This window comes from Gasterosteus aculeatus, chromosome 9, assembly GCF_964276395.1.
Source record: "Gasterosteus aculeatus chromosome 9, fGasAcu3.hap1.1, whole genome shotgun sequence".
Lineage (NCBI taxonomy): Eukaryota > Metazoa > Chordata > Actinopteri > Perciformes > Gasterosteidae > Gasterosteus > Gasterosteus aculeatus.
This window is the reverse complement of record NC_135696.1, coordinates 7,386,378-7,509,259: the sequence shown is the minus strand read 5'-3', so window position 1 is coordinate 7,509,259 and position 122,882 is coordinate 7,386,378. Positions and strand designations below refer to the sequence as shown.

At 45.5% G+C, this 122,882-nt stretch overlaps 5 protein-coding genes across 17 annotated transcripts in view; 1 reads left to right on the top strand and 4 right to left on the bottom strand.

The window, feature by feature from the left end:
- LOC144383300 (uncharacterized) overlaps positions 1 to 29,217 on the bottom strand; it is a 37,637-nt gene extending 8,420 nt beyond the window's left edge. Inside the window, exons 1-23 of one of the 11 annotated variants that reach the window (XM_078080357.1) lie at positions 29,088 to 29,217; positions 28,661 to 28,750; positions 28,492 to 28,586; positions 27,008 to 27,107; positions 25,608 to 25,692; positions 25,085 to 25,143; positions 24,914 to 24,997; positions 24,509 to 24,649; positions 24,134 to 24,309; positions 22,808 to 22,862; positions 21,915 to 22,070; positions 21,642 to 21,788; positions 21,386 to 21,530; positions 20,518 to 21,093; positions 20,170 to 20,435; positions 19,885 to 20,004; positions 19,460 to 19,737; positions 19,230 to 19,373; positions 18,927 to 19,136; positions 17,951 to 18,043; positions 17,402 to 17,600; positions 15,880 to 15,945; positions 13,989 to 15,661 (exon numbers count right to left, since the gene is read on the bottom strand). In XM_078080357.1, coding sequence (XP_077936483.1) covers positions 15,656 to 15,661; positions 15,880 to 15,945; positions 17,402 to 17,600; positions 17,951 to 18,043; positions 18,927 to 19,136; positions 19,230 to 19,373; positions 19,460 to 19,737; positions 19,885 to 20,004; positions 20,170 to 20,435; positions 20,518 to 21,093; positions 21,386 to 21,530; positions 21,642 to 21,788; positions 21,915 to 22,070; positions 22,808 to 22,862; positions 24,134 to 24,309; positions 24,509 to 24,649; positions 24,914 to 24,997; positions 25,085 to 25,143; positions 25,608 to 25,692; positions 27,008 to 27,107; positions 28,492 to 28,586; positions 28,661 to 28,723 — 3,264 coding nt within the window. In that variant the 5' untranslated portion in view covers positions 28,724 to 28,750; positions 29,088 to 29,217 and the 3' untranslated portion in view covers positions 13,989 to 15,655. The other 10 variants (XR_013450655.1, XM_078080358.1, XM_078080354.1 and 7 more) reach the window with 10 other exon arrangements.
- On the bottom strand, positions 5,724 to 14,913 carry LOC144383145 (centrosomal protein of 170 kDa-like). Its single transcript, XM_078079990.1, is given in 15 exon segments — positions 5,724 to 6,695; positions 6,840 to 6,891; positions 7,759 to 7,852; positions 8,215 to 8,303; positions 8,556 to 8,711; positions 8,798 to 8,906; positions 9,119 to 9,362; positions 9,828 to 11,120; positions 11,123 to 11,296; positions 11,408 to 11,540; positions 11,620 to 11,748; positions 11,877 to 12,241; positions 12,366 to 12,824; positions 12,960 to 13,097; positions 14,574 to 14,913. Coding segments are annotated over 15 exon segments (4,029 nt in total). The 3' UTR covers positions 5,724 to 6,441.
- A 1,654-nt stretch (positions 29,218 to 30,871) lies between the features above and the next one.
- Positions 30,872 to 32,352, bottom strand: LOC144383305 (inactive phospholipase D5-like). The gene is made up of 3 exons (XM_078080366.1): positions 32,137 to 32,352; positions 31,882 to 31,972; positions 30,872 to 31,710 (listed from the first exon to the last, which is right to left on the bottom strand). Exons 1-3 carry the CDS (start codon positions 32,278 to 32,280, stop codon positions 31,535 to 31,537), a joined length of 411 nt encoding a protein of 136 aa, XP_077936492.1. The 5' UTR covers positions 32,281 to 32,352; the 3' UTR covers positions 30,872 to 31,534.
- A 9,313-nt stretch (positions 32,353 to 41,665) lies between these two features.
- cep170ab (centrosomal protein 170Ab) lies at positions 41,666 to 53,472 on the bottom strand. 3 transcript variants are annotated; one of them, XM_040186691.2, is made up of 19 exons: positions 53,338 to 53,472; positions 51,820 to 51,965; positions 51,603 to 51,692; positions 50,897 to 50,975; positions 50,642 to 50,700; positions 50,139 to 50,295; positions 49,628 to 49,765; positions 49,034 to 49,492; positions 48,545 to 48,909; positions 48,288 to 48,416; positions 48,076 to 48,208; positions 46,486 to 47,964; positions 45,777 to 46,020; positions 45,456 to 45,564; positions 45,214 to 45,369; positions 44,873 to 44,961; positions 44,417 to 44,510; positions 43,491 to 43,542; positions 41,666 to 43,346 (listed from the first exon to the last, which is right to left on the bottom strand). In XM_040186691.2, the coding sequence occupies exons 2-19, from the start codon at positions 51,922 to 51,924 to the stop codon at positions 43,093 to 43,095; spliced, it is 4,191 nt and encodes a 1,396-aa protein (XP_040042625.2). In that variant the 5' UTR covers positions 51,925 to 51,965; positions 53,338 to 53,472; the 3' UTR covers positions 41,666 to 43,092. The 3 variants fall into 3 exon arrangements, with proteins under 3 accessions (XP_040042625.2, XP_040042627.2, XP_040042626.2); XM_040186693.2 differs by having other exon boundaries at positions 49,628 to 49,762; XM_040186692.2 differs by lacking the exon at positions 53,338 to 53,472 and adding an exon at positions 53,174 to 53,301.
- A 1,719-nt stretch (positions 53,473 to 55,191) lies between these two features.
- LOC120825197 (BCL11 transcription factor A) lies at positions 55,192 to 89,502 on the top strand. The gene is made up of 3 exons (XM_040186673.2): positions 55,192 to 55,867; positions 58,532 to 58,924; positions 84,114 to 89,502. Exons 1-3 carry the CDS (start codon positions 55,813 to 55,815, stop codon positions 86,081 to 86,083), a joined length of 2,418 nt encoding a protein of 805 aa, XP_040042607.2. The 5' UTR covers positions 55,192 to 55,812; the 3' UTR covers positions 86,084 to 89,502.
- Positions 89,503 to 122,882: the final 33,380 nt, after the last annotated feature.

Genomic DNA, 122,882 nt, shown 5'->3' with positions numbered 1-122,882 from the left:
TAATGATCACCGTTCATCACACTTCATCATAAGATCTAAAACAGTTCATGTGGTTCAATTCTCAAGACATTTGCCTCAGTCGGCTGCCTCGCAATAAGTTGTTCATTTATTACCTGACAGGAGAAAAAACTCCCAAAAAACCCTTTTTGGGGATAAAATTGGGAGAAATCCATAAAGAACGGCAATCGGCATCCGTCCCCAGGTTTTAACATCACATTGTGACAGAATGTTAATGTGTACAGTGTTTATATGATTTAAATGACTATGAATTGTGTTTGATTAAATCCCTAACAATTCCCGAGCACATGGTTCACTTTCACTGTATTATATAACATGAAATCTAAAGCTTTGTCCTTATCTATTGCACAAAAGTACATTATAGGGCCTTGGTTGGCGAGACGGAATCTGAACCACTTTCTTCCTCCAGTATATTCCGACAGAGGATTACAGCATTGCCTAAAAACAGAAAGCACCATATGCTGCTGACTCAAGCAGCATGCGGCTGTTGTCTTTATGAGTCCCGTACTGTCTGGGGAGTAAAGGAAGGACATCACGGGGGAAAGGAGAGCAATGAGGGAATGATGGAGTGTGCTTTTGGAAAATGTTCTAATCAGACTACCGGATGGATTGATACGAGATGTCAGTGTTTCTCCCTACCATTATAACAGGGGGGGGCGACCCGATACCACAACGGAAAGGTGGCGTTAACCTCCTGTAAGTTGACTCAGCACAAACACTTTCACCGTTTCATAATGAGTTACCAATGTCTCAAAGCAACTTGAATTGATAGCTCAGCAAAAGGTCAAATAGGCCGTCAACATCCCGACTCCAAAGAACTGTTTGTATGTGGAAGACACATTTTGAATGTCAAAATGTCGCCAAGACCATCGTGTCCCGTATTTAATTCGTCACTGCTGGAAAGTTCCATGTCAGTGCAGCGGTGGTCTCGTTATGCCGACTACGTTCCAATCGCAGAGTAATTGTACAGCTTGAAACAAGCTTGATTCATCTTCATTGGCATAGTGATGATTTGTCAGTGTCAATTTTTGTCCAAAAGAAAAGCACAGTGTCTCTGACTTTTAATTAAGAGGACTTGTGAAGCACTGTGTGGGATTCCAGAGAGATATCGGCGGCAACAAGGAACAAAGTAATTGCAGCAGAACCTGCTGTGTTTTTCTGGGCCAGGTGCCCTCTGCACGTCACCCTGCCTGTGAGTCAAAAAGAGAGAGCGAGAGAAAGAGACAGACTTTCCCGAGAGAGACGAATGCTCCCAAACCTGCAGATATGGGGTCGAACCAACATTTAAACAGGAAGAGATTTCACCGTTTCCCCGACCATCAGCTGAGACGGAACCACGGGGCAATTTATAGCTGAGCAACTTTATGGGCCGAGAAACCGTTAAGATGAACATTGAATACTAACGTGTGAAATAATGCCTACCAGCACAGTTTTCTTTTCCGTTTTGTTGTACAGCTTTTGGAGTTCTTATTAAATCTGGACGCTTTTCAAGCTGCGCTCCTTGCAGGAGAGTCCCTCTAGACTGATGATGTACAGAACAGTTCTCCCTCACGAGAGACCAATTTAAAATAGACTTTGTCTTTAACAAACACAATGCGAGGAACATTCGGATTAGGAAATTGGACCGAAGGTAAATCCTGTCCGGTGGTGAGAGGACATGGTTTGACGTCTAAGGTTTGATGACCTTGTTTCAACCTATTTTTAAACGCAGCCCCGGTGAGCCAATGAAGGATGCCTCAACGTAGGTGTTTCACCTTCACACCGAGCAGCTCGGCAGCAGGTTTCAGGGGGTGTGGTGTTTTTTAGGTACAAGTCGGGGTGATCTGTGCTGAGGGAAGGCTGACTTGGCGCAATGCAACGATAGACTTCTGGGACTAATGCCAAAGGGCGTGTGGACGGGGTGCAAACATGGATCCAGTAGTGAGAAATAGCCCCAATGGGTTGTGCAGTACAGAAAGCCACAGCAGTCAAAAGGCAGCATGACAAATGACTCAAGCAACATCAGTAAGGGTTAAGAATTCCACCAGAGATGACGACAAGAATAAAACATAAAATACATTTCTCTACAGACACTTGATGATTAAAAAAACTGTAAAACTCTAGAATAGGCTTTATGGAAATACAACTGGGTTGCCGCGACATTTTAAAATACTTTCCTAATGAATCAAAGTAACTTTTTCCATGCTCGATTATCAATGAATAATTACAGCATAAATTCAAAATTGACCTACAACATTAATTGAGTATATTATCTGAGGAAATTTCTTTATGACAACATGGTGCAAACTGTCTTCACCAAAAACTAATCGTTTAGATAGTTAAGACCTTTTCAAAAGGCCTAACTTTCCGACTTACTAACTAGATAACTAACATACTAACACACTATTACTGGACAGGAACCATAACTTCCATGGTTGAGATAATAGTGAAAGTGAGGAAATATACTTGAAAAGAAAACTATTCATGTTAACTGCCAAATCAATAAAAATGCATAAAAGCTTTAGGCAATTTTAGTCAGACGACCGTTTTGGTTCCCCTCAAAAAGTGATTCATCTTTGTTTTATACATTTATGATGGAACTTGTTTGCATTATTTGGCTAATCCCTCTCTTGCACCTTCTCCTCCATCGCACACAGACACACACTTTTACTGTGTCATTTTACTCAGAATTCAACCCTCAAGTGTCATTCGTGTGCACATAGTGTGCAGTTGTGCAAATCAGACAACTCTATCACAGACCACGGAGCAGCGGTAAATACTGCATATAAATCTCTGCTCTGAGGCTGTCACGTAAAATGCTTGTCACAATTTCCAAAAGCCCTGGGTGATATATTCATAGTGTGTATTCTGCCTGATTGTCCAAAACCCAACGGCCTCAACTTCAGTCTCTGTTAACAGAAATGTATCAATTTATTTTCTATATTGTCATTTAAATCGCTTATGATTGAGATTACTACATTACTGAGATAGTACGGTCGTGGTTGTGCGTCTCTTTGTGTAGGTGTGTACTGGGTGTGGGGCAGCAGTGGTAATCAATTGTCGTTGGAGGCATCAGAGCTCAATTGTACACTTCACCAGCACCAATTCTCCAGAGCTGCGGCTGTTGCACCTCAGGCCAACTATAATGAATGGCTTTCCAGGTAACTAATACCTGCAGGGATCACAAAATACCATTTCGCATGTTGGACAATTCGGTGTGAATAAATTCCTTGGAATACATTACGCACTTGAGATACCTCCAAAGAATAATTGTACCATGGTCCTCTTAATTTTTCTTTATATTTACATACACCTCACCCTTAAAAGGCGGTTTCACAGGTGAACAATTCATGGTAAGATGCTCGAGAGGTACGTGACAGACATCTCAACTGTTTGTCTTTGCGATGGGAAAAGACGAAGGCGTCGCAGGCCTGCTGGTTGGACGCCACTGTGCTGCTCTTCATTTGGGACACACAGGACGGGAGCCTTTGGGGAGCGTCCTCTTGCCCCCTCGACCTTGGATCATCTGACAGTTCCATTGATGACCTGCGTGCTGCTGTCTGCTGTGGTCCAGACAGTCTGATGCACAAACACACACACACACACACAAACACGCACAGAAAGGCTGTCACTCCCGTCTTTTTGCATTCCTTTGCTGAATCAGCCACTATTGGTTCTCCGCGTCGTCTGAAACAAAGTTGTTAGGGAGGGTGTGCGTGTGTCGGTCTGTGTGTGTGTGTGTGTGTGTGTGTGTGTGTGTGTGTGTGTGTGTGTGTGTGTGTGTATGCAGTTGTGCTTATAGATGCAGCCGAGGTGCAACAGGAGTCGTTGCACTGGACAACACAGGAAGAAAGCAGACAGGGAAGGAGAGCAATCGAATTGAGAAAAGTGTGAGGATGGTATTGGATTCACACACATACACACACACACACATGCACACACATGCACATAACTGTATGAAATCTAATCTCTTCCATTTGCACCTCACATACAGACTACTGATACTGGCAGAGACAGTATGCAGAAGCACTGTGGACTCACCTTAAGAAACCTTTACAAAGCTCAGGTCTCGAGACGCCGTCTCCTCTCTACAAAAGTGGCGCGCGCACACTGAAAAACACGCACAAACAAGGTGACCGAAGACCTTACAGAAAAGCACAATCTACCTAACGGGTACAAAAAGGTGCTTCCGCAAGAAAGATTAACTCGGCACGGATCTAATTCAGAACACAACTCCTCATGTGGCCACTGTATCAGGACATAAAGAGCTACATGTGTTTAAATGAATTATTCAGTCCTTATGCAGCATTTCAGAAAGTCACAACACTCAATGTTTTTTCAAGGAATAGTTACAGTACTTCTTTGCTTTTACCATGGAGAGTTAGATTAGCTGATTATCATGTTTACTTCATATCTGTCTGTACGAGTGTTTAACCAGCCAAATAATCATTTCAATTTATGAGCTGCTTTGTCTCCATTGGTACCAACCTCATTTATCAAAATGTTGAACTATACCTATCGTAGCTTTTCAAAAGTGAAGGTCAAATGGAAACTACTTAATTGTGGTTTTAATGTGCTGAAAACTGTTTTTTTCTTCATCCTGTTGTTCTCCTCCCCAATGCACACAGGTCACAAAGGTGCATCAATGAGGGGGTGCAGAATATGTAAATACCTCCAGTATCCTGCATGCACAAAGCACAGCACCATACATTTGATCCACACTGAGGCCGCATAGGTGGTAAATCATTGATGACAGTTCAAATTACATTGAAGAGTAAGTAGGGCACATGCTGTGCATCACCTTGCAAACGTTCATGCTCGTTTTACTTTTAAATTTCCCTCAATGAGCAAATAAACACAGAGCAGTCATTTCAAAGGGGTTAAGACCGACAGCTCAGGACCAAAAACGCTGCAGTAATGTGAATATTGTATTCATGTGCAATAAATGAAAGCAGTGTAGGTGCAGCAGTGTGATCTACAGGGAACCTGCTAAGTGGGAACAATTCAGCCAAACTGCTCCCTACGAGGAAGAACACCCCAAGAACACACTGATGTACACTAGCATTGCTATTCGCAAGGGAGAAAAAGCGTGACACAGCTTTAAGGATTAAGGAAGTAGAGCAGAAATCTGGAGACATACAATTAGTAGTGCAGTGGTTCGGGCAGCAGGGCCAATAAAGACTTAATTTGTTGTACGTACAGCACCTCTGCGAAGAGTGAGGAAGAGACGAAAGAGGGGAGTTGTCTTGTGGATGAAGGCTGTGGGAGGTTGTAGCCGTATGTAATCACGGCCACGAGGAGATTCTGGGGTGATGAAGATGAATAGAAACTTAAATGAAGCAATCACCTCATCGAGACAAATCAAGTTTGACCTCGTTTCAGAGAACATATCCTCTTACTTCATTTCAAACTTTTTTGTCTCCAATGTTAAATCAAAAATCATGGGTGGAGGAAGGGGTGCAACTTGTTTAGTGTGTTTACACCACAATGCCAGTTGCCCAAAGTTATCTTTGTCAATTTGGAGGCATTGACAAGCTGTAAATGCTAGAGTTTAGTTGTGTGTTGCACACCCGGCAGACAGCGAGCACCGTAAAGCTTTCAGCTTGTTGGAATAGCGGAAAGTGGAAAACAATGAAAATACTTAAGTACCTTAAAGCTAAGCTCACAACTTGAATGTCCTTGGTTACTTAGTTATAATGTGAATATAAAACAAAAAAGAAAATAGATCATGATTATCATGCATTTTATTGGAAATGAGACAAACAATACACAGGTATTGCAAGATCAACACATCATTACAAAGAAAACCCAAAACTTCATAGAAAACATCCAAACAAAAATGCTCCAAATGCTCAAACAGAATTGAAGACAAAGTACAGTAGTTGCTGAGCACAAAATGCAATTGTCTATCTGTATTCAAGTCATTTGGGCTAAAAGTTTTGATCAGGTTACATTCATATGTAAACATTGGTATGAGGCAAGACACCGGAACACCTACAGTCATTACACCATCCGTCCGCTCGTTGTATCCTTAACTGGACCATGTAGCTGCGGGACCGGGAGGTGAGATCCCGTCTATGCTGGTTCACACGCAACGTTTTCTTTGTGATCAGAAAGTAATTTGACAAACTGTCTACAGGCATCTGTCCTTCGCCTGCTCTGCTTCTAGTATATTATGACACCGCTTCTTCTTAGTGCTGCAGTGTTTTCATTTGTATATCTGACAAGAGCTGCTATTTGGTAACGTTGGACAATGTTTAACAAAGTCCTATCAAGAGACAATTTGAAGGACAGTCAGGCAGTCAGGCTCTTCCACCGAATAGGCATCATACTCCTTCCTCTCTCCTTCGTAGTCCAAAACTTAATACTTCAAAATTGTCTCACCTTGCATCTTGGGATACAATCAACAGAAAGGATGCCACTTGAACCACATCATTAAGAGTATCAGTTGTAGGATTTAGGGCTCTGTTGGGGGCCGGGGCCTCGCTCTGCCACCTCTGATTGGTCCAAAGGTCGGGAGAATTCGGCGGCCCGTCCTTCAAGCCTGGAGGCTGTGCTGGACGCTCCAGCTCCAGGGAGCAGCAGCGACGCCCCCTGCTGGTTCCCGGGGCCGATCTTCTGCTCGGTCAGCGGGCTGGTCAGGCCCAGATTGGACAGGGCGTCCAGGTTGCCATCAGGGTCCACCATCATATCAATTACTGTCAGATCAGTGCAGAACAAACATTTGAAATGAGTACTATTGGATTTAACAGAGCTGCGAACCGTTCAGAATACAAACATTGATGTATAATTGGATTTCTAATAGTATTCTAAAAAACTAAAGAAAAGCATCACGCTCATACCGAGCAGCTGTCTCTCCACTCTCCTCAGGTCCTGAAGAATGGTTGAAATCTCCTGTAACATAAATTAAACATTTAGATTGGTTAATGTGATTAAGTAAGGGAGTGTTCAGACACCAACTAAATCAACTCCCTTCATATATTCGTTGCAGGAATAAGTCAGGAGTGATGCCACGTGAGCTCAGTAATGCTTTATGAGCCCTGCAAGTTTTGTTCATGTTTTTTTGTCCACCAAAACAAAAATATTTGATTTTGCTCTCCGAAAAGTGAATAACAAGGTAGATGGTATGTGCTCGACTGAAGTGTCTTTGATTAACATCCGTCTGTGGGATAAAATCAAAGTGTCAGCACTCACTACGATTGCTCCTGTAAGTAATGGTTTTCGAACTGTGTGACATTAAACGCATTACTGATCCAAAAATCATTTGTAGGCAAAATAAGTCATCACTGTAGCTATATAAAAGTGCCTTTTTTAGTTTGGCAAAGTAGTTTTGCCAAACTAATGCCAAAAAGGACAGTATGCTGATTAGACTTTCCTGGCTTATTTTGTTTGAAAGTTAACAGTCAATATTATGTACCATCGTTGATCTTGTTTTATTACCAGCCATATACCACATGATCACTGAATCTGCACGTAAGAGAAGCCTTGTGTTTTTATTTGTTATTATTATTATAACATTATCACCATAGTGCTAACATTAGCCAATTGGTTAAGAAACTCAAAGTTCCTAAATATTAGTGACATTTTGACTTTACGGCCGTTCAGGAAAGGTCTAACAATCACTGCAGTTATATATAAATAAATGTCTGACTTAAATGTGATGTCCATCCATCTGTCAGCCTTGACGAAAGCGGGATGCTGCAAGCACGGCTAACAGATATTATTGTGTAGTCTTTTTTTGTTTGTTTGTGTGGTCAGCACCTTGTTGGAGCTCCTGAGGAGTAAGGAGTCACGCTCAGCCTGTAGTTTGTTCTCAATCTCTTCCCATTTTCGTTCTTTATCCTTGAAGAGGATCCTGGAGGCAAGCCAGTACGAAAATAGTTAAAAGTAAAAAAAAAACCCGACATGCATGATATTAATACTTTTTGATACAAGCATTTGGCTGTTGGAGCGATCATATTCTATATATTGAATGAAAAAATAGCCTTTTTGCCGTCTGCAATAATTAGTAGAGCATGAAGCCGGTTGTTTGTGTAAACCTTTGTGATGTGCCACTCAAATTGTGTTGCTTGCCCTATTTCCCACATCAAACACATCTTAACAACAGCAACTCTTTTCTGCATCATTCCACGAATCCAATTAACGTGCATTTCATTCTCACCATGGCGGCACATTCCTGTTGAGTAACGTAATCATCAGATGTAACATGACACTCACCTGATTTTGCAAGTTGTTTTGTCGACAGACTGACGTATCCTCGTTGAGAGCTGAGTAACAGATGCTAGAAGTAAACTGTCCAACACCGCCTGATTTAAACAAACACATCTTTAGCACAATTACGAATATAAATAGTGCATTTACAATCATATTCCGTCTCATCTATGATTATAAATGCCGTTTATCATTTTTAGGGGGTGCTCCAACTGTAAACTGCTCTGGAGGTGGGAAACACAGTTTGTGCTTCTGCTCTCTCATACTTATCAAATACAAGAGTGGAATATAGCATAGTGAGCGCCTGTATGGTTTGAGTATTGCTGGATATTGAAACATGGACTTACATCATCTCTGTTCCATGTCTGCCGGCGGATGGAGCGGGAGCCGGAGCCTCGGGGGGGGCGGAGCTCCACAGAACGCCCGTTGGTTCCCACAATGCCGCTGGGCTCTGCAGGCGGACCACTTGGGTCCAAGCTGTCCTCAAAGACATGCTCCTCATTCTGAGTAGAAGAAAATAAATGAAAATCTTGAAATCAGTTGTCTAATCGATCGGATGGAAGTATTCATCTAGTCGGGGGTTGACTACCGGAGCTCCAGGGTCAGTGGCTGCAGGGCTGACTGAGTCGATGTCTCCGGCCACATCGTGGATTTCTCTGGCAAGCATGGCCAGGTCTTTGGCGAGGTCTTGGCTAATCCTGATGTAGCAAAACAAAAGTATGAAATCACTATCTAATATATGATAAACAAAACTTTTCAACCCATCAAAAACACGGAACCACCACCGAAAACCACAGCAAAGAAGTGGAAAACAATAACAGCTATATATCTCCATGTAGGAGAAGGGTGTTTGAACGCTGTATTCATGACTCATCGGTGTTCTCAAACTGAGTAACTTTCACCCACGTACCTGGCTATTTCCTCGCTGTGTGCTGTCCAGTCTCTCATATACTCGTCTTGTTCCTTGGAGTTCTGCCTCAGGGCGGTCAGGCCTGTAGGATTAGGACTTGCTGGGGCCGAACCTCCTAGCTGGGCTACCCGGGTGGAGGGGAACGGACGTGCGTGGCTCTGCTTGGACATGTGACGGTTTGAGCCGTACTCATCCTCCGAGGTGGAGGCATACTCTATGGGTACGCGGCGCCACCGAGTGCCAGCTAAAGATGTTAGATAGTTGAAGTTATGGTTAGACGATGCTTTGAATGTGACGCAAGCACAACATCCAAGTTGACCCGGCAAAAGGGATAGAAATCAGTTGCCATTTTACTAACATTTACTGGCAGACCCAGGGCAAATATTATCACTCATTTGGAGCCATCTTTCTGGCAGTCCAATATCCACGTTCCTTCTGCTCTGGTCTGGTTCCACTAAGTCCTGAGGTAAACGTCTAGCTCTGTAACTTCTAACACCTGGTCACTACCTTTGTCTGTTGGCTGTTTAGATCTGTGCAAAAGCCCAAACCAAAACAAAAAGCTAAAAGACGCTTAAAACTGAGGGTGATCATTTCCTATAGATCTGTCACTGCAACCGAATCCTTTCAGAAAAGAAATAACAGAAATGCATGAAAGAAAATACTATTTCTATTTCCAGGACCTGAAAGGAAATGGTGTGTCACTACTTACACGCAGGAGGGACATGTCCGTAGGAGGAGGGCCCTTTATTCTTGTCGGGCAGCTTGGAGACGCTGTTAGCCCTCGCTCTAGGTCCAGACCCTGAGGTCACAATGGATCCCCTCAGTCCTTGTCGGATGGCATAATCACCTGCAACACTCCGGGACCCTAGACCCCTACTCCTCGTCACAGTGGCCTCTGAGTCACTCTGGGCTGACGGGGAGCCCACCCTCGGCCTCCTCGGCTGCGCCAGAGCCTCTATCCTGGCCATCCCCCTTCTCGCCATGCCTGTCCTGGATGTGGAGCTAGCGGTGGAGGCCTCCGAGGCTACCGACATCCGGTCAAGCTCAGCCGGTTCAGTGTCTGAGGGGTCCCCCAGCCGGGCTCGTCTCAGCAGGGACGCCCTGGTAGGCCTGGGCTTGGGAGCATTAGCGGTTGTACTGGCTGCAGTAGAGGTTTGGGCCTGAGCGATTTTGGCCCGACTAGACTTGGTGCTGGCCCCGATTGTCGTGCTCCCAGTCTGGGCTCTAACGTTTGCGCTTCTGGACTCCTGCGTGGAGGTGTGCTGGGAGTCGGACAGGAGGGAGTTGGAGTTGACGTCATCGTCGGTGAGGTCCAGGGAAGTCCAGGGGCGAGTGGGCTGCGCAGGACCAGATGCTCTGTTCTTGACCCTCCTGTCGTGGGTGTCTCTGTTCCAGGCGGGGCTTTTCCCCGACGAACACACTATCGTTCTCTCCTTCTGCGGCCCTGCAAGAGTCCGACGTTTCTGGATGACTTTTCTCGCTCCGTCGGCCTGACTTACTGTGCTGGTTGTGTCCACGTCGGACTCTGGTGACATGGAGCCTTCGATGGACTGACTTGGTGGATCACCTTGGTCTGACACCGTCGTCTCTAAAAAGGCGGCCACAGCTTCAGAGTCTTTCTGCAGTGTGGAACAGTCATGGCCGGTCTCCCTACTCGGACCTACTCTGCAGCCCGCGAGTCCATCGATATGAGGTCGAAGCTCAATGGGCACGTTTGAGCTCGGTTTGTCAACAGTGAAACTCTCTTGCCTGAACAATGGTTTCCCACTGCATTCCCTGGCCTTCTCCTCTTCCTTTTTCCTCCTTTGCACCTCCTCCATCCGTTTCTCCCCGCTGGTCAGTGGACGAGGGGGGAGCTTGGCCAACGCACCTGACTGCGCCGACCGCCCGCCGATGCTGTCCTGCGACTTGGCGGGTGAGGAGCGACTGGGGCTTCCGCCGTGACTGCCCACCCCTCCACTGCCGTGACTGCGGCGAGTCTTTCCCCTGGCCATCTTCTCTCCTTCTCTTGTAGCTCTGTGTCCTGTTTCTCCCCCATTGCTGTAAGGAGGCCCGCGCCCGGGGTCCTCCTTCCCAGGCCGAGCTCCTCACCAGGGAGCTGGGGCAGGGTTCTCCTCTTACGCTCGGTGTATCCAGATGAGGCAAAGGAGGCTGAGTGGCTTGACTCACTTATTTCAGCTGAAGGCAGAGAAAAAGTGGAGGCTTGAAAAATGTGTACAAGCCACAATATGTAAGCATCATATGAGCTGACCGATCTACATGTTTGCGTCTTCAAAGTTCTGATTTTACCTCTGTCTTCTGTGACCATGATGTGACTGTCCCCTCCTGATCCCTCGGGGTCTGTCCGAATGTGACTTGCTGCCAGAGTGGCCCACTGCGAGACCCAGCGAGGACCACCCACCATCAGCTGCTCAGATAGCACCTGCACAAAGAGAAGATATGTGTTGGTAAATAATAGTCTTTAGACACCTGTCAAGCTTAAATGCTTTCGGGTCTTGCACCTCTGTCTCCATGCGTGCAGGCTTTCCTCTGCCTCCCATCCCAGACTTCTGGGATGGGAGGCTCTCTCTTTGTTCAGCAACCGCCAACCGGGACGCGCACACAGTCTCCTGCTCATTCACGCCAAACACCTGCAACGTACACACATGCGGAGGTGAACAAGCATGTGGATGTGGATGAAAATGATCACTTTACGATATAATTAGAGGACAACTTGCAATAGAAAAATTGACTCTGTGCTGCATTTTTTCTTTCCCACCTTGTCAATCATTTTCCTTGCCTCTTTCTCCTCCTGATCTCCATTCTCCACCTCAATGGTGTAGGTCCCCCTGTCGCTATAATCATCCCCGTGGTGATAGCACTCATCCCGGCCACTCGGTTGGTGCTCTCCACGTCGCCTCTCCGCGAAGCCACTCGCCCCGTTGGGAGTCGATGTTTTGCGACGACGGGCGGGACTGTCCTCCTCCGCGAAGAGCCCCTCTGGCACGTTGGCGCGACCCTCTCTGAACTTCATCCCCGCACCGCCCCACAGACCCCAGGAGCGCTGCTCCATCGCCGCAGCCCTGCGCTGCTCTCCGAGCGCGTTCTCCGAGTCACTCTGAGTACCGTCCTCGTGCTTACTGCCTGGCATCGGAGAGGAGGAGCAAAGAGGGTTAAAGAGAAGCTTTGGCTGATAATTAAAGAGATATAAACGAGCAGGAAACACAAACATGACTTGTGTTAAATGCCGACGGCTGCACATACACACCTTTAAGACTCTTCAGTTGCACAGGCACATCGCTCTTCACACTCTCCCCGTCATCCTCCGCCACCGCGTCTTTCAGAGCCAATGGCAGCTCGTTCTGGGCCAGCCAGTCGGCCACTTTAACCTCGGCAGCCACCATGGCCGTCTGAAGTGGACTCAGCTCCTCCCCGACAGCCCTTTTAGCACGAGGCTTGGTCTCCGGTCCCACCTTTGCCACTCGATCTTTGACGGTCACTCTACCTGATGCGCCGGGGTCAAACTCAATGGTGTAGGAGGCGTGGCCTTGGATGGGCTCCGCAGCAGCAGCAGAGGCGGAACCGGCCTCCGGTTCTCGTGACGGGGATGCTCCGCTATCTTTGGCGGCTGAGAGGGCGTAATTGGTCGGGATCTCAAAGTAGCTGGGCTCCTGATTGGAGGCCGCTTGGGGGGCAGACTTTGGGACCGCTGCACCTTTCTTGATATCTACCGGAATTAAAGCAAACATGTACCAAGTCTAGAGGAAGTAGCAATATAATCATCAGGACTGAACATATTTTAAGTTGTGTAAAATGGGAGATAATTCACAATCCCAATTGTTTTTTGCCGCATTTCTAATACCTGCTTCAGCTTTCTCTCTCTTTCGATCTGAGCTTTTCTCCTCCGGCCCCCCCGGTGGCTGGTTGTGAGGGTCTCCATCTCCCCACCAGGCAGGCTGACCATAGAGGGGCGTGATTCTGTGCAACACTGCTACGTCTCCTGGCAAAAAACACCCCGTCCCTTAGTCTTACATTGTGATGGCACGGCTGCATTTACCACAGCTAAAACCGTTCTAGCATTTATAAGGTAGAAAGGAAAACAATTACTTATGGTTTAGAAACACACATTTTAGTGATTATTGATATTTCAAAAGCCTTTAGGATCACAAGTTTTCCTGAAGACCAGAAGACCTCAATATTTTGTCCACAGGCAGAAAGCTTGCCAGAGTTCTTTTAAAACCCCTTTGTCAGCCATGACTCCATCTTCAGGCAATAGAAGCTGTGTAGGACTTGATCTTCGGGTTATCTCTCTTTCAATGAAGCGTGAATATTAATCTAATTGCCTGACAAGGAGCAATGCCAATTATACCTTAGAATGTGTCGTGGGGGTCTACTTGGTGGAAAATGGTCTCAGAACTGGAAGGTGAGACAAAATGATTCTGCTTGATTCAAGGACAGGGCACGTAAACTATAACATGAACAAACCTCGATGGAACAGCGCCCTTATAAAGACAGCTTAGACCTTTTGTGATTGAATTGGTGTCTTGATTTTTAAAAAGGAAACTGCTGACATAGATCCTCCACCCACAAAGGCAAGACGGAAAGTTGTGGAAGCTTAAGATTGGTTTGTTGTTGGAACAATGCGGAACTTTGCGGTGGTATAGTGTAGCTTAATATCTCAATGGAATAAATGGCTGTCCCAGAAATAAGTGTTTCTCGGGCAGGAAAAGGACCTGAAGTGCAATGTTGAAAACGTTTACAAAACAATATCATCATGCTGTGGATATTCGGATAGTTCAGTAATAGTTTATGATTTAATTTTGCAGCCACGTGGTACTGTTCATAAACTTCTACTAATATTTTTTAGACATTGGTAATTTTCAGAAGTACATATTATGCATAGAGGGTTTCTTTATTTAAGGTAAAATAGCATTCAGGTACACATCCTAATTTACAAGATTTACAGTTTCACAGATATGAATGTCACATTTACTCAATGCTCACATTTAAATCTTACAGACACAGAAATCAACACGTAATAACTTAGAAAAATCAGACATAACAGATAAATATAAAAAGCAGAAATTAGTCAAATTTTGGCAAACACAAATGTTACATCACATGATTTTCATTGTGGTAAAGTAAACAGGTTCATGTCCTAACAATTTAATTTAAAATGGGCAAAAGAAGGGCATTGATCCATACTTTATTAAGTTGTATGAAACCGAATTGTCCAAATGGAAAGATAATACTGTGAACTATTACTCAGGTATACAACGAATGATACAACATCTGTGTGGGAAAGAATATCCTAAAAATACCCTTTAGGCATATGTTGTGCTCAGGCATTCATACATACTACATTACAGCGACTCTTAATTGTGTGCTTCTGTTGACGTGATGAAAAGTGGCCTTGCAGATACCACATGTATTCAACTACACAATATTCAATTGTGTGACGGCTGCTTTCATGCACTCGTGAGGGGCTTGTCATGCTCCTCCTGCGCAGGTGCGTGTTCTGCATTTTGACTCTGCTCATCAACCACGCCGAGCAACGTTTGTGGTTCGTTAGGAGACGACTCCTGGCTCTCCAGGGGACCATTTTGGACCAGAGATGGATTCGGACAGGGAGATATCTGGTTGTTTTCAAGGGTCTCCAAACCGGTCATGGTCGTGACCACAGATTCACTGAAAATGGTGTTGGAGAAGACCGATTGGAAAGTGAAAGAAGAGCCAAGAAGGGACTCCTTCCCGGGAGATTTGGGGTTGTCTGTGGGAACAACTGTTGGGTCTCTGGGAGGTTTGACAGGAGGCATTGGTCAGGCTCACTGTTATTCGCCTCAGGTTCAGGTTGACTCGGGGCTTCCACCCGTTTACTGCCGTTATCTGACACCTGAATGGAGAGCGGGTCAGTCTTGACGGTCACCCTGCAGTCACTATTTACACTGCAGCGTCGGGACGATCCTTCCGCGGTGGAAATGACACCGCTGGCTCGGGGGAGACTTTTCGGCAACCTTGACCCCTTCCCTCGCCACTCTTTCCCGAGAGGGGTGGAGAAGCAGTTGAGGCAGCCAGACATTGAGGAAGATTTGCCCTGAACATACAGCACTGTGATAGGTGAACAAGCTAAGGCCCGGGTTGTTTCAGCTTTGTTAGAGGACGATTTTGAATTCATCCCATTGAGCCCTGGGTTTGTTTTGACGGCGCCAGCTGAATCTGAGGACCGACGTGTCACTTTCCCTCTTGACCCCCTTCGGATGCTCTTTGTACCCTTTGTGAGCCAGAAGTCCTCAGAAATCACAGGATTTTTCTGTTTTGGTAAGGACTGGATAACTGAACGTGGGCTGTTGGTGAAGGGCATGGTAGCAGTTTCCTCTTCCTTGTGCTGCTTCCGTGTGTGTTGGGGGGTGGAGGTGTCGCTGGGGGACTGGAAGGAGGAGGAGGAGCAACGTGACGGGGGCTGCTGGACAGGGCTGCTGCCATTCGACCACGGCTCATTCTCCAGGCTCACGTTGAACTCACCACTGCTCTCGCTCTGGGCTCGACTCTCCACGCCATTCATCCCTGGAAAATGAAAATGTGTCAGTAGTCTGAACATATTCGTAATGACCAACAGGGGGCAGCAGAGGAAAGTCTTTCTAAAACAGTTGTTGGCCTCTGTCCGGAGATTAATATGAAAACAAGGTCATGATTGCAATTTGATGGATTTCCTCTAATTCCCGAGCTGGTAATACATCTGTATGCTTGATGAATCCTCTCAACGTGTATCCACGGGGCTTTACCGTGATTTTGCAGCTCGCCGTTGTCCTCAGATCCAGATGGCACAGCGCCATCATTTGCATCCTTGTCTGTGGGGCATTAAATGAGAAATCAGTGAATGTTAATAAGCAAATGACACTTTTTCACCACTTTATTTTCATGTTGGAAAACGAAAAAGCCCAAAAGAGCGCTATCTTTTCTATCATCTAAATAATGACGATGACATCATCATAACGGTGGCCTCTACCTGTCACCCAAAGGTCAGAAACATCTGGAACCCTGTCGGTGGTGTCAGTGGAAGTGATGGTGATGTGGCCGGATGGTAGAGTGGTAGGAACATTAAGGTGGAGGATGGATAAGATGGATGTGGTAAGAGATGAGGACAATGCGTTCTTCCTGTCCTCCTCAACAGCCCCTGACCCTTCCAACCGCGCTGGGCCGTCTGCCCAACGCTCCTCCTTGAACACGGCCGAAGGGTACGCCAGGCTGCTCAGGGCTGCGTTGTTGTACCAAGGAGTGGAAGAAGTGGGTGACGGAGGGAGAGGGATGGACAGGTGAACTGGTCAGGGAGGTAGGGGTGTGTTGCTTGAAGCGTGGTGTTGTACTGTTAGTGAAGCTAGGTCATGGTAGGACAGAGCTCATGCAACACCAGCGTCCTCCTGCAATGCACCATTTCTTTGACTTCTGATAAATGACCTTAGATTATCTTCAAATATCAACAAATGAGGATGAAATGAATGGACATATTGCTCCATATGACAGCAGATGTTACACCTGTTAGGATGGATAATTACTGACAATGATGAATCCTACTCACTCCAAGGTTACTTTGGTGTTATGTTATGTAATAGTGGAAATTATAAAGCATAAATATACTTAGCATAATCACATTAGCAGTTAAATAAACGGCTACAGTCAAGATGAGGGTAGACACCGGACCACAGTCTTTCTTACACATAGAACGCTGGAAGAGGGACTTGACTTTTTTTCTGTCCTTCAGCCTGTTCCTCATACGGGGAAACATTTTGGTGGCTATTTAACAGCAAAGTGCAGCCACATGGGAGGTAGACAAAGGGATGGATGCAAGCAGAGAGAGGGAGAGAAGATAAGTAGGCAAGGGGGAAGACAGAAGGCAGGAGTGAAGAAACACATTAGGATCCAAGAAAGACATGGGAAGACATAGAGGACTCTTCACACCCACATATGCTTTTTAAACACAGCATAGCTGTATTATTTCAATATTTATTGCACAGTTTTACATTCAAAAACATTCATTTGAGTTCTGGGCAGGTGAAGGGGGATATTCTATCAAAACTCTCTGTTCTTCAAATGGAACTTTATGTGTTGATGTAACTGCTGTGGCTGTCGTCGCTCTTTCCTCTGGCTGTGGACGTGATTCTACATGAAGACACTCCTGAATGGCCACTGGGCCCTGCCTCTGACGCTGGTCTTACTTCCTGATCCTGGCTGAAGGAAGTGAACTGTGTCCGATCCTGCCAAGTCAATGGGAGAGGATCTGGTGAATTCAAGAAGGGTCCTACTCACTGCTGTTACGTTGGGGTGAGACGGCATCACCTGCTGAGGTGGCGCCCGAGGCCCAGAGGCGTCAGCGCCGATGGAGGAGTTGGAGAGGTGCAGCTCAGCGACGCCTGAGTGCGTGGGGGTCGGTGGGCGGTCGGGTCCATGCTCATGGCTATTCCACTTAATCAACTTCTTCATTTTTAAAGCAAACCAGTTTCCACGTCTGTAGAAGGGCAGATTCAAAAGAAGCCATCACTCAACCACCAATCGAGCAAAGGTGAAGCAATTATCACGAGGAAAAACATGTCTGACTGAACAGAGGTACAATAGACTATGAAGCTCAATGTATTACTGACTGCAACATCTCTTGATCGATTAAATAACTATGTCTATGAACTGTTATAAATGTGAGCCGAAAATGACATAACTAAACTTGTGACGGTTAGTTAAATGTCTCATAGTGATGAAAATGTATAACGGGCTGAATGTGAAAACAGAAATGTGGCTTGTCACAATCATTTCATTATAAAAATGATTAAAAAAGAATCGTTGTTACTATTTCATGCATCTTACCGACGTGGAGGCGATGGCTCATAAAACTTGTACTTTTCCATTATCTTTTCTTCCAGCCTCTCATTCTGTCTCCTCAAATCATTAAGCTTGTCACTGAATAGGACGATGGGCAGATAGAAAGATTTGCAGTTTATAATTCTGTGCCAGCTGTTGATTAGTGTGATCAAACAATTTAATATGTTAGATAATTTAAAAATAACTGTAACACGCTGTAGATCAGGGGTGCTCAATACGTCGATCGCGATCTACCAGTCGATCTCCAAGGTACTATTGGTAGATCGCATGACAAGGTGAGGTGACATTGTCATTATCTGACGCTATACAAATAAAGTTAAGTTGTTTTGAATAAAAAAACTAGACGTCAGCCTATCAGCCATCCCGTCACTTGATTGATACACAGGACAACCAGTCAGATTCACTGTGCGTGTTCAAACAACGCCCCTGAGCGCTGCAAAGCTAACAACCTAGTCGTTAGTTACATCCTAATTTTTCGCTCGTTTTTTTCCTCTTAAACGTAAGATAGGGTATAAAAATGAGTGGGGGAGCTGGACCAAGTAAAAAGAAAAAAACCTATCACTTTCATACGGAATGGGAGGAGGACTTTTTTTTCACGATGACATTTTCAAAGTGCTTTTTTCTCGTCTGCCAGTCGCAATACCAAAGAAGGGAAATGTGGAGCGGCATTTTCATGGAAAATAGCTCAGGTGATGGCAAAAAATGTACATAATTATGTTGTTCAGTCTGTTCAGTTCTGAATTATGTTGTGTTGTGCAACATATGTGGTTATACATCAACATAAGTTGTAAGAATCCTCAATATATTTCTCAATAAATATAATGGGTAGATCATTTTGACTTGGTCATTTCAAAAGTAGCTCCCATGCTGAAAAAGTGTGAGCACCCCTGCTGTAGATGAACACATAAGGCGCTCCTTAATACGACATTATTTTGTCATGGTCTTGTCCCTTTTTGCTTACATATACTGTCGCTCTTCAACGTCAAACAGATCCTTGCTCTCCATAGTCTGCTCCAGCAGGGTTCGGTTCTGTAGCAAGGGGGTCTCGATCTGGCCGAGCAGGAGGCAACTCTTTTCCTCCAGGTTGCCCTTCAGCTGGCTCTTCAGCTCTTTGTGATCGGCCGTCAGTGACTCCTTGTCGTTAACAAGCTGACGGTACGTGAGGTTCAGCCTTAAAAAAAGAGATGTACGTGATACCATCTAGCTCGTTCTTCCCTGTGAGCGTGCATTGGAGGGCACTGAACATGTAATGCCTTCTCCTCACCGGTCCTTCTCATCGCGGAGCCTGCAGCACTCAGCAGCGGTGGTCCTATTCTGCTCTTTCTCCAACGCCATCCTCATCTGCTCCTCCTTCAGATCTTTCTCCAGATCTTCTAGATTGGTCCGTTGCTGCAACAGGCTATTGTAGCTACGGAACACCGCCAATGAACACATGCACAATGAATCAGCAGGAAACTCCAGCAACGTGGCGTGATCATCGTGCGTCTCCCCTACCTCTCCTGCATGGTACGATACTCCAGCGTCAGCGCACAATGGGCTTTTTTCAAACAGTCATGCTTGTCTATCAGGGCCGCGTAATCCATGGTCTGCCATTTATGCAGCTCCTCCAGCAGCTTGTTATCTCTTAACAGCTGCTCCTGAACAGCGCGCAGCTCCTCGCGTTCCCGCGTGGCATTGTCCCGCTCGCTTTCTGTTCCTGACTGCTGCTGCTGCAGCTGAGCATTCTGGGCCATGAGGGAAGCACTCTGTGAGTACAGTGTGTATTTCTCCACCTGGAGAAGAAAGCATTAGGAGTTATTGTGTAATATTTCAGTGTGTGTCGTCCGCGTCCTTGTATACTATTGCAGATGTGCGAATATACTTATGTGTGGACGTTACGGGTAGCACAGAGAATAGGGCGTGTTACACTGTTACTGCACCTGCAGGTTTGCGTTGAGTGTCTGCAGGGCTGTGTTGTTCTCCTGCTGACTGTCGGACTGATTTTCCAGCTGCCTCAGCTGGGCCTGCATTGCCTGGCGCTCTGCCTCAAGTGTGGCATTCTGGAGAAGAGGAGAGGATGGTATTATTCCAAAATGTGACATGCAGATATGCCTTCAGCACATTGTTTGTTCCAGTAGCATAAACTAAAGTCAAAAGCGCTGGTGTGGTTTAACATCCAGTACTGCTATTTTATAAGTTGTTCACTGTATGAGCCGACCACTTACATTCCTCTCCACTTCAATGAGACGGTCTTTGAGCTTCAGCAGTTCCTTGGTGGCCTCCTGGCTTTCACGAAGACCCCGATTCTCTTTCTCTAGATGCCTCTTTTCCCGCTCGAAGGTTGTGGTTTCCTGCTCCAGACTTTGCTTATCTGTTTCCAGTTGCTCCAGGCGCCGCGCGGAGATCCGAATTTCTTCAAAATTGGCCTGCGGAATCTGGTTCTCTGCCTCCAGCTCCTGAACCTCTTCCTCTAGACGCTGAACTGTCCTCTCTATGGAGACGGAGGGTGGGTTTTACGCTTGCATTACTGAATCTTTTAGTTTGATTTGTGATGTTCGAGCAACAGAACCTACCAGTGTTATCGAGGGAAGTCTGTTGATGTTGGTTAACTGGGTCCAAGGCCCTGCACTTGGCCTCCAGTTGTGTGTGCTTTCTGGCATAGGAGGAATGTGTTGGCAGACCTTTGAAGATGCTGTCATGGCAGGGACTGCAGTCCTTTGAGCCCGGGGAGTGATCACGCGACCCAACAAAACAATGGCGCCTATTGTGATTGTTTTCTAAGACCTTCAGATCAGACATCCCTTCTTTTGAATGGTCTCCTTGGTCCACGTCCTCTAGCTGTCCTTTCACCCGCGCAAGAAGGTCTGGATTTTCTGTGAGGAGGATTTCACTCTGGACTTGCTCCAGATCTTCTGCAGGGAATAGCTGATGACAGTTTGTGGGTTCCCCTAAGTTAAGGTTGCCGATGCTACAGGTCTCCTGGAAGACATCACGCTCAAGGCGGTGGCCATGTTTCGTCCGTGTGTTATTGTTAATGGAGGCAGCTCTCAGTTCCTCTATGGTCTTTGAGAGACTTTGGTTCTCCTTCTCCAGCTTCAGCATGCGACTGCAGGTCCTCTCACTCACCTCGTCGCTCAGAGTCTGGTGGCCTTTAGACAAACACATGGTGGCAATGAACTGAAGGGGGTGAAGACGTGAGACAGACGTTTTGAGATGAAAGGCGAGTTGTAAGTGCCATTAGACAGGCTTTTTGATATCTTCATCATATCTGTGCACAGCTAGCTGACTCTATAGCAATGGGATCTGTGGCAGTGTTCATTTCACCATATATCCAAAACTGCATGCAGAAACATAAACCTTTAATATTTCTGACTCAGAGAAAACATCTTTATAGTAAATAAGAACTTCTAATAAATAATAAAGTATATCAGCAGCTCTTACCCTGAGAGCTCTCAGTGGTCTTGGTAAGCTGGTCTAACTCCCAGCCCAGGTGCTGGGACTCCTCCATTAACCTCCTTTGAGCCAAAGACAGAGCCAGGTTCTCGTCCTGCAGCTCCTCAGTGCGCTTTCGCTCCGCCTCCCTCTCCTGAAGAGGGGGATACAGTATCAGCAGAGACATGAGAACATACAATAACAACATATTTTTTTATGTTTTGTTTAATAATGCCACTGATCCCCCCGTGTGCAGATGTCTGACCTGCTCCATGTCATGGACCCTGGCTTCCAGCAGCAGACTGTGCTTCTCCAGATGGTGTATTCTATTGGAGCTTGCTCTCCAGCCTGCCAACTGATCCTCCAGCACCTCCTTGGTCTCCTGTAGCACTCTGTTATCCTCCTTTAACTCCTGACGTACACATGGATCCCCCGCCACCCCACCAAAAAAACAATTAACGTCCGATTTCCGCTTGATTCAAAAACATGAATAATCAAAAGTCATTATCACAAAATGAATTAGTAAAACAACAATCACCTCCACTTTGGCTTTGCAGACCTCCATCTTGGGTTGTTCTCTGTAGCGTCCCACTTCGCTCTCCAGCTTGTCTGCCTTCATGGCTCTCTCTCTGAGGGCGTCCAGCTCGTCCCGGTACGTGTGCGCTGCGCGGGCGTCTACCAGCAGTTGGGAGTTCTGGTGAAGGTTAAGACGGATGCACGATTTAAAGCAAAGAATTAAGGAGCTCTGCATCGTTCTTTCTCGTCTAGTTATGTTAAGTGTCTAAACATAAGTCATCGACGGCTTACAACTATTATTTATTATCAACGCTGCACGGATCTTCGATTTTAGACCAATCATCTAATAATTCCCGGTGAAAATAGTATTTTTGCTTGAAATGGCCATAGAGACAAAGCTGTATTGTAAATTTAACCTCTTTAACTAAAGTTGTATGTGGAAATGACAAATGTATTATTTTGAAAATTATTTGAAATAGTAATGTAAGTAATGTAAAGGGACATTTGACAAATGGCTGGAATAGTTTAAAAAGAGAGAGAACACATTTTGAATCATAGTAAACTAAATGTGTAAGACCTTTCACCAACTAAAATTGGACTTCAACATTTGGGTCAACGTCGACTAAAAATAGACCAAAACTATGAAAGATAAAAATGACTAAAACAAGACGACTGCTTCTGTCTAAAGATTAAAATTGCTGCCAAAACCACCCTGTTGGCCAGCCACAAGGCTAAAGCAGGGAATACAAATCCATATAAGCTTTGCGTGTATCTCTGAGTTCAGAGGTTTAAATTCGCTGTCATTAAGCACTGCTCTGCAGAAAAGTATGGAGTGCAATAATCTGCTGAGCAAACCAAAGCTTACTGTGTGTCATCCTCAGAAGGATGCATTCTTTTTCTTTTCTAATTACAAACCTCCATGTTCTCCAGCTCATGTCTGCAGTCCAGCATCTGCTCACTCTTCTCCTCTCTAGTGGGGTCAGATGGGCGGTGCAGAAAGACAAGCAGGCCGGCTGGTTAGAGTGAACTACTTTCCTCCCACCAAATACTCTAAATGACCATATACAAATACCACTATGGCATATTGTGTTTCGCATATTCACTTGACTTGATTCCAAAGTCAAGCTTCCAACGTAACCTTCTTAAGCCCCATTTTTTTCATTTCTCACATGTTGCGGCCATGCTGACGCAGGTTTAGCTAAGTACTATACACATGAGAGAACCGTCCAAGGCCATACATGCTGCTTTGAGTGACATTGTGTTTGCTCAGCGTCAGCAGTATGTCGAATCTGAGCATCCCAACAAGAAAGGAGAAAGGACAATACAGCCGAGTAAATGGGATGGAGAGCAATGATGGAGCTGAGATCTTGATGGGATCGGGATTAGTGTGTGTGTGTGTGTGTGTGTACATGCAGTGTTGGCTGAAATGCTGAGCCATAATGTGGGTCAGTGCTGGTGCACAGCCATAGAACCTGCCGAGCAGGCAGGAATGTGGGCCAAACTCCCAGGGGCATCTCTTATCCTGTAGTATCTTTCTCTCTGCCTTTTATTCTCTCGCTATTGGAAGTTTCCAAGAGGACGGGCGAACTCTTTACCAACACACATCCTGAAGCAGACAGGGCGGCACGGTGGCGTGGTGGTTAGCACTGTTGCCTCACAGCAAGAAGGTCCTGGGTTTGATTCCGCCCAGTGGCCTTTCTGTGTGGAGTCTGCATGTTCTCCCTGTGTCTACGTGGGTTCTCTCCGGGTTCTCTGGCTTCCTCCCACAGTCCAAAGACATGCTCTGGGGATCAGGTTAATTGGGGACTTTAAATTGCCCGTAGATGTGTGAATGTGAGTGTGGATGGTTATATGTCTCTGTGTTGGCCCTGCGATTGGCTGGCGACCAATCCAGGATGTACCCTGTCTATCGCCTGAAGTTGGCTGGGATGGACTCCAGCCCCCCTGCAACCCTGTGTGCAGGATAAGTGGTTTGACAACGGATGGATGGATGGATCCTGAAGCGGACAGCATCAATGATCAACACTCGTTTCGTATAGAAATGGACAACCGGTTCCTCTTTTGGATCCCATGCGGTTTGCGTCTCAGAACCACTGTTTTCCTGATGATTTCATAGCTGTCCACTAGTAAACTGACATTTTTTGATTGTTTAAATTATATGTTAAAAATTTAGCCCCCACATTCTATTTTTTTTGTTTAACGAGAATGCACTACTCAGTGGAGGAGGTGTCTGGTACTCACAGTTCTTGTCGAAGTCGTCTGATCTTGGCCTTAGAGTCGGCCAGCTCCACAGACAGGTGTTGTTGAGTACCTGTCTGCTGCTGCATGCTGGGGGAGTAGCTGCCAGACTGCGGGCTGGAGGGGCTGTTGAGCAGACTAACCACACCTTCCTTTTCCTGCATGAGCTGCGCTATAGTCTGCAAGCGGACCGGTTATAGATTAGTATTTAATTCAGCACCCAGTGCACTCACAGTATGAACTGTTTCACTATCCACATGTCTTATTATGATGAACACTTTCTAGCATATCAACAATATGTTAAACTTTGTATATTTTTTGATTCCCACACATAAAAAAAACTATTAAACAATAATTTAGAAAATATGACAAATATACCTCCAGATGGGTGTCCCCCTGGTCCAGCACACGTTGCAGGTGCGTGGCCAGGTTCCTCGCTGCGACCTCAAAGTCAGTCGGGTGAACGTCGCTGGACTCAAACCACTGCATATCCAGCACGTACTCCTGACTGTGGGTCACCTGGTAAAGGAAGAGAAGAGGAATGATCAGAGCAAATACAAGTTTGGCACAAGGATCTTCCCTGTGCAGCTACAAAATGACAGTGACAGTTTTGTCTTTCACCTCTGAATAAATTATTACAACTTTCAAGAATTTCTCGTACTAACAACAATGACTACGTATCTATAAAATTCTTTTTTGTACCAGACAGACGCACAACTACACAGAATTTTCTGAATAACATCGATGTGGGACTCCATATTAATCTCGCATGCGGGCACATACCTCATGAATGTGTGCAGCTATGGCAGCTTTTGTTTCAAAGTCAAGTGTCTGGATCCTCTCAATGTATTCCTCTTTTTCCTCACACTGAAAATGAAAAAGTAGTAACAGTTTAGATCTCCACACCTTATGCAGTCTTGTCTTTTTCCAGATTTCTGATCAGATAGCGTTTACCTGAACTGCACATCCCAACAGAAGCATTAAAAGCTTATTCATTTCCTCCGGACTTTGTTCTGTTAAGAGGGAAAAAAAGGCTTGAAAAAAAAATACAATAACAGATTGAAGTATACTAAGTTCTGCTGCCTTGGATTTAGTGAACTGCTTGCTGGTGAATTTGGGTGGCTTTACATCACAAAGCAATGTGCTTATCAGACTCATAGAAGGCAATTTATTATAAAAGTGATCAGAAAACTGTTTCACGAGCCCTTTTTAGTGGAAGTTGCTAAGTGATTTGATTTGTTCGCTAATTAGATTAGATAGATTGTCATAACTTTCATATTGTTCAGATGTTAACATTTTCTTAATGCATTTAACTACATTATTGCTAGTGGTCCACTTTAGTTGTATTAAATGAGCTGCTTTAATTGTTTTTTCAAATTATAGATACATCATTTAGCCAAATACACTATAAAATAGTCTATATTACGCATTGCTTTATTTTAGGTCTGTTACTGGAAATCAATGCAGTGCTTCATACCACAGTAAGGAGTCCTGCCAAGCAGCAACACGTTTGGCAAAGGAAGGTACGGCAAAGGAATCATGATAAATTGTCTCAGGTTATCCTGAAAAAAGAGAGAAACAGCGAGCGATGAGGGAGCAGAAGGGAAGATGAGTACATTTCAAGCCAAACTAAAACGAGGACTGAATACAAACACATCTCGCGGTTGAGCCAAAGTGCTTGAATGCACAGGGACGTATGTGTGTACAGCACATAGCAACTGCCTAAATACACGTATAGAAACACAGGCAACAAATGGAGGAGCCCCCTGAATGGGTTGATGACAGTTTCCCTGCTGCAGTGTTCGGTCAACCTAATAAAGTGAAGCGAGGCTCACACCTCATAAAGTTCAGGAATCTGTCGTTGATTCCTGTACGCAAGGAGACCCACAGTTTACTAGAGCCAAATTACAAAGTGTTTGTGTGCTGAAAAATTAAAATAACATGGTGACGTTAAAATATTAGCTTTGCTGCTGAAAGAGCTGATCACAGACTGCAGTCTGCATGAAATAGTTATTTTAATAGGAGCATTAATAAAAAGCTGCAGTCTGTCGCAGGTTTAAATGAATACTGATGTTTCTTTGGCTCAGATCATCCTAATCAGGAATCAGGAATCGGGAAACATTTATTGCCAAAATATGTCATACATACAAGGAATTTGACTTGGCGGTTGGTGCGTAACAGTATGACAATAGACAACGAGACAGCAGTGCACGAGTATTAAAATAAAATAAAATGCTAACGCCATGGGTTAGTAGAATAAGGCTATGGGTTAATTTAAGATAAGAGAATAAAGTTAAAGTTAAAATTAACTAGAAATGACCAAACCTTAAGTTCAGAAAGAGTAAAATATAATGGTATCATATCATAATGATTTCACATACGCTGTTAATCTATTGGTTTATTTGTTCTTTTGCAGGGCTGATCTGAGGCACTTGATCGTAGCATCCTCAGTCAAATTACTTTTCCCGTGCTCTCAGCAAGAGAAAGCTCATCTGGAATGTTACTTAATTACTCTGACACAGACAGCAAATCCAAGATCCAACATCAGCGTCCGTCCGTGAATCTCGTGTGGCTTCATGTGTCGCTCTAAAGCTCTGTCTGTGGCTCTGACCGGGCCCTCGCTCCTCTGCTGATTACACACATGTGTACATGGCATGCATCTTAAGAGGAACCCAATGATCTGCCGTGACACAAGTGGTACCAACTATCTGCGCGTGCGTGAGCCCGTGTGCACGTGATGGATGACACAAAAATGTAAGAAGAGTTGAAAAATCCAATGTTCAGATGCAATAATCCCGGGGAAAGCTTAGTCGCCGGTTTGGAGACATTATATAAGATGTAGATGAGAAACAACAGGAGGAAACATTCTGAACTCACGTGGTAATATGTTTTGATTCGCTGGACGAGAACGTTCAGGTTCTGCGTCCTCTGACTCGGATCCCTGCTCACTTTCTTTGCAGGTGTAGCTGAGGGATTTCTGAAAGCGGGACACGACATAAAGAAAGTTTACTTGACATTTCTGCTGTTCACGAACAAACAAACAAATAAAGCGTTGTGTGTGGAACTGAGTGAGAAGCTGCAAGCTGGTGAAAGTCTTGGCTCAGGGATCGACATGAAAACATGTATGAGGTCTCTATTCATCTCTAACTTTAGCCTCCTGACGTCACTCCTTTCAGCCAACAAACCACACGGCCTGAGCCAAATAGGGTGGCATGAAGCTGTTCACCCAAAGGGAACTCTTTAGCTGGATTCTTCAGCTGTTGGCTAGGGCAATGCAACTTGTATGGGGGCAGACCTCACCCTGTTACCCAGGAAAGGAAACCAAACCTGATTTGAACTAATGGATGAAAGAGAGATATAGATGCTGTCTCGCCGCAGAGTACATCACATGGTTTTTATAGGCTTTCCTCCGTCGCTGTGCTGTTTTTTTTTTTGTGACATCTCCCTTCCCGTCCCTTCCCATCTGTGTCCCAGTGCCACTAAACACCAGCAACAAGGCCATAATCCCAGAGGGTCTCCCAATCCGGGAGATTATCCCGCCTCTTAACCCTCCCCTCGGCACAGCATTGTTATGCACTTAGAGCTGGTTATTGTGCCGCTGGGGGATAAATGGGATGAATGCATACTGTGGACTTGAGGTGGCTAGACATCATTATCCACACGTGCATTGGGTGATCAGGTCTTTAAGTTTTTTAAACGTTGCTTAGCAACTCTTGAATTCCATTCTACCATCGATGTGTCATCCGAAAAAACGAACTGAAGCAACATGTCAGTTTACAGCAGTTTGTGTCTCATTGTGAGCTGACAGAGGACCATCAGTTCATGTTTGTTATTAAGGGGGAAGTTAATTCCCCCAGAACATAAGGCACCAAAATCATAACCTCTTAAAGAAGCGTCTTGACAGTATGATGAACCTCATGTCTGTTTCAGGTGAAGTCCCTCAGTGTCTTTAATGTTCAACGTTACTTCTAAGTAATGGAGAAGTTGAATTTTAAGACTTCTGCTGACGACAAAGATACCCCTTATCACTGAAGAGTGACAAAGCCACTACTGTTGCTCGCTGGATAAGTATGTTAACAGACGCTGGATACTGTACCAATGGCTGCTATAGACGCCACAAAGGGAGAAGATGAAAAAACTCAACAAAGCGTAATAAGGATGATTAAGCTCTAGTACTTGAACTACTATCTACTTCATCTTCACCCCCCATCAAGTATTATTCAAGTATGTGACAGTGCAGCTTTAAATACAGGGTACTAGTGTGAATAACCATCTGGAGACTACTACAAAACCTGAATTATACATGTGAAAAATGCAAGAGAAGCTTCAAAAACAGAGCAATGTGGCACGAAGTGACTCACATTTGTGTCATGACATCGTTCAAAAAGACTCCGTCCAGTAGTACAGAGAAGTCAAAGTTCATGTCCCCATCTAGTGGCACGAATGTCCTCCTCACCTGAAATAATTCACAGGATGACAGGTCAGTTTCACAACGTCTGAAGGCAAACCACAGCCTTCTGCAACACTCACCCAAGTGACGAGTGCGCTCCGCATGAATTCGTCCAGACGGGGCGGCAAAACGGCTCCTTCCATCGCTACCGGGGGCTGCGGGGGACCAACCTTCAACAGAAAACCCCAGATGTATGTCAGTCAAACGCTGGCGGCCGCCCGGCACACGCATTTGGAGACGGTCTCGCTCGAGCGCATCGTCCAAATGGTGCCGTACGTGCTGTTTAGTCGTGAACGTCTAACGTCTCCGCACGCGCCGCGTCCACCGCAAACCGGCGGTTTAAATGTCGCCAAATCGCCGTTCAAACGTTCCGTCCGTCCTACCCGGTCCGCGTTTCGTCCCCGGCTAACGTTGGCATCCCCCTTGGTCCCCCCGCTGCAAAGGCATCCACCCCCCCCCCCCCCATCCCATCCCACCACCCACCCTCCTGACCCCTCCTCCTCCTACCAGCGTCCCTGCCTTCGCGTCGTGAAGATGCCGATGGAGCTGAAGTAATGTAATGGCTTCAATCTGTCACCATAACAACAAGCCCCCCCCCCCTCTACGCTAGTAACTGAAAGCTGGCGCGTGCTTCTGCGTTTGCGTCTGCGTCGTTGCGTCGACGCACTCGTTTCAATTCATGCTTCCAAAAGTCTTGCGTGTGTTGCAGAGCAATTCACCGCCAGAACAACAGGCGGAGTGACGTGTTTTTGTTGTTTGTTTATTTATCATAGACTTTATTGCCCCGCGCATCGCCACTGCTGCTTTTCATCGGACACATTTGTCCCGTATTTTCCTCCACAACTTTGTGCACCTCTCGACCGGCTAATTCCCTCCGTGAATCCAACCCGCTTCTACAACCCGCCACTTGAATAAAAACGGAAATAGTTATCAACTTTATCTGACGTAGTAGTAACTGAAATTCCTCCATTTGGGATTTAAATGCTGAACTTTGTGCAGATGGTGTGAACTACGACGGACACACAACCAGGTTATTTTGTAAATCATCTTGTTTGGGAGTTTGTCTGCCTACCAGTGGCCAAATTAGGTTCATGCAGTTTGACTGAGTTCATCACTGTACTATTACACACAACTTTAAATCAAACTGAATTCATGCTTTGCACTGTTTCTAGTGTAAAATAGCATTTTCTTAGACATTATGTATGCTTTGGAATAATGCAATATTAAACATGTGTTGTCGGTGCACAATGAGATTATTTAATGTGTACTGACCTTATTACTGTTGAAATGTTTTCCTGCATAAATGCATGATGCTTGTATTTTCTAATGAAATTAAAATGAAAAAAATGATTAACTGATTATTCTAAAGCCCCCCTTATGTTTCAAATGTAATCTTTATTCTCCCTTTGCATGAGGCCCAATGGTATGTAACTCACAGATCACTAGTGACTTTGAAACAAGGACAATATGAACAATGGTCGGGTAGCACTTTATAATTCAATGCTAATTACATTCTGTAAAACAGAAAACATGGCCACGATCATTTTATAATGATCTGCTGAGAAGCACCTAACCTTGTTTTGAGGGAATTCCCTCCCTCCTGGCAGGTCTCCCTGCCACCGCCATTCGACCTCTGCAGCTCATTCAGAATGCAGCAGCTCGACTGGTCTTCAACCTTCCGAAATTCTCCCACACTACTCCACTCCTCCGCTCTCTTCACTGGCTACCGGTGGCCGCCCGCATCCAGTTCAAAACACTGGTGCTCACTTACCATGCTGTGAATGGATCGGGTCCAGCTTACATCCAGGACATGGTGAAACCCTACATCCCAACCCGCACTCTCCGCTCTGCATCTGCAAAACTACTCGTCCCTCCCTCACTGAGAGCAAAACACTCGACTAGGTCTCGACTCTTCGCTGTCCTTGCGCCGAAATGGTGGAACGAGCTCTCTGAAGACATCAGGACCGCAGAGAGCCTTCACATCTTTCGCCGCAAACTAAAGACACACCTCTTCAGACTCTACCTCGACTAAAGACTAACAAATTGTAGCACTTAAATTGTACTTGTAACGTCACTCATCTATAGCAAATTGTAAATTGGCTTATTTGAGGAAATTGCACTTTCTTGTTTCTTGTTCTCCTGAGTTTGTACCCTATGGTTGAATGCACTTATTGTACGTCGCTTTGGATAAAAGCGTCAGCTAAATGACATGTAATGTAATGTAATGTAATGTAAATGTCGGCCCCTCCATGCTGAAAAGAGAGGCGATGCTGAAATAAACACAACAATAATTAGGAAACAGGTACTTTTTATTAGGTCAGATAAACACTTTCAATGAGATCGTCACATCTGTAAAACTACTGCATAGGCCTAAGTGCGATTCGTTAATAGCATTCAAGTTCTGAATGCTTTGCAAAACAAGTATTAAAAAGTGTCTAAAATATAAATTAAAACTAGATCATCATTCAATATTGAAGTTTTTGTTTTGGTGAGTTTGATCGGGTATCTTTATGGCTTTAAATACGATTCACATACAGTATATTGTCAAATAATCAGCATAGTGCTTGGAATAGTTTAAAGATTACATTTGAATATTGCTTCCAATGTTCATGCAGCAAAGCATGCTCATATAACAGTCAACATTTAAGGAAGTAGTTAGATACTGATACTGTAACTTGCAACTGTATTGAGTGACATGTTCACCTCAAATACTGTCTTTGTTGATTGCAAATGGATCTAATGAAATAATCTCACAAAAGGAATGTCAAGTCTAATAATGTACGTCACATTCTCATATCGTGTACATGTGTTGTAAAATTGTAGCGTATTCAGCCTGATGAGGCTTAAGTATACATAAAGACATTCTGTGCTTATGAAGATAAAGGGTCGTTCCGCTCGTTTTCCTCCTTTGTCTGAGATTTCATTTTCACTCCATGCAGGTTTCTACATTTGCCCTAATGATGATCTTTGTGTCCCTGAAGACTCTTAGCGTAACGTGACCTCCAGTCTCTCTCAAAAGCAGCCTTGAAGTCTTCCAGGAACCCCGAGCCTTCAGGGCTATTTTTCATCTTAACTACCAGCCCAACTCCCGTGTTGATGGCAAAGTCACTCCCGACCCAGTTGTGGTTACCTGTGGAGAGACAGAACACCTTACATAGTGTGTCTGTGTAGTATCTCGAGATATGAAGTTACACTACTGTGCTTTTCTTCTTGCAAGCATTGCAAAGAGAGAGCAAACAACGAGAAAAAAAGAATAATTTGAATATATGAATTGAATGCAAACACAGTGTACATTGCGTACCAATATAGACAGCATTGTCGGTCACCATGTACTTGTTGTGGTTGAGTCCATGTTGAATGTCATTGTCTTTCTCCTTGCGGCTAAAAAACCTCTGAAAAAAATGCATTCATCATGCTCAGTGTGTAAAGCACCCGCACTTTTTCTAAATACAATATGCAAGAATAGAGAATCAAGAACAAGTTCGGAAGTTAACTCCAAATACCAAACTGCAGCTTTCAAGAAACGAATTGGAAGGAACCGTGTGAATTCACGCACCACCTCTAACGAACAGTTGTGCAGCTGCATGCAGAGCGACTTGAGGGAGGTGACAAAGTTAAAGGTCAGGGGGTGAGTCTTCTTCCAGAAGCTTATCAGCAGGCGAACCCTCACTCCTCTCAGCACCACAGCCTCTGTGATCATCTCATCAAGAGGCGACCAGTACCTGTTGATGCAACCACTGGAATTAGACAACTAGTGTTACAATTTAAAGGCGCCGATACAAACGGTATGTTACTCAAATTTAAGCTACTGAATGAATCAATTTCATTTTCAACTTTAAACCTCTCGAGGGACAACATTGTCTAAAAAATATGATTAGAATGACTTCCAAACTAAGTTTGTCCAAATTCAAACAACCTCATTTATACAGCACTTAAAAATGAAATGTTACACTTAAAAGATCAACACAGTTAGGAATATACTTTTCCAGGCAAAGTTTGTCAAAGTGAAGGGCAACAACAAGGCACACTGGCAAGAAGAAAAGGCACAACAGCAGGTCGGGTTTGCGAGCAGCTTCTAACAGCATGGTTCCATTAGTTACTGCAGGATGACAAATGACCTAAATGCCACTGATACACCACTTGTCGCTTTGAGGGTAACGAGATTCATTACTGTCAAATTAGGCTGAGCTATTCAGAATCAAGATGCTGCTCAGCGTGATATTAACGTGATTAATCACCGGCAGCGGTGCCCGATATCAGTTGGTGATGAAACTTTTACAAAGACATTCACCATCTGATCCAGAGTCAGGTTATCGGCGCCTTAAGAGGAATATAAAACAGTTGAATTGTTTCTTACAGACGAGGTCCTTGGTTTCTGAATTTTGTGTCGAGTCACTTTGTGCGTTAAGGTGAAGTGATAAATAAGGTTGCACTGCAAAGTCGTTCCTCACAGACACATAAGCGGTGGCCTCTGAGTTGTTGAGTTGCAGCTCCAGGGCGGCGTCCCTCCCGTACAGGGCCGTAACTCTCTTTGACCAGATGGAGGGGATGTAGTCCCTCTCGTGGAGCTGCCAGTAAAACGAGAAGACTCGGTGGAGGTCCAGAGCCAGGCAGCTGCAGTTATACACCACCACCCCCAGTTCTTTCCTCTGATGGGAGTCAAAAAGAAGCACACAGGAGCAGGTGAGGCAGCAGAAAGGTGGCAGTCTGTGTTGTAAGTGTGTTTAGCAATGTGACAGAAGAAATTAGAGTTAGATGAAAGGAAAAAGTCATGCTGATTTTAAAGGGATAATAGCAACAGTACGTGAGGGGATTTGATAATCTAGTATTATATTAAAACAACATGGTTAGGGTATTTAGGACCACAAAGCTTTCGGTTAAGCACACCGACATGCTCATGATGAAAATGATAACGTGCTGACCTTTTTATAGGTATAATGTTGATCATATATGGTGAACATAAATATTATACATTTTAGTGATTTAGCACATTTGCTGACCAACAGCCGAGGCCGATGCGAATGACGGTTTTTCAGTAGTAGTAGTAGTAGTAGTAGTAGTATTAGACCCAATTTCACCTATGATGGTGCTATATGAAAAGGTGAGGTGAAGATTATTTTGTTCCATATTCAATCAAAATGCTTGTGGAGACATTTTACTCAAAACCACAAACATCAACCTCAGGAAAGTCAGGGACTCACATATGTCAATAGAATTCATTTTCTGGGATGAATGTGCAAACTAATTGCAATCCATTAAATTGTTATTTTTCAGTCCGGAGCAAAGCATTTATTCTAATTTGGTGAGTGACCCAGAAGGAAGCACACAGAGGAAGCAATCTATTCTACTACAATTTATAGTGAAGTAATGGTGGCTCTCATTTTGCCTCTGTTCCTACCTTCCATTCTGTCATTTGTGTGTGTGTGTGTGTGTGTTTCCTATATGTGTCCCTTCCTTCCCTCTGGGTTTAGAGGTAATTACATCTCACAGCAGTTGTACCTCGAGCCAGCAGTGAAGTATGAAAAGTGACATGTAATCGCTTCAAGTGGTAGTATGCTGATGCTCCTCGGTTCCTTCTTCATAGTGAATTACATACTAAATGCAAAGTGAAATGCTACTTGTCTTTCTGGCCCGCCTCAGACAGCAATTTTAAATCATCCCTAATGCCCATTAATACTGACTTGGGTAATTGCATAAAAAGGTACAGGTTAAAGAGTGGAACTAATCCCGACTATGTTTTAAGTCCCCATTGTGTGCAAATGTTATCATTTAATTAAGTTTGTCCATGTATTTCTGAGAGGCCAAAATCTGTTGTAGCCATTTTGAGGCTAGAAAAGAACTGCAGGTTTGACCAGACACAACTGCAGCAGCTCATCTGTCCACCGGTTCGACTGAGTTCTGCACACGGGTGTTGGTCGATGTTTGTCCGTTACCTTGGAGAGAGACCTCCAGTCCATGTCAGCGCTCCCGACGTAAATGTGTCTCCGATCCACTATCCAGAACGAGGAATGCAGTCCTCCTCTGGTAAGAGCTGTCATATTAACAAAATGAACTTCTGCATCTGGACATTGTGAGACAGAGAGACGGGTGGAGAGAGTTGTGGGAATGCGCCAAGTGGTCAGGGAGCTTCTGACAGACATTGGGGAAAAGCAGGCAGGCGGACCGGCAGCCCGTACGTAAACACGTTCACGGTTTTATGACCTTCATCGTGGCGTTTGGCCCACATGATGAAGGTTGTAGGACCCTCGTGGTGAAGGTGCTGGATGGGGCTCAGGTGTGAAAACGAGCCTTCATCTGTCAACCAAAACACTCACTGAAATTCTTCTCCTTTAAAAACTAGTTTGCGCACAGAAAACGGGTGAACGGCTGACATGCTTCGTCCAGTCTGTGTGTGTGTGTGTGTGTGTGTGTGTGTGTGTGTGTGTGTGTGAGCCGACTGCGAGTGCTGCTCACTCTCCGCTTCTCGGTGGAGGTAATGAGAGAGATGGAAAAAGACCCAACCCCTCTTGCTCAAACAGCCAATACCAAGCAGGAGCTCCGAGCCCCGGCAACCCTCCTCCTCGTCCTCCTCTTCCTCTTTATCTTCCTCTTTTCTTCTGCCTAGTGAACAAAACTCATCTGCCAAAATTTGGTTTGGCTTGGAGGAGACGGATGCTAAAACATGCCATTGGTGAGCCAACGTGTGTGACAGCTGCTGCAATTGTTCTGAACTCATTAGGTGGGACGCACACACACACACACACACACACACACACACACACACACACACACACACACACACACACACACACACACACACACACACACACACACACACTCTTTTGCCCAGTGTAGCCAAAAATGGAGCCACATTATAACTTTCTCTTGTGGCATTACTATAAATCAGCAGTATTTATTGCTTTAATCCTGACAGTGTTTAAATAAATGTGCTTTTCATTAATGCACCAGATTCTGTTAAGGTTTCAGAAGCTCTCGAGGGAGGACTCAATCCTTTGTTCTCATCCCGGCCGGAAACGAGGACACGAATGAGTCAATTCGTTTAAATTCAAAAATCAAAAGTTATTTAATAACTGAACAACGTAATAGGGATTACAATTACAAAGTGAAATACTAAGCGAACAGTGGAATATTTCGCGAAATAGAGAATCCTCTGAGCAAGTCTGAAGTGACTTATCAACGCGGCTACAGGAGAAGTTCTAACAGTCTTTTCCCCGCTTTGGTCCTTTGAAACCTCTTGAGGTGTGTCTTCCTTGGTGCATTTGAATGTCATTGGCCTCTTCTCCAAAGGGTCACCTCCTCCATTGTCCCTTCCACGTCGAGGTGTGAAGCTGCAGCTGTAACCTGAAACCTCACTGTACTAGCTGTCCCTCACATTCCAATGCACTCAATGTAGATACATTCGGCTTTATGCCCCAATGAGTGAACTTAACAAAGCATACAGCGTTTAAGTCTTCATCTTATAACTAGTACACTTTCATTACAACAACCCATCATTAATGATCACCGTTCATCACACTTCATCATAAGATCTAAAACAGTTCATGTGGTTCAATTCTCAAGACATTTGCCTCAGTCGGCTGCCTCGCAATAAGTTGTTCATTTATTACCTGACAGGAGAAAAAACTCCCAAAAAACCCTTTTTGGGGATAAAATTGGGAGAAATCCATAAAGAACGGCAATCGGCATCCGTCCCCAGGTTTTAACATCACATTGTGACAGAATGTTAATGTGTACAGTGTTTATATGATTTAAATGACTATGAATTGTGTTTGATTAAATCCCTAACAATTCCCGAGCACATGGTTCACTTTCACTGTATTATATAACATGAAATCTAAAGCTTTGTCCTTATCTATTGCACAAAAGTACATTATAGGGCCTTGGTTGGCGAGACGGAATCTGAACCACTTTCTTCCTCCAGTATATTCCGACAGAGGATTACAGCATTGCCTAAAAACAGAAAGCACCATATGCTGCTGACTCAAGCAGCATGCGGCTGTTGTCTTTATGAGTCCCGTACTGTCTGGGGAGTAAAGGAAGGACATCACGGGGGAAAGGAGAGCAATGAGGGAATGATGGAGTGTGCTTTTGGAAAATGTTCTAATCAGACTACCGGATGGATTGATACGAGATGTCAGTGTTTCTCCCTACCATTATAACAGGGGGGGGCGACCCGATACCACAACGGAAAGGTGGCGTTAACCTCCTGTAAGTTGACTCAGCACAAACACTTTCATACACCGTTTCATAATAAGTTACCAATGTCTCAAAGCAACTTGAATTGATAGCTCAGCAAAAGGTCAAATAGGCCGTCAACATCCCGACTCCAAAGAACTGTTTGTATGTGGAAGACACATTTTGAATGTCAAAATGTCGCCAAGACCATCGTGTCCCGTATTTAATTCGTCACTGCTGGAAAGTTCCATGTCAGTGCAGCGGTGGTCTCGTTATGCCGACTACGTTCCAATCGCAGAGTAATTGTACAGCTTGAAACAAGCTTGATTCATCTTCATTGGCATAGTGATGATTTGTCAGTGTCAATTTTTGTCCAAAAGAAAAGCACAGTGTCTCTGACTTTTAATTAAGAGGACTTGTGAAGCACTGTGTGGGATTCCAGAGAGATATCGGCGGCAACAAGGAACAAAGTAATTGCAGCAGAACCTGCTGTGTTTTTCTGGGCCAGGTGCCCTCTGCACGTCACCCTGCCTGTGAGTCAAAAAGAGAGAGCGAGAGAAAGAGACAGACTTTCCCGAGAGAGACGAATGCTCCCAAACCTGCAGATATGGGGTCGAACCAACATTTAAACAGGAAGAGATTTCACCGTTTCCCCGACCATCAGCTGAGACGGAACCACGGGGCAATTTATAGCTGAGCAACTTTATGGGCCGAGAAACCGTTAAGATGAACATTGAATACTAACGTGTGAAATAATGCCTACCAGCACAGTTTTCTTTTCCGTTTTGTTGTACAGCTTTTGGAGTTCTTATTAAATCTGGACGCTTTTCAAGCTGCGCTCCTTGCAGGAGAGTCCCTCTAGACTGATGATGTACAGAACAGTTCTCCCTCACGAGAGACCAATTTAAAATAGACTTTGTCTTTAACAAACACAATGCGAGGAACATTCGGATTAGGAAATTGGACCGAAGGTAAATCCTGTCCGGTGGTGAGAGGACATGGTTTGACGTCTAAGGTTTGATGACCTTGTTTCAACCTATTTTTAAACGCAGCCCCGGTGAGCCAATGAAGGATGCCTCAACGTAGGTGTTTCACCTTCACACCGAGCAGCTCGGCAGCAGGTTTCAGGGGGTGTGGTGTTTTTTAGGTACAAGTCGGGGTGATCTGTGCTGAGGGAAGGCTGACTTGGCGCAATGCAACGATAGACTTCTGGGACTAATGCCAAAGGGCGTGTGGACGGGGTGCAAACATGGATCCAGTAGTGAGAAATAGCCCCAATGGGTTGTGCAGTACAGAAAGCCACAGCAGTCAAAAGGCAGCATGACAAATGACTCAAGCAACATCAGTAAGGGTTAAGAATTCCACCAGAGATGACGACAAGAATAAAACATAAAATACATTTCTCTACAGACACTTGATGGTTAAAAAAACTGTAAAACTCTAGAATAGGCTTTATGGAAATACAACTGGGTTGCCGCGACATTTTAAAATACTTTCCTAATGAATCAAAGTAACTTTTTCCATGCTCGATTATCAATGAATAATTACAGCATAAATTCAAAATTGACCTACAACATTAATTGAGTATATTATCTGAGGAAATTTCTTTATGACAACATGGTGCAAACTGTCTTCACCAAAAACTAATCGTTTAGATAGTTAAGACCTTTTCAAAAGGCCTAACTTTCCGACTTACTAACTAGATAACTAACATACTAACACACTATTACTGGACAGGAACCATAACTTCCATGGTTGAGATAATAGTGAAAGTGAGGAAATATACTTGAAAAGAAAACTATTCATGTTAACTGCCAAATCAATAAAAATGCATAAAAGCTTTAGGCAATTTTAGTCAGACGACCGTTTTGGTTCCCCTCAAAAAGTGATTCATCTTTGTTTTATACATTTATGATGGAACTTGTTTGCATTATTTGGCTAATCCCTCTCTTGCACCTTCTCCTCCATCGCACACAGACACACACTTTTACTGTGTCATTTTACTCAGAATTCAACCCTCAAGTGTCATTCGTGTGCACATAGTGTGCAGTTGTGCAAATCAGACAACTCTATCACAGACCACGGAGCAGCGGTAAATACTGCATATAAATCTCTGCTCTGAGGCTGTCATGTAAAATGCTTGTCACAATTTCCAAAAGCCCTGGGTGATATATTCATAGTGTGTATTCTGCCTGATTGTCCAAAACCCAACGGCCTCAACTTCAGTCTCTGTTAACAGAAATGTATCAATTTATTTTCTATATTGTCATTTAAATCGCTTATGATTGAGATTACTACATTACTGAGATAGTACGGTCGTGGTTGTGCGTCTCTTTGTGTAGGTGTGTACTGGGTGTGGGGCAGCAGTGGTAATCAATTGTCGTTGGAGGCATCAGAGCTCAATTGTACACTTCACCAGCACCAATTCTCCAGAGCTGCGGCTGTTGCACCTCAGGCCAACTATAATGAATGGCTTTCCAGGTAACTAATACCTGCAGGGATCACAAAATACCATTTCGCATGTTGGACAATTCGGTGTGAATAAATTCCTTGGAATACATTACGCACTTGAGATACCTCCAAAGAATAATTGTACCATGGTCCTCTTAATTTTTCTTTATATTTACATACACCTCACCCTTAAAAGGCGGTTTCACAGGTGAACAATTCATGGTAAGATGCTCGAGAGGTACGTGACAGACATCTCAACTGTTTGTCTTTGCGATGGGAAAAGACGAAGGCGTCGCAGGCCTGCTGGTTGGACGCCACTGTGCTGCTCTTCATTTGGGACACACAGGACGGGAGCCTTTGGGGAGCGTCCTCTTGCCCCCTCGACCTTGGATCATCTGACAGTTCCATTGCTGAATCAGCCACTATTGGTTCTCCGCGTCGTCTGAAACAAAGTTGTTAGGGAGGGTGTGCGTGTGTCGGTCTGTGTGTGTGTGTGTGTGTGTGTGTGTGTGTATGCAGTTGTGCTTATAGATGCAGCCGAGGTGCAACAGGAGTCGCTGCACTGGACAACACAGGAAGAAAGCAGACAGGGAAGGAGAGCAATCGAATTGAGAAAAGTGTGAGGATGGTATTGGATTCACACACATACACACACACACACATGCACACACATGCACATAACTGTATGAAATCTAATCTCTTCCATTTGCACCTCACATACAGACTACTGATACTGGCAGAGACAGTATGCAGAAGCACTGTGGACTCACCTTAAGAAACCTTTACAAAGCTCAGGTCTCGAGACGCCGTCTCCTCTCTACAAAAGTGGCGCGCGCACACTGAAAAACACGCACAAACAAGGTGACCGAAGACCTTACAGAAAAGCACAATCTACCTAACGGGTACAAAAAGGTGCTTCCGCAAGAAAGATTAACTCGGCACGGATCTAATTCAGAACACAACTCCTCATGTGGCCACTGTTTCAGGACATAAAGAGCTACATGTAGTTGTTTAAATGAATTATTGAGTCCTTATGCAGCATTTCAGAAAGTCACAACACTCAATGTTTTTTCAAGGAATAGTTACAGTACTTCTTTGCTTTTACCATGGAGAGTTAGATTAGCTGATTATCATGTTTACTTCATATCTGTCTGTACGAGTGTTTAACCAGCCAAATAATCATTTCAATTTATGAGCTGCTTTGTCTCCATTGGTACCAACCTCATTTATCAAAATGTTGAACTATACCTATCGTAGCTTTTCAAAAGTGAAGGTCAAATGGAAACTACTTAATTGTGGTTTTAATGTGCTGAAAACTGTTTTTTTCTTCATCCTGTTGTTCTCCTCCCCAATGCACACAGGTCACAAAGGTGCATCAATGAGGGGGTGCAGAATATGTAAATACCTCCAGTATCCTGCATGCACAAAGCACAGCACCATACATTTGATCCACACTGAGGCCGCATAGGTGGTAAATCATTGATGACAGTTCAAATTACATTGAAGAGTAAGTAGGGCACATGCTGTGCATCACCTTGCAAACGTTCATGCTCGTTTTACTTTTAAATTTCCCTCAATGAGCAAATAAACACAGAGCAGTCATTTCAAAGGGGTTAAGACCGACAGCTCAGGACCAAAAACGCTGCAGTAATGTGAATATTGTATTCATGTGCAATAAATGAAAGCAGTGTAGGTGCAGCAGTGTGATCTACAGGGAACCTGCTAAGTGGGAACAATTCAGCCAAACTGCTCCCTACGAGGAAGAACACCCCAAGAACACACTGATGTACACTAGCATTGCTATTCGCAAGGGAGAAAAAGCGTGACACAGCTTTAAGGATTAAGGAAGTAGAGCAGAAATCTGGAGACATACAATTAGTAGTGCAGTGGTTTGGGCAGCAGGGCCAATAAAGACTTAATTTGTTGTACGTACAGCACCTCTGCGAAGAGTGAGGAAGAGACGAAAGAGGGGAGTTGTCTTGTGGATGAAGGCTGTGGGAGGTTGTAGCCGTATGTAATCACGGCCACGAGGAGATTCTGGGGTGATGAAGATGAATAGAAACTTAAATGAAGCAATCACCTCATCGAGACAAATCAAGTTTGACCTCGTTTCAGAGAACATATCCTCTTACTTCATTTCAAACTTTTTTGTCTCCAATGTTAAATCAAAAATCATGGGTGGAGGAAGGGGTGCAACTTGTTTAGTGTGTTTACACCACAATGCCAGTTGCCCAAAGTTATCTTTGTCAATTTGGAGGCATTGACAAGCTGTAAATGCTAGAGTTTAGTTGTGTGTTGCACACCCGGCAGACAGCGAGCACCGTAAAGCTTTCAGCTTGTTGGAATAGCGGAAAGTGGAAAACAATGAAAATACTTAAGTACCTTGAAGCTAAGCTCACAACTTGAATGTCCTTGGTTACTTAGTTATAATGTGAATATAAAACAAAAAAGAAAATAGATCATGATTATCATGCATTTTATTGGAAATGAGACAAACAATACACAGGTATTGCAAGATCAACACATCATTACAAAGAAAACCCAAAACTTCATAGAAAACATCCAAACAAAAATGCTCCAAATGCTCAAACAGAATTGAAGACAAAGTACAGTAGTTGCTGAGCACAAAATGCAATTGTCTATCTGTATTCAAGTCATTTGGGCTAAAAGTTTTGATCAGGTTACATTCATATGTAAACATTGGTATGAGGCAAGACACCGGAACACCTACAGTCATTACACCATCCGTCCGCTCGTTGTAACCTTAACTGGACCATGTAGCTGCGGGACCGGGAGGTGAGATCCCGTCTATGCTGGTTCACACGCAACGTTTTCTTTGTGATCAGAAAGTAATTTGACAAACTGTCTACAGGCATCTGTCCTTCGCCTGCTCTGCTTCTAGTCGAGGACAACAACATGATGATGGAGTGTCGTTGTGTCTTGGTCCCTCAGAGGATATTTAGGATGTTAACATATATATATATATATATCGGATTTGTAATGTGCAAAACAAAGTTCCCCACCACCTCACTTTCTCTCGTACTCTCTTGAATGTTTCATCTCAGACTGTAATGATTGTTTCATCCAGGGCACTTGTGACAAAATACATTTGGAAGAGTAAGACGCTTTGGGGGCTACATTTGATTTGATACTTTCTATTAACAAACACGGTTTATCTTTGATACACTGGTTTCAAATGACATGGCCACAGGAAAAAAAGGGCATGGATGAGAGTTTTTAATTGAACTATAATAAACATGCCCAGTTATTTTCCCAAAACACATAAGCAACATGGCATTTCCCGGTGGAAAATCATTACTGAGGCAGGTTTGGGGATTGCAATTGCAACAGGCCAACAAGATAAATATTTTTATAAACAATTATATGGCAGAATAGAAGAACACTTAAAATACACCTCTACTGAATCCTTATTTAAAAACTTTGCACCGTTCTAGTTTAGATTCCTGCATTGGCCTTACACTGGAACCAAAAGATTGAAATGAAAAAAAAGTTTATCTTACACTTTAAATCATCTCATCTTTTACATTTTTTTTTCACAAAGGTTTTCAAGAGTAGCAGATAATAAGAACGAGCTTTAACACAAAACACAGTATATTATGACACCGCTTCTTCTTAGTGCTGCAGTGTTTTCATTTGTATATCTGACAAGAGCTGCTATTTGGTAACGTTGGACAATGTTTAACAAAGTCCTATCAAGAGACAATTTGAAGGACAGTCAGGCAGTCAGGCTCTTCCACCGAATAGGCATCATACTCCTTCCTCTCTCCTTCGTAGTCCAAAACTTAATACTTCAAAATTGTCTCACCTTGCATCTTGGGATACAATCAACAGAAAGGATGCCACTTGAACCACATCATTAAGAGTATCAGTTGTAGGATTTAGGGCTCTGTTGGGGGCCGGGGCCTCGCTCTGCCACCTCTGATTGGTCCAAAGGTCGGGAGAATTCGGCGGCCCGTCCTTCAAGCCTGGAGGCTGTGCTGGACGCTCCAGCTCCAGGGAGCAGCAGCGACGCCCCCTGCTGGTTCCCGGGGCCGATCTTCTGCTCGGTCAGCGGGCTGGTCAGGCCCAGATTGGACAGGGCGTCCAGGTTGCCATCAGGGTCCACCATCATATCAATTACTGTCAGATCAGTGCAGAACAAACATTTGAAATGAGTACTATTGGATTTAACAGAGCTGCGGACCGTTCAGAATACAAACATTGATGTATAATTGGATTTCTAATAGTATTCTAAAAAACTAAAGAAAAGCATCACGCTCATACCGAGCAGCTGTCTCTCCACTCTCCTCAGGTCCTGAAGAATGGTTGAAATCTCCTGTAACATAAATTAAACATTTAGATTGGTTAATGTGATTAAGTAAGGGAGTGTTCAGACACCAACTAAATCAACTCCCTTCATATATTCGTTGCAGGAATAAGTCAGGAGTGATGCCACGTGAGCTCAGTAATGCTTTATGAGCCCTGCAAGTTTTGTTCATGTTTTTTTGTCCACCAAAACAAAAATATTTGATTTTGCTCTCCGAAAAGTGAATAACAAGGTAGATGGTATGTGCTCGACTGAAGTGTCTTTGATTAACATCCGTCTGTGGGATAAAATCAAAGTGTCAGCACTCACTACGATTGCTCCTGTAAGTAATGGTTTTCGAACTGTGTGACATTAAATGCATTACTGATCCAAAAATCATTTGTAGGCAAAATAAGTCATCACTGTAGCTATATAAAAGTGCCTTTTTTAGTTTGGCAAAGTAGTTTTGCCAAACTAATGCCAAAAAGGACAGTATGCTGATTAGACTTTCCTGGCTTATTTTGTTTGAAAGTTAACAGTCAATATTATGTACCATCGTTGATCTTGTTTTATTACCAGCCATATACCACATGATCACTGAATCTGCACGTAAGAGAAGCCTTGTGTTTTTATTTGTTATTTGTTATTATTATTATAACATTATCACCATAGTGCTAACATTAGCCAATTGGTTAAGAAACTCAAAGTTCCTAAATATTAGTGACATTTTGACTTTACGGCCGTTCAGGAAAGGTCTAACAATCACTGCAGTTATATATAAATAAATGTCTGACTTAAATGTGATGTCCATCCATCTGTCAGCCTTGACGAAAGCGGGATGCTGCAAGCACGGCTAACAGATATTATTGTGTAGTCTTTTTTTGTTTGTTTGTGTGGTCAGCACCTTGTTGGAGCTCCTGAGGAGTAAGGAGTCACGCTCAGCCTGTAGTTTGTTCTCAATCTCTTCCCATTTTCGTTCTTTATCCTTGAAGAGGATCCTGGAGGCAAGCCAGTACGAAAATAGTTAAAAGTAAAAAAAAACCCCGACATGCATGATATTAATACTTTTTGATACAAGCATTTGGCTGTTGGAGCGATCATATTCTATATATTGAATGAAAAAATAGCCTTTTTGCCGTCTGCAATAATTAGTAGAGCATGAAGCCGGTTGTTTGTGTAAACCTTTGTGATGTGCCACTCAAATTGTGTTGCTTGCCCTATTTCCCACATCAAACACATCTTAACAACAGCAACTCTTTTCTGCATCATTCCACGAATCCAATTAACGTGCATTTCATTCTCACCATGGCGGCACATTCCTGTTGAGTAACGTAATCATCAGATGTAACATGACACTCACCTGATTTTGCAAGTTGTTTTGTCGACAGACTGACGTATCCTCGTTGAGAGCTGAGTAACAGATGCTAGAAGTAAACTGTCCAACACCGCCTGATTTAAACAAACACATCTTTAGCACAATTACGAATATAAATAGTGCATTTACAATCATATTCCGTCTCATCTATGATTATAAATGCCGTTTATCATTTTTAGGGGGTGCTCCAACTGTAAACTGCTCTGGAGGTGGGAAACACAGTTTGTGCTTCTGCTCTCTCATACTTATCAAATACAAGAGTGGAATATAGCATAGTGAGCGCCTGTATGGTTTGAGTATTGCTGGATATTGAAACATGGACTTACATCATCTCTGTTCCATGTCTGCCGGCGGATGGAGCGGGAGCCGGAGCCTCGGGGGGGGCGGAGCTCCACAGAACGCCCGTTGGTTCCCACAATGCCGCTGGGCTCTGCAGGCGGACCACTTGGGTCCAAGCTGTCCTCAAAGACATGCTCCTCATTCTGAGTAGAAGAAAATAAATGAAAATCTTGAAATCAGTTGTCTAATCGATCGGATGGAAGTATTCATCTAGTCGGGGGTTGACTACCGGAGCTCCAGGGTCAGTGGCTGCAGGGCTGACTGAGTCGATGTCTCCGGCCACATCGTGGATTTCTCTGGCAAGCATGGCCAGGTCTTTGGCGAGGTCTTGGCTAATCCTGATGTAGCAAAACAAAAGTATGAAATCACTATCTAATATATGATAAACAAAACTTTTCAACCCATCAAAAACACGGAACCACCACCGAAAACCACAGCAAAGAAGTGGAAAACAATAACAGCTATATATCTCCATGTAGGAGAAGGGTGTTTGAACGCTGTATTCATGACTCATCGGTGTTCTCAAACTGAGTAACTTTCACCCACGTACCTGGCTATTTCCTCGCTGTGTGCTGTCCAGTCTCTCATATACTCGTCTTGTTCCTTGGAGTTCTGCCTCAGGGCGGTCAGGCCTGTAGGATTAGGACTTGCTGGGGCCGAACCTCCTAGCTGGGCTACCCGGGTGGAGGGGAACGGACGTGCGTGGCTCTGCTTGGACATGTGACGGTTTGAGCCGTACTCATCCTCCGAGGTGGAGGCATACTCTATGGGTACGCGGCGCCACCGAGTGCCAGCTAAAGATGTTAGATAGTTGAAGTTATGGTTAGACGATGCTTTGAATGTGACACAAGCACAACATCCAAGTTGACCCGGCAAAAGGGATAGAAATCAGTTGCCATTTTACTAACATTTACTGGCAGACCCAGGGCAAATATTATCACTCATTTGGAGCCATCTTTCTGGCAGTCCAATATCCACGTTCCTTCTGCTCTGGTCTGGTTCCACTAAGTCCTGAGGTAAACGTCTAGCTCTGTAACTTCTAACACCTGGTCACTACCTTTGTCTGTTGGCTGTTTAGATCTGTGCAAAAGCCCAAACCAAAACAAAAAGCTAAAAGACGCTTAAAACTGAGGGTGATCATTTCCTATAGATCTGTCACTGCAACCGAATCCTTTCAGAAAAGAAATAACAGAAATGCATGAAAGAAAATACTATTTCTATTTCCAGGACCTGAAAGGAAATGGTGTGTCACTACTTACACGCAGGAGGGACATGTCCGTAGGAGGAGGGCCCTTTATTCTTGTCGGGCAGCTTGGAGACGCTGTTAGCCCTCGCTCTAGGTCCAGACCCTGAGGTCACAATGGATCCCCTCAGTCCTTGTCGGATGGCATAATCACCTGCAACACTCCGGGACCCTAGACCCCTACTCCTCGTCACAGTGGCCTCTGAGTCACTCTGGGCTGACGGGGAGCCCACCCTCGGCCTCCTCGGCTGCGCCAGAGCCTCTATCCTGGCCATCCCCCTTCTCGCCATGCCTGTCCTGGATGTGGAGCTAGCGATGGAGGCCTCCGAGGCTACCGACATCCGGTCAAGCTCAGCCGGTTCAGTGTCTGAGGGGTCCCCCAGCCGGGCTCGTCTCAGCAGGGACGCCCTGGTAGGCCTGGGCTTGGGAGCATTAGCGGTTTTACTGGCTGCAGTAGAGGTTTGGGCCTGAGCGATTTTGGCCCGACTAGACTTGGTGCTGGCCCCGATTGTCGTGCTCCCAGTCTGGGCTCTAACGTTTGCACTTCTGGACTCCTGCGTGGAGGTGTGCTGGGAGTCGGACAGGAGGGAGTTGGAGTTGACGTCATCGTCGGTGAGGTCCAGGGAAGTCCAGGGGCGAGTGGGCTGCGCAGGACCAGATGCTCTGTTCTTGACCCTCCTGTCGTGGGTGTCTCTGTTCCAGGCGGGGCTTTTCCCCGACGAACACACTATCGTTCTCTCCTTCTGCGGCCCTGCAAGAGTCCGACGTTTCTGGATGACTTTTCTCGCTCCGTCGGCCTGACTTACTGTGCTGGTTGTGTCCACGTCGGACTCTGGTGACATGGAGCCTTCGATGGACTGACTTGGTGGATCACCTTGGTCTGACACCGTCGTCTCTAAAAAGGCGGCCACAGCTTCAGAGTCTTTCTGCAGTGTGGAACAGTCATGGCCGGTCTCCCTACTCGGACCTACTCTGCAGCCCGCGAGTCCATCGATATGAGGTCGAAGCTCAATGGGCACGTTTGAGCTCGGTTTGTCAACAGTGAAACTCTCTTGCCTGAACAATGGTTTCCCACTGCATTCCCTGGCCTTCTCCTCTTCCTTTTTCCTCCTTTGCACCTCCTCCATCCGTTTCTCCCCGCTGGTCAGTGGACGAGGGGGGAGCTTGGCCAACGCACCTGACTGCGCCGACCGCCCGCCGATGCTGTCCTGCGACTTGGCGGGTGAGGAGCGACTGGGGCTTCCGCCGTGACTGCCCACCCCTCCACTGCCGTGACTGCGGCGAGTCTTTCCCCTGGCCATCTTCTCCTCCTGGCTCTCCTTCTCTTGTAGCTCTGTGTCCTGTTTCTCCCCCATTTCTGTAAGGAGGCCCGCGCCCGGGGTCCTCCTTCCCAGGCCGAGCTCCTCACCAGGGAGCTGGGGCAGGGTTCTCCTCTTACGCTCGGTGTATCCAGATGAGGCAAAGGAGGCTGAGTGGCTTGACTCACTTATTTCAGCTGAAGGCAGAGAAAAAGTGGAGGCTTGAAAAATGTGTACAAGCCACAATATGTAAGCATCATATGAGCTGACCGATCTACATGTTTGCGTCTTCAAAGTTCTGATTTTACCTCTGTCTTCTGTGACCATGATGTGACTGTCCCCTCCTGATCCCTCGGGGTCTGTCCGAATGTGACTTGCTGCCAGAGTGGCCCACTGCGAGACCCAGCGAGGACCACCCACCATCAGCTGCTCAGATAGCACCTGCACAAAGAGAAGATATGTGTTGGTAAATAATAGTCTTTAGACACCTGTCAAGCTTAAATGCTTTCGGGTCTTGCACCTCTGTCTCCATGCGTGCAGGCTTTCCTCTGCCTCCCATCCCAGACTTCTGGGATGGGAGGCTCTCTCTTTGTTCAGCAACCGCCAACCGGGACGCGCACACAGTCTCCTGCTCATTCACGCCAAACACCTGCAACGTACACACATGCGGAGGTGAACAAGCATGTGGATGTGGATGAAAATGATCACTTTACGATATAATTAGAGGACAACTTGCAATAGAAAAATTGACTCTGTGCTGCATTTTTTCTTTCCCACCTTGTCAATCATTTTCCTTGCCTCTTTCTCCTCCTGATCTCCGTTCTCCACCTCAATGGTGTAGGTCCCCCTGTCGCTATAATCATCCCCGTGGTGATAGCACTCATCCCGGCCACTCGGTTGGTGCTCTCCACGTCGCCTCTCCGCGAAGCCACTCGCCCCGTTGGGAGTCGATGTTTTGCGACGACGGGCGGGACTGTCCTCCTCCGCGAAGAGCCCCTCTGGCACGTTGGCGCGACCCTCTCTGAACTTCATCCCCGCACCGCCCCACAGACCCCAGGAGCGCTGCTCCATCGCCGCAGCCCTGCGCTGCTCTCCGAGCGCGTTCTCCGAGTCACTCTGAGTACCGTCCTCGTGCTTACTGCCTGGCATCGGAGAGGAGGAGCAAAGAGGGTTAAAGAGAAGCTTTGGCTGATAATTAAAGAGATATAAACGAGCAGGAAACACAAACATGACTTGTGTTAAATGCCGACGGCTGCACATACACACCTTTAAGACTCTTCAGTTGCACAGGCACATCGCTCTTCACACTCTCCCCGTCATCCTCCGCCACCGCGTCTTTCAGAGCCAATGGCAGCTCGTTCTGGGCCAGCCAGTCGGCCACTTTAACCTCGGCAGCCACCATGGCCGTCTGAAGTGGACTCAGCTCCTCCCCGACAGCCCTTTTAGCACGAGGCTTGGTCTCCGGTCCCACCTTTGCCACTCGATCTTTGACGGTCACTCTACCTGATGCGCCGGGGTCAAACTCAATGGTGTAGGAGGCGTGGCCTTGGATGGGCTCCGCAGCAGCAGCAGAGGCGGAACCGGCCTCCGGTTCTCGTGACGGGGATGCTCCGCTATCTTTGGCGGCTGAGAGGGCGTAATTGGTCGGGATCTCAAAGTAGCTGGGCTCCTGATTGGAGGCCGCTTGGGGGGCAGACTTTGGGACCGCTGCACCTTTCTTGATATCTACCGGAATTAAAGCAAACATGTACCAAGTCTAGAGGAAGTAGCAATATAATCATCAGGACTGAACATATTTTAAGTTGTGTAAAATGGGAGATAATTCACAATCCCAATTGTTTTTTGCCGCATTTCTAATACCTGCTTCAGCTTTCTCTCTCTTTCGATCTGAGCTTTTCTCCTCCGGCCCCCCCGGTGGCTGGTTGTGAGGGTCTCCATCTCCCCACCAGGCAGGCTGACCATAGAGGGGCGTGATTCTGTGCAACACTGCTACGTCTCCTGGCAAAAAACACCCCGTCCCTTAGTCTTACATTGTGATGGCACGGCTGCATTTACCACAGCTAAAACCGTTCTAGCATTTATAAGGTAGAAAGGAAAACAATTACTTATGGTTTAGAAACACACATTTTAGTGATTATTGATATTTCAAAAGCCTTTAGGATCACAAGTTTTCCTAATAACAAAAATTGAGAAACAAGAACCGGTTAATGTTTTCACTTAAAATAGCAAATTTAATAAAAATAAAAATCCACCAAACTCTGAAAATGCTTTTGAACATAACCAACCGTCAATACGTTACCCGAACGTCATCCCGGCATCAGCGTTATCAATATGCTCAGGAAGTGTCCTGTGAATCCTCAGACCTTCTCACCTGTGGTCTTATCCTCCAGCCTGCCGGGCTCGGGGGGCTTCGCGTGGGCCGCGTCACATGCTGCTGCTGCCTCCAAGAGTTTGACTTCAGATTTACTCGATTCCCCCTCTGAAGGTTTCTTCAGGCTCAGCTGCAGCTGGCTGCTGAACTTCTCATGCTGATGTAGGCGAGTGGCAAGGAGAGATTAGATAGTAAGAGGAATGAAGAAATGCTGCTTAATACATTCTAGAAAACACTTATAGCCCTTTTATTGCAATCTTAAAAGTGAGGAGACATTCTGAACATAACTGTAGGACTATCATCTTCCTCATTAAGATGACATCCTATCTTTTCCAAAACGTACTGGGCAGTTTCTTGAGATAAAAGAGACGATTCATCATTCTTGTAAAGTTCTATCTTGCCCAGTTAACCAGAACTCGACTCTCTCTGACACATTGAAGAAAAAATACAAGAGCTCTGAGGCTGTACTGTTTTAAGATGACATGCACAAGGTGCCGTCTAACCTTGAGGGCCTCCTCTGGAATATGCATCTCCCCTCGAACCACAGTGAACAGGTTGGTATGTGAGCCAGGTTAAGGTAGAAGACGGGGAGCTCGTTGCAAGAGTGAGAACCACGCACTGATGGCCTCATCTATTATGCAGCAGGACGAGTGCAAAGAGGATTCACAGCTATTTAGGAACAGATACAGTTACAGCGTTTCCCATGTACACTGACCTTGTGTTCTATGTCAATGCGTTCGATCTTATTCAAAGGATATCGTATCCAAACCTCAATTTGTCCTCAATTTGCAGCGTGACGTAGATTTGCTCCTGTATTCTGACATCATTTACAAATGTCTGCAAACAAAAACAGACAGTGAGAAAGAGCAACAGTGTTAAGATCCCGGCCGGCCATCTGCCATGTCCATTTCACAACAGTTTCAGTACTTTTACACTGTATTTTGGTTAACCTGTCTGGTTGTGTTTTGACAATATTCCCCATGGACAAGCGTATTTTCAAAAGGAAAAGGGGTTTTGTTTTTATTTAAATTTAATTTTTTATTAAAAAGCGTATATATTATACTTGCAAGAAGCTTGACAGGCAAAGACAAACAGGAAGCTTAGTGCTTGTTAATCACCCCACAAACCACATCTACTGCAGTTTAGAGGCGCTGAATCTTGAAGTTCAGCAAGTCACTTTAAGACCCCCCACCGTGCCCCCACCCTCCCTCTCGAAATGTTATAAGTTCATGCAAACCAAAAAGAACAATGTTAAAGAACAATGCCAGATGAGCACAGATAAACTTTTCCCCTTCAGCAGATGCACGTACAAACAGCGTGCACGTGTCAGTGCACCATACACACCATGTACACATTGGTATCATGTGCATTGATGCACAAAGGCTCTCTCAGTACAGTCTCAGACCGGGGATGGTTTGTTTTCTAAAAAGACATATAAAGCAGTGAACACACAGAAACACTCACCCCATTTAGGCTGCCCAGGTCCTTCACCTTATGTTCATCTGTATTTGGCTCATAGTTGATGACGGCGTGCTGCTTGTCCACACTGCGGGACTGAATCACACAGAATCCAGTCAATCAGTGTAACGGACGCTAATCTCAGCGCTTCAGATGGTAATCATTATCATTACTAGGTGAGGAAGTGAAGGCTCAGAGGCTTGAGTCCGTAGGAGAGCCGTACCTGCAGCATCAGCTCACAGTCGTCCCTCCCCACGAAGATCATCTCCCTGGGGAGACGGTGGCGCGTCCCCCCGCCGCTCACCAGGAACCAGGAAGTCAGACTCATCTCTGCCTCACTAGCTCACCTCTGACCCCTAACGCATCCTCCTGGAAACAGGAATGAGTATTTTAATGAGTCACACTTTGATTAATAAAAAGATGAATTACATTGCAAACAGTCGTGAATGAGGTAGGCTGCTTTTCAAAATGACATAAATAACGTCTGTATGTGTGTGTGTGTGTGTGTGTGTGTGTGTGTGTGTGTCATATCCACAGTGGCTATTTCAAGTAGCACCCGAGGACACTGGCGTGCCTCTCCTTGCTGTGGTGCAGAAACAGCTTGAGAGAACAACTTTAAGTGTAAAAAGCAACTAACAGTAAACACCCCTCCTCTTCCAGTAAACAAATCAGAGGGGTTTGATGTTGCCCAAAGAGAAGGAGGAAGTGAGGATGACGTGGGTTAAATTAAGAGACAAACAGTTAATTGGATGCTGTGCAGAACGTCAGAGAGCAAATCGACAGATACGGTAGTGTTTTACCATAAAAACAAATCCTTGCTCTCCCACTGATGCTCTCATATGATCCCTAGTCAGTTGTCAGACTTTTTATGCACATGGAACCAGCACAACAGCTCTATTCACTGAGACACACAGCTTGCAGTCCCTCCGTCTGCAGGAGCAGCAGCAGGAGCACACAGGCCTTGCTGACTCACGCTCTGGAGAATTTGTCATATCTTCCGCTCATTTTTGAGCATCAATTATATCCCAGTGGAACCTGACAGATCCCCCCCACCCACCCCGCCCCCACCTCTTCTCCCCGTGGACGAATGGATGGTTAACCCTTTCAGTGGCCTGGCTTTTTAGTGACCCAGATTTCCCTTTGGGACGCTTGTGCACACAAAGCAACATCCACTCTCTTAAGACATACAATCTCCTCTGATAGTGTCAACACGTCAAGTGCGCGTGCATTGGCTGGGTTCTAGTCGGCCAATGACGGAGCCTGCACATCCGTTCGGCTAGGCCGTGTCTCAGTGCATCTGGGAGAGGAACATCTCCTCAAAGGAACCGTAGGATATGCAAGGTTTACACACACACTGTGGGGTACATGAATGTATAGCTAGAATATTCAATGCATATTCCGACTATGCCATCTGAAGCGTAATGATCCTAAACGATGGAGGATACATCCCACTGCCCGTGTGCGCTCTCTCTAAGCCCAATGGAGGCTAATTTAGACAGCTTTCGGACAACAGTTATCACGTGTGGTTTGTAAATCGGGTTATGGAGGCTGTTTGCTGTTGTGCAGCCATGGCTCACCCGTTATGGAGACGTATTTTTTCTTTCTTTCTTTTTTTAATCGCACAAACACGGCGATGCTTGTCTGCAAGTCGTCTCCATCCCCGGCGCACAGAAGGCAGCGATATGGGGCAACAGGATCGGCCCGCTAGGGAATCAAACACAGCAACATAGATGAAACTCACCGGGTGCTCTACGGAAAAAATACGGCATCCGATACGAGGCTCATGAACAACGCTGCTGCCGCCGCCGCCGCTGCCGCCCGCTCCGTGCCCAACCCCGCTCCTCCTGTCGGCGCGTCCGGGCCGCGCGGTGGCGCTACGTGCTCATGTGAGGAAGAGCGCACGGCGTTATGTAATGCTGACAGCAAACCGCGAGAGTCTCTTCATTTCATGGGTAATTCGGGGACTTTTGGATCATATTGGCAATATATTTGACGTAAATGTTTTTTATTTTATTTAGTGTTTTATTATGGACTGCATATTATAGGCTAGTAAGCATGAGGCAATGAATATCTGTGGATATTTTTCATGAATACGTTATTGTTGGTACATTTATATATACATATAGAAATATATTAAAACAAATGAATATGTATCCCGACTCAATGCTCTGGATATAATAATAATAGATTGCTTACCTGGGCATGATTTGAATAGGAGTATTATATTCCCCATTCAAACGCTAGATGGCGCCAACGCACCGAGCTGGGACGCTTAAGTAGGCTTTTCGGGCCGATCAGTCATGAGGCGTTCAGGGCACATTATGGCATTATATTATACAAAGAAAATCCATTTAAATCACAGCAAACGACTAGTTCCTCTGTCTGGAATACCAACAATAGAATGTGCATGAGAGGTGTGTCTGTGTGAATTATCAGTCCCAACTGAACTTTATCTGTCTAATTTCAAATTGTCAACATATAATAACGAAGCATACATTATACATTTTTAGGCCTGTTTTAATATGTTTCGAAATGTACTCCGTTATGTGATTTCAACAGGACTGGTGATTGAGGTTACTTACCATCTGATATCCAACATTCACTGTTACTGCAATACGCCTGCATTACACATCGGTTATCGGCCTATGTTGTTTAAGTTGCTGCCACAATTCATTGATGCATTATCTTCACTAGTGTCCCTAAAGAATGAAAACATTTAGGTATTATTTGTTTTGCTTTTATGGAAGATAAACATTATCACACATTTAATTGATTTTATTACAATGGGGTTTCCTCTTAGCTCCCAGTTTCAAATATCACAATAGTTGTCTGGTTGCACGTGATTTAACTGCTTGTGCTCCTGTATAGTACAGGCTATAAAAATTGCAATAAAACTATAAAAAAAACTTAACAGCTACCATTTGAATAGGCTCAATGTATATTATGACTGAATATTGTTTTGCAGTAACCTTCAACAATGCTTCTGCCTCCATGTGAGTTTGAGGGTTCATCTTTGATTTATATTTTTGTAATCATAAATGCTTTTCCTGTTGCAGTCTCCTTTGTTAATAACTCAACAGTGTTAGATGACAACATTTATACCTTCATACATTTTTAAATTAGACTGAAACTGAGATATACACACAGATTAGCACCTTTATAACAAGCCTTCAAATCAAATGATATTAGATTTCCATTGTAATCTCCAGTCTATTTGTACTAACCTGTTTCCCTCGTTTTTTGTGTTACATAACAATCTCAAAATTTGATAGTTTTATTTTAATACACATTTTTATCTCACTATATGTATTTTAACATTTGCACAAACCAAAGCAAAGACGTCCACACATGGGTCACAAAGTTAATATAGAGCATCCTTAATAGCTCCATCTCATTGGTCCAAAGCTTAAATCTCATTTAAAAACAACACAATCAACTACAATGCATTTTGAATATTATCAATTCTCAATATAATGAAATAAATCCACTTTATCACACCTATGTAAAAATAAGACCTCAGGTCTGCACTGTGCATTTACATAATAACTTAATATTCATATCAGCCTGGAAATAAACTAATAAATATGAATGGAGCAGTAAAGCTGGGTTTATTACTCCACATCCCTTCTACATAATGCTGTTTGGTCCGTGCGCTTTGCTCCTCGACTTCCTTGGATACCCCCCACCCCCCCTCCCTCCCCCGCCCCCCCTCTCTCTCTGTAGCCCGGCCCCCTTGATCCCCTCTGTCCATTGGTGTCTCCGGGGCGTCTCTTCTGTCCCCCTCCCTCCCTTCATAGGTAGTCCATAATGAGTGTCCATTGGTTTTTATTACGGCTTGTCCCCCTCCCACCGGCCGCCTTCGCCCTGCCCACGTTCTCTCTGCCTCAGTCCGACCGTCTCCCGACGTTCAAGTTCGCAGGAACGTCACGTCCGCACTTGAACTTGCAGCTCAGAGGGGAGGAGGGGAGGGGGGGTGGTGTATCTCGGGACCCCCATCACTCTCTCTTTGCGAAAAAGTCATGAAGAGGTCCGCACAGCCCGCAGCGCGCCACGCATCACCCTCCGTGTGATCTGCACTTCTCTGCTTTTTTTTTTTTTTGTTTCCTTCCCTACTTTGGATGTCAGAGGCATCAATGAAGATATTTCATTTGGAGTCTACCTTGTAGGGCCGGATTTCCCAATGTGAACTCAGCCGAAAAGCCACCACTAAACCAACATGTCTCGCCGCAAGCAAGGCAAACCCCAGCACTTGAGCAAACGGGAGTTTTCGCGTAAGTGGGAGATTAATCGCATTTTGACTTCGTTTAAAGCTGTCTGTCCCCCTCGCCGCACATGGCAACTTCCTCCGAGGGGTGTGGGGGGGGGGGGGGATTCGCGTAGGTAGGAGACGTGCGCGTACGGACGCGGACACGGACGCACCGCTGTGCTGAGCGAAATGACCCTTAAAACGCAAACAGAACCAAAGACTACAGGTTCTCTTGACATTGCCGATCGGATCCTCCGGTGGAACTTTTTCCAATACAACGTGACGGAGAGCGGCAACTTGTGTAGGTTAACCGCGTTGTATAACGCAGCCCACAAGGTTCCTTTCGCCATTAAAGGGCATGCATGCGCTTTGCGGCCGGGGACCTTTGCCTATATGCAGGCAGCTCCCCCCGAAGCTCCCCCCCAGAAGCCCCCGTTCCGCTCGCAAGTTGCCCAGGTGAAAACGTGTAAAGCTGCTCCAACACGACGACGCACGTTGTCCGCTGTGCGGTTCGAACGCATTTCCAGATGTTTTGGGACGGTTTGGGTCGGTTTGGCCACGGGGGAAGTGGTGTTTACATGCCCGCTCGCACGGCGGAGAAAGCTCGCACGCGTCGTGGACGGAATGCAACGTCTGTGGCACAACATTTGCCCTCAGCGGCTTTGTTAACCTCGCGCTTTTAATGTGCGTGCGCGCGTGTGGTGTGTTTGTGTGTGTGTGAGGATGTCGGACACATGATACGTGAGATCCACGCGGATCTCCGCGCGCGATGCCGTTTTACAACTGCGGGGAGAGGGAGACCAGGGAAGCGGGTTTTACGCGCGTTCGCGCCTCGCTCGCGGAAGCGATGATTGAAAGCGCAAGACGCGCTCTTCGTTCGGTCAGGACGCGTTTCTGTGGGCTCCGGACTTCTTCCCCATCACTCGGCTGATAACAGCGGGAACCGCTCAATAATTAAAACTCTCGTGGTCAACAGCGAACGCGGAGACGTCTCCAAATCTGGTTAAGTTCTGAGATGAGACCCGGAGCTCCTTTGTTTCACGTCGCCCTTCATTATTTCTCATGCTAGACGTCTTTCTTCGGCAGTGTTCCCGTTTCAGTTGAAAAACAAGGATGCTTTCGCAACATAAATGCCTTCATTTGAGGGGTAATTGTCGAAAGGGTCTCCAGTGGGGGGCGCACTGTGATTGTAGTCCTGTAGGCCACTAATGAACTTGAACTACTTTATGTCTGTGCTGCTTGACCAAGCCCGTGCAAAAGGGATCGTTTCAGCACAAATAAGTGATCGCATATTCTACGCTGCTTGTGCTTCTCTTTCTAAAAGAGGAATATAGAAACGGAAATATTCAGAATATTCAAATGCAGACTGCAAACAATTGTCGAATGCAGACAAGACAAATGTTTTAGGGGACAAGCAGTTATGTTTGTGTGGTTGTATTTACAAAAACATTTAACATTTTAAACAATAACTTTGGCTTTGCGAGGTTTCATTCATACAAAATCATTTTTGTTGTTGGCTCTGACCAAGAACTTCAGTTACATTTAATGAATTAATTATGTTTTTATATATTTGTATGACTTATTTGGACAAGAAAATACAAAAAGAAACCATCATCTGGTTTTAGGACTGTCACAATGTGAACATATAATTATGTATTTATGAAGGAAGAGGAAATGAAGTTACACGCTCATTGCATCTATCTGTTCGTTTGAACACGAAAATAGATAATAGAAAATTCATTTAAATTAGTGTTGATCCACTGTAATAACAAGGTGCGGCACGCATCTGAAATGGCAAAAGAAGAGTCGTGTTTATATTCCTCATTGTGAAACAGACCTACTCACTCACTCGCCAAAACTACTGGAAATTCTGCCGCAGTCCGATGCCCGAGAAAAGGATTACATTTTAGTTTTCAAAGTTATTCCCATCACTCTCGCGTGGCATCAAAATGAGATTATTGGGTTTGAAGAAAATCTTTCCACCTAACCCGGCCTCACACACCCCGCTTATGTCCGTGGCATAAGCTGGTTAAGATAAGCTCCAGTAAAATAGCGGCAAATTCCCTCATCTTTAATGCAGTCGAACATACAGGTAACAGGGCCTATCTTGCGTAGTCCCTCGCCACCTTCTCCTCTGACCCAACATGGAATTAAAGGTTGAACCGCCGGCAAGAATTCATCACATCTTATCTCAGCATCCCAGTCGGTGCACCCGATGTCGTTTACCGCGTGGTTAGATTACTTCTTTTAAAACGACTCTCTTTTTCTCTCTGTCTCTCTCTCTCTCTCTGCCAGTACTTCAGGGACCTACTCCACATCCAACCCCTCAATGTCTAACCTTGGTTCATGAGATCCCAGCACTTTTAACGAAATGTGGTTCAATCATCTTGAACTCAAATTAAAATCTATTTTTTGATTCTCAGAGGTGTTAGGTTCATTAAAACAGTGAGATTGGCAGCACAATAAAGAGGGTCAAGCAACTTAATCGCTCGGCTGCCTCCTGCGAGCTGAACATGTCAGTCCTTATCGAAGCAGTCTGTGAGCTCGCTCTGTCTTTCTAGAAATATTTCCGCGCGTATTTTACAACCTGACCTTATTCCTGTCGATGCGATGAAGCAATCGTACCCGCTCTACAGAATCACAACCTCTCTCTGAACCTTACAATCCTCTTTCTTATCTGTTTGTGCAGCTGAGCCGCTGTCAGGTGTTTTACCAGAAGAAGACCCTCAGGACTCCCCCAGGCTGAGAGTGGGTCAGGCTGAGCCCCTAAAAGGGGACCAGGACCTGCTGACCTGCGGCCAGTGCCACTCCCGCTTCCCCCTGGCCGACATCCTGCTGTTCATTGAACACAAGCGGAGGCAGTGCCAGGGGGGCCTCTGCACGGACAAACCCGTGGACAGGCCGCCGTCCTCCCCGCTGGCCTCCCCCCTCTCCACGTCCTCGTCGCACTCGCAGACCCACCACCAGCACCCGCGGAGGGCGCGTCACCCCGTGGAAGTGGCCGTTCAGGTGTCGCCGCGAGATGAGGATTGTTTATCTGCACCCTTGCAAGGAATAATCCCTAAGCAGGAGAATATCACAGGTAAACACAGCGGGAGCTTAACATGGCTGCCCACACGAAAGAGCAGGAGAAACGAATGCGGGCAGCGAGTCTTTAAGGTGTAAAAACGTTGAGCAGGTCGCAGTTCCTGAGGGTGGCGGAGAGTTTAGTTCAGTTTCCCTCTCAGATTCTTCTTTCTTTCTCGCTGTCAGTCGTGGTTGAAACCGTTCCGCGTAACCGGTGCGAAATATCTGCCGCTGCGTATAGAAGCTGTGAAAGTCCCTCGGCCCACGAAGCCACACAAAGACCGGCCGGGGCTGGAGATGGTTTTCAGAAATGGAAACATTTGCAGATAGTGAAAAAGACACACACACACACACACACACACACACACACACACACAGACAAAGAAACTTCCTATGAAAGACAGAGAGAGAGAGAGAGAGAGAGAGAAAAAGATGAGGTTCCTTCAGTTTGTTGCTGCATCACAGATGTGCTCACATCCTGTGGTCCCCTCGATCTCTCTCATGTGGTGGTGCGAGATGTATCTCTATCCCTCCCTGGCTTATTACACCGCCATATCTCTCCTTCCCTCAAATATGCGCCTGCCAAACCTCACCCTGATGCTAAAATTAAAAAAAGATAGAAAGGAATGTAATTATGCTAAACTGTCGAGGACGAAGCGTTTATTCGAGGAAGCCTAATTGTCAGTGTATTTCTTGATACGAGCAGTGAAGGACTCCTGAATGCGGCCGGTCGGCTTGTTGTCGGTCCACCGAGGCTAAACGAGGCCGTAGTGAAAACACGAGTCTCTGTGCAAACACGCGTGGGTCCCTTATGACCGGTTTTACAGAGTGGCCTCTCTGAATGTTTATTCATTTACTTTAACAGATCCGATATCATGTGGCAGATTGGGACGATTGCCTGGGCACATTGAATTTGAAGCCGATTGAGGCTAAATGCACGGAGAGCGGCGCTCAGTGCGGTGAGCGGCTGTAATGTGGCATCCAGGGCTGCAGGTCTGCAGACGGGCTTTGTGAAGGAAAACAACTGTTATCTGTCCTTAATTTGTCGTCCCACTATCGTACAGAATGACCACTGTTCCACTTCTGTGCAGTTTGTTCAGCATCTGCACCGTGTGAGCGAGCGCGCACACACACACATGCGCACACACAGCCTTAACACACCCAAACATGCCTTTTGGCCTTGTCAGCTGTTCGGACATGCTCATTTAGATCATCATGCTGTGGGTTTCACATGATATCATAAGGTCACTAGCATTGTGAGTTGGAGCTTTATTTTTAGGCTTTATGTCTGTTGGCGTTGCGCAGCGCTTCTACTTTGCTTGATGCTGTGAGAGACTGATGCTGTGGTTGTGTTGTGACACCCTCAACTGATCCTGTCCTCACAGCTGAAATGACATCTCTTTGTGTGACACTTTTGTGGTCAAGGTGACAGAAAAAGAAGGAGAGACCTGCTAGAGATCTTTGGGGTAGAACAGACCCGGGCGGAATAGACCCCACATCAGTCACACAGACATAAAGCTGTTTTCTGTGCGCGCGATTGATGGATGCAGACTGGCAGTGCCAGCGCGCCACCCCGTGCCCCATATGCTAGCTGCCATGTTCTCTCACCCCGCTCTGCTAGATGCTGACACCGAGATGAGGCATCTCCCTAAACACTGTATCTCTGTCAGACTGGCTTCACGTCCGGTTTATTCCAGGGGAGTGTACTATACGTTACACCCTTTAAGCATTTGCATGCACTAAAATTCATATGAATCTTCACCCCCCCCGGCTGCCATTCGACCCAGATGGATGTCTGTATGGACAGCAGCGTATACCTGCAAGGCGAGTTGTGCAACTTATAGGAACGGAACAAAGCTGCAGGGCTGAAGGAGCTGACACCCAGGATGGTTTAACTGTGTGTGTGAGTGTGTGCCGGGGGGGGGCAGTTGTCTGTGATAGACCCAAAGCCGGAGATGAGGCCGTGTGCCTCTCGGCCTTCGTCTTTGGGACAGCTGAGGCCGTCTGGGAGTCTCATGGCTGCAGCTGGGGCCGGGCTTCTGCAGTCTGGAGCTCTGGGCCGTTAGAGGAGGGCAGAGCAGCCTGCGTGCCGTCATTTGCATGATAAACAATTTAAGATATGCATAGGGACACCGTCGCTTGTCTCCAGATTATGGATGGCCCAGAAAAAGAGCAGATGACGGTTTCTCACACAAATTACGTGGCCGCAGTGTAAAACTGGATTTATGTCACCGGATATTACCACCATTAAGTAGGTATACTGGTGAAGTGGATGCATAGTTTTAATTTGCATTCACATTCATTATTCCGCGGACTAAATTGTAAACAGGGCAGTAAATGATTGTTTGGTCTCCCTGCGTTGAGTAATTGGACCAAGATGCTTTCCATTGTTATGATTTAGAAGGCTCTCATAATGTCTTCTATACCATAATTACTAATTTTACAAAATCGTTTCTCTTCGCTACATTTTATTAGTGTGCCTCCACCTCCTTGTGTTGGCATTGCTTCATAAACGTGGCCTGTAGCATCCCATTATTAGTACCTCTTGCATTCTCTGTGTGTTAATGAGGCCATTTTAGCCGCTCAAATCGACCACTATCTCACACTTCTGCCTCTTTCCAGCACACTGCCTCTATTGTAACCCGGACTCTGAATCAATACTGAGTTAATTATGGCGGCCACCTTCTCCCCCCTTTCTTCCTCGATGAGTAGGAAAACATTCAAAAACGGCCAAGCGATATTCCTCGTGACACCTCTGTGAGGCTGTGGAGTGTCTTCAGGCTGCAGCTCGCTTGTCCTGTTCGTCCCCGTGTGTTGTGGAGACAAAGGTATTTAGCGAGGCTCCCTGTTGGCACGGGGCCACCTTTCTCCAACCCAACACAGCCCCCCCCCCCCACACACGCATTCTCCCTCATAAGCACGCACGTGTACACACTGGGTATCTGTCAGGCAGAACAGGGGGGGCTGGGCAGTGCATGGGGAGTGTGTGTGTGTGCGTGTGCATGCCGGTCGCTTCGCGAGTCCACACGTGGTGTGGCCCTTTGTTTCGGTGATCACTTTAATTGATACTGAAAAGGCGCAGATGCATGCTATTGTAATTATTGGACACCAGCTAATGTTATCAACATAAGCGCTGCATTGTCTGTAGGAGCCGACTCTAATGTCAAATCCTTCCTATTTTTGGGCTGTTGGCTCCGCAAAGTTTTAATGAAGGTGAGCAGGAATGCTTTTTTCGGATGAATTTTTCACGGGGGACATTTTGGTATTTCTGAAAGCCGCAAATGTTGTCGGCGGAGATTGTGCGGCCTTTGTTGTTGGCTTGAGTGTTAGTGGCTCTGACTGCGTTCAAGTGCTGAAGTCTAGTGGATGTTTACATCCCTAGTGTGGATGCCGTGTTAAACTAATGTATGTGCATATGTGTGCACGTGTGTGTGTGTGTGTGTGTGTGTGTGTGAGTGTGGTTTTGACCACTTAAACTGTTTATAGCTCTGTGTGTGTGTGTGTGAGGGAGAAAGAGTGTGTATGTTAAAGCTTTACTACTCTGGGCGTGCAGGCTCAACATGAAAGGGTCTTTGACTTGGCAGGCCTCGCCTGAGGACACCCCTCTGTGGACCCTGCCAGGCCAGACTTGGCACCAAGCGCCGGTCCTGAGGGACGGGCTGGGTCTAAACGTGTGTGTGTGTGTGTGGGTGTGTGTGTGTGTGTGGAAGAGTGAGTGAGAGAGTCAAAGGAGGTGTATCTGTGTGTTAAAGCAATTTTTTTCTGGGTTCAGGAAACAGGACACACACACACACACACACACCTGTGTGTGTGTGTGTGTGTGTGTACTTAAGAGTAGGTATGCGTGTGTGTGTCCTGTCCTCGGGGCTCCTGGCCCGGGCTTCCTGTGTCTCTGTTTGTCTTCCAACAACCACGATACCACAGCCTCAGGCCATTCAGGTGGAGGCTAGTTCAAGTATGCACACATACACATACACACACACACACACACACACACACACACACACGGAAACACACAAGCGTGAACACAAGAAGCAACGTATGTATTTGCATGCATCCTCCCACCAACGTACACACACACACCTGTTTAATAAACACAACAATGCCCCCTGACACACTGACACACGTATGCAGTGTGAACCCCCTCCTGTGTTTTGTCTGTAATGAATGTGTTGTGCGAGAGGCCTCATCATGATGTGTTGCGCGTTGATGAGTTCTGTCAGAAACATATGATACTTATTTCAAGCCCCTCCACTGAGTAGTTTTCCCTCCCTCCGTCTTTTTTCCTCCCTCTCTCCTTTCCTTTCCTCTGTCTCTCCTATCTCTTTTCCACCCCCCCCCCCCCGCCCCCTCCTCCAGTCCGCATGCCCCCAGTGGTTTATCTTGAGGGACTGGAAAGTTTTGGCTACATTAGCGCGTCTACACCTCTTAAAGACTTTCAAGATCCACTCATTCTCACTCCAGCAGATTTTGCTGCAGAGCAAGCCAGAATACACACACACACACACAGAAACACACACGCACATGCTCAAACACACGCCCGCACACACACACACACACACACACACACACACAGAAACACACACGCACATGCTCAAACACACGCCCGCACACACACACACACACACACAGAAACACACACGCACATGCTCAAACACACGCCCGCACACACACACACACACACACACACAGAAACACACACGCACATGCTCAAACACACGCCCGCACACACACACATACACACACAGAAACACACAAGCTGCTGTATCTTTCTATCCCCTTTACCTACTGTCAAACGAAGCTATACGACAGAAACAACCTTGTTTGTCCACGGCCACGTCATGCGGGATGAAAAAGGACCCTCAGAAATCAGCGTGTCTTGCCTCTGTCCTGTCAATAGCGTGGCAGGCAGTCACATCACGGGGTCAAGGGTCAGCTGACAGCGTCAGGGCCTGTCACGCCAGCCGCCGGCTTCACCACCTGCAGGTTAATGACTTTATTTTTAGACAGAACAGAAACAGAGAAGAAAAAGTGGCTCTGATACAGCTGTGGCTCAGGAAGTGGTGGATGAAAGCCGAACGGACAGAAGCGGCATTTCAGGAAGTGAGCATGTCACTTTGGGGGGTGAGAATGGGAACAAAAAGAAATCCCCCCTCTTTCCTGTTGTCACTTAGGCCAATGCTTAACTCGGATCCACATTTGATTATTTTGTCTCTTCTGAATCGCATTATCACCCCCCCCCCATATTCAAGTGTGTGAGTTCAACCTACCAGCCGTCCTTATTGTGACTGGAGTGTTTAAAGCTGTGGTGCTCGAGGACCATTGCTTTGTCTTTCTCACACCCGTGGTGATAATGCTGAGGCCATGGGAGAGCCGCAGTGACGAGGGAGGCCATGTCGGCCTGAACCCACTGACCCCGGTCACTATCTGTCTCTCCGCTATCTGTCCCACTGCAGGTCCCAGCGTTGGCTTCGGCCTGTCAGACTGTGCCTGTTCTATGGGTGTGTGTGTTTGTGCGAGTCCGTTTGAACCTTGTGTATGTGGCTGGGTGGTCACCTACAGCTGCGTCTTGCTAGCCTTATCGCAACCAGAAAGACACGGGACAGAGAGAGCCCCCCCCTCCTCCCCCGCGTCTTGCGTTACACTTCTGTTTGTGCGTGCGTGAGAGTGTCAGGGTGCTTCCGTGTGGCCATGAACATGCAAGCCGTGTCTATTTTTCAATAAATGAGTTCTAATAGGTTGCTGTATTCCTCGGGGGTGGGGGGGTTGAAAGCTCATTGCCTCCTAATAGCTCAAGTTATATTTGATCTTAGATTCAAATCCCACGTCATTTAAACGATGATCAGAAGATTAAGACCTCATTCATTTTTAAGAGTGTTAATTTGAGTATTGGAATCACTTTCGGCCGTACGGTGATGTTGATGTGACTGCAGTTTGCGCTTGCCACAAAGGCATGCAGGCACGAGTCGGCACCCCAATGAGACCGACACACACCGTCATTACTTATGCACAGATGCATGCACACGCGTACTTACACCTCCATCCATCCCCCACGCCAGACTGACCCCCCCAACCCTCACAGCGCACACAGGCATACACATGCAGAGACACACATTGGTAAATGCACGCTCCCGTCCCAGGCACCCTTTACTTTTGCAGGCTGAATCTCACTGATAACATGCTGGCGCCCTCATTTAAATTTGAAGCGCTTCTTTAATCTTCAAAGGCCTGATTGCTTTATGAATATGCATGGTCTGAGCTGACTCTCAGTTCATTACCTTGTTGTAAATTCTAATGACCATTAGGGCCCCGCGCGGTAATTGCCAATTGTTTTGCATTTTTGATTAGCCCATTACCGGAGTGGATTCTGAACATGTCTGCAGTGCCTGCCCGCACGGCGAGAAGCAGCAGGAGGGGTGGACGGATAAAAAAAAAAGGGAGAACGCGCAGAGGAAGTCGGTGCGATGGGCAATGAAACAGGGTTTAGAAAGCAAAAATACGGATGCCTGGCTCAAAATGCTAGTTTTGTTTAGGAAAAAACAAAGCAGGGAAAGCTCGAGGGGAATAAAAGACACAATGGTATAAATGTAGAACTGGATGTTCCCTAAACAACCTCCACCCAGCTTGTTTCTGCGGCGCTTGAGTGCAGGAGCGTGTACATGGATGCATTTATGTCAGCATGGTGTGTTTGTTGACTGCGTGCGCCGACGTCTCCCTGACTGCGCAGTTTACGTGCAGTTGGATGGAGTTTGACGGGGCGGAGGGGGCGGTGTGCTGGGAGCAGTGCGGTGGAGGTTATGGAAGTGCATCCCGATGCGGGCCGTGCCCGGGACTTATGAAAGATTGATGGCTCCTAGCAGAATGGCGTGGCCCTGCTACAACTTGATAACATCTAATGGATAATTTAGCGCTCTAAAAAAACGGCAGGCTGGTCCCCTCGTCGAGCAGGCAGGAGAGGACACCAGCTGCTGGGATTCCGGAGCCGCCGTGTGTGTTGGGAGAGATAGACGAGGACAAGCGGGGAGAAGGGGAAGAAAGGACGTGAAAGCGCGAGGGAGCGTTTGTCTCTCTCTGATGCCCGGCGTGAGCTTGTGGTGTCTCTGGCCCCGGCACCTCAACTTTTACACATGGCATTCTGAAATACTCAGCGTCAGGTGGGAAGAGGGTAGTTTGCCTGCTCTACCTTAGTGGGAACACAGCAAAGACATTTTATTTAATTCAAAGAAATTCAAGACATAATGAATGCTTCGATTTTAGCCCTCTCTCAAACAATGGTATTGCACCAAAGAGCTCCGTTGGGTGTAGTACATTGTCAATCAATTAAAATACATAATAACGCCTTTTAATATAATGAAATAAAATAAATCAACCTACCACAATCATTTAACGTAGCCTGTGAAACATTTCAACATGCTCTTCCACCGGTGTCCTTATTTTCCGACTGTCACCCATAATGAGCAGAAAATAATGCATGGAATACCACATCACTTGGGAAAACACCTGCCACAGAATATTTCCATACAGCAGACCTGTGCCTGAATGCTGAAAAAGACCCATGAATGTTGCAGGATCCATGTATGAAAGGGGCTTCTCTCCTCCTACTCTCTTTATTTATCTCTCTCTTCCTCTTGTGTACCATTCTTAATCTCCATTGTTTACACACCTCTCCTAGGCCGACTATCTGTCTTATTCCCCTACTATTAAGCTGTTGACAGTTTGGTTAATTGTCCCGCTGTTTGACTTCAGGGGAATCGGAGAGGGGTCAGTGGAGTCCGTCTCCGAGGTGTGGAGAGAAAGTGGCCCGCGCGTGCATGCTGTTCCTCGCTCCGTTGCGCGCCTGCATGTCATGAGTTTGTCTCATTTTAACAGGAGGAGGCCACATTGAGGGGTGGGGGGGTGGGGGGGCTTTGCTCTGGTTTTGGAGGGGACAAACACACAATGGGGAAATTGTCCAGCTCGGGCGCCGTAGGAACGAGTGGCTCGTTAGCGTTAGCAGCTAGCTGGCTGGTCTGTGTCCAGCCACACTCACACATACGGCAGCAACAGCCGAAGCAAAGCCCACTGTGGCTAAAGGAGCCAGCGTGATAGATGGCTTTGTTAAAGGGTCCCAGGGTGTCCCCTGAACTTGCAGCACTCTGTTTATCTTGAATAGAAGAAGCTCACAGTGTTGCGGGGGGTGTGGGGGTGGGGATGGAGGTGGAGGAGGAGAGGGTGAAAGGGAATGATATAGCTTTCAGGGGAAGGGAGAGGAAGGGGGTGGAGGAGGCGGGAGGGGGGAGAGTGAGGGCCTGTATCTGGGCAGTCCCGGCTGGGGGTTGGGGAGGTTAAGGGGGGGTCGTGCTGGAGAGACGGAAGGGGGGGGAGGAAAAAAAGAGGGGAGGGACGGAGGGGGGGATGGGGCAACTCTCGTAGTAGCTGTCCATTAACAGATGAACTTGGCAATGGTCCAGGCCTCAAAGGTCTTGGGAGGCAGGCACACACACACACACACACACACACACACACACACACATGCACACACAGACACACACACTTCCCTGGTACCTGCTGACTGTAGATGGAATGCCACCGTGGTTCCCTTCTGTCCAGAGGCGAAAGAGGACACGTCTCTGGTTCACCTATGTCAGAACCGGTTCAGTCCGGTTAGCCAGCCAGGACGAAGGAGGCAGACGGACAGGCCCCCGTCGCCCGGCCCTCCTCTCTCTCTCTCCCTCCCTCTCCCTTTCTCTAGCTCGCCTCCTCTCATCCTCCTCCCCTGCTTTCCAAGCTTTAGAGGAGGAAACAGAAAGCACCTCTAACCTGAGGGCACAGGACAATGCGGAGGAGAGAAAAAAGAAGCGAGGGAGCGTGGGAACAAAGTGAGAGACGAATGGATCCGCTCGTAAACAGGGTGGGAAGAGGAGGCAAAAGTGTTTGGTTGTTGCTGGCGCTCTCCTCTTGATGGGGCAACATGAGCCTAACACCGGCGCTGCTATTGTGTACTGACAACATTTCAGCGAGCACGAGAGTGGAGACAATTTGATATCAAACATGTACATAATGGACCGTAGTGCCGCGTGGGGGCGAGAAATCTTCTATTTGTCTCAACTTTACATGCATGAATATAGCCGTGGATCCATGTGTCATATATGTACACATGTGGCCTTAATGTGTTTGTGTCTCTGCAGCCATGAAATATGGACGCATATCCTCTCCTAATTACAACTTGTATGTGTCCCTTGAGATTTCATTGCAGGCTGTTCACCATTCCATTTCCAATGCTCTGTCACATCACCAAACTCTAAGGAATTTTGAGTCACCGAGAGTTTATCACTGCTGGATTGCAGAAATTCTTCATTTAAGTGCCCGTTTTGGCTTTATCTATCATTTGTCTTCAAATGAAATAGTTTCTATGAGTAATTCGAACATTTACATTCATGGGCATGCACAAGGTTACAATTTCAAGAAAAATTTAGAAAATGTGATCACGACCTGCTGATGTGAGAAAAGTGTGAAACTGAAAGGTATGAGGTTTATGAAAGAAAAGGAGTGTATTAGGTGTCGGCTTTCCATTTAGCCTTGCTGGTATCTCTCTCCCTTTATCTAGCTCTACCTTTTTCAATGCTCATGGCCTTGTGTTGGTCATGACAAAAGGACACAGGAAAAAAGCAATAGAGAAGTTGAATCATCATATTAAATATATCCTAATAATTTGTATTTATTTCCTAATAATTTGTATTTCCTTTGAATTTTTATTTCCTTTGATTCTGAGAGGCTTGGTTGACATTTATGAACGTGAAGGAGTAATGAATGTAAAAAGTAGGGCTGGGCGTCACAAAAGGTGTCAAATATCAATATTTGGCATTGAATGCTTTTTCAGATTTCTTTACTTATTCTTTTTTCACCTATATCCTGATCCGAATCAGCAAAGCTATTTCTTTAACATTCATGCATTGAACATCAGTTTTGTAAAAGTGAAAACAGACAAAGGCTTCTGGATCACTTCTCCTCAGAGGACACGCTGCATTCAAAGAATAGAACTAAAATGTGTACTTTTTTGATAAACAGGCATTGCTTCCGAAAACCAGTGTTATCCTCCTCCTCTTCGAGCCTTGAATTGATGTTTGGACTCAGTGGCAGACGGAAACCGAGTCCTTTAAACAACACCCGTCCCTACACCCACAACGTATGGAAAACGGCTTATCCAAACCTGCCAAAACACAATAGATGATGATCCTCTGATGTCTGGTGCATTATGGTTTTTGTCTCTGAGTCCTCACATGCGATGTTGAATTAAAGGGCAGTTGTGATGCATCCTCCGTCATCTTGATTGAGTGACTTTTTATGTATAAATTCATCACATGCATGCTGCGGGGCAAAACGTGGATAATGTATTTTTGCGTGCCTGTGTTTGCGTGCGCTTATGTGTGTCGGCGTACAAATGCATGCAATCCCATTTACATTTATTTCACACATGCTCACATTAATTTGTTATTTATAAAGAAGGTTTTTCTTTTCATCTTCCGCTTCTTTCTGTGCTCCTTTCTTCCAGCCCTCCAGCTCTTGCTCTATTTCTGAGAAACACTTTTTCTCCTTTCCAAAACTCGTGGCCACTTTGGTGCCAAAGCCAACCTGAATATCTTTCTTCTGTGTGTGTGTGTGTGTGCGTGTGTGTAATGATGGCTGTTTTGATAATGCCCCCCTGCACATTTGCATATGTATATGTGCAGATTGTACGGGGAGAGCTCTCACACTTGGAGCAGTTGGGTGGGGAGGGTGATGGGGGCCGTTGCAAGGGTTATGTGTGTGAGTGTGTGTGTGAAAGGGGAGTCGTGTTGACGCTTTCACCCCCCCCAGACAAAGCCGGCCACTACTCCCAGATGGTAGTCTACTCTCTTCGGCCATGTGTCTACTTTGTGCATGTGTGTGTGTGTGTGTGTGTGTGTTTATGTTTGGAGACGGATACAAAGAAGGAGAGAGTGAGAAATTTGTGTGTAGGAAATGCAGAGGATGCTGATGGTGGGACGCGGAGTGTTTCATACACACTTTGGCATACGTGTGTGCGACTGAATGGACATACACAGCTCCGTGTAGCATCCTTTGCACGATACGACTAAAAGCAACCTTGTGTGGTCTGCTTTGTTGTCTGCGCCTTGTTCAAAAATGCATAATGCAAGACAGATAGAAGAAAAGAGAGCAGTAGACATAAAACAATAGGTTGGGCAGTGAGAATTGAGGAGGAAAGAGAAGAACAGAGGTAAGGACTGGTGATTCTTTGTCTCAGTGACCTACTGTCGAGATGTCCACATACGTCGTTCTAATGGGGTCAGCATATTAGAGAGAGCGTCAGGATTATAGTTACATCAACTGTCTCCTGGACAGTTAGACAATGCATGAGTTGGCTGTCGCTTAGTGAAGAGAACATGACACGTATGGGCTTGATTGATTTTCAGAAAGTTGCGTGCCGGATCAAGTTAGGATTTCAGGAAGGAAGAAGTACGAATGATCCGTCATTAAATGGTACATAAATTGTGCACGGGCGTCATTCTGATGTCAGGTGGAAAGTCTTCAGCTCGGGAAATAGCCCTCAGAGCGCAGAGGTCCCGGTGGAAATCCTCCATATTCCGTCTGAATGCTGCTGTCGCCCCGCTGGGACTTACGTTAAAACTAAGGATGCTATCTATTGCTTGGACAGACTACAGCCTCTTTGACCTTGATGTTTGTTTTCCTTGTATCCCCAGACATAAACATGGCTCTCACATCCAGACACACAGACAGAAAGTCAACCTCTCTGATGTCTTTCTCGTGTATCTGGTTCCCCGGCGAACGGCGGGCAGACGCACTGTGCATGAAGCACGCACACATGTTTAAACCTAAGGCCCTGGCCCTTCTCTCTCTGGTACACCTGTCAGACCGGTTCTCTCATTTTCATTAAAGCGAAACCTGTTTCCTTTTTCTTGACCAGGTAGTATTTTGTTATCAGACAAGAAACCAGACTCCCTCATGGAATCCCTTTACCCCATGGTTCAAAGTGCCAAGATAATCATTCTCTATTTATACCTTTTATTGAGGCAAGCCCTTCCCCTGCCAGCGCGCGGTCTGGCAGGGAACGCTCTCCATGCTGGACATGCCCCGTTCTCCCCAGGCTCCGGTACCGCTGTGGTCTGCCAAGTCGCAGGGCCAGATTGCCTGTAATAGGCCTGCCATTTCCCTCTCATCATCTGTCAGCACTCTGGATCCAACTGCAGGGTCCAAAGAGGACTACCACTCTCCAATTAAAAAGGTTAATTTGCCCCCCCGTCCCCCTCGATGCCCTCACCCCCTCCTTTACAGCTTTCCATGTCTTCATTAGTACTCATTTGTGCTTCTATGTTGCTATTCCTTGCACTTTTCCTTTCTTTCTTGTGTTGGTTGCCTTTTGTAAACACTGTTTTACAAGGAAAAGGTAAGACATAATTAGCGTATTTCTTTCTGAGCCAGCATGTTTATTCAATTGTTGAAAGTGCTGTTTTTTTTATAGCTCCTTCCTCGTAATTTAAGTTAAAATCAGCTCAATTTCTTTGCACGCTATGCCCTATTTAATTTCCCTTTGAACTTCCAACACTTTAAACTGTCCAGCCTCAGTATAGCAAGCGGACAATTAAATACATACTTTGACATTTAGGGAAATTTACTTGTTTCCTTTCTTTTTTGAGCGTTAGATGGGATCCCGCTCGTTGCTTAGCCGGAGAACTTTTAAGTGTGGGAAGCAGCGAGCGCGTCGTCCCGTCATAGCTGCCCCGTTACCAGGCAACCAGCCGGGACTCGACTAAATCTTTCCCCCGTCTGCATGCTAAGCTAAGCTAATCGGCTGCCGGCTGTATCTTCACATTTACAGTACAGATACGAGAGTGGTATGAATCATTTCCTCTAATTCAAGGCAAGGGAGTGAATCAATCCCTCATAGCCTCTTAGAGCTACTAGGGATTCTATTCTAACCACTAATAACACGTTGCGCTCCCACCAACTCAAACATTTTTTCCTCTTCAGTGTACTCAACAATATAGCGCAAAAAAAGTTTGGATTTGACAAACCTGCCTGACAAGCCAGACTAAGAAAGGTGTTTGCTGGTGAAACTGCTCCCGTTTGTGTGGCAGCCATGTTCCGTTGTCACTATCCTCACACACTGGGGTCAGTCTCGTAAGTCCTAAGCCAAACCTGAGAGGACGAGCAGTATGAAAATGAGACCTGCTCCTGTGGGATAAAGAGACACAAGCTTACTTTCCTCATCTGTGATTTGCCCCGACCAGACCGAGGGGAGCATATATCTGCTTCGGACATACACTTCCTGCCTTGATATCTCTGCTTGGTGCTTCGGCCGGTTCCTCTGAGTTCCCTCTTCCTCCCTCGGCCCGTCAGTTGTCATCACTCCTGTCATCTTACTATTCGAGGGGTTAAGGGAAAGGGGCCACAGCCTCTCCTCCTCTTCCTCTTCCTCTTCATCTTAACTTAAGCCGCAGAAGCGGCGTCAAATGACTAAGCGGACCCAGTTTAAAATGCACATGAAAGTACGTGGAAACGCCGCTTTGTGAAGACAAAGCCCTGGAAGGAAGCTGCCCCTAACCGCCGCCTGTACCTCTGCTCTCTGTCAGTTGCAACTGCTGTCAGAGCTCACCTCCTGCGTCCGGCTAACACCGCCAGCAAAACGCGGTGCCCCATTTTTGCTCTGACATCGTTTGTTTGACATAATTTCTTCTCGCTCTGGGTCTTAAAAGCAGAATCTTGAGATGAATTGAGTAACAAACAAAGATTTGTTTAAATTAAGACACCTATTTAAATACGAAAGATGTCAGGATTGGATTTTCCTTTCAGCACACACTGTATGTGTCAAAGTCTGACAGGCAACGGATGCAAATTAGCACGAGATATAGGCCCAGTCGTACAATTAGTTCACCTTAATAAATGAGTTGTGGCAGCTGCGTTGTCATCTGTTGTTAAGTATAGTGGCATACTAAATGAAATTGTGGGTCACTCTTGCTAGTTTTAGTGATTAACATAAGCTAATGACTTGGACAGACGAACAGGAGGTGGAGATAAATAAAAGCGAGAAGGAGGGAAAAAGGGGGACGTTGTCTAGCTCCCTCACCCGCCATTAAAGGCCTGCCCGAGAGCGGGCCAGTTTCCCATGCACAGGCAAACCCTCTTTGGTTACACAAAATGTCTGCCCGTATGGCCACGGACGGAGATATTATTAGTGTTATTTTGCCTCAGTTATTTGAGAGCACGGTGCTTTTAGGCCCCCTTGTTTGAGTGGCTGACAGACACTTGAGTTTCTGCAGCAGATTAAATGAAATTTTAGCAGCTTTTTCTTGGGGCCAGGCCATAAAACCGCACAAAGGAAGCAGCTGCCACTAATGTAATCTAGAATGGGGTGCTGCAGTGCAAAGCTGTCCACCACTCTTTTGTTTTTCCCTTCTTCTCCACTCCACAGCTTTTTACGCCGTTCTTGACACCCTTCAACTGCACCCTTCCTCTTCGGATAATATCCCTGTTCCTTCACTGCTCTTAATTCCTCCTTTCATCAGCTACCCCTCTGTGTACTGCAAAGGTGATGAAACCGGACGAGGGCAATAAAGGCTACGTGTTTTATCAGTAAACATATCTTTTTCTGGCTTTATATATCTCTACAGCTGTGGCAGAGGTAGACGAGATAGCCATTGGGTTAGCTGTAAAACCCTCTCCTCTCAGGGTCTTTAGGTCTACAACGTATCAGCTGGACATGCATAGAATGGGCATTCGGGATCTTTACCGTTTGGCCTTGCACAGGCCTGAAAGTTCGTTTTTTCAGAATGCTACGCGGGCCGTCCGCCGGGGGACGATGCGTCAGCCAGAGGTTCTCAACCCCTTTGAAATGACAGGGAAGGTCTTAAGACCCTATGTTGACCAGGAGTAGAGGTACATTCCTCTCAGGGATGTCATTCTGCGAATGAGAAATAGGTACCAGAAAGAAAAAAGAGGAAGAGATAAAAACTGCAGGAGTGAAAAATAATATTAAATAATGCAGCAAATTGCCTGCATGTTGAAGGCGTCTTACATTGAGACCTAACTGTCGCCTTCTGTAAATGAAGTTTGATATTATGTTTGTGCGACAGTCCTGCGATAAGCTATTAATTCAAATATGAGCACCTCCACTCTGACTTCTTGGTGAAATGGTTGGGTAGGTGGTAAGCTCTCCAGGAGTGAAGGCATTGCATTGGAAAGCGCTGCTGTACTATTCTATTAAGTAAACTACAGTACAGTTTAACGCATTGCCCTAGCAAGAGTTCTGACCTCTTTGTGTGGCTACACGATATGCTCTAGTGAGTGCAAATGTGTGTGTACTTGCATCATGTCTGTGTATTGGCTGTGTGTAAGTATGTCTTGCCACTACCTGTCGTGGAATGTCTGAGTTCATGGACCCTTTCTGCGCAGGAACAATGGCTTGAAGGTGGACTCGGTTTACCTTTCAGTCAGTCAGTCAGTCTTTAAATTTGTGTGTTCTGTCCTGCAGCTGTCGGTGTATAAATCCTTCTGTCTGCAAAGACAAACAGGCTTTCTTCACGTAACCTCTTATCAACTCTTTCCGAGGTCTAAAAGCTAATTTTCACCGTTATTCTTCACGCATGTCTACCTGGAAAGAAGAAGGAATTCCTTCCGCTTGTTTGACTGTTGCTTTGAAACCTGTTACTGCCGTCGTCCCTCTTTGTCTCCTTTCAGCTGCTGTCATCATTTTTCCTTGGTTAAACGTTACCAAATATAAAGAGTCCTCGTAAAAAAAGAGAATTTGTTGTGGTGCAGCACATGCTCGCACCTTTACAGCGCAACACACACATGTTTACTTAAACCTGATGACCCAATCAAAATAGTTCTTGCACCCCCCCACCACCTCCCCCTTTGCCGCCCTCCTTTTTTTCTGCTTCTCTGCTCCGCCCTCCCTCCTTCCCTCCCCAGGGTAGGTCGCTGTAGCCCCCCCTATAAACACAGTGATCTATAGGAGCCCTAGACCCAGACAGATTTTTGGCACGGCTGTGCAGGTAGCATTCCAGCACGGTTTGAGATCTTAGGGCCTTAGCCTCGTTAAAAGCCTGATTTATGCTGTACAGCTGGGCACAAAGGAACCTACAGGTTGGCTACCTTAATGAATATCATGCTCGCTACCGCTCGGACCTGTGCATGTTCCTGACACACCTTTTAGGGAGAATAAGTGGAAGAGTCCACGTGTTGTATTTTCAACAGCCTGTCGGCGGTGTGGTCGTGCAACCGCACTGGAACTGAAAAGACACACGTTTAAAATGATTCTTAGAGCGACACAAGGCGAAACGTGCCATAGATATCAATTTACATTTTGTCTTCTTTTGGAACGCAGAGGGAATACGGCTCAGGGCGTTAACTTTCTGCGCTGCACCGGGTCCTATTATCCACCATTTCACCCGCCTCTCTTGGTTGCTGTGGCGGCTGATCAGAGCACGTGTCTTCAATTAGTAGGCTGAAATCTGGTACAGGGAACCTCGGAGGTGAAGAATGGTGTGGAGCTCGGCCTGCCGTCGCCAAGCACATGGCCCATTCATCTTACAAACTGTTATTGATGGCAAACTTTACCTGCAGGTATTAACTGGCTTGTGTCACTGGGAAAGGAGATGTTTGGGGCAAAACAACGTGTCATAAAGGCGAGGCCCTGGTTGGTATCACGCCTCTTTGTAGTCCTACCAGTTCTAGAGTCAACTTCTTGCACTGTGCAGAACAGTAATGAAATAAACATTCGTGGCTCACTGTGGATATCTGACCACTTCCCCGCGCTGCCTTGTCTGTTCGTGCTTCTTTGAAGGGGCTGAATTAGGGCTGAACAGGAGGGCTTTTTGCAATTTTAATAAGGATTTGGAAAGCGTCTGGGTTGAGAAGTGGCCCAGCAATATTATTTCTTTGATGAATAAATAATGGAAGGGGAATGTAGGGTTGGCTGAATGGATGTTGGTGGGGGAATTGCGTTCTCCATGTTAGTGGCTGTGTCCTTGTTACAGCATCAGGGAATGTCTCAGACCTGACTTGTTAAGACATTTCAGGTAATTTAACAAATTAATAAAAACGTAAAAGAAAAAAATGGTGAACTTGTGATACAATCGTCTTTCATCCAAGTCGGAACTGCGGTCCCCGCATGTCCAAGCATATCTTTCTCGACTCCCTACTTCTCAGTATCTAAGGAAATTGGATTTGTGAGCTGCAGCTGACCCTTAGATACCCCTTGATCCAAAGAGTCCGGCTATTGATGCTCCCTTAACCACTCGACCACCGTGTGCACAGTCACACACAGCAGATGGGACGCGTGTTAAACCCTCAGCCTCCACCGCTCCGGGCCACGGGACACTCCAACACACTGGCCCTCTTGTTTCAAAGTGCCATGTCCCTCCACGATGTCTTGAGGCTCGCATGCATAACGAACTGCTATGGTTGGCCCGAGCTCACATGCCCTGGTCCTCTCACCCTGGGGTGGTAGGGCAGGGTGAAAAATAACTACATGTTTATAACCGCCCTTGTTCACCAGCTAAATGACGGCCCATGCTTCAGAGCTTCTGGGGCTTTTGGGAGCGAGTTCAGAAACAAAGAATTTAGGTCCAGCTTGGTGGTTACTTTGTGTTTCTTAACAGTTCTCTACTTCCACTTAAATAACCGGTTATGACAATGGGGTGTTTTAGTAGTGATCCAGGTGCATTCGAAAGCCCAAACCCCAGAAACAAAGACCCCCCAATCCACTCCACCTCCGGCTCCGTTTGGAGATTAAGATAATGATGGAGTGTCTTTCCCTGTTTGGCCCGCTCTCATTTTCCTTTTGCTCTACGTGTCTCACTTTCTCTGGAAATATTATTTACAGTGACAGAGCACCCCCAGGCAAAGGTAGGAGGAGAAAAAGAAAAGAACTTGTACACACCGGCCTAATGGATTTTGAGATGTGCCCGGCACTAAATGAGTGGGCGGAGAAGATGAGAGGTGTACCGTGGCACAGGTGTTAAGGTACTGTGACTTTCAGCTGTTAGGGAAAGAACAATTTGGAGAAACAAATTGTGTGGGTATTTCAGAGTTAAAAAAAGAAAAAGGAGAGGGAGAAACTGTGTATGGTGGCCGGTGTAAGTGTGTGAGATTGTGAAAGACCCACTTTAACCTCTTTCAGTGCGGCCATCAGGGTGTTGAGGAAATAGCGTGATAGAAGGAGGAGTAACAAGGGAGCATGCAGGCTGCATGAGGGACGGAGAAAGAGAGAGAGGGTATGACTCTATCCTCCAGACAGGCTGGAGTGTTTACTCAGTCCAGACACACCGTGTGTGTGTGTGTGTGTGTGTGTGTCCGGACTTTCATGAGCTCAGAGATACCCTGACTGCAGGTCTGGGCCTGCAGATCAAGCAAAGTCACTTCCCATTCTTCCTATTCAACTTTTTTTCCCTCACTTGCTCACTGCTTTTTTGTTCATCCCCAGCTTTTGGTTGGATATTTCTTTTTACTTTACTGTTTTTGGCGCATTAGAGGATGTGAAAATCTTTGTCATAACTGAAGAGTTAAGTGGTGTTGTTAAGCACGCAATTAAGCACGATTGTTCATTCATACTGCTGCAACCTGCTGATGCTGGGAAGATACAAATTAAATAGATATATAACGAATCAAATCACGGCTTTTTATGAATTCCGATCCGCTGTTGATGAAACAACAAGATAAAACAGCATTGGTTTGAAACTTCCACAAGGTTATTATGTGTTCGTGTCTGAAATAGTTGATTTAAAGATGACAGTCCTGCCACACCAGTCTTATGAAGATGTCAGTCTGCAGTTTTTGCTTGAAATTATTTAATTCTTAACTCTGCATCCTGTGAAGTGTTAGTCACACTACGGCCTCAGCTGTGATTTGGTTCTTCATTTCCTTTGACATACAGTATGTAGTCGTTGTTTTCTGTGAGAATGTAACACCGACGGACATGCGGGCGTCTCGTGATTTCTGTTAGTGCCTCATGCTGCTCAGCCTTTTCACCAGCAAAGCTGTTGATTATCAGAGCTCTATAACGATGTGACTGAAATGTTTTCACTTCTTCACAGTCTTTTGTTTTCTGTCCAGCTCCTTGCACACGTGCCTTTATGAAAATGACCAAAGTGGGGGAACGGGGGGTACGGTCCGACGTAGGGCATTGTATGCTCCGGTGAAGCCAAATCACATTGTGGCAAATGGTATGCAGGCTCATAACGCGCTCCACTCATCCAACAGCCGCAGACTTACAGTTTTGACAGTGTCGAATGGCTGCCCCCCGGGGCCTTATCATCCATTGCTGCTTGCCTGCCTCCCTCTGCTGTTTCTGCTCTCCTGATGCTATCTAACTGGAGATTTATGCAGAAATGTGCAGCTAGTTGACCTCCCTCGTTCCCCTCCATCCTTTCTGCGGGGACGCCAGCCTGTCATAAGCTGAGCTATGCAGCGATAGTGAAGCGCAGGGTTCTGGCCCCATGTCTTACGGAGGCTTTCTTGTCCTTACGCTTCAAACTGGGATGAAGCTTGTACGGAAAGACGTTGACAGCCTGCATTTTGAAAATGAAGAAGAGAAAAAAAGTCTGTTTTTTGGCAGTCCATTGTAGTCCATTGAATTTTGTTTTATTATTTATTTTCCTCATTAGCCTATTTTGCTCTGTCCTCCTCGCTGAGCAGTAGTTTATTGAGACATATCTTTTATTTGACAGAACAATTTTCACATGTCCCCTCTGAAGTGCTCAGAGACTCCGCGCCCATCTGGGAGATTGCTCGAGTCCAAAAATACTCCTGCTTGATTAAGTCTTCTTATGTACCTGGATATGTGTGCTTAAACTGACACTTGGCAGTTTGCAGTTTCTTTGATTCATTTCTTTATTCTAATACCTACTCCGTTCAGCGCTGGCTTTTGTTGACGGCGGTTTGATCCTGCGAAGCGGATCCCAACTTAATAAATAATCTCCGCGGATGCTTACATAAGCGATGGTCCATTTAATTAGACTGGTTAAGCCTAGAAGCCCAGAGGTCTTTTCACGGTACCATTAGAGCTAGGATGAGAAACAACGGCGTGCGGCCTCCCACCGTCTCTCTTAAGCAGAGAGCAAATAATGATCTGCATCAGAGACACGGATTGCCGGGGCGATTATAAGGTCTGACGGACCTGGCCGCACCCAAGCACAAAGCCGCAATGGATGAATATATATACGCGGGGATAGAGACGCAAAGACACGGACACACGGACGTATGGATGGGTGGATGGGTGGTCAGTTCAAATGCAGTTCAACCGAGCAAAGATGAAAGGGAGTAAGGTTACGTAGGGAAACAGACAGGGTAGAGCGATGCTAATTCTAAAATGATTGTAGCAAGCGTAGTACATACTAATGTCCACACACACACACACACACACTCAGATGCAAGCATACATGGAAGTACAGAAATATGACCTCACTCACTAACAATGAGCATGCATGCTGACTAGAAACTCACACGCATGTAAAAGCGCATGCTTATGAAAAACACACTGGCAACGACGCACACTCACACGCAAACATATTGGTCTATTGTGCATGCGATGATTCACCATGATTGGGTGTCATCTGTCCAAAATGGATCCTTGCTGGCTAACATTCAGGAGAAGGGGAGAGAAATGGTCAGAAGCGCAAAAGCCACAGCCAGAAGATTACTTCATGCAAGAGATGTAGGCCATCAAAGACCACCGTGCAGCGTTATCTGGTGATCGCCATTCTTTCTTTTTCTGACTGCTTCACTCATGTCTACGTGTGTGATGTGTGACTCCAACACTAGAGCGGTGCAGGCCCCTGGTCCACAGGACACTTTAAAAAGTTGCGATTGGGTTCTGCTCTATTCCCTAGTCGTCTTTCCATTTGGTGCACAGCATTTCCTGCATCCGGCTTTGTCTCAGGAACAAGTGTTGGTCAAACAAGCCTTTTGTCTGTGGCCAGTGGCTAAGCAAACCACCACGAGTCTGGCCTGGGACAAAGAAGTGAGTGTATGAGCCCTGTTGTGTGTGTGTGTGTGTACGTGTGTCTTTGTGAGTGCAAGTACTGTCTGTGTGTGTGTCTGTGACATGGAACCACACAAACAGAGAGAGGTAGAGGAGTAGGGAGCGAGGTCAAGGCCAGCCAGCTGCTCTAATAGATATATTCACAAACAGATGCAAAAACTGATAAAACCCCTTCGGGCTATAACATGTATGAGACACCGATGAATGCAATGAAATAAAGCTGCTCTCACGCTCTACAGCCCCCGACGACGAGTGATTATAGTTCAATCCTTTTCCACTCAGACCTTCAAGTCAAGTGAAAGTCATGTACGACAGAATGGATTAAGGAGATGCAGGACACCACAGAACAGCTCTAATATATGCCTTGTAGAGCCTCCACAAGTTCCCCACCTTGTTCTTTAACTTGTCCTCTGCTGCTTCCCCCTTCGCCCCTGTCCAATTCCCGACTGTGAATACCCTAATGACATAAACAGAGTAGTAATCACATTAACGCCAGTTACGGCTGAGGCACTTAAGAGGCACTGCATTGACAACCCTCCGTCTTCCCAAGGCACTCACTCCAACACCTATAAACACTTATGAATATTGGCAAATACCCGCTATTTGCATAATCACTTTTCAGGTGCGTGTGACTGCGCCAGATAGCCAGGCAACCGATGGCTTTGGGAAATGGCGATGACATGGTGTGTCCCCCGTGTCTCCCGCCTCTGCGCCTCCCCTTCCCTCTTCCTCCTCTTGGAAGGCCTGAGAGCTAATCCTGTTAGCTTTTTCCTCCATTAGCTAAATGACCAATATCAGTGAGAGCTGCGTGGTCACACCAGGACGGCCTGAGTCTACCATCAGGCTTGGTGAAGGACAAAGCTAAAAAAAAAAAAACTGAGGTCAAGCCAAAGTCTGCAAGCTGTTTTGGATGTATGGCTGGAAAGTTTGAGAGTGTAGGGACACTTGATGGATGGTGGGTTCGATTGAGAGCTGGAGGGAGGATAGTTTTTTTCCTTAATGCATCTTTAACCAGTCAAGGTCATTGTTGTGGCTTTACTTTGTCCCGTGGGGACGAAAGGAGATGGGTTTGATATGGTTTCTCTGCGTGTGTGTGTGTGTGTGTGGTTCTTGAGGAGATTGCGTGTGAGACTTGATTTGGGGGTTGGGACACAAGCAGCAGAGCATTGCATGAGCAAAGTTTGCATTATGCCTCAGCCCTCTAGACCGCTTGTCTGTATTGGTTCGTCTGGGACAGTGAAGATGGTTTCAGCAGCGCAGGATGACCCGATCCGCCGTTCAAGGTGCCTTCTTTTCCCAACTGCCCGTGTGTCAGTTGATCCTTTGCTTTTGCTTTAGCCAGGGATCATATTCTCTTCCTGGTCCGTTAGACACTGGCCTCCCCCCTGCTTTGTGTTGTAACGTGCTGAAATGGCTTTGAAGGAGTTGTTAACGCCCCTCTCTTCTACTTTGACTGCTCTGCGTCTGTCTCTCTGTGCTCTGCCTCTTTAGTTCTTATATTTCTCTTTTTCTGCTCCTGATCCTCCTGCCATCTCGCTCTTCTCCTCGATGCTTTCTGCCCTCTCTCCCTCAAAGTCCCCTCTTTCAGCCCCTGCCATATAATGGCAGCTAAGGGGTTGTCAGTGTGGTTTCTCCTCTCTGCTGATCCTATTTCAAAGGGACCTGGAGATTCAGCATTAGCCCGAGCTCTCCTGCTCTCCACAGACTTAGAGTTAATGGAAGGAGAGAAAAACAGACGGACAGAGTGAGAGGGAGCTCTCCTTTATTCCATTAGAGGACAGACTCGTTTATAAGAGCATCCTTTCTCTCTCGCACCGTTCTCTACTCTTCTTACTTGCAAAGATAAAAAAAAAAAAGAACTCCCAACGGCGTCAAATGCCCTGTCGCAACGCCATTTTCTCCTTTTGAAAAGCCGTCTTTCCCTTTGACTACATCTGTCAGGCACAGTTGTGGGGTTATTTAGACGTCCTGTGCCATTGTTGTGAATCCGGACACGCTTTGGTGTGGCTTGTTGATGCCCATCAATGCGTCGACCGCCTGGATGGGAATAACAATTATTGTCACTGCTTGTGGGATGAGCACAGTTTGTCAAATGTCCACAGATGGCCCGTGATTGCATAGCACGAGATGTTACCCATACATAAGAAAATGGCTTGACTACCGCCTTTAAAGTGTTGTGGCCCTGGTGTCCTCCAGAGATGTGGGTGGGTTGTCATTAAGAAAGTCCCCTTCACGCCACACTTCTCTCTGTACTTCACTCTCGTCTCCTTTTCTTCACTCCCATGATCCCTCAATGCCGGCTTTCCTGTGACGGACACAGCTATCTCTTTGAGGAAAAAAAACGGCATTCAAGCCAACCCCCCAATCTCCGTATCTCGTCCTTCACAATAACAGATAATTTCATCTATTTTCCACATCATGCATATGCACTCTCTGCTCGCGCATTACGACAGGCAAGAGGAAGTGTGTGTAGGCTGCAAATCAAAGCAAAGCGAACAGGAGAGGCCAAGTTATTGCAGCCGCTTTACGAGGGATACGGGGCTTTCTATTTAAAGCCATTAAAACGCATGCATAGTCGTAGGAAACATACGTATAGCCAAAGCCGGTGTAATGGGCACATTTTATTTGTGCTTATGGGGGAGAGAGAGCAAAAACGTGTACGGGCAAATGGCTTTTTTATGATGGAAAAATTCCATAGCGGGTCAAAGCCCCTCGCAGGTGGCAGCAATTAACTGTAATTTTTGCAGATTGTAATGATCCATAATTTACCAGTATAACCCCTTTCCAACTCTTTTCAGTCAAGAGAAAAAGGTTTGCGAAGAGGTTTGATTGGGTGCACATTTCATGCCGCGTTCTGGTCTTTAAGTGAGATTGTTCGGAGGGGGGCACGGTGGCTGCTGACACACGAGATAGAAAGGAGAACCACAAAACACCAATCTGTTCCGTCTATGGCTCATCCACGACATCCCTCTTTTCGCTCAGGAGCCGTCTTCTCTTTCTGCCCCTTATTCACCCCTTTGTCTTTCTGGCACAGCGGGCTTAAAACATGCAAGACTGTCCTTCCACCATCTTAGGGATCGGATCGCTCATAGTCACAATCTCACACACACACACACGCAAACACCCATATATACACATGGCCCATCTTCCTCTCTCCTCTCCCTTGTTCTCCCTGTCTGGCACAGTATGGCCATGGTTTTGGGTTCAGAGTCTGCAAATGACTTCAGAAAATCTGCCCTCCAGTGAAAGAAAAAAAGAGAAGAAAGGATAAGACAGCCAAAAGATGAAAGAGGGAGCACATTTGCAAGTGGTGGATGCTTCTTGTTTTGCATATCTCTCACTTCTGCTTTCCCCTTCTTCTCCTTTTCTATTCACCTGAGAGGATTTAAATAAATCCATAAAGCATGAAAAATCAGAAATAGAAAAATAATGCATGAAATGCATTTTTATAGGTGCCTCCCCACCCACACGCAAACAGTCAAACACAATATCTACCCTTGCTTATTTTCCCTGGGAATGTGTGTTTTTGTGATAAGCGCTGGTACATTTTTTTCAAATGTGACCTCGTATTTGTATTCAGCATTAATATGCAGCATCAGAAACATGTCCCACTCTAGCCTTGCTAATTCTGTAAACATGGCATTGGAGGAGAGATGAGTGTGTTTAACGAGATTAGGCATGCGTTGTCAGGCAAATCGCCGGTCAGTGTGCAAGTGCTATTGAAAGTCAATTATGGTTTGAAATATTCTCATGCCCTCTCAACTGTGTAAATTGTGTACTAGCTGTCTGAGATATCTCTCATTATTGTTTAATTCATTTTCTTGTTAAGGTTACTGGAAGTGAATACTGGTTCCCAAAAATATATATAAGGCACATTTAATCCATCACATATGTTAGAGTACAGGAGTTCAGAATTTGTATTTGTTTAAAATTAGAATTAGTTTAGAATTAAGTTTCAGATGTGGTCTATTGTGAAAGATTTGTTCATAGTTTCCTACATAATCACAGTTGTTTTCAGTCCAGGAGTAAATGCTGGTTGTGACGGGGTTTTATTTTGAAATTTCATTTTTCAATCATATTTTACATTGTGTTACTCTTTTTAAATACAGTGATTCTACAGATAGATGTTTTCTCATAAAGTCAATTTAAAATGTGGCTCATCTCTCTGTGGTTTTTTTTCTGTCAGATAAAGATGAGCCCAGCAGTTACATCTGCACCACCTGTAAGCAGCCCTTCAGCAGTGCCTGGTTCCTGCTCCAGCACGCCCAGAACACCCACGGCTTCCGCATCTATCTGGAGAGCAAACCAGGTAGCCCCCTCACCCCCCGAGTGGCTGCAGCTCCTGGGATGGGGGGTGACTGTGCCTCCTCCCAGCCTCCCCTTCATGCTGTCCACTTGGCTGATGGCAGTCCATACAGCCTTCTGAGGATGCCGGGCTCCGGATCAGGCCGGGATTCAGCATCCACGCCCCGCGAAGGCCGTTACCCCCGGACGCCACCTGTGTTCAGCCCCCCGCCGCGCCATCACCTCAGCCCCGATGAACTGGCCCTGGCAACCCACCATCCCAGCGCCTTTGACAGGGTGATGAGGCTCAACTCGGTGCCACTCGAAGCCCCGCCAATGGACTTCTCTCGACGTCTACGAGAGCTGGCTGGGAATGCCACTGGGGCTTCCCCGCCTCTCTCCCCCAACAGGCCCAGCCCTATGCAACGGCTGCTGCAGCCATTCCAGCCAGGTTCAAAGCCTCCCTTTTCAGCTACGCCTCCCCTATCCACCTCTCAGTCGCCCTCTGGCTCACGCTCCACCCCTAATCCGCTGTCCAATGCGACCCAACCAGGCACACCTCTCAAGTCAAAGTCTTGTGAGTTCTGCGGGAAGACCTTCAAGTTCCAGAGCAACCTAATCGTTCACCGGCGAAGCCACACGGGGGAAAAGCCATTTAAGTGTCACTTGTGTAACCACGCCTGCACCCAGGCCAGCAAGCTGAAGCGACACATGAAAACGCACTGTCAGAGCAAGTCTTCGGTTCTTAATGCCAAGTCGGATGACGGCCTCTCGACTACAAGCTCCCCTGAACCTGGCACCAGTGACCTGATCGGCAGTGCCACGGATGCTCTCAAGTCAGTGGTGGCCAAGTTCAAGAGTGAGAACAATGGCCTGATGCCGGTCAATGGAGAAGAAGACGAGGGCGAGGAGGACGAGGAGGAAGAGGAGGAGGAGGAGGAGGAGGAAGAAGAGGAAGACGAAGAGGAAGAGGGGGAGGAGGAGGAGGAGGAAATTGAGACTAATCCCGGAGTCGAAGAAGAGGAGGAAAGGAGCGACTATCGCTTCAGCCTACGCCTCGAAGGGGCCCGCCACCACCAGAACAGCGAGGCCCTGCACCCGCACCGCAGGAGCTCGTCCCAGGAACCCGGTGATGAGGACTCCACTCTGGAGTTGGACCGGGCAGATGATGGGACCACAACCACCATCAACGGCCTGGGACCTCTGTCCACCGAAGGCCTGTCCAGGAAGCTGCTGAGGGGACGGGTCAGCCCCGGCTCCCTCAGTCCACTGTCCAAGCGCATCAAGGTGGAGAAGGACCTCGACGCCCACACTCCCACTATCCCAAACACGGAGAACGTCTACTCCCAGTGGCTAGCTGGCTACGCTGCCTCCCGACAACTCAAGGACCCCTTCATCAACTTCACAGGTGGGGACTCCAGACAATCGCCCTTCGCCTCCTCATCTGAGCACTCGTCGGAAAACGGCAGCTTGCGCTTCTCCACCCCTCCCGGCGAGCTGGACGGGGAACGCGCCGCTTCAGGCCGCAGCGGGGCCAGCACTCCGCACGGGAACGGCAGGCCGAACTCCAAGGACAGCCGCCGCAGCGACACCTGCGAGTATTGCGGCAAGGTGTTTAAGAACTGCAGCAACTTGACAGTGCATCGACGCAGTCACACTGGAGAGCGGCCCTACAAGTGTGAGCTGTGCAGCTACGCGTGCGCCCAGAGCTCAAAGCTCACTCGCCACATGAAGACCCACGGACAGATGGGCAAGGACGTGTACAAATGTGAAATCTGCCACATGCCTTTCAGTGTATACAGCACTCTGGAGAAACACATGAAGAAGTGGCACAGCGACCGCCCTCTGGCTAATGACATTAAGACTGAGTAGGCAAAGAGCAGCATGCCGGCGGCTCTCGCTCTCTCTCAGCTCCCCTGGCTAAAAAGCGACCCTGGCTAACTAGCCAATAAGTGAGGGGAAAGGACAACAGGGTTTGACACCAAGACACGGTACAGCCCTGTTATCACCCGCGACTGGAAAAAGCTGAATGCATGATCCATCCTATGGGCAATACTATTGCATCAAACGCAAAACTTTTTGAGCCTTTCTATTGTGCAATAATTTACACGTTTTGTATTTTTTGTAACTGGTCAGCATGCTCGGTGTGTTTTGGCTACTTAGAGAGAAAATTGTCCTTGGCTGGTGGGTTTGGTTGTACATGTGTTGCTGTTGATACTTTTGATTTCTTCAAGGTAAAAAAAAATAGTTAGTTATGAGAACCCATGCTGCATACAGTACATACTGTTTTACATATCATGTACAGTTAAGTGTTCAAACATGGTGGACAGTGTCATATTATCAAAACATCTAGACAAGCAGGGTCACACTTAAAACTGATCTTTGTGAAAGATTTTCCATGCAAGATTGAGATAAGATATATATAAATATATACATATAGAAATTGGACTGCCTATGAAACGCTAGGCACTAGCGCCATTAAATATTTCTTTGACAAACAGCAATGAAATTAACAATAAGGTGTAAAATGACAACTAAGAGTGCCTTGGATACTTTACCTGCATTAGTTAATCCTCCTTTTTGCTATAAGCTCGGAGTTTCAGCTATAGAAGATTACAGGACAATTTTGTGCACATATGAAATGAGCGGGTCCTTGCATCAAGCACCTGTACAGCCCTGTCTTTTGTGACTTAGCGGAGCATAAGGAACCAGCTGAAAAAAAAGAAAAGAAAAAAAAAAGATTATGTGTACCTCTGGTAAATCAATTATCTGCCTGACTCATGTATATTGTTATTCTCCAGATTATGATTCTGTTTACTGGCATGTTACATGCTAAAAAGGAGTATGTGTGTAGAATTTTGGGTTTAGGTGTTTTATGTTTTCCGGTACAAGTGTACCAAACCGAGGGGGTAGTCTGACGAGTTGTTTTAACCAACGTAATGCCCTTAATTTCCCAAAGTTTTTATTTTCTTTGAAAATTAAGAGTTTTGCGGGGTTTTTTTGTTTTTGTAAGTAGCGCAAAATGATGTTTCCTCAGTGTCAGCCTGGCGCGAGTGTAGCCAGCAGCCACTGGGAGACCACAGAGGGGGTTTTAGTTGTCCTAAGCAGATTTCGGGTGAGGGTGGTGGTTTGCGGCGGTTGTCGGAGGGTAACGGGGCGGGGAGTGGGTCTACCAGGTGTCTCTTCAATTCAAATGTTTATGTCCTTATAGCGCTTATTGTCTTTACCGCATTAGATCTTAGAAACCCTTAAGTAACCTGACACATTTTTCATCAATTCACTGGAAACGATCTCAAAAGGAAGTCAAAATCTAAATTGAAGAATCAGAATTTGGAAAAACTAATTAAACAAATTGTCCCATCCGCACAAGTCTTTGAAAGTAAAATTGTCACTGTGTCCTTTTCAGTTAACATACTCTTGACCTCATTGTGGTGGTTGCTTTTTTTTCTTCTTTTTTTTTTAATCTCCATCCCTTCATTGTTGATAATATAGCACTTGTCACTCTGCCTTGGATTCTGGATCTGTCTCTCTAATCGGAGTACAGTCGGTTGAGTATAAAACGAGGATCAGATTTCAGATCTGGGACTACCTACATGCACTGTTCAATTTTCCCAGTTTACAGTCGGACGCTCAAGGGAAAACTTGCTCTGCTATGCTGACAGATTAGTGTGGTGTCATTGCTTTGCATTAAACAGAAAAAAAAAGAGAAAAAAAAAGAGTTGAACTAGAAACTGTTGCCAGCCATGAATCCTCCCGAGGAACCGAACATCAGTCCGGCTCTTGGGGGTATCAATGCAGGAACCGCCATAAAAATATCCTGCTTCATACCAACTATAGAAATATACTTCTCAGTACAGAAAGGAAAAAAGTCTACAAATCTGATTTTGAAAAATTAAGTAAATTGTGTTTGTAAAGTAACACTTCAATGTCTTGAGGGGAGAATCTTATTTAAAGTTTTTTTTCAGTTTTTTTTTTATTATTGTTGTTTCTCTTTTCTGTCTTGGTGACATCTGGGACTTGATCACTATGTAATGAATTGTAATGAACCTGTCTCTCATATTTTTTGCCTTTACTATACACAAGTTTTCAGGTTGAACAAAAATTTGCATTGGGGAGAGATTTATGATATATGAATATATAGAGAGAACTTAAAACACATAGGAAAATGCACACTCATGTAAGTTCCTATGTTCAAACACATTTATGGTCTACTTTTTTCCTGTATTTAGAATGGTATTTGAAATTAATGTTCACTTAGTGTAGGCACTTATAGTATTTATGTTGGAGCCTGTATTTTTAACTGTTTTGCCTGTACTCTTTAAAGGTTTCAATGTACCCTTTTTTCTGTAGTGAAAAAAATCCCAACAAGCTGCCACCGTATATTTTCTTAATTTGGCAGGATAATATAGTGTGAATAATTTGTATGCTTGAAAATAAGTTTGTTTTTGAAAAATAAAATGTTGTGAAGTTCCCCCAAGGGTGAGAGGTCATGTAATGGCCTTTTCAGGCAGTCCCGCTGGAGTGACCACAATGAGGTAAAAACAGGTGGTTGTACATATCTTTTTAGTTTGTTTTATATATTTTTCTCTCCTGCCATTTTATATGCAGTAATACAAGCTATTGTTGGGTTTTCTCGGTAGCCAACTTTTTACTGTCCTTGAACATGTACCACCTAATAACATTCCAGCCGTTTTTGAAAAAGACCTTTTGTCATATGCAATCAATCCAGCATCAATCTCAAAAGCATTTTGTTTTTTTGCTACAGTTTCTTTGTCATTTTTTTTCCCCATTGCCAAAAGAACCGTGGTGCTTCATAATTTAAATATGGTACATCTCATATGCAAGGCATATTCTAAATAAATCATAGAAAAAAAAGTTTGGTACATGTTATCATTGCTAATGGGTTTTTGAGGTACATTTGAGTTTTCACCCTGATTCATCCTGTGTTCTGTATTTACTCTCAAGCTATTTGTTCTGAACTGAACTTGAAGTCGACCTACGGCATTGGTCGACATTATTTATTATGACGATACATACGCATGCTCTGTTCAGAACGGAGTCACGGCAAAACAAGTCAGTTAATATTTCTCCCTCCTGATGAATTGTGATGACTTAAATTCACTGCTTGGTGACCAAAGGTCATCGACGACATTCACGAGTTCTCTCTCGACTTACAGATTTGGTTGTTGCTATTTTTCAGTTACGGAGATGCCACTCTATTTTCAGCTGTTGTCTGCATTATTCTCTTCACAGCCATTTTGTCTTGAAAAAAATAAAAAGTATTACATACATATCTGAATTGTTTTTTTTTAAATTGTGTTCTGCATCCAGACTTTTTAACTAAGCAAGAGTATTCAGAACCACAATCACACACACACACACACACACACGCACAAATACACAGACAATTTAATAAATGTTACATAGCACTTAAATGCATCTAAGTGTAAGGATATATTGCACCCAGGTGTGTTTACATGGCTCAGCTTTAATCCGCCGTCAGGATGAAAGTTCACCAATATATCTCAGGTCCGAGGCTTTTGTCAGGTCAGCAATGTGCCTGTTATATCTCCAGAGACCATCTTCCTGTCTCTCCCATCTCCCCCCGCCTCCCTCTCTCCCTCCCTCCGTCTATTTTTTTCCCCCCCAGACCACACCGCTCTTTTTTTAAATGTTTTTCATTCCTTCATGTTTATTTCATTACGCTGCGTCTAACTTTACAGGTTGTCCCAGTGCCTATCTTTTCTCCCGACCTCTCCTCTCCGTGTTTCCTCCTCTCTCTGCCGAAGCACTGGAGGGCAACGTGACAGACTAATCGCTCTCCTTGTCCGAGCCCGCCGCTGTTTGCCCAGCAGGGCCAGATTAAAGTTCACAGATAGAGAGAGGTTCCTGCCCGGGCCAGGTGTTGACAGTTAAGATAAAGCAGAGTCGCAAGGAAGTGGAGGGGGTGGCAGGGTGGGTGTTGGCCCCAAGGAATTTTTTCTTAGCCTGTGTGTGTGTTCTTGCACATATACACGTGTATAATGTTCAGAGGGGTGGTCGCCCCCCCCCCCTTCACCCACCTCCCCTTTGTCTCCCATCTCCCAAGTTCAATGTCAAGAGAGCAACAATGCTCTCTCGCCCACGAATCCCGCCACCAAACAACGCGCGCATAGCGGACATACTTGTCCCGTAGCAGACTCTTGGCCCTTGCCTACCAGGCCCTGCCCCCACCCGTCTCCTTCTTGTGGAGACATATGTCCTAAACTTGTAAAGGCAACAGTCGGAATCGGGTGACTGAAAGGGGAGTTTTCCAAACGGTTGTCATGCTGAAAGTACAGCATAAAAAGACCTGTTGGAATAGTTTCGTTATCAAACTTAGAACAAGATGTTGACTTTTTTTTTTGTTACTACTATTTTGTTCATTTCTGGCACGTCTACAGAAGATCCACTGGCTCTGTGTAGACGGGTGAGGATTTATTAGTTCATTATGCTAATCAAAAGTAGTTCACAAACACTCTCTCTTGGAAAAGACAGGACCTCTCCTCCCTCTTTTGCTCTTCTTCCCCTATTTCACCTTTGTCTGTCCCGACTTGCTTGTGTGTTTAAGGCAGGGGAGGCCTCCCAGGCATAGCTGGGGAAATCCTGTCCAGGAGAGAGTCGGCGCATTGAATCAACTCTCTAATCCTGCTAATATGCCACTTCTCCCCGTCCGCTGCTCGCCTCCTATTCCTCCGCCTTCTTCCGTCTCGCTGAGGCTTCGGTCTGCGTCAACTGTCGGTGGATCGTCCCTCTGTACCTCCTCTATCCCTCCTTCCCTCTCTTCAGTCTTCAGTAACGCGCACTCTGCCATGCTTCGTTTCTTTGTCCGTTCCTCTTTCGCCAGTTCTTGCCTCTTTTTTCAGGCTCATTTTCCTTGGGCCCGAGCCCGTCCCTCGAGTGTCAGTGAGTAGAGGAAGGCTGAAGAGCAGAGATGGAGAGGCAGACTGCAGCTGTGCTGTGATGCAGTGAAGAGGGGGCCTCGTCCGGGGCTCCTTGGAACAATATAAAAGCACTAATCACCCAGGACAGCTGACACCCAGCGCCTCACACACACACACTGTGCTCCGCACACATATACACGCTCACAAAGATCTGAGGATTGCCAGTATAGGATGGAAGGAGATGAGCTCTGCCCAGACAAGACTTGCAGGCCTGGCTCGCCCAGAAAACAAAGTCTGTGTTTTGTCTATGGGCAGCAACGCTCGGGGGCTGAAAGTGCTTCCTTACAAACATGCGCATACGCCCAGCGGCTGTGCCTGTGCATGCACACACTCATACCTACTGTACAAAAGGCATGCAAGCACGCACACACACACAAAAACTTAAAAGGCAGTTAAGTGCACAGGAGTATACAGGAAAACTTCCCCTCGTGCACTTTTGTGCGCAGACACAGAATCAAACACACATGCTGATCCTGGAACACAAACCACATAATGGATTTGTGTGCATGCAGGCTCACACACACACACACACACACGTGCATATACAAAAGTGTCTTCGGGAATGTGACCTTTTCCCAAAAGCCTCCCTTTCCTGCCCCGGCCCCCCTCCCCCTCTGGCTGTGTGAAGACTGAAGGGGTCAAGGGTCAGGTTTTGGGGGGCTGGAGATTAGGTTTCACATGACTGAGCACCTTTGTTGGGGCAGGCCGGCAGAAAGGAAACATCTAGGGTAGCTGTGTCTGTCTGAGAAAAGAGAGAGGGGGGAGGGAAGGGAGAAAAGAGGGACAGAGGGATGGATCGAGGGACGAAGTTGAAGTTTGGTCTGGCTGAAGTTGAAGTGCATGAGCGAGGAGGGAGGTTTTGAGAACCATGAGGGATGGTAAGAAGAGATGGGGAAGACTGAGAAAATGCCACAATACGAAAGAGAAAACCTGAATAACCCACGTGCCCTGACCTTTAGCTTTGGTTGGCTTTCTCCGCCTCACCCTCTCTTAACTCTGTCTCCTTGTCTTTCCTTCTCTGGCCATGTGGCTTCTGTGTCGGGCTGTGGCCAGCCACTGTCCTCTGTGCCTGCTGGCTGCGTCGATCTGCCCCATGACCACACAGCGAGAAGAAAGCCCCAGCCAAAATAGTAAACTGGATCTCAGCAGAATCCCCCTTCCTCCTCCTCCTCCTCCTCCTCCTCCTCCTCCTCCTCCTCCTCCTTCGGCCTCACAACATCTGAGCCGCGGTCTGCCCGCTAGACAATATGTGCTGTAACTGGCAGTGAAAATCTTGGCAGAGACCCCGATTACCTCGCTTGTGAAGTATTGCTTTAAACGTCCGTGTATGTGATTTTTTTTTCTCCCCCCTTTTTCCTACCTCTCGGAGCTAGAGAGAAGGATTTTAACGACGTGCAACAGTTTCAACTAAATGAGTCACAGAGGTGGGACTGGTACTGCTGATGGCTTCCAGATAAGGTGAAAACTTTGACCCTGGAGTGAAAAAGAAGGACCGGGGCTGGGGGGGTTGAGGGGTAAGGAATGTCTTGAACACTGCGCTGACCATAATTGAGTGGACTCTCTTGGTTTCATGGTGCACGATCAGATATGAGCCTTAAGTTTTTGCCTTTATTACTGACCTTTGGGTTGTTTGGTGACGTTCCTAAAAACTCTATTGCATATTAGGCGTGTGTGTTTACACTGCGTACACTAACGCAAAAGCCTTGTGCTGGTCAGGGCGGTAGAAGAGGGGATGGTCCAAAGGTGAGGGAGGTGGGGCAGGAGAGGGGGAGTAGATTCCAGGGACCCACAGGTCTGATCTTCAACCATGGAGCGTCAAGATCCATGAGGTGCACCTTGCTAAAACCTTGGTTGGCAGCCGCTGCTGCAACATACTGTATGTCTGCACATGACTGGGTTAGTGTATGCTCACGGTCATAAGTCTGCTACATGCGTGTGTGTGTGTGTGTGTGTGTGTGTGCGTGTGTGTGTTCTTCAGGTGCAACGCCGGTGGCAGAATTTATACAACTAGCTAAACAGGATCATATTATCAGTGCCCTCTGACTTGTGTGCGCTTTCCAGTGCACCTGAACGTGTGTCTATGTGCATGTCAGCTGTGTGCTGTGCAGTGGGAGACAGTAGGGCGCCTGTTTACGGTCCTGTGAATAAAGAGCAAAGTTCATCCTCTGGCCTCTTTATGCCACAGTATTTCAGTGTCAATTATGGCCGGACACACGAGCAACTCAGCAAATACACCGTTTATAACTCATAAAGACTCATGACAGTTGGGCCGTTCACTTTGACTGATGTGTAACTGAAATGCTGTATGCAGAAATGGTTTGTTAGTTTCTATTTTGGTTTGGTTGGAAAAAATGATCCTGGCTTTGGCATAATTGCTTCTTTTCTCGTTCTTTTGTATTTACCTATGTTTATATGATCATTGTATTCTATATATATATGTGTGTGTGTGTGTGTGTGTGTACTTGTGTGTGTTGAAGGTGTGTATGGCAGCACTGACCCTCCCTGTCCGTGCCAGCAGAGCTCTCTGAGCTGCTCCAGCTGCTGAAGGGGTGACAGAGGCTAAGTTTGGCCGAGGCAGAAGGGTGAGAGGGCTTTGGAAGTTTCTGAGAACTGCCCCGCCACTCCCGCTTAATTCCTGAGGCCCAGGGGTCAAAGAGAGCGGGGGGGCGAGGGGGAAGGGAAGAGGGGCTGCAGGGCCACGGTCACATGCCTGACCTGCCAGACTGACCTTCTTACGCCATGCCTTCTTCTTTCTGCCAGCAGTATTTACAGTTGTCGTGTAAAGGCTTGTTTGTTCTAGATGTTTTACTCGGGATCTAAGAGTGTTTCCACAGAGAGAGTCAGCATTTTTCTGTCAAATCTTTGTTTGAAACTTCACAGTCCCTTCTCAGTTCTCATTCTTTCTTACGTTTCAGTCCCTTTCAGAAACATACGTCTTGAGAGTAGAAACTCTTTGTTTCCTGTTTTGGTCTTCAGTTAGTTGGTCCGGTTGACTCCAAGCTGCTTGGAGCAGTTGTAGGAGTGTGGCAGACTCTCTTGGACCAGGCAGCCTCTAATATTCTGGTCTTTATGGGGCCAACCGGTGGTCTTTGGTGCGGACACATTCATTGTGGGCCTCCTGTCCTACAAAGCGCTTGTCAGTCATTGTGCTGAACTTGTGTTGTTTCAATGCGGTGCTCGGCAGCACAGCTGTCGTCAAAGGACCCAAGGCCACTCTACCCTCGCCTGAAAGAAACAAACAAACAAAGCCGTAAAACAAGAAAATGAAAGACAAAAAAGGGTCACAAATAATGAGTTTACAAAAAACATCTTGTCAAATTGCACCTTGGGAGTCTGTCTTCAGAAAGACTGAGGAGTAAGAAGCTTCTGAGCGGACCTGGGGGCACAATGGGATTTGGCCCCTCCTGTGTTACTGTTCGCCAGGCCCTTTGGATGAACTTGTCTCCTTTCAGTTGGCGCTCTTAGGCCCAGGTGTGTCCTTGTGCGGGTGTGTGTGTGTGTGTGTGTGTGTGCCCACAGCAGTGACACGTCTTTGGCCCCAAGTGCTCCATTGAAAATAAGACGGAGAGCGAAGTGAATGAAAAGAGATAAAGTGCAAAACAAGGATGAGAGGAGGAATAAAAGAAGAGTGGCTTCCTTGCTTTTCAGGGCAAGGACAATGTTCCGGCCTTTCTCCCACGCTCCGTGCAACACTCTCTCTGCCCCCGTGGTCTACTGAGTGTCCGAGACCAGCAGTTTGTATTGAAAGGCATTCATTTTATGTTCTCTGTGCAGATTTGGAGTAAATATGCCAATCGTGGAGATACACTTTCAAATAAGTGGAGTGAAAATGAAAACAATAACATTTTCTTCCTTATCCGGCAAAATAAAAGTAAAAAAATTAATAATCAAGACTTTTTCCTGCTATTTTCATAATAGTTGTCATATTTCTGTATTACCCACATTTAGCACATTTGCCCCAATGTCACTAAATTAACACAAACGTTTTTGTTAATATTCAGAACTAATACTCTAACTAATACTGCCCATACTTCCCTAATATTGCAATCATCGTGTAAATCTCTTGGGTCCGGTAGCCAGCCAGCCGGCCAAGCAGCCATCCAGACAGGCCAGTGAATGGCTCGATGCCAAGGCCAATTGAGAGGTGCTGCCGTGGTGGAGAGCCAGAGGGGAGATGGTCATCCATTATTCATCACTAAGCCAAATAATCCCCAACAGAATTGGTCTGGTCTTGTCTAGCCCAACGATTGGGGAATGGATGTGATGGTCCGGGGGGCAAGAGGGGAGGTTTTTTTTGGGGTGGGATGGGGGGGGGGGGTTTAGTCAGATTTTTTTGGGAGGCCAAAAGGGGGTAGCAGGCTCTCTGTAAGCGGTGGGAGGGAGGTTCTTTGAGGATTAGATGCAAATATGTCTTTGATAGCTTTCACAGTCTGGGAGTCCCATTCTGTTTATGGATATTCATATTAAGTCTAATCTTTAGAAACAATCCCTGGCATGGAGGAGTGAGAATCTGGTGGGATATGTGTGGAGCAGAAAAGCAGCAGGGAGTTCTGGGGGATGGAGTGGACCTGAATGGGGTCTCCCTTGACCCGAATCAGGGGCAGGACCAGCAGATACCCACATGGGGGACCAGGTAAACACTTACCCTGTGTCTCATTCACTGGAAGGACCGATGTGTAAATAGGTAAACGCACTTAAGTACTTACAAACACACACACACACACACACAACCATACAAATTCTTGCACAGACACACGCACAAACAGCCAGACAAAGCGATCGCCACTTCATCAGTGTCACTGACAAACAACTTGTTCAGACACAATATAGCCTTCGCCTTCCCTCCCGCTCTTGTTTTCTCTCTTTGAGACTTATCTGTCCTTGACATGAGTCCATGTCCATGTTTTGTCTTAACATCTCTCCCTCCGGGCAGCTGCTCTCAAAACGGCAATCACACTGAAGTAGAAGAAGGAGGAGAAAAACAAGAAGGAATCAGTAGTCGTTGTGGTTTTAAAACACACACATAATTGACATTACGTTGCATTACAGGTCATTTAACTCACGCTTTTATCCAAAGCGACTTACATTGCATTTTTAACCTGTGGCTTTTTACACTTTTGCCCAGGGAGCAATTAGGGGTTAGATGCCTTGCTCAGGGACACTTCGACATGGGACATGGAGCAGCCTGGACTAAAACCGCCAACCTCGCGGTTCCCTGTGCACCCTCTGTACTCCACGCGCCACCGTCGACATTATGTAGACTGGTCTCTTTTTATCCATGCCAAGGCGCCGGGTGTGACTAGGGTTGAAGAAGTTGTTTTTGCTATCGGTGACCTTTCCGCCAGGTATCCCCTCAGCCCGTGTCTCATGCTCTCATTGTCTGTAGCTCTGTGAGGCCCAGTCAGTAAACCGTTCACATGTTACGCTCGAGAGTCGATGCGTGAGCGCAGATTTGGAGGGTTTGTCAGTGAGCTCCACACACTGTCTGCGAGGGGAAAACCCTGGCTAAAGTCGCGCAGCGTGAACTTGGCATTAACAGGTGAGCTGTAACATGACTTTGTCATGGTAATCTGTGAATAACTCATGCTGTATCACCATGTGTAGTATTGAATAAGAATAAAGGAGCAGTATTGGCAGCATTGAAAAGCCAATGTGCAGCCCCTGGTTATCAAGGTTTCCCATTCAGCATCTTCTTGACAAGACAGACTGTCTGATGGATGTTATCTAAGTAAATGCCTTCAGCTGATTATTTACTCTATGATGTATATGTTGTTAATGTGGGCCTCACAGCACAAAGGAATATAATGCACAATTGAACTTCTGCTCCTCGTGTATCATCGTTCATCAATGCTTCTTAATTGGACAACTTGCTCATTGCTGTGATTTATCATTAGTTTGTCAGTTCCTAACAACAAACACTTTCACCAAGGGAAAATAAGATTAAGTGGCATGTAATCAGTGGCACTTCAGTTAAAGACCACAAACTGGACAGTAGTTTATCTGGGAGTGTTTTGGCTAGAACATTACATTGTTTACCTGCAGTGTTGGCGGGTGTGACGCCAGAAATTAGACTAAGCAAATGCTAACTGGTCTTCTTTCCCTTGTGTCCTCGCTCTTTCACTTCAAACAATAAACAAGTAGTAATAAAAAGTAAAAATCGAATCAAATATAAATGTTATGTGCCTGTAACTTGCCTATTCAACATTGAAATAGCTTGACAGTTGACAGTAAAAAATGAAATGTAGCTTCATGTTTATCAATTGTGTCTCGCGTTGCGGTTGGAAAACGTGCTCAGTGTAACATCAAAGCACGAGTTTACCACCAAGGTCTCAACATTCTTCCACAGTCGCCATTCATCAGTTGGTGTCAAGGGGGTCCGAAGCTGCTCCGCGTGGATTGAATGTATCACTCCACGGGTTCGGCCTTGGGATAAACTTTGGTACTAGCTTTGTTGAGTACAACAGAAGTTACTTCAAACAAGTTCTGGACAAACCATCCACAGCCATGTAGTGGACCAGACACAGAAACTCCTCCTCCTCCTCCTCTCAGCAGGTCAGAGAGCAGAGGGTGAGGTGAGGGAGAAAAGGAAGAAGGGGAGGTTTTCATTCTCCTCCCCCACCCCAGCTGGGCCTGCGGTCGCCCCCCCCCCCCCGTCCTGGTAGTCTGTTTAGGGCTCCAGGTCGGGAGGTTCATGAAGGTTTGCCTCCCTTTGTAGACCGTGTGTGTGTGTGTGTGTGTGTGTGTGTGTGTGTGTGTGTGTGTGTGTGTGTGTGTGTGTGCATGGTGCAGTGTCTCAGGGGTATCGGGGGAAAAGGAAGACAACCAGACAGCCGATCATCTCGCCCCCCCAACATGCCCGCACATTAATGTAGACACACTATACTTTATTCTTATTTCTGTTGTAGTATTGAGAGGATGTTTGACCACAAAGCAGAAACACATTAACTGTGCCGGTGCATACACACATTTTTACTACTGAGTGTTACTGCTAACGCCCAATTATGATTGGTCACATGGTTGGTCATATGACATCACTGACAGTGGCTCCGTTTTATCTACAACTGCACATTTGTGTTCGCTACCCAGTGGAGCTATTTACATCATGAGGAGACAAAACACAATGGACTATGTTTTCCATTTGAATGTGTTCACTCTCTTCTTTCACTGCGTTCGGGGGGCAGGAGGGAGGGCGCGGGGGGGCGGGGGGGGGGGCACTGTCTGGGGGTGCTGACCACGAACTTTTCTCTCAGGCCCCTCACACCACAAGCAAAATCACTTTGCTGTGTGTGTATTTTATATGTAGGTGTGTAAAGTATCGGTGAATGATGGCAAATTCACATTAAAATGAATGGGCCTCGCTGTTGCATGTGTGTGTGTGTGTGTGTGTGTGTGTGTGTGTGTGTGTGTGTGTATGTGTGTGTGTGTGTGTGTGTGGATGGATGGATGGAGGGGTTTGGGGATCCTGGGACCCCTTTTCCCAGACATGCAGTGACCTTTCCAACCAGACAGGGATAAAGGGACAAGGAGGGAGGGCTGAGGGCATGAGGGCACTTGTGTGTATATGTGAGTGTGTCCATGGCTGCATGCGTGTGTGTGTGTGTGTGTGTGTGTGTGTGTGTGTGTGTGTGTGTGTGTGTGCTTGTTGGTTGCTTTCGTGGACTTCTGAACCAGTCAGTTCTCCCCGTCCTGCTGAGTTTGGCCTGGTGCGACCAACCCCCACCCGCAAATGCGCACCACCCCTTCAATCCTCCCCCTCCTCTTTCCGTCTCTCTTCATCCCTCTCTCCTCTCTTCCTTTGTTGGACCAAGTCATTGTGCTTTCCCCGCAGTGCTCTGTATGCAAAAAAGGTGGCGCTCTGAGGGCTCGCCAGCTCCGGACCCTTGCAAATCAATTTGTCTGTGGAAAGGGTGAGGGCAAGGAGGTGGGATGGGGGATTGTGGAGGACAACTGGGTGAAAAGCCTGAGGTATGCAACTCTACCTCCCGACAATGTCATATTCTCTACTCCGCCGCATTGTTCGTTACAAATGAAGAAACTTTGAATGAGGCCCAATAGCCCAGAGATACGGGATTCGTTCAAAGTTGGAGCGGCACCAAAGTTCAAATCCAACCTCGTCGCAATTTTGTGCAGGAGCTTTTTTTTACATGGAATGTTTTTAGAGATCACTGTGTTTTGCACTTTTCAATCAGAAGCGCCGTCATTTATTTGCATCAATTGTTTGTGTCGCTTTTTTTTATGTCTAAAGTGTTTTGGACCGAAGACACCGGAAGAGAGAATATTGACGTTTTGATGTTTTCTTTATAAGTGTGTTCGTTCACTGACGTATCTTATTTTACCACTGTCAGGAAGGAACAAGAAAGAGAGGTGAATCCAGAATGACCCCGGCGCTCTGAGAGGAGGATCAGACATTGATTGTGGTTGTCCCTCTCTCCGTTTCTCCCCCTGGACGCAGACAGGACTCTCCCCCAAAGCACACAGGCTTGAGAGGGTCTTTGCTTGACTGGAGCAACGATGATCAATACCTGTCACTTCTGTCTGGTCTGGCCAAAGCCCTGCCCCCCCCCCCCCCCCCCCCCACCTCCACTCCACCCTCTCACCCCCCAACAGAACACACAGTGTCAGAGTTTGATGATGCACACACACACACACACAAACGCACGCGTGCACCCGCACATGGAGACACAAACACGAATGTGTGGAGAAATTCAAATGGTTAAATATAAATAGGTGACCCTCACGCAGGCACACATGGTTATAGGAGGGGGAGCATGCAAGCAGGCACAGGAAGACATATGGTGTAAATATACAAAACAGACAGATACGCACACAAAGCATCTTGTCAGATGGACGAGCACACTCACACACACACACACACACACACACACACACACACACACACATGCTGCGACAGGAGGTCAGACAGGGCAGCCAGACCCAGACACCAGTCTCTTCTCTAGGGTCAGGCCACAAGGCCAAGGTCTACTCCCTAACCTCAATGGCCCTTCAGACAACCCCCCAACACACACACACACACACACACACACACACACACTCACACACACACACACAGAAACCCACTGACCAGCAAGGGAAATATGAGATAGGTTGAATAAGGGCATTATGGGGGATGGTTGAAGCAAACAGAAATGTGTTTGAATACAAATGATGGTAAAACCCGTCTTAATATTTGAACATGCAAATATGTATTAACTTGGCAGATTAGTTAATAAAGAGCAAGAGTTTCATTAATTGTAATGCATTTAACAAAGAAGTTCCCCAACCTTGAATTATCTATATTCAGTGAATGTGAATTACAATAAATCATGTAATCCGGCTGTTTTCTATATCAGCCCGGCGGTGTGAAAGGTGGAAATGTAAAGAAAACACATTGGTCTGGCTGTTATAGAAGAGAAGGCAGCGTAGGAAGTCAGAAGTTAAGCCTGCTTCCTTTCAACAACTTGCTCATTCATTTGCTTGAGGTCGCCTTCCCTGCTCATATTCTCTCTCTCGCTCGCTGCCGTGTCCTCCCTGTCTTCCTCGAGCAGGAGACCCTTGCTCTGCCCAGCCACAGAGATAAGGAAGTGGAGAGGCCACGTTTACCACTGCAGATAAGCTGTGTAATTGCAGGGTAATAAAAAGGTTGAAAAAAGAAAAGCAAAAAAGAAAACGGAGAAAGAGAGGAAGAAAGAACGGCTACAAAGGGAGGAATTGATCAAAACAGATTGATGCAAGAGTCGACACTGCAGTCCGCTGACGGTTATCAGCGAGGGCAACCGCCTGCTCATTAGAGTCGTCTACGTGCAGCAGAAGACCCAGCGGCTGCGCTCACCGACAGCCTTGACCCCCTCCGATAAACAGCCACTGCAAACTAGCCAGCGGAACAATCACTTCTCTGTTGAGCGACGCCGCTCAGTCAGGACTCCCGTAAACGCCGGTCGTTAACATGGACGTTGTGTTCACACACATGAAACCAGCTGTTCCAGTTTTGTACATTTTTGTTGGGGGTCGTAAAAACTGGTAAATCATTCAAATGGCTGTTTTTGTTTGCTGTCAGCAGGGTAAACAAACTTGAACCCGGCTGGGCCCCGTAACAAAGAGTTTCACAAAAGAGTTTCACCAAATTCTAAAGTGAAGGCTAGAATTCAAGATTGGAGTTTGTGCCAGACAAATATCCTATGCTGTGCTAAAGCAAATAGCATTTTCACTATCCACATTTGCATGTGTTATTTGAGTGAGTTGACAGTGCAATAATCATTTCCTCTACATATGCTGGTTAGTATATATATTTTAAATGGAAAACGAAAAAGCTGTGATATTTCAAATAAAGAAAACCTTACCATTTTATCATTCAAATAAAATGCAATATAAATTGTATATCATAGAATGTTGGAAGCATCTCAATCAAAATAAATGTAGAAAATAAAAGTGTGATCATCACAACAACAATTATTCCTACATTTTAGTGCTTTCTCCATTTTACAATTGTAATATTTGCTTCGTACTTTCTTTAAAAAATGAAGAAATTGTCCTTGGAGTTTTTTTCTTTCTTTTACTTTTGTTACTGACTTCTTTTGCTTTTGAGTTTGAATATTTCTAATAATTGTAGCCAACAGTAATATTTGGTACATTTGGTTTTAGTATTACCATTTCAAAGCATACTTCTTATTAATTAGCTATGGCTTTTCAGGACTTCTAAACATGCAAAGTAATGTCTTGTATCCTTTTCACCCCAAACTCTGAAATATGATATCCGCTCCAACCCCTTTTAGCACTCAAATCCCACAAATACGACAACAAAAGCAAAGCCGAATGTTGATGCTCTGCAACAACAACCCCAAAATGGATGCATTGAATAGTTCGTTTTTCTAAAAGACTCTAAGTTTGCACGTTAAATGTCAAAGCCAAGCTGCATTGTTGATGTGAATATCTCTCATGACGAAGACCTGGCTTGTGTTTGATTGAAAAAGAAGGAATGCAATATTTCATTAGGACGTTTATTCATTTTGGAGGTTGCGCTGGTGAAAGGCGAAGGCGCGTTGTAGTGTGTGACAGCCGGGTTTTGCCGTTGGCGTCCTGTGTGACCACCAGCCCTTACTTCCTTCCTCTCTGCTGGCCTGGCGAAGACTGTGTGTCCTGTTGCTCTGTTCCTCTGGGGCTCGTGCATGCATGCATGTGGGTGTTTGTGCGTGTATGTGTGTGTGTGTGGGTGTGTACAGTACGCTTGTGTAAACGTGTGTGTGTGTGTGTACAGTACGCTTGTGTAAACATGTGTGTGTGTGTGTGTGTGAATGTTTTTGGTCACGCTCCGAGACTCGCAGGAGGTCAGGTGAGATTGGGTCTGGTTCCTGATTCTAGAAGGACGGACAGCTGCAACATCTCACACAAATGCCATGACATTAAACACACAAACAGAGCTCCAACACACCCTTATTATTTATCTCTCAATGTGTCCCAACCTGTCTCGTAAAGTGCTGTTAAATACCTGATGACAATCTTTCTCACTTATTTGCTCGGGTAGTTCCAGTATTAAAACAAAACATTACAAGTTCTACTCTATTTTAATAATGCAAAATTATTTTACAGCTTTTATGAAACTTATGTGCTCTCTGGCAGCAATATGACACATATTATTTTTGGCAGTGTCTGACCACCTTTTTTAATCTAATCTCATTTCCTGCATTATCTGAGGGGCCGTTATAGCATCTTCTCCATGTGCTCCTATCTTCACCGACCGTGATAAGATACCTGGGAGGGACGTAACCAGAGAAGGGCCCTGACACGGTCTCCCTCACCCTTGCTCTTCCAAACACACACACACACACACACACTCGGCCATACACAGCTTGTCTGCACAGCATCAGCGACGTGGCTTTGCTGTGATGCACTGGAGGAGCAGTCTCCTGGTCTCTTTAGCTCTGTGTAAATACGCCGCTCGTTGTTTATGTTGCGCGGTGTGGCTTCAGGTTCCAGGGACCATCACTCTAGGTCTGGGTCAGATCGCCAGAAAGAAACACACACACACACACACACACACACACCCTAATGCAAACCAGACACCCTCGCTCCCTCTTTTCTTAGAGGGAGAGAGGGAGCGCTTGTAGTGAGGGAGACCGCACAGCGTTGGATCTCGGCCAAATGGACCAGCGGAGCTTGTTTGGAAAGCTTTCAGTCAGAAAGCCACTTTTTGGCAGGGGCCCTGTGAGTGCTGCTGAGCCCTCTGAAGCGGTATGGAGCTGCTAAAATAAATAATGGTTAGGGCCGAGGAGGTAAGAGCGGCGTTGGAGGGTAGGGGGTAGAGGGGTAGCAAGAGGAGAAAGGAGGGGTGGGGGCAGTGGAGCACGGAGGGAGAAATGGGTGGGTGGGGTGGGAGGGGGGGGTTAAAGAACGCTCCTGTAATTATATCTGTCAGTCGACACCGAGGCACTTGGACCGCCAACGCTCACGTTTCCCACTCACTCTCTCGCTGTCACCAGATAGAGAGAGACGTGGAGAGAGGGAGGGGGAGAGGAGGGCATTGTGCGTCTGAATGTGTACTACTGCATACAAATGTCTGTGTGCGCGTCAGCATGAGTGTGTGACCAGTCTCTGTGCGTGTGTGTGTGTGTGTGTGTGTGTGTTGGTGGGCCTGCAGGGAAACAAACCTGGCCATTCTGGGAGAAGGAGATAAGGAGGTGTTTCACACAAGAGTATGTTGGTCTTTCACATGTTAGCAGAGTAGTGGCCCCTCCGTACCCCGGCTGGCTATACGATTTCACACATCAGCTGAGCGGGGCACGAGCACCAAAGGGTGAACTAAAATGGACTTGCTTCTGTTTATTTTTTCATGTTAAACATCACAGGCAAATCTGTTGATTTAACCGATTTTCTAAATTAGTTTATTTGGAGCCAAAACTGAAAGCTCAAAACAATCCCCCATGGCCCAGGAAAAAAAAAAACACGTCCATAACTCTGCCGATAAGCTGCACAGCTGTGCACATGTCTGCACAATGGAGAGATCAGCATAAGCGCTTCTTGTACTCTAACTGCGGTAGCTTGTAGTAGAATGTAAACAATGTAACACAAGTACGGAGGACACCTCACAAACATCACTAATGTCATTTAAAAATAACTCAAGTCTCCTGGTTAAAAGTTCCCTCCTTGCTGTGTTTGCCGATGGCGAGTGAGTGGCATGAAACAGCGTTACTAATTAAGGATGGAAACAATGACACGACTCTACGACGTCTGCGTCGGATATTTATTTGATTATCATCAAAAAATAAAATGCAACTGCTACTGAAATGAATGATCGCTGAGTCTACAGGAAATGAAAAGCTGCAATAAACCGTGATTATCCGTGGAGGTCACACATACTTAATAGACTTTTATTAACAGAAGCAATTTCGACTGGTCATAGGAAAAGCACAGGTGTTACACGTAACATTAAGCACGGCCTGAGGTGTTCACGTGTCCCAGTAAGTTATGTCAATTTAACAGTCATTATGCAAAATACCATGACCCTGAAACTGATGTTGCTAAATATAACTCAGTTGTTATTAATTTCTCTTATTTGCTACTTTGCGTTTCCTGCAGTGACACAACCGGTTATCGTTGAACCAAAACTTCCCTTTTGCCTTTTGTTCATTGTGTGGGACTAATTTGACCCATCCAGTCACCTTATTAAACTTAATTGAGTCATTGTTACTTTTAATACGTACTGCAAAACATTCAATAATTCTAGTTACGGTTTGCATGTATTGATTCGCTTTGAAAATGAGCTCAACCTACATATGATTGCAAACATATAATTCTGTTTCTAATTCTAATTCTCTCTCATTCTCCTTCTGCTTTGTAGTGATCTGCTTGCTCTCTGATCTCAGCCAGGAACAGGTCCAAGGATCTCGCCCCAGAGACACAATTACCACACCGGGCTAAATGTGCCGCCCACAAGCTACAGTATCCATCAAAGGACCTGCGTACTCCCTTCAACCCTCGTTTCCTCTGATGCTCTCTGTCCTTCTCTCTCCATTATCTGTACATCTCATTTACACACTTGGCCTGCCGGTTCGACTTTCATTCCCAACGTTTCTCTCTCTTTCTCGCTCTTTTTCTACACCATTTTGTACGTGCCCAACATTACTATATATATTTAATCTTGGAAATGACATAACAACCATACCAACACAGGTTAAAAAAAAGAAACAACAACAAAAAAAAGCTGAGGTCCCACCAAGAGGAGCAGTCGGCAGCGGTTGTCCAAACCGGTGTGGAGGGTTTGGGAAGGTGTTGATTTAGCTGTAGGAAGGAGGATTAAATGGCTCATTGGTGGGGCTAGGAGGGGAGAAGGTGTGAAGCGATCAGCCCCCCCCCCCTCTCTCTCTCTCTCTCTCTCCCTCCCTCAGCCAGGAGAAAAGGCCATTGGGGCTGAACAAACAAATCACATGGCCATCAAACACGACTCACCACTGCTGCACTGGGACTTCATTCAGACAGCATTTTACTGGTCTCTGCAGTGTGCTCATACACCACATCCAAAGACACACACACAAAGTCACGCACACAAACAGACACACACTGCAGAGTCCCCCCATCAACATGACAGTGGTTTTACAAGTCCCCATAGTGTGAGGTCTCTTATTCCCCGAGTAGCAGTAGAACAACATCAGCAGAACGAGAGAGGGGGGGGGGGGGTGGGGGGGGGACAATTCAACTATTGAACTGCTGCCGCTCGGCGTGGCAGGGAGGGCTGTCAATAAAGCTCATAAAAAAAAGGTTGTGAAAGTTGTAACTGTTTTGTAATGGGAAGTTGGTGTCAACTCCCTTCAAAGTTATGGGCCGTTTAAAGAGAAGTGTGCTTAAACGTGACAAGGATGCACCTTGCAGGACATTTAAGATTGATGGGCGAGCCTGAAAATGGTCGTTACATCGGGTGCTTCAGTCGCGCGTGTTAGCATGTGCATGCGTATGTGCGGTTGGGGAGGGTGTGTGTGTGTGTGTGTGTGTGTGTGTGTGTGGTACGACAACCTGCCTGTAACAGAAAACTCGCCTGGACTTTTTTCTTTTTCAAAAAAACAAAACTTTCACTTTCATGTTCTTTCCCTCGCCCCTCGGTTAGCCACTAAATGTCACTCACCCGTCTTTAACACAAACAAAGCCAGTTGAGTCTAGCATTAGCTGCTGTTTGAAATGGCTCCATGCCCTTTTAAAACGGAACCCCTACAATCTTTTGAAAAGTGTATCATACGCTAAACACGCGCTAACACATTTCTTGAAAATCAGAGGGAAAAAAAAATCCAATAGATGGAAAATCTCTAACTTGACTGGATAATCATAGCCGTTGGTTATTAGAGGGCCACCGTGGTATTATGAAGGGATGTGGAAGAGGCCGTGGGAGAGAGAGAGAGAGAGAGACAGATAGCAAAGGGCACAGGCTCTGGTTTTAAACTACCCTAAATAGCAGCTACCTCCAAACCGCACATAACACGGAGCTATCGTCAAAGATAAGTCGTCGGTGTCGTAACTGTCATACGATGATCACAAAGAGCTTATGGTGAAAGAGCTCCGTTGCCCTGAGTTTATGAAACCACATCTCGGTAGCTGCTGTATTTCAGCAGTTAAACAAACACATTCTCAGTAGAACACCAGTAATTTGGAAGTGATTTCGGGTGTAGGTGGGGATGATTTTGTTTTTAAATATTAAATTAATTCTCTCTGGCAACCAGCAAGAAATGGACAGTCAAAAAGTACAGGTGAAAGTCTGGAAAAAATGTTCATAAAAGTGATTGTCAATAAAGTCAGACAACAGAGTAAAACAACATAAAAAGCAACTTGCGCGGACAGAAATACTCAAAGAGGTAATCAACTTTCCAAATAACAAGCAAAAGACTGCATCCACTACGCAGTGGGAAAATTCATTTAGCATGGAGGTATTGAGGAACGTTTCCCCCAGCCGCGGTTGATGGATGCATGGTGCGCGTCAGGCACAGCTGGTCCTGATAGATCCCACAAAGACACGTCGCCCTCGCTCAGCCTCGGGACGGGGAGGTGCTGAGGGTGTTGCAGCAAACCGTTGCCTGCAGGGTGACGTATACGTGCACTGTTGTTTTTTTGGGGATCGTTTTTACTCACGCTGAGCAGCGACAGCTTTCCAGGTGATTTTTGATGATGTTTTGTGTCCTGCCTTTTGATTGGTTGTGACAGATGGGTTTTGACTGGATCAAAATATAATGAATCCCGCGTAACAATCACAATTCAATTCACTTTATTAATTCCTCGTGGGAATATAATAAAGGTACAAGAAATATTTACAGCACATATAGTTAAGTCTTGATGTGATACGAGGCGTTTCAAATTCAGTTGACACCATCCACGCTTCAAATGTATTTGGTGTGATATAAATGAAAAGCTATAAAATGCTCAATTGCTATAATCTTTGTAATTGCCTAGTTTAAAACATCAGTTCTCATATTCTGGTGACAAGCAGATATCTAAAAGCCACAAAAATAATTTCACTTTCCTCAGGGTTCAAGGTGTTTGTCAAATCTCTGTCCCTGTCGGGAGACAGTCTGACATCTGTAATGCATTTTTCTGTTCTTTTTGCATGATTAAGCAAACTTGGCATGCAGGTGCTACCCAGTGGACTGCACCAGTACAACAATATTCCCAGAACAAATTAAAGTAGCTGTCGTATGGATCAGTCTCTCTGCCTCTCTGTTTTTCTCTCTGTTCTTCTCTCTCTCTCTCTCTCTCTCTCTCAGACACAAACAAAGCAAATCCTGAAAACAAACTAATGACAAACAATTTCAAATCACAGGAGAATGGCCGAAAGAAGAGATCTACAGACCCTCCGTATGACTGCATTGTGAAATGTTTGCTGTCTGCCGTGATGTTGGTTTGGCAGCACCACGGACCCACCTAACCACAGTGATGGCTAAAGTGAGACGGTGCAGCAGCTCCTCCAGCCAAAATGCACTGCGTCCTTCTCCAAGAGTAGTGATGGAGAGGGTCTCAAACGACATCACTAATGCGCTAACTAGTTCGCAGTCTCATGACTTATTCAGATGAACCCGGAGAGAGAAAGAGACAGACATAGAAAAAGAGAGAGAGAGAGAGAGACAGACGACAAGCACTTCGCACTCTCAATTAGGCAGTGGAGCTCATCACTTGGCAATCTGTCCCGATCGCTTTAATTGGCTTGTAATATTGTCTCTGATCTTGTCGCCCAATTAACAGGCCTGTCTGGCAGTGGCACTGGGAAGCCGGCGAGCATGTGATGCCTCCCGATCTGTGCCATATGGAACACAACCACTGATTGGCTACTGATGAGGCTCTGCTCCTCTCACACCAAGCCGCTGAATGAAAAGGGACAGGGGACGTCCCTTTGTGTGTGTTTAGTCATGTATAACTCATGTCGTAGGGACGTGAAGCTGTTCACACACTGTGGGGACTCGCCATCTTTTTTTGAGACAAAATGTCCCCAATAAGTATTCATATGTTGAAGAGACTGACTTAGAAATTTTGGAAATAAAGAACTTGGTAGTTAAAGGTACAGCGTTTGATGGTCAACTTTGATTTGCCTGATAGTCCCACTGACTTTAACAGAAACCATTTTTCATCAATCGGCCTTATCTAAAAAACACAGCATCTTCATTTGCTGGTATGCTAATGACACACAGATTGTTTTCATTCAGCTTCATCAATCAGAACAGTTCCCTCATCCTATTTTTGTGATGATACAAATTTGATCACTTAATTTCCCACAGACTGATCAACAGTTAGTGGCAACAAATGGCATAAAAAGTAGTAAAATGCCTTCAAAGGGAGGGGAGGGAGAAGGAATTCTAGGTAAAAGCTGTACGTTAGCCAACCTGGATTTCTGTTGGCTATTGGCTGTTGGCTAAACTATTGGCTTTGTGAATGTTTGAATGTGGGAGGAAATGGATTGGGCAAGTGAATACACTCTTTATGACTGCAAACATAAGTGTCAACTCCGCAGGGCATCATATGTGGACAAACTGCTCATTACTATGTATGGATTTGAAGGCCAATGTGTAACCCGGCAATCTGCCGTTGTGCAGCCCTGTCTGCGGTAGCTGGCCCGTCAACGGTGAGATTCATCAGACCTAAAAAAAGGGAGAAGAATCCACTGCCCTCTGTCATTAGATATGGTGACGTCCAAATGGCCTTCAAATATGAGGCAGATCCCTTTAAACGCTCACCCATTTCAGGCTAAAAACCCAAAAGAGGGAATCAGAATGAGAATCAGATGGGCAGAAGTTGAGAAGACGAGAAACAAGAGATCAGTATTCATAGGAAGATCAACCCAAAGTATCTTGCCCTCACTTTCTCTCCGGTCAGTACTATTTGCCCTGCCGTGATCTGACTATGCTGTGGAAAAAAAAACATTACTCCATCTTCAAACATATCACAGCAGCAGGACACAATATCTCACATCTCATAATATCTTTCCATTTCATCCTTCTTCTTTCGCCTCAGGACTCGGTGACATAATATTCTGCAAAGTTCGCAAAAGTCAAATCCCTGCAATGCCTTTGATTTCTCAGTCCAAGGTGTTTAACTTGCAATGGCTCTGCCAGCTGACCACAAGCTCCAGAGGCCTGGGCCCCAGCCAGTGCACCGGTGCCAGGCCTCCCTGGCATCCCTGAATGCTGAGCGGACCCACCAAACAGTAAAAAGGGATTAAAACCAGCCCGGTCCAGAAGAGTAGATGGAGTGGGGAAAGGAAAGGGCAGTAGAGAAGATGGGATATAGGACGTGATGGAGAAGAAAGGGTCAAATCAGAACGGTGTAATGAGTCAAAGAATATGAGGACATCAGCCAGCCTGTCTGGCCTTGTCTCCTTGTCCACAGTGTTTCTTTCTGCTCTGTTTAACCGAACGCCAGGCCATCCCAGCACTGCTGTTTCCCCATTAACAGGGCCCCACATCTGTTTCTCTCATTCCGGCTGGGCTTTAAGGTCCCTGAAGGTGTAGTTAAATTAGAGCCAGCACAGGTTTATAAATGTAAAATCCTCCAATAATCTGAGGCTGACATGACCCCTAATCTTCTTGCTCTAGTCAGCAGGTTGAACGTTGCTAACTGAGGCTTCGGCAGCACTTTAAGAGACAGGTACAGCCGCCGTGGGTTTTATGGGGGGAAAAAGTTCTTATTTGTGCGTGAGCATGGTTATGACATGTGTTTTACTGCAGTTTTGATAAACAGTAGTAATATTTTATAAACATTTTTTACGTAGAAATAAAGGTGTTTTTTAAGACAATTGAACTCCCTACAAAACACAACAGAGGATTGCAGAATCTTTCAAAATCATGACAGAACCTCTGGGTATAGAAACATTGTGTGAAGGACGGTGAGAAGTAAAAAAGGCAGAAAACCAATGTCTGTGTCTCCAGAGGCGGGGGGGGGGGGTCCACTAAACTAGCCTGTCTAATGCAATTAATCTAATTGGAGCCGGAGTAAAGTGACAAATTACTACCTTTCACACTGGGGACTAAGAGGGAACCTCTGGAGATAGATATAGGAAGGGATACCTAGGTAGTTAATGTTATATCTGTTAATTTCATCTGAAACCCTTTTTGTAAATGGTATAATTTCCCATTATACGTTATGCTCTGTTCAGAGCATGTGTTAATTTCAACAGCAGACATGTATCGTACATATCGTACATATGTACGGTACATGTATGCAATTGTTCGTATACGTACATACATATTAAACATATACATTTTTAGAACTCAAGTTGTACGGGTTTGGGCTACAAATACGAGTAAATGATCCAAATGATTTTAAATCCTCTATTAAGGATTATTGATACGATTGATTTTTGGGGAAAGAATAGTATGGAGCATCATTATTTTGCCAACTAACTGTTCATTATCTGAAGGCATAGCCCTCGCTGTGCCTTGCGGTCATAGTATCAATATCAGCCTCTCTGCCCTATTTACTTGGATCTGCATGTATTTCCACTTGACATTTGAGTTTTTGATTTAATCTCACAATTTATGCACATGAACTCTGCATATTTCAGTGAAATTGTGTTAATGCCTGCCCTTTGCTGCAACCTTGATTTCTTGCTGTAGTATCAAAAAACCTTTTTGCGGACATTGATTTCTGCCGGGAGCCACGCTACTGAACCTGGAGCAGCGTATCTCCGCGGATATAATGAACTAAAAGGAAAGTAGCTATTACCGAAACCTCTGACATCTTGACATTATCAAATGCCTTGGTTCAAAACGCACATATGGAATTGCGTCGGATTTTTATCCGACGCAATATCCATATTATTTGCATGCCAATTCCATGAGCGATAGCGGAAGTGGCACATGATCCCTTTTGGTTTGCAGGTGTTGATCACAATGTATAATTTTGAATTGGATTTAATAGACGCCTATGTCAAGTGCAGATGTATTTAAGTAAAGTGGAAAACTTTAAAGTGTTTCTCGTTGTTGTTGTGGGCCATGAAATGCGATTCCACTTACCCACGATGACCATGAATTCTGACCCTAGTAATTGCCTGAAATTGTGACCTGTGAACTCTGGTGAATAAAACAGAGAAGGAGGCATCAAAGGTCGAATGTGCTGCCGTTTTTCTCCCGGGGCAGGTACCGACGTGCTCCAACTTAGAACCTCAATGACCCAAAAACCTCCTCTTCTGGTCAACCTAAGTCCCGCCCCTCTACTTACCCTCCTATCTTTTGTTTGGTTGCGGTTTCACTCTCTACAGATTTCACTTTTTCTCTCTACCATTTTTCTTCTCTATTCTTTAGTCTCTTAAAGTCCATCCCCCCCTGTTACCTTCACTCCAACCTCCGCCCCCTCCCTCCTTTTCTCTGTGTGTCTGGAGAGGAAACGGTGGCCATTAAACGTGTCTGCTGGGGTCTGGAGAACAACCATCACATTGTATGACCCCGCCTTGGACCCCAGACGGACTAATGAATAAGGGTAACCCCGCCCAATGACCCCCCCCACCCCCCCCTCCCCTTCCAGACCCCTGGTAGGTAATTCTCCCACTTCTTTCACAGGGTCCCAGACATCTCCCGCGGCCTTTGACTGAGGGCTTATCTTTTCAGAGGGAAATGTGTGTCATTCGGGGTTTAAGGAAAAACAAAAACAAAAACATCGTCACTACTATACAGTTCAACCCCCCCCCGTCCTCAAACCCCCAGTTCTTGCCTGCTTTCCCTTCTCTTCCAAAACTTGCGGGGTCTGGACGCAGGCTTAAGGAGTACTGTGAGACATCCACAGTGTCTCCAATTATCTTGAGGAATATGTAAATAGGTGAAGAGACAGTGGCGGGATTATATGCAACTGGGAACGGCTCATGACATGAGGTGGACAAAAGGCTCGGTGTGAAACAGGATTATTCTAACTAGACGGGACAATATTTTACTGGGACTGAAACCTAACTATTCTATTAGAGTGATGCACAAACCAAGTAGACCATGCTGAATATATAAGACAACAATTAGCAAATATTGCAAAAAAGTGTACAAAAGTATTTGATGTTTTCAAAGGATGAGACAAACAACATGTTTTCTCTTCATCTGCTAAATTGCGCACTGACAAATAAAATCCACAGCGAGGAAAACCTCTTCAATAGCCACATGAATAACACAAAGCAATGGTGCTCCTCTGAAAGGCAACCATGTATCCCTGGGATATTTGACAATGGTGACATGCGTAGACTCAATTCATACAGAATATCTCTCCTCTGTCTCTTTCTCTGCTCTTTCTCCCTCTTCTTCTTCTTCGTCGTCTTCTTCTTTTGTCATGTTTATACATGGCGCCTGCCCAAAGCACATCTGAACATCGTTTCACAACGCTCTGCAATTCAGAGAGGTCTCATTATGAGTATTTCTTCAGTAGCTTTGTTGCTAAAGTACTTGCACTTACAGCTAATGTATTCCGCACACACCAAGACTGACTGGCACTATCAAAGGACTTGCCTCAACGGCAGTAATAACTGGAAAATTATTTCTGATAGCCTGAAACAATCTTCCAAATCATCACAGAACTTTATTAAAATAATATCAAATCAAATTAGCCAGCATCCCCCTGTAATGAATTAAGTAAAGGGTTATGCCAGCATTAATCCCATCATGCTCGGAGGCATGGGGGCGGTGGGAGCGTTTAATAAACCAGTCAGTTCCTTCGAGCAGCGGGACCAGCTTTGGATCCACCATCCGCCCTGATGCCCGCTCTGCAGAGGGAAACACATCAAAAGACATCCTCTCGCCTCGCTTTTTCTCTGCCCTTCATCCCCTCCCACCCTCCTCCGTCCTGCTCCCTTTATTTTCTCCGTCCCACATGTCTCTCTTTCTCATGTCTCCCCCCTTTTCTCCCTTTCTTTTCTCGCTCATTCCCCTCAGACCATCCCTAACTCTCCTTGTGTCTTTCTAAATAATCTGCCCCCCCCTTTCATTTCTCCATTGTGCCCGTGGGTGAGATTATTCATAAAGGGGTAAATCTTGGTGGAATCTCAGAAGGCTGGTGATAAGTGGTGGAGCCCTTTGGGACAGCTTGGCCTGTCCTCCGGCGCAGTCTTTCCCTCCAAACAGGCGCACGGAGAGTAGAGTGAGGAGGGAGAAATCAAATAGGTCACTCTCTCTAGCTGTGGAAAGACTGAGGAATCTGGGATGGAACCACGGCCAAATGTCACTTAATAGCTGTGAAGAAATTAAAGTTCAAGAATCAAAATTTAAGCTGCCCTTTTGATTGAGGGGAAAAAACTGAATCTGTAATCGTGTGTTCAAATTCAAAATCTTCATTATGTAAGCTCAAAATTGTCTACACGTTCTGAAGGTGTGATGTGCTTGGAGGGGAAGAAGGGTGTGAAGGCATTCAGAACCACACATGCTATTGTTGCTTATGTTTCGAGGGAGGCACCAAAAGCACCATGAATGAGTCGGATGTTAATTCTTCGGTGGGGTTTAGCTTTTAACTCAAATTATTTCTAACTTGATAATACGATTTTTTCTTCCAAATAAATTTGTATTGTTATTCAAAAAATTCTTCCATGTCAGCAAAACAAGACAAATACTACGTTCTGTGTAAAACTGTTCTTTGTAAACATTCAATAACGGTTCCTTAGTTTGGCTTTGACGTCCCCGTACTTGCAATATCCGTGAAACAGTATAAATTACAACCGGGGAAACATTACCACAACGTTTGGTCCGTGCTCCCTGCTGGTGAGACAAGTTGCACTGTTGTCTGATCATCTGTCCACTTGTGTGTGCTGCCGCACCCACTGTGGAGCTGCTGTGCTGCCGTACATTCAGATATCAGCAATGACTTAGTCGAACCACACGTGGTGCAAATGATGGCCAGTGTGTAAGAAACTGGTGCTCTTAAATTTTTAAAATTCTGAAATTCTTTTGCAGCAAGCAGTTATATGACATAAGCCACGAAGGTGGTGCCACCACCACCTGCAGAACCAATATGCAGTCCGCTCTTATAATTTCACCCATATCCATTCCTGTACTTACTATCTCCTCTATCTCCCTTGTCTCAGTACCATTCACCCATATCCGCCACTCCTCATTAAAGTCTTTGGACAAGTTTCCCAGGTCCTGTTGCTGCAGAGGTCTGCGGGACGGGGTCCCCGACTGCCATGCAGGTGGGGTCGAGATAACATCTGCAGGTAACAGGGCATGAATGGCAGACAAAGTGCAGGCGGCTCACGTTTGATGTGAGGTGCTGTCCGTGCTGCAGGCCCACGAGCTAGCCACATTTTTTGAGGGGCTATTCATAATCTCCCCTTGCCTTAGAATATGTCATGGCATGCCTTGATATCGCTGCATCTTGGGAGTTGGGAGTCGGTGCATAGCTTGTGTGTGTGCGCTTTGATTGGCATCACTGATAACCTCCCCCCTCTATCTTTGTTTCCATGCGTCTTCAATGTGTGAGAAAGTATGGGTGAGAGAGGGAGGGGTCACCACGCTGTTTCCCCTAAGGAGGGTTTGTCCTTTGCCATCTGGCACCTCAGAAGCATGGGCACAGGAGCAGGCGGGGGGCTATGTGTGTGTGTGTGTGTGTGTGTGTGTGTGTGTGTGTGTGTGTGATTGAGGGGGGAAATCTTGACATTACTACGCTTGTATTTCTGAATGTGCCCCAACCACACTACTTTATACCCCTTAATTTCAACACCTCAACATCCCGTACTCACGTTTTCTTTTATTCACATCCTTTTTTTTTTCACCCAAGCTCTCTCCCTCCATACACATTCAAAACTGTGAGGAGAAAGTCCATTTTTAATTCATGCCATCTGTCCTTTACTGCCTTTAATTATCTCCACTTTCACTTTCTCATCTCCTCACCTTCTTTACTTCTCTTGCGAACTGATCACATACTGTAGTTTCCTCTGTTTCCCCCTTCTCATTACACACTTTTTTCTTTCACATTGCACTTTTCCTTTCCCTTGCATGTGACGCTGGGCAACAGCTTGGCCAGCTGATGAGGGCTAGTTAGAGATAGCACCCAACCTTGACACCCGCAGCTGCACACACACACACACGCACACACACACACACACACACACACACACACACGGACCCACACTCAGCAATACACACGCTCAAGGATTGGGGGCATTGTGCATGTAAATCACAATGCACACATTCATTGTGGTGTGGATTTGTTGCTATAATAAGGCTGGATAAATCATGAATATTCAAAGACACTTTAAGCAATTATGATAATCTGCATTATTCCTTGCTTCACCACTATCTGTCAGAGGAGGCAGCAGCCGAGGCGAGAAAAGTAGGTTGGAATCGTCTGCAGTTTTACACTCTTGAAATAATGTTATTATTATTATGACATTTTTCTTTCTTCCTTTCTCTACTTCTTCACCTGCTTCTCTCTTCTCTTTCCTGTCTTTGTTCCTCTGTTTTTCCTCCGGCTTCCTCTTCATCTCCTTCTCTCGCATCTCTGCTCTCTTCTTCTAGGCTCCTTTCGTGCTGAAGTCCATTGTGGTGCTCGAAGAGGCGGGATCCTAGAGTGAGAATGGCCCCTGGGTGCTACAGAGCTGGCAGCGGTGTTGGTCTAATCTTCCGGGTCAGGTCTGGCACTTTCATCTTCTCTCACTCGGAGTCCCTTGTGTTTGATGTGAACTTAGCCTAGGAATAACCGTTCCTTTCTTCTTTGCTAACCTGGCCCTGGAGTAGGGGAAAGCACTTTGTTGTTATCCTAGGAGCCAAACAATGCTGGAAGGAGTGCAGAAAACCTTAATGAAAGGCTTTTATCCACGCTGATATTAGAGCGAGAACCTTGAGATAGAGAGAGTGCGCGAGGGTGCAAAGTGAAAAAGTGCAGAAATCGCAGAAATCTAAATGCAAATTGCATCGGAATGGTTGGATGGAAAGGGTTTTTTTCAGTTCCCACCCATAGAAATTAATTATTTCAGATTTGCCTGCATTTGTTTCAAGTTTGAGAAAAGAAATCATAAAGAAGCAGGCTAATTTATAGTAGAAGTAGAATTTAAATTAGCACTTGGAGCCATGTAGGGCTTTAAGGATTAATTTTCCCAGGTGCAAAAAATGTCCCTGCTTTCTACACTTACGGCCAAGCGTGCCACATGTGTTAAAAGTATATTTTCTACATGCATAACATGTTTGTATGTGTACCGTAATGTTGCGCCACTCCATCTCACAACCAGTGGCTAGTTGTTATTTTCCCTTGAACCCGTCAACTGACCTCAGCCCTTGACCCAGTGACCTTTTCGTTCATGCACTGCTGCTGCAGGCCACGTATGCCTGCAAGGGGAACAAATGCGCTAGTGTTTAAAAAGAAACACGTGGATCTGTGGGGCAATTTCTAGCGCTATGCTTTCCTTAAGATGGAATCAAAACGTTGTCTTTTCACCCTCGACTCACGTGAAAGTGTGAAAGCTAAATCTTTTCAACCTGCAATTTGAAAATGAAGTTGAACCCAGAGGCCGAAAAAACAAGTCACCAACAACCGTCTCTTTTAGGAGGAAGGAAATACATTCAACGTGCCCGCTGCCATGGAGATAACCCAAACCTCTGCGCAACAGCAGCACATTAACCCCTCTTGACCCTCTATTCTCACCTGTGATAAAAGAGGAGGAAGAGAAGGAGGAGGTGCCCCCCTTTCCACCGCACACACACTTTGGAGTACCCGGGCACCAGCAGGCCCTTGAGAGCCCATGGTCATTAGGAACGCTTTATTCTTGTAGAGGTAGAGAAAGGGAGAGAAGAGGAAAAAGCAGAGGAGGAAGAGGAGCATTGAGCCTGGAAGATAATGTATGGTCAAGGTTGGAGACTTGTGGGCACTGGATGAGGAGAGGGTCGAGAGAGAAGCAGCGCTTTCATACAGAAGCACCAAGCAAGCCAGCTGCTTTTGGTTTTTTTTTGTTTGTCTTTCATTCTAAGTAAAGAAAGGTAGGGGAAAGAGCTATGGATAATTGGTCCAGGGCGCTGACTTACACACAGGGCTGTGGACACAGGATATAGAGTTTCAAACTCTTTGTTCCTCATCTTACCTATTGGACCTGCCTTGTTTTGTCTGCTGAAGACAGAAAAAAGGAGCTTTTTTTTAACGCTTGCCTTGGGTGCATGAAGTTCAAATGAACTGAAGGAAAAAGAAAAGCATCAAGAACGCATGTATTATTTGAATATTATTTTCCACGTCTTTGCAAAGTGACAAAGCCTCTAACCCACACATAAAGAGGGTAGCGTGCACTAACACTCTCCTGACAAAAAGGCCGGGCTCTCTTCCATTGACCAGCGTCATCGGGGGGCTAACCTAAACTTTCACCAGGAGCTAATCCCTCGGATAATCAATAGCGCAGACTAGCTTTCTTCTCAGCTGGGGTCCTGATAAAGTTGGGAGGCCATGAATGATTGAATAGTGTCAATGTGCTCAGTGACACCCTGAGAAGTAATGGAGGAAAAAATGATAATAAATGCTGCTCCCCAAAAATAACTGGGTGAAGATTATGCACATCTGATGATATGATGAAAATAAATGAATAATGCATTGGCTATCAATGAGGGAGCAGAAGACGCATTGCTTCAGGCCATGGTTAAGCCTCTATTCATAAAGAGGAGACAGACACAAAGGCCCAAGGACTGTGGGAGTCCACCACCGGGGAGGGAGGAATGAGGGCACACATTTCAAGAGCAAAACTGATTTCTTTACCCTCCCTCCTCTCGTGTGGTTTCTCTTATTCTGTCATATTCCTAATAATTAGATGTGTTGCAAAGATTGTTGTTTACAGTTGGATTAGCCTTAAGAAGCCAGGATGTGGGAGTGAGGCGCCGGGATTACGTAGGCAAACACATGTTTAGTGCACAACACTGTGGTTATTCTCTTATATCACTTATCTGCAATTTTCCGAATGCTCCTTTCACCCTGATCGGGTTTGTATAACCATTTTCTTCAATTGCAAATTTTAAAAAAAGAGTCATTTTTAATAGAATATTTAGTTTAAATGTATATTTGTGTGTTTTAAAACCACGTTATTGCCGCTCATCCATTAAGTGTCACGATTTCCACTCACCTGAAGCGGCTTATGTTCATAAAACAAACACACACACAGACAAAAACATAAAGAAGGCAAACTTGAATGCAGAGCAGATTAAGGAAGGAGAGACAATGTCCATGCTTTGAAACCTGCAGTGGGAGCAGAATAGGGCTCTCTGTTCTTTTCCCTCCTTTTGAGCACCATTAGGCTTGTATGGGAATAAAGATGTGTTGGTTATTGATCAGAAGGTATTTGGAAAACAAAGAGATAATCCTCCTTAATGTCTGCAGGGAGTGCTCTCTTGAGTTAAATATTATCCTCTTACATCTGCGGTCTGCTCATTAACTGGTAATATCATAGCATCCTAAATGATGAAGACCGAAGGCAGATCCTCAATTCACAACTGCAGCCCTGTTTATCTGACACTGGAAAGCCCCGTCCTTCCCCCGCTCTGTTATTAGCTGGTTTTTATAATCAACAGGGTTGTTTTGGACCTCTCTTTTTATGTTTGCTCTGTCATGAAGTCATGAAAGGTAACTTTCACATATCCAGTATTTTAGAAAAAAACAAACATTTGTAAATGAATGATAATAATAGTAGTGAAGGCATAAACCTATCCCACTAATATTCCAAGCAAAGCAAAAAATTCACTTCATATTTGTGTGTAGAAACAAAACTGTTGTTCAGGTAAAATAAGGATGAGGCAACAAAAACTCTTGGTTGGACACTGAGATTGTTGCTTAGTAGACAAAACACAAACGCTCGCTGAATTCTAATATTTCGTGATGCAAATACACTCTGTATTTCCCTATTTTATAAAACAATCTTTCTGTTTGACCTTTTCGGTCTAACGCGAGACAACCCCTGGCAGTATGACTTCACAGAGTACTTTCCAGATCCATATTATAAATGAAACATCTGTTTTCACCAGCTAAGCAGTACTCTGCAGGATAAGTGAACTTCACGTGTGCAAATATGTGCAATCTGCGGCGCTTTAAACACTTCAAATTATTTATATGGGGATTATGTGGTTTTGGCATGAACCAACCCCGCTCCTGGAAGTACATTTGTGAGCTACTGCATTTGAAATTTTGGGCAAATTACATGTCAAATAATAACCATTAGAATGTTTGCGAGTACAACCTGCATGTTTCTGGTACCAAGCCTCATGGCCAATGCAAATTGTCAGAGACGGAAATGAATAAACATTCACTTTTCTTCCATTTTCTCATCTATGATGTAAATGCTTTAATTGAAGATGACCTTGTTATTTGTGCGACTAATTCACAATGCAGTGCATGAAAAATGTCAACATTTCCGCAGCAATATATGTTTTGAGGAGTGGTGAAGAATGCTGCGAGGCCTGGAGGCCAAGGCTTGAACCTGTGTCTGTTTCTTGTCATGTCAGATTTCTCGATGGGGGGGGGTCTAGGATACCCTGGCATTTTCTCTTCTGGGGGCTTTTGTTTATATGGCCGAAGGACTCTGCTGAGTCTCATCAGCCCTTCATCACAAACGTTCGTTTTTTTAAACTGAGCCTAAATTTGTCACGTTGTTGGGGATAGTTTATTATTATTTAATCATTAGACCAAAGCTGTAATTTCTATCAGACAAGAGACGTTAGAGCAAACATTTATCACAATGTGCCACTAAATGTTTTGACACGTCATTACAGGGCTTCTGATGGAAAGGGCAGTGACATACAGTGACCATTCCACCACTGTTACAATGCGTTACTTCACCAAGGCTACACACAAGTCATACGGACCACTGACACAACTCCTGCCAGGGCCCCAATGTCCTAATGTCACACATGTCCCAACAGTTTTACTTCAAGCTTCCTCCCCTCGTCTCCCCTTCTTTCCTTCACCCCACCCCCCATCCCCCCCTTTCCTTTCACGCACAGCCTTTCTCTCCCTTTTCAACGTGTCCCCCTCCAATTCTACGTTTTTATTTCCCTCGCACATGTGTCTTCTGTCGTCGTCTCTCTGTCCGTCTGTCCGCCTGATCGCCTTTCTGTCTGTTTGTTTCCCTTATCATTAACCCCTTTGCTTCCCGGTGCCCCTCTCAAGCCTCTCCCTGCCTTCCCCTGGTGCTTTGTCCCTCGGTAACATATGCTCCAGACCGGCATCCCATCGCAGGAACGCCGCGGGTCTTGTCCACTTCATGTTGTGTGAGGATGAACGTTTGAAGAGTCCTCCAGGCATCCTTCATTGTCACCAGCGCTTAGCCTCAGCACTGCTGCCGATCCGCCACCAAAAAATAACGTCAGCACGCCGGCTTCCGCGGGAGGTGCTGTGCGTGATCACACACACAGACGCATGGCCCGAAAAACATGACCGCAGACACATTTTTGAACAAACCATGCACCTGTATGCTTATAGCCGCACTGTGGTCCGTCCCCCCATGTCCGGCCTTACCTATTTCCCTCCCGTTTATATATATGTATATATATATATATATGTATATATATATATATATATATATATATATGTATATATATATATATACATATATATATATATATATATACATATATATATATATATATATATATATATGTATATATATATATATACATATATATATATATATATATACATATATATATATATATATATATATATACATATATATACATATATGACCAGGGCATGTGGGAATGGAACCAGGACATTGGAAATGAAGACTCTTTGTCCTATTTCGCTTAACAGCCTTTCAGACCTGCAATCTGAGGGGAGAGCGATCCCCCAGATTAAGTGGTTCCTCCATCAGGCCACAAAGGGGTTGGAATATTTCCCACATATGTTATGCCATGTATCCACCGCCACCACGTCCACTGGTTTGTGTTAGTGTTTGGCAAAGACAATGGTGTGAGGGGTCTGGGCACTGGGGAATATGCTAATCATTATTAATAGCCATTGCATTGGTTATTGTTCATTTCTTGTTATGGTGCCAGTGAAGTGTCCTTAGCTATTTAAACCACACTGTCTTCAACTTTCTGCGTCGGGGTTTAATGCGTTGAGTGGCTTTAATCTGTCAATGGGATGGTTTTCAGTATAAATCAGCAGCAACATTTGAGTGTATAATGCAAAGCAGACTTTCCATCTTCACTTCATCCCTCAGAGGAATCTGTGTGATACTAATCTGCCCACCTAGTCCAGCGCTCCTCCGGTCCAAGCTGCTTTTCTCCCTCTCGCCTCTTTAAGCCCCACAGTCGGCTTTGCGCAGACATCTTTCTCTGCGAGTCCAAGCACGGCACAAATGGACTACAGTCAATTATTGTTCCGTGTTCGTCTTTCAAACAGACAAAATAAGGAGGGGGGGGGGATCAACTTTCCTTTGAGCCCGCTAAAACGACTCATCATCTTGGGATCAGCTGGCACAAAGAGCAGGCCATTTTCAGCAAGCTGATCTTTTACTGCCAGGAAAAAGACTATCATAGAGCGAATAAGACTGCGTTTGAATCAAATTCAAATAGTGAGTCTCAGTCTGCTTTTCATCTCAGTGAAGACCCTTATATAGCAGTCAGACAGTACACGAGTAGGGGAAAGAGTGCGTAGTAAAACAGAGATATTGCACTGCTCCATGTTGAACTTTATCCAGTTCTGTAAGGCCCGTAAATGTGTCTCAGAGGTAAGGGGATCACAGCCTTGGCCAGAGAGCGATGCAATAAAACACCTCGGTTCCTCTGACACACAGAGTCTTTGCAGCAGGGACTGTTTCCTTTTTAAGCAAAATTTTGAAAAAAAACACACTTCAGCTCCATCTTACACGCTGCAAATATTTAATTAAGGTTTTTTTTTGCAAAAAAAAAATGATTTAAGGTTAAAGTCAAGTGAAAAACAAAAAACTTTAAGGTTAATGACATTAAAATGACTTTAGAATGACCTTCTTGTCATTTCTGATACATGGTGCTAAGTCTGGAAAAGCGCCGCTGCTTTTTAAGACTTTAAGACAACAAAAACTACCAAAGATAGAAGGAATGACTGAATGTTACAGACCATAATGAGCAAACACAATTTGTTTGGATTTTTTAGCAGTGTAACTTAATTGTGCAAAATAAACATTCTAAAGACCAACCCTTAAAAAAACTGCATAAATATAATAAGACTTTCAGTGTGAATTAGAAACCGATGTTAAAACATGCTATTCTTCCTCACTTTGTTTATTCACAAATTGCTTTGTGTTAGTTGGGGATGAGCTGCTTCATACGTGTTTTTGACGTCAATAG

What these genes read in the sequence shown, in the direction of transcription:
- LOC120825197 (XM_040186673.2), top strand. Translation starts at nt 55,813, where the DNA reads ATGTCTCGCCGCAAGCAAGGCAAACCCCAGCACTTGAGCAAACGGGAG. An exon ending in GAGCAAACGGGAGTTTTCGC is followed by an intron (nt 55,868 to 58,531) that starts GTAAGTGGGAGA and finishes CTGTTTGTGCAG; the next exon opens with CTGAGCCGCTGTCAGGTGTT. An exon ending in TAAGCAGGAGAATATCACAG is followed by an intron (nt 58,925 to 84,113) that starts GTAAACACAGCG and finishes TTTTTCTGTCAG; the next exon opens with ATAAAGATGAGCCCAGCAGT.
- LOC144383305 (XM_078080366.1), bottom strand. Translation starts at nt 32,280, where the DNA reads ATGATCACAGAGGCTGTGGTGCTGAGAGGAGTGAGGGTTCGCCTGCTG. An exon ending in ACAACTGTTCGTTAGAGGTG is followed by an intron (nt 31,973 to 32,136) that starts GTGCGTGAATTC and finishes CATTTTTTTCAG; the next exon opens with AGGTTTTTTAGCCGCAAGGA. An exon ending in CGACAATGCTGTCTATATTG is followed by an intron (nt 31,711 to 31,881) that starts GTACGCAATGTA and finishes GTCTCTCCACAG; the next exon opens with GTAACCACAACTGGGTCGGG.
- cep170ab (XM_040186691.2), bottom strand. Translation starts at nt 51,924, where the DNA reads ATGAGTCTGACTTCCTGGTTCCTGGTGAGCGGCGGGGGGACGCGCCAC. An exon ending in CAAATTGAGGTTTGGATACG is followed by an intron (nt 50,701 to 50,896) that starts ATATCCTTTGAA and finishes AACCTGGCTCAC; the next exon opens with ATACCAACCTGTTCACTGTG. An exon ending in GCAACTGAAGAGTCTTAAAG is followed by an intron (nt 48,910 to 49,033) that starts GTGTGTATGTGC and finishes CTCCGATGCCAG; the next exon opens with GCAGTAAGCACGAGGACGGT.